The 141,323-nt window shown below is 47.0% G+C and overlaps 5 protein-coding genes and 1 non-coding gene across 7 annotated transcripts in view; 5 read left to right on the top strand and 1 right to left on the bottom strand.

Moving 5' to 3' along the window:
* SMARCC1 (SWI/SNF related BAF chromatin remodeling complex subunit C1) overlaps positions 1-3,750 on the top strand; it is a 72,343-nt gene extending 68,593 nt beyond the window's left edge. The window contains exon 28 of the mRNA XM_070767173.1: positions 2,192-3,750. Coding sequence (XP_070623274.1) covers positions 2,192-2,286 — 95 coding nt within the window. The 3' untranslated portion in view covers positions 2,287-3,750. The remainder of the gene's footprint in view (positions 1-2,191) is intronic.
* A 2,592-nt stretch (positions 3,751-6,342) lies between these two features.
* On the top strand, positions 6,343-30,130 carry CSPG5 (chondroitin sulfate proteoglycan 5). Its single transcript, XM_070726837.1, has 5 exons — positions 6,343-6,397; positions 9,487-10,798; positions 16,266-16,454; positions 22,835-22,988; positions 29,969-30,130. Exons 1-5 carry the CDS (start codon positions 6,343-6,345, stop codon positions 30,128-30,130), a joined length of 1,872 nt encoding a protein of 623 aa, XP_070582938.1.
* A 7,730-nt stretch (positions 30,131-37,860) lies between these two features.
* ELP6 (elongator acetyltransferase complex subunit 6) lies at positions 37,861-49,584 on the top strand. Its single transcript, XM_070729291.1, has 7 exons — positions 37,861-38,022; positions 44,374-44,452; positions 45,399-45,469; positions 46,505-46,632; positions 47,688-47,886; positions 48,204-48,350; positions 49,284-49,584. The coding sequence occupies exons 1-7, from the start codon at positions 37,969-37,971 to the stop codon at positions 49,410-49,412; spliced, it is 807 nt and encodes a 268-aa protein (XP_070585392.1). The 5' UTR covers positions 37,861-37,968; the 3' UTR covers positions 49,413-49,584.
* Positions 49,585-50,444: 860 nt separating this feature from the next.
* Positions 50,445-98,286, top strand: SCAP (SREBF chaperone). 2 transcript variants are annotated; one of them, XM_070729339.1, is made up of 23 exons: positions 50,445-50,611; positions 56,285-56,480; positions 56,699-56,828; positions 57,432-57,589; positions 60,819-61,039; positions 64,809-64,914; positions 65,306-65,478; positions 66,404-66,530; positions 69,262-69,374; positions 71,012-71,106; positions 71,989-72,087; positions 73,825-74,043; positions 74,659-75,080; positions 78,621-78,815; positions 79,996-80,197; positions 81,655-81,770; positions 86,902-87,457; positions 88,358-88,443; positions 89,948-90,030; positions 91,159-91,325; positions 93,145-93,225; positions 94,210-94,416; positions 95,426-98,286. In XM_070729339.1, exons 2-23 carry the CDS (start codon positions 56,359-56,361, stop codon positions 95,669-95,671), a joined length of 3,924 nt encoding a protein of 1,307 aa, XP_070585440.1. In that variant the 5' UTR covers positions 50,445-50,611; positions 56,285-56,358; the 3' UTR covers positions 95,672-98,286. The 2 variants fall into 2 exon arrangements, with proteins under 2 accessions (XP_070585440.1, XP_070585439.1); XM_070729338.1 differs by having other exon boundaries at positions 89,945-90,030.
* LOC139155037 (small nucleolar RNA SNORD109A) lies at positions 61,064-61,126 on the top strand. Its single transcript, XR_011557023.1, has one exon. It is a non-coding gene; the product is annotated as a small nucleolar RNA SNORD109A (small nucleolar RNA).
* Positions 98,287-100,995: 2,709 nt separating the features above from the next.
* PTPN23 (protein tyrosine phosphatase non-receptor type 23) lies at positions 100,996-139,042 on the bottom strand. The gene is made up of 25 exons (XM_070729096.1): positions 138,819-139,042; positions 134,244-134,318; positions 133,883-134,010; positions 130,595-130,671; positions 130,025-130,074; positions 128,464-128,595; positions 127,594-127,674; positions 126,739-126,870; positions 126,117-126,164; positions 125,308-125,364; positions 122,800-122,858; positions 121,939-122,018; positions 121,626-121,740; positions 119,423-119,488; positions 118,135-118,280; positions 115,263-115,577; positions 113,805-113,959; positions 113,357-113,508; positions 112,299-112,478; positions 109,117-111,268; positions 107,007-107,191; positions 104,859-104,963; positions 103,926-104,064; positions 103,729-103,845; positions 100,996-102,787 (listed from the first exon to the last, which is right to left on the bottom strand). Exons 1-25 carry the CDS (start codon positions 138,900-138,902, stop codon positions 102,182-102,184), a joined length of 5,436 nt encoding a protein of 1,811 aa, XP_070585197.1. The 5' UTR covers positions 138,903-139,042; the 3' UTR covers positions 100,996-102,181.
* Positions 139,043-141,323: the final 2,281 nt, after the last annotated feature.

Genomic DNA, 141,323 nt, shown 5'->3' with positions numbered 1-141,323 from the left:
CGACAACTTTTCTTGCCGCGGTCATGAAGTGAGTCATTGTAGTTTGGCTTCCCCATTGACTTTGCCACCCCACAAAAAGGGGGCCTTGTCATCCAGGGACCCTGCAACTTATGGATATGAGTCATTTGTCTTGCTTAGCAACAGAAACATTAGGCTCAGTGATGGGTCGTGAGTGAAAGACTATCCGTAACATTCCGGACAAATGGTTGTCCAATTATTTTCAGCCCCTTTGATCTCCGTATCCTTTCCTTGGCTTTGAAATGAAGCCAGCTCCTTACAAATCTTCAGTCCAGTGGCCAGGAGTTCCCCGGCTTCCTCACGTGCCATTCCCAAACCATCAACTCCATTTTCATGGAATTGAGCAAATAAATTTCCTCAACGCATAATAAAGTTCCACCTCCTTGCATATTACCAACCATCTGATGGCCATTGTCCACCCTTCCCCAAATGAACCTTCAGCTCCATCCATCTCTGGTTGGAGGCCTTCAGCGATTGTTCCTTGGTCCTCCTAAAAACCGGGTCCCCATTTTTAAGGCCAGACCTTCGCATTGACAACGTTCGGATGGGTGGCTTCCAACCCATCTCCTATCGAATGTAAGCACAGAATTTAAGCCATGCCAGATGCTCCATCTTCTCTCGAGCTTTTTGTTGTGGCTGGTCCATGTCCGGTTCAGCTGCTCATCGATTTCGAGGACAAGGATGCACATGGGTAGGCTAGGCCAGTGTTCTGGTCAGCCTCAGTCTGAGAGGGATGTGGGGTCAGAGACTGAGGATCAACTAGAGAATGTAGCACCCCCCAGTTAGGGTATGGACTGAGTCAGAGGAAGAGGACTTAGGGGACGAACCCCTGTTAGATGCAAGAATCAGGAGAACGATATCCAGGCAAGAATATCTGAGAAAGGAAGGGTCTTGGCATTAGTGATTCTAGGGCAGACCTGGGCAAGGGGCGGCCCGCAGGCCGAATCTGGCCCACATGCTATCTGTGACTGGTCCACAGAGGTCGGGATCTGCTCAGTGCAAGGATGAAATCATGAGGAAAGCAGGAACCGGAGGAGTCCCAGCAGATGTGGTGAGCTCTTTCATCCTCGCACTGGAGCGGACCCCGACCTCCTACCGAGAGCAGCCGAGCACAGAAACCAGGCAAACACTCCAGCGCAGTGACTGTGGTGCACCGTGTTGCCGTAAAGCAAACAATTAGGGGTCTGTAGAGTGGGTCCAGGTGTTTAGGTCAGGCCAGGGTCTGGGTCTTTACAGTATTGAGTAGAACTGAGTTAATTATATTAGTCCGGCCCTCTAAAACCATCCCAATTTCTCATGCGGCCCCATGGCAAAATTAATTGCCCACCCCTGCTCTAGGGAATACTTGGCCACGCCTGGTCCTTATATAAGGGACAGTCTGGGGATAAGGGGGCATGCCAAACAATGTTTGTAAGAGATAATGGCTGCTTGTGAACCAAAGCTGAGAGAACATTTTCTGATCTCAGAGCTCTTTCACTCATGCAGTCTTCATGTTCTTCAATTCTTCCATGAACTATAAGTCCGGTCAAGCAGCCAGAATCACTTCAAAGACAGCTTAATGACTCTGGCTCTCAACCTGGACTATTCTTATCTCCGAGTTATTCATCCGGGAATGCTGCCAGATTGAACTAATTAAGAGTTAGCTATTTCTTTCCCTGTTTTTTTCAGGGTGTCCAGCAAACCTAGGAAATCAGGGATTATCAGGGAAATCGGCAGTTCGGGAAATATCAGGGAATTTGTGAAAAAAACAGGATAAATCAGGGAGGAAAAAACAAACTGTATTAAAATGTGTAAAAGTCAGGGAAAAATCACATTTAAAAAACCTGGATCGCACTGCCTGGCGGAGTCAAGCAAAAATGATCATAACTATGGCAAGAACTTGCTTCCCCAGCTACCGATATTTCTCCAGGGCTTGGCCGTTTGGTCTGACCTCATCTACAGCCGCACCTTAACTAGATCGCAAGTTACAAGGAAATGTCAGGGAAGCATCAGGGAATTTCAAAATGCCTTTCCCCCTCGGACACCCTGTTTTTGTGTGTTAGCCAGTGTTAACCAGTGGTCCTCTTTTGAGCACAGTGTGTGTCTTTTTGACCCGTCCAGACAAACCCCCACTTGGAAGGCCAGAGTTCTCTTTCCAGGTGACCTTATTTCTCTCTTTGCCGTCTCTTCTCAGATCCTCAGCCGCCGCCGCCTCCTGCTGCTGCTCCTCCGGCTGATGGGGCAACACCGCCTCCTGCGGGGCCACTCCCTGCCTCCGCAGCGCCCTGAATGCATCCTCAACCAGGACCTTCTCAAGCTCCCGAAGATGCAGCCGACGCCATCCTTCCTCCATGTTCTGCTCCTCCTCCTCCCCCCGGCTTCTCTTCCCGCCCCAATGCATCACCCAACTCACAGGGCCGATAGTTTCGGGATGAGGGGCGGCAGTGACCCTTCTGACCCGGAGCTGGTTCATCTTGGTGCTTGGTTTCTCCGTGGCTATATCAAGGGCTAACAGCATTGGCAGGCATCTACTGGGTCAGTGGGTCAGGCCAAGATCCAAGGTGGACCAGCTCGGTTCTGTGAACCAGAAGGGGGAAGAAGGAAGGGCTCCCCATAGCTTAGAGTTCAGGGGGACCACTCCTCTGGGTGAAGTCTCCACCTCTTCCAGGTGGTTGTTCCACACCACCTCTTTGAAACTAGAGGGGGACACACACTCCCACTTCCCCTTCCCCTGTAGTAGCCCAGGGAGACCTCCCCTTCCAGCCCCTCCTTCATCTTTCTGTGGCCCCTCCCCCTGCAACCCCCCCCAAACTATTGCCATTCTCCTCCACTCTCATAGTTCTCAAAACTACCTCTTAGAAAACAGCTGCACTGGGGGGGGGGGGAACAAGCCAGCAAGCTGGAACCCTCTTTGGGGTCCTGAAAGCCCCCTCCCATCTTTCACAGGAATGCCCCCTCCCCAACTGTACCCCAAAACCCTGCTTATCCTTGCCTGCCTCTCTCCCACCCACCTTATAGAAAGAGGGAGTGGGCTTACTGGATTTGGATCAGGCTCCGGACCCTCACAGCCGCACCTGGGCTTATTCCTGACTGACAGGTGCCTCGCCAGAGAAAGTGGGGGACCGTCCGGGATCCTGAGGTCGGCCATGACATACACACACCCCACCCACCCCCGTTTCAACACCTGAATTTCAAAGAAGTGTGCAACATTTCTAACTGCATTTCGGGGCTGATGGGTGTTGTAGCCCCCCCCCCCCCCAGATCTGCTTCTCTGAACTCCCCCCTCCAGCTGTGAAGAATACAACGGTTGTGTGTCCAACCTGTTATTTAGGCTAGATCTTGTCCCCTTTTTAATAGGCCCCCGTCCTATGCACGACCCCCACCCCTCCTTACCTGGGGAGCACCATGGGATTTGTGATTCTCAACATAGGTCCTCTTTTTGACAGAGTCCCTTTTTTTAGTGAGACCTTTTGGATTGTACAAGATTTGCAGGATGGAGAACTTTCCTCTCTCTCTTCTCTCTCTCTTCCTCTCTTCCCTTTTTTAAAAACTCAGTTAGTGACCGGATCCTGCCGCATATTATTATTAAACACGACGGTGTTTTCGGTACGCATGAGGAATGGGAGGTGTTTGTGGGAATGGGAGGGGTTTTGCCTCTAATTTGGGGGGTGGGGACATCGGTTCTTGCAGCAAAAAAGTCTCAATTTTTCTGACAAATGAAAATAAAAACATGGGGTTTTTTTTTTAAACAAACTTGCTGTGTCCTTGGCTTCTTTTGTTTCTTAGGGAAGGCATTCCTCCACTTAACGACTACAAAATAGTCCCAATGGCTAAGCGAGAGATTTGTTAAGGGAGTTTTGCCCCATTTTATGACCTTTCTTGATGCAGTTGTTAAGTGAATCACTGTGGCTCTGTCGTAAAACCTGGTCGTTAAATGAATCTGGCTTCCTGCTTGTCAGACGGTTGCAAAAGGGGAACGCTAAGACTGTGATTAACAACGTTGCCAAGCCTCTAAACGTCAGTCAGGTGACCACGGGGGATGCTAGGACGGTCATAAGTGTGAAAACATGATGCAACTTTGGACGATCACTAAACGAACAGTCGTAAGTGGAGGACTAGCTGTGATGTTCTTGCCAGCCTCTGCTCAATCTCTCTCGATGCTCCAACAACCACATCCAATGATCCGCCCAAAAACCAGAGAAAAACACAAAACACACCTACAGAAAACAGACAACTTGCACCTGGCGCCTGCCAATCAGAGTCCCCGTGATGGACAAAGAGAGGAGGACCTCCCTTGTCAGAAAGGAAATTGAGTTTATTTTTATGAATTGGATGGACTTATAGAACTGTCCCTAATTCTCACACACATGGTTTTCACCGTTTTTGCATTTAAAAAAACAAAATCAAGTTTCATCTTTTTACATTTTAAAAAAATAATCTAACATGGTTTAATCTTTTTTTTTTTTGTATTAAAAATCCGGTTTAAAACACACACACACACACACACACACCATTTTTGTCTTTTTGCATTTAAAAAAAAATCCACAATTGAAAACACCAATTGATTCCCCTCCTTAGTTAAAACAGCTGCTCCCTCCCGTGAATCCCCTCCGTCTTGTCGCCAAGTTGGTTTCCAGGTTTTCCCCGTCTCCCTTTCAGCCTTCCAAATGCCGCCGCACTACAACTCCCAGCGTCCTCAGCCAGGAAGAGTTGTGGGCTGCATTGCTGGAGATGCTGCAGGTGCATGTTCCTCTAAGGATACGTATGTGTGTGCATCTTCAAGGTGATTTTGTGTGTGTGTGTGTGTGTGTGTTTGAGCAACAGACTGATGCAAATTTAACCATGGATTTTTCTCCGCAATTGACCCCTTCCTTCCTCTCGGCCGAACTAAAGAGACGGGATTCCCGCCTATCCATCAGGCCGATCAGGATTTGAACCCAGATCTGCTTTGCCATCACCCAACTTTCTGCTTCTTGCTCCTGGGTGGTTCCCCGAAAACCTGGCTAAGAAAGGAAACCTGGCGCACACCCAGCCGGACCCTGAAAGTCACGGGCTGGTACCAATGAATCCCTCCAAGAAAGGCCACAAATTCTGCCTTCTAGGCTGAGAACCGAGAGATTCCTTGATTTACGACAAGGCCCCAGTGAGGGTCACAACTGGAATCCTGGAGTGGCAGCTTCCACTGGCAGCATGGTGAGCTTTGGAGTTGCCTTCTGATTGACCCGGTCTTCTTCTTCCCCTTTGGTCACACTGACAACCGCTACTGTGATGGCAGCAAAGATTCCGCTAACAATTTTAACCACAGTTCTGCAACTCCCAGAATTCCCCTTGCTGGCTGGGGGATTCTGGGAGTGGGAGTCCTCCCTTCTCAAAGCATAGCTAGTGGGGGATTCTGGGGTAGAAGCATCCTGGCTGGGGGATTCTGGGAGTGGGAGTCCTCCCTTCTCAAAGCATAGCTAGTGGGGGATTCTGGGGTAGAAGGATCCTGGCTGGGGGATTCTGGGAGTGGGAGTCCTCCCTTCTCAAAGCATAGCTAGTGGGGGATTCTGGGGTAGAAGCATCCTGGCTGGGGGATTCTGGGAGGGGAAGTCCTCCCCTCTTTCAACTGGGGGATTCTGGGGGTGAAAGATGAGTTCCCACCAGGTGGTCAAGCACAGAACCTGGGGGAGGAGACAAGTGCCAGCCCCAATCCAGCCAAGGGTACATCCAGAGGCCAGTTCTGGGGGCCCTGCAGCATGCCCCCCTCCCCAGAAGCCCACTACTCTTAGTCTCCCCCTGCCCCGCCCCCCTCCACCAAGCCAGTGGGATGATCCCTGCCTTGAATTCTAGGGCTGGAGGGATCTTGTGGACTCGATGCGGGATCCCTCGCTCGCTCCTTGCATTGGCTTCGTGGGGCGTTGAGTGGCGAGAGTCGCAGCCCGCGCGGATCCTCCAGCTCCGTCCCCAAGACCATCCAACCAGAGATTGCACGGCCCCACCCCGCCCCCCAGGGGAAAGACTCCAAAGCCCATCTCCCTCTCCTGCTGTCCGGGGATGATGGGCGGTGGGTGGGGCTGCTGATGCTATTCCGGCCTCTCCCGGGGGTCTCCCTCTCTATCCCCCTCCTCTATCCTGCTCCCCCTCCCCAAGCGCCGCCCCCTCCCCTCCTCCTCCTCTCACCCGCCCCCCCCCCCCCCACTTCAGGAGGCGGCTGGCCACTCGGCGGTAGTGCTGGAGGCGAGGCGGCCGCGGACGATGGGGCGGCGGAAGAGCGGCAGGGCGGCGGAGCGCTGATCGCGGGAAAGGAGGCAGGCGGGCAGGGGGCGCGGTCAGTCCGGCGGGCGAGCCCAGAGCCCCGCGGCGAGGATGGGGGCGCCCCCCGCCGCCCCCCGGCTGGCCCTCCTGGCGTTGCTGCTGGCGGGTAGGTGGGCCTGGAGGTCCCCAGAAATCCCCACACTGGGTAAAGGCGGCCGAAGAGAGGCGAGGGGGGTCTTTTGCCTTAAATGCGGGCTGGGGTCTCTCTGGGCTCCTTCCCGCCCGGATTGAGGGGGGGGGGCGGGGGGTAAAGAAGAGTGGGAATGAGGGGTGGGGGCGTTGGGGTGTTGTCCCCGCATATTCACACGGAGCATCCTTGAAAGAGATCGCGCTAAAATCTCATCACGCCCCCTCCCCACCCGTGGTGACTGGAGGGGGGAGGGGCAGGTTGCGGAAATCTTAGGGTTCTCTAGAGTTGGAGGGGGGCGGCGGGGAAAAATGGGGGGGTCTCATCCCTCCGGAGCTGTCAATCAGAGGGAGGCTGCGATTGAGAGTCTATTTGCCTGGAAAAGAGGGGGGGCGGCGGCCGTGGGAGCCAAGAAGGGGAGGGGTCTTACTCTACCCCCCTGCACTTCTCCAGCCCGCTATTTCTCAAGCAGACATGGACTACAAAGCCCAACATCCCCAGCCAGGACCCGTGAAGAAGGCTCCAGGCTTTTTAATACATCTGCCACCATTTCACGAAAGGGGATTAGAATTAGAGGAAGGGGACGAGAAGCGGGAGGGGCGGTGGGCGGCAACCCCTAGAAATAGGAATGTAGGGTTCCTGGCCATGTGCAGAAAATCCCCCCGCCCCACACTTTTCTCCCCCCCCCCTCTTTTTTGGGTGGGGGGCGTCGGAATTCTGGGAGAGGTCTTTGCAAAAGTGGGGAGGGAGGCGTGTATCTGGGGCGGCAGGGGGGGCGGCTTGTCTGCTTGGAGGGACCCCACCGCCCAGCAGCTGGAAAGACCTCCCCCATTGCACTTGCTCCAAGAAGCGGAGAGAGACCGCACCCCCAAAACGGGAGGGGGGGAATCCGCAGGTGTGGCCCCCCCCACTGCAAGCCCTGTTTTCCTCCCTCCATCTTTCTTCCTCCCGTCGTTTTTTCTCTTTCCTTCCCTCCCCTTTCTATTTCTTTCCCTTCCTCTCTCTTTCCTTCCTCCCCTTCTTCCTTCGTCCATCCAATTTCCTTCGTTTTCTTCCCTCTCTCTTTCTCTCCATCCTTCCCTCCTCCTCCTCTTCTTCCCTCCTTCTCTCCCTCCATCCTTCCTTTCCTCCCTTTCCGCCTTCATACCTTCCTTCCTCTCTGCCCCCTCCTTTATCCTTCTTCCCCCTCTCTCCCTCCCTTTCTTCTCTCCCCACCCTTCTCTTTCCTTCCCTCCCTCTTCCCTTCCCTCCTCCTCCTCCTTTTCTTCCCTCCTTCTCTCCCTCCTTCCTTCCCTCCCCTTTTTTATCTTTCTTCCCCTCTCCCTCCCCCCTTCTTCTTCCCACCCTTCTCTTTCATTTCCCTTCCTCCATCCCTCCTTCTCTTCCCCTCCTGTCTTCCTTATTCCCTACCACTTTCCCTCCTACCTTTCCCCCCATCTCCCTTCTTCCTTCCTTCATCCCTTCCCTCTCTTCATTCCCATTTTCCTCCCTCCACCTCTCTTTCCTCCCTTCCTCTCCCCCTGTCATTCTTTCCTTCCTTCCTTCCTTCCTTCGCTTTCCTCCCTCCCTCCTTCCCCTTTTCCCTGTTCCCTTCTTCATTCCTTCCTTCTCAGTCCTCTTCCATTTTCCTACCTCCATCTCTCCACTCTTTCCTCTTTCCCTCTCCCTCCCCCCATCTTCCCTCCCTCCTTCCCCCCTTCCCTATTCTCTCTTCCATTTTCTTTCCTCCATCCCTTCTCTCTTCTTCCCACCCTCCCTCCCCTCTTCTGTCCTTTCTTCCATTCCCCCTCCCTCCCTCCCTCCTCCCTTCCTTCTTCCCTTCCCTGTCTTCTTCCATTTTCTCCCCTCCACCCTTTTCCTTCCTTTCTCTCACCCATCCTCATTTTCCTTCCTTCCTTCCCTCCCTCCCACCCTCCACCTTTTCACCTTCCCTCCCTTCAATTTCTCCCTCCCTTCCTCCCTCTTTTCCTTCTGTCACTCCTTTTTTCCTTCCTTCCTTCTTCCTCTATCTTTTTCCTCTCATTACCTCTTTTCTTTCCTTCCTTCCCTCCTTCCGTCCCTCTCCCATCCAATCTACCTACCTAGCTACCTATCCTATTTCATTTTGCCTCCTTCCTTCCCATCTACCTACACAGCTACCTACCTTCCTCTTCTTCTCTTTATCTACTTCCTTCCTTCCCTCCCTCCCACTCTCCACCTTTTCACCCTCCCGCCCTTCAATTTCTCCCTCCCTCCCTTTTTTCCTTCACTCGGTCCTTTTCTCCTTCCTTCCTTCCTTCCTTCCCTCTCTTCTTCCTCTCTCTTTCCTCCCTCTCTTGCTGCCTCTTTCCTTCCTTCCTTCTTTCATTCTTTCCTTCCCTCCCTTCTTCCTCCTTCCCTCCTTCCTCTCCACTTCCCCTTCCTTCTCTCCCTCCCTCCCTTCAATGATTCCCTCCCTCTTTTCCTTCCCTCGCTCCTTTTTTCCTTCCTTCCTTCCTTCCCTCGCTCCTTTCTTCCTTCCTTCCTTCTTCCTTCCTTCCTTCCCTCCCTTCTTCCTCTCTCTCTTTCTTCCCTCTCTTGCTGCCTTTTTTCCTCGCTCCCTCCCTCCCTCCCTCCCTCCCAGCCACACCTCCTGGGAATTACTCCCTCTTTACTACGGCTGCCGAAGAAGGCGAGAGAATCCAAAGAATGAATCAGGCTGTGTGGGAACTGCTGCTATTTTTGCCACACACGGAAAGGGGGGGATTTTATAAAAAGGTGTATTTCTTGTTCTCTCCTGCTCTCTCCCCACTAGGGCTCCCACTCCCCACTCCCACGGAGGGGTGTGTGTGTGTGTGTATAATGGTAATGACAACTTCTTAAATTAGATTTTTTAAAGCATTGTTTTTTAAATGTATTATTAATTCCGAGTCCCCGGAAAATGGGCGGCATACAAATCCAATTAAATCTTAAAATTAAAAAAAAATATCTTTAAACGTGTGCATAACCAATTGGGGGGGGGTCACAGTTCTCTTGGGGAGGGGGGGCCGCCAGAGAGAGAGAGAGACCCCCACCCCAATGTGCTACATATCTGCTCTCCTTCCTTGCAGCCTCTGAGCCTCGTCCGAATTCCCCAGGTGACCCCAAAGTCCTGGGACCACCCTGGAGGAGGAGCAGCCAAGAGCCCCCCCTTCTCAACAGCCACCCCCCCATGAAAGAGCATCTGTCCCCCTTTGGAGAGACCCCCAGGCCAGGGGGAAACACCTCCGTGGGCCAGGCCCCGTCTCTGCAACCAGCCCGTGCCAAGGAGTCGCAGCTGGTCCCCCCAGCTCTGCCTCCCATGCGCCTCCGGACACCTGCGTGGGAACCCAAAACCCAGCCGGTTCTCTGCCCCGGCTGCTCCCGGCGGACCGTGCGGGAAATGGTGGGGAGTGATTCGCACCCAGGCCCTGGCGCAGAAGCTTCCTCGGCTGCCCCGCGCATGGCTCCCCCAGGTCAGGCAGAAGACGGCACCTGGCGGCTTTTCGACCGAGGCAAAGCTGGGCCGGGCAGTCAAGAAGACGTGGGCAGTGGAGACCCTCACGCGAAGACGCCCCTGAATCTCGGGTGGGCCACGCCGATTCCCCCGCGCGGTTTCAACCCTGAGGGAGACCTGCTGCTCGAACCCACGCAATCCATGCGCGACCCCCAAGCAACTGAGACCACGCGAGGAGCTGGGAGCATCCCAGGCCCGAAAGAAGACCCCTCCAGCCGCAGCCCGAAGCTGGAGACCCTCCCTTCCGTGGCACCCCCCGCCGTCAAATCCGTGCAGACCCCTTCCTCCGACCCGCTGGCCTCAGAGATCATTGACGTTGATTATTACGACCTTTTTGACGGAGAGGCCTTGCGTGGGCCCGGGGTGGACTCGACCAAGGCGAAGCCCCCCGTGGACAAAGGGGTCTCGTGGCCCTTCCGTGACCTCTACGACGAGTTCAGCCCTTTCGACGAGTCAGATTTTTACCCCACAACCTCCTTCTACACCGATGGCGACGAGGAAGAGGAGCCGGAAGAGGAGGAAGAGGAGGAAGAGGAGGAAGAGGCAGGGGCTGCGGTGGAAGAGGAAGAGGGGAAGGACCCCCACGTCCCGACACCCACGCCCCCAAAAACCCACAGCAAACTTCCTGGTGCAGAGCCCACTGCCCGCCGATTTCTCCTCCCCCCATTGCAGACTTTTGTCGTTTTGGGGGCAGGCGGACGAACCATCTCTGGCCCAGTTTCAGGGGATCTGGCCCGGGAAACGGGCACCCCGGAGAACAGCACCGAATGCCGCATCGGCTACACCCGACACAACGCAACCTGCAAATCAGTTTGCGACACCTTCCCAAGTTATTGCCACAACGGGGGGCAGTGTTACCTGGTAGAGAACCTGGGTGCCTTTTGCAGGTGAGTGGGGGGATGTTGGAAAATGGCCGAGGGTCCCTCTGAGCTGCCAGATTTCCCAATGGGAAGGATTTTGTGGGGGGGGTGACACAGACACACACACACACCTTACCTTCAAGCAAGAGAAGCTAGGTGGGATGTCTTTTAAACTTGAATGAACGTGATGTGGCCGTGAAAAGGAGCAAAGGGTGAGGATTTGAGAGCTCGGTTTTTTGGGAAAGGGTCGCGTGGGTTTTCCTCTCTGGTCTCCAAAACAACACACACACCCTTTATGGTTCACACATGTACATTCTCTACATGTTTGTCTCCCAGATAAATGGAGTCCAGCAAGCAGCGCAAATGCTGCCACCACCCAGCAGAGAGAGAAAGAAAGAGAGAGAGAAAGGGAAAGAAGGAGACAAATGGAGATAGAAAGAAAGAATGAGTAAAGGAGGGAGAGAGAAAGGAGAGAGAAAAAGAAAGAATGAGAGAAAGAGGGAAGAATAAGAGACCAGGAGAATGAGAGAGAGGGAAGGAGAGACAGAAAAAGGAAGGAGAGAATGGGAGAGAGAATGAGAGAGAAGGGATGAGCGAGAGAGAAAGAATGAGTGAGGAACAAAAAGAAATAGAAAGAGAGAGAGAGAGAAAGAAAGAGGGAGAGAAGGAGACAAATTGAGATAGAAAGAAAGAGTAAAGGAGAGAGAGAGAAGGAGAGAGAGGAGAGGGAGAGAGAAAAATAAAGAGAGATAGAGAGAAAGAGGGAAAGAATAAGAGCAGGAGAATGAATGAGAGGGAGAGAGACAGAAAGAAAAAGGAGGAAAGGAAAGAATGGGAGAGAGAATGAGAGAAGGTGTGGGCGAGAAAGAAAGAGTGGGGAACAAAAAGATAGAATGAGAAACAAAAAGAGGGAAACAGAATGAGAGGGGCAGAAAGAGAGGGAGAGAGAAGGAAATAGGAAGAAAATAAGAGGAGAGAATGGGAGACAGAAAGCGAGAGAGAAAAGAGTAAAAGAAAGAATGGGAGAGAAAATGAGAGAGGAAGAGAGAATTTATTTGTTTGTTTGTTTGTTTGAAAGAGAAAGAGGATTGGTCCAGGGCTAGGCCCCACGCTCTCCTACTTTAGCTGGGGGTTAGACTGGATGACCTCCCAGTTCCCTTTCAACTATTAAGTCCTGCATGAAAGCACTCTGCTCAGTTCTCAAATGGAGCTGACTCACAAAACACACACAATCACACACACTTTAAAAAATACTCAGCAAATGGTCGGGAGTTCCTCAGTGCCCCATTGAGAAAGGGGAGGGGAAGCAGGGATGAGGTCATAAAGCAGGTTGTCTACAACTTATGACCAAACGTGAGCACATTTACATCGCTAAGCGAGATGGGTGAATTTTGGTTCCCCCACCCCAAATCCAACATCAAGACAGGCCGTTCTCAGTCACAATTCCGGTAGCAAACGGTCGTTGAGTTTTGCCCTGTTTTACATTTCTGGTCACCATTGTTAAGTGAATCCCTAGGTCACACTGTCGTTAAGTGAATCACGCTCCCCCCCCATTGACTATGCTCCTTGGAAGGTGATGAAAGGGGAATCATGTGGACACAGTGGACACGTTATAAGGACAAGTCAATGGCCAAGAATTCTCAATCACATGACAGCGGGAATTTTGCCCCGGTCGCACGTGTGAAAAATGACCCTCGATCACTTTCTTCCCACGCCATTGTATCTTGAAACGGTAATTAAACAAGGACTCCCTGTACCAGAAACATGAAGGCTCGTACTTCCCCCTTCCTTGGGACTGCAAACCCCATCTTCCTCTCCCTAGGCCTGCCAGCAGGGGATAATGGGAGATGTAGTCCCACCTGTCCAGCAGGGAAGTCAGCTGTAAGGATCTACTTGTTGTTCTCCCCTGCTCTTTATTGGGGTGCTTCGGAACCCCACATGGGAGAGTCATTTCATCCCCCCAAGTCCTTCAAAAAACAGGGTGCAGGAACAGAAATGGATTAAAGGGCGCATAATCCACCAATTTGCTCCCCATTGTGGCCCCTTTCCTCTTGGATAATTCCGGGCTTCTCACAGGTGTGGGGTGTGTGTGTGCGGCAAACACTGCTCCCTTGCTGTTACTTTGTGGAGGGGACACCCCTCCCCAAATCAGGAAGTCCTCAACTTACGACCACCATCTATTCCCCACCCTCAATTTCTGCTACTTGTGGAGACATTCACTAAGGGAGTTGTGCCCCATTTGATGCCCGGTTCTTAAGTGAATTGCTCCGATGGATAAGTTGGTCGCCCGGATGTTGAGAGAATTGGGCCTCTCCGTCTGGACTTTCCTTGTCGCAAAATGGGACAGTCCGTAACCCTCCTCTTCGGTATGCTGCGACCATCCTAACTTTCCCTGCATCTGAGTTTGGATTGCGGGGAGGCTGTGACGGTCGTAAGGGTGAAACAGACACCCTGCGTCACTTTTTTCAGTACCATGGTAAGATCAAATGGTTACTAAATGAATGGTCGTAACCCAAGAACTAGATTCCTCTTTTCTTCGCCACCCCTCCAAAACAATTTATTTATTTATTTATTTATTATTTATTAATTATACTTGTATGCTGCCATTCTCCGAGGATTCGGGGCGGAAATGCAGATATTTGAGTTCCCCAGCGGAGCACAGGGAACTCCGTAGCGCTGCAGCACTGGCCATGCCTTTCTCCCGTGAACTAGGTTCCAAGATCTTCTTTGGAGACCCCATACCCTGAATTCCACAGATGGGGAAGACCCCCATCCCCCCCTTTCCCCCAGAAGCAGGCAGATGGTATTCGGAGTCCTCCGGCCGTCCCCTCTGCTGGAATTAGGTCAAAACTGTCCAAAGTCGTTAATCCGCTTGGTCGTCCAGCCAGGAGGTCAGAAACTGTGATCAGAAATGGAATCTGGATCTCCAGATCCCCATGGACCTGACTCTAACCCCATGGCAAGATCTTGAAGCCGGGGACAATGAGCTTTGTAGTCTATTGAGGTTGGGCAGGCAGGTCCAGCACCATTTCAGTCTCTGGATTTTGCAGAGATCTATTGGCAGGGAGTTCCATAGACTTCAAGTAGCTCCAGCCAAGGTGGAAGATACATAGAATGTAGAGTTGGAAGGGACCTCGGAGGTCTTCTAGTCCAACCCCCTGCTCAATCAGGAATTCCTCAACTTACAACAGCCCATTTTTTGACCATTCCGACTTATCATGACTGCTTTTCACACTTGCGACCATTGTAGCCTCCCTGTGGTCACAGGATCAGAATTTAGGCTTGTACTTACGACCGTTCCAATATATTACAATCCCCTTTTCTGACCATTGGACGAGCCGAGCCAATCGGGGAAACCTGGTCCACTTAAAAGACCCATTTGTTAAGTAAGACATTCGCGAACGTAGTTTTGCAAACTTAGTTTTGCCACGATTCATTTAACAACCGTGGACAGAGAGGTCGTTTGAAGGGGACAAAACTCAAGACGTAATAAATGCCTCACTTAACAACTGAAATTTTGGGTTTGAATGTGGTCATAAGTCAAGGATTACCCACATAACAATGGGCACACTGCCACCCTATGTAATGACGTATAAGAAGGACGTATATAAATATCAGGATGAATCTAAGATAATATTAATATATAAAAATATGAATGTAAGATCCTTCTCTTTTTTGATCTGTCTGCTGAGCATAATACAAATAATCCTCAGACTTACGACCTGTAACGAAGACCAAAATTTCTCTTACTAAACGTGCCAGATGTTATGTGAGTTTGGCCCCATTTAATGACCTTTCTGCCTTTAAGCGAATCCCTGGGGTCATTAAGTTGGCCTTAAGTGAATCCTCACCTGGTGAAGTTGGTCAGATGGTCGTTCAGTGAACCGAGTTCCCCTATTATCTGTGGGGGGACCACCCGACCCTCGTAAATGTGAGTCCATTGCCACATGTGCTTTGATCACAACGGTCATAAGTCTGAACAACGGCGAAAGTCACTTTTTTCAATGCGGTCATAATTCCCAACAGTCACTAAGTGAACTGTTGTAAATTGAGGACTACCTATAATTCTTTTTCGCCCTGCTATTCAAGAAAATAAAAAAATAAAAAGTCTAGTACACTAGTCCTCAGCTTACGACCGTTTGCTTAGTGACAGTTCAAAGTTATGACACCACTGAAAAAAATGGCCACTTATGACCATTGAAGGATCCTTGTGGTCACGTGATCTAAATTGAGATATTTGGCAACAGACTTATATATATGACCGTCACAGTGTTGGGGGGATCATGTGACCTCCTGATAAGCAAAGTCAATTGGGGATCTCACTTCACTTAACAACCGTGCCACTCACTTAACAATGATAGTGATTCATTTGACAACGGCGACTATAAAAGGGGTAAAAAGATACAAAACTCCCTTTGCCACTTTCTCACTTTATGACGGAAATGTTAGGCTCAGTGGCAGTCATAAGTGAAGGACTTGGAAATTTTATGCCATGCCAAATCTTTTCATTCACATAGGTCACAAAAGGTGCTAATAATTTAGTTTGGTTTAATTTAGTTTTAATTTAATTTAGTTTAATTTAATTTAATTTAATCTAATTTTGTTATTTTATTTTATTATTTAATAAATTTATTTTACTTTATTTTAGTTTGTTTAGTTCACTAGTTTGCTTGAATTAACTTGAACTTAATTTACTTTACATTAATTTCATTTCATTTTATTTATTTTAATTTTTAATTCACTTCAGTTTATATTTTCATTAGTTTAGCGTAATTTAATTTAATTGAAAATAATTGAATTATTAATTATTAATTATTATTAATTATTTAAGTTTTTTATTTTTTATTTAATTTAATTTTTTATTATATTTAATTTAATTTAATTTAAAATTAAATTTTGTTATTTTATTTATTATTTATTAAATTTATTTTACTTTATTGTAGTTTGTTTAGTTCGCTAGTTTGCTTAAATTCACTTGAATTTAATTTACTTTACATTAATTTAATTTAATTTTATTTATTTTATTTTTAATTAGCTTATATTTTAATTAGTTTAGCTTAATTTAATTTAATTGAAAATAATTGAAAATAAATAAAATAAATTATTTAAGTTTTTAATTTTTAATTTTTTAAAAAAAATATTTTTTATTTTATTTACATTTTTTTACATTTTCCCATAATTTTAAAGAAATTTTCAATTAGTTCCCCCCCCTTCATTTAATTGCAAACGGTGCTACCCTTCTTTTCCGGATGTGAATTTTGCACTGGTGGGGTGGAGGGGGGGTTAGAGACAAAAATAGTGTTTTCCAACCTGCCAGCCAATGCAACCTGCCCTCGGCTTCTCTCTTTAAGACAGACTGCCTCCTTCCAGGGAGGCTTTATTTGCTACCCTAAAAAGGGGTGGGTTGGAGAGAGAGAGAGAGACAGACAGACATGGAATGGGGGATTGCGCGGGATCTGCCCAAACCTTTGCTGGTCCTTTCCCTCCCCCCCAGGTGCAACACCCAGGACTACATCTGGCACAAGGGGCTGCGCTGTGAGTCCATTGTGACCGACTTCCAGGTGATGTGTGTGGCGGTGGGATCGGCCGCCCTGGTGGTCCTCCTCCTCTTCATGATGACAGTCTTCTTCGCCAAGAAGCTCTACCTGCTCAAGACCGAGAACCTCAAGCTGCGGAAGAGCAAGTGAGTGGCAAGCGGGGAGGGAGGGTCGCCCTTTCTTTCTCCCTCTCCTTCCTTTTTCCCTCTCCTCCTTTCCTCACTGCCTTTCCTTCTCTCTCCTTCCTTCCTTTCCTCTTTCCTTCCTTCCTTCCTTTTCCTTCCTTCCTTCCTTCCTTTTTCTCCCTCCCTCCCTCCCTTCCTTTTCTTTTCTTCCTTTTCCTCCCTCCCTTTCTTACTTTCTTTTCCCTCCTTCCTTCCTTTTCCTTCCTTCCTTTTCCTTCCTTCCTTCCTTTTCCTCCTTCCCTCCTTTTCCTCCTTCCCTCCTTCCTCCCTCCCTCCCTCCTCCCTCCCTCCCTCCCTCCCTCAATCCTTCTGGAGCTAAACCTCTATCCACCTTCCCCGGTGTCTTCTTCAAAATCTGGTTGAGGTAAGAGTTCTTCCTCCTCACCCGCCCATGGGCCCTTCTCTCTGCTCGGTGGTTCTCGATGCGCCAGAGGAGACACGGCCAAGACAGCTGCTAACTAGAGATCCATCTCCTCCCGGAGTCTCTGATTTATGGACCGATCTTCTGCTGGGCAAGAGGCCAGCCTGGCCATAGATAAGACGGAGAGACTTGGGGTGGTTGATGGCTGGTCGGTCTCCAGGCTATCAATTTCCAGGATAAATTGTCCCCTCCGTTCAGCACGTTCCTCTTCGAGGAGCAGAATGTCACAATCAGTTGTGGGTTGCTACTGTGGTGTGGTAGCAAACTGCACATCAGTAGCGGCCGCCAGATTGCGCAATTTGCATACAACTGCTACTGTACCAGATAGCGAACGCCTGACGTCATCGGCGCTACCAGTGCACCCGTTGTGCCTATCGCAGGCGTGGACACGCCCAGCGGTGCGAGATGGGCCTTTTCCCCTGCACAGGAAGCAAAGTCTTTTGTGAAGACGGTCGCGCCAATAAGATTTCAGTGATTTTTGGCGAGATTTCTGCTTCCGTACATTCCTAGAACCAAAAATCGGTGAAAATCGGCGAAATATCATCTTCATGCAAGATTTTGCTGGCTGTACATGCGCAGAAGACAAATCTCACACGGGGGCACATCTGCACGCAGCTGCTCATGCATCCCAAAAATCGCTACTGGAACGTAGCCCCTTACCATTCTGGTAGAAACCCATTACTGGCGCCTGTCCTATGGGCGCCATCTCCCCCCCCATTTTGGGGTTTTTTTTACTTTGTGCGCATGCGCAGAAGCAAAATCTCACGAGGGGGTGCTTGCGCATGCGAGATTTCGGAAATTTTTTGCTTGTGCGCCTTCAGGGAAGCAAAGCATTGCTGAAATCTCTCTCCCGCACGTGTCCCCTCACAAGATTTTGGTGCACTTGGGGTTCCTGCAGATGTGCAGAAACAAAAATATGCTGGGGGTGCAAATGTGTAGTGTGCACACACACGCACAGTGACCAAAGCTGTGCGTACAGCACACCAGCAGCGGCAGCAGCAGCAGTCCACCCCTGGTTACAACCACTTGCAAAAGGAGAAGAAGTGGAAAGCGTCTAACACAGAGGTCTTCAAACATGGTGACGTCAAGACTTCTGGACTTCCACTCCCAGAATTCTCCAGCCACCATAACTGGGAATTGAAGTTAACAAGTCCACAAATTGCGAACTTTGGGGAACCCCTGGACTCCTAACTCAATTTTGTCCGGTTGAGCAACATGGGGATTGTCGTCCACCAGTTGGGGAAGAGCAGCGAGTTTTCATCTCCCAAGACAAGGCGCCAGGCGCGCTAATTTGAGACGAGAGAAGCCGTGCTGAGCCCAAAGAGCTGGTTTGGGTGGAGAGTTAAGGCAGCAGCCTAAAAACTGCGATTTTAATTTTAATTTTAATTTTAATTTTAATTTTAATTTTAATTTTAATTTTAATTTTAATTTTAATTTTAATTTTAATTTTAATTTTAATTTTAATTTTAATTTTAATTTTAATTTTAATTTTAATTATTTTAATTATTTTAATTATTTTAATTATTTTAATTATTTTAATTATTTTAATTATTTTAATTATTTTAATTATTTTAATTATTTTAATTATTTTAATTAATTTAAATTTTTTTAATTATTAATTGATTGGACTTATTTGCTGTCCCTCTCTGAAGGTGGTCGAGTAACTCTGGGCCAACCAACAGGAGATTGGGAGTTCTAGTCCTGCTTTAGGCTTGAAAGCAGCGTTAAAGTTGGACGCAGGGTCCCAGGATGCTAGAAAAAATGTGGATACAGCAACTCTACAAACACAGGCTCAACATACGAGCCCCAGATTTCTGTTGCCAAGAGAGTCGTTTGTTCAATGAGATTTTTGCCCCTTTTTACCCCCTCTGGCTCCACTCTTGTCGTTAAGCGAATCGCTACCCTTGTCAATCACACAGTTGTGAAGTGAATTTAGCCTCCCCATTGCGCGTCACAACGTCACAAGGGACCCTGCCTGAGTGGCAGCCCCATCAGTCAGCACTGACATGGATCATGTGATCCCAGGTTGGCTGCCAAATTTTGATCACGTGACTGGGGGTCAGGACGATGGATGCTGGAAGTGCAAAACCTGGTCATCATCATCCTCCTCTCTTTTTTTGCCCAACGTTGTCGTAAATTTGAAAGGTTTCTAAACGAACTGCTGTCAGTCGAATGGACTAGTCCAGTGTTTCCCAACCTTGGCAACTTGAAGACATCTGGACTTCAACTCCCAGCGAATGCTGGCTGGGGAATTCTGGGAGTTGAAGTCCAGGTATCTTCAAGTTGCCAAGGTTGGGAAACACTGGACTAGATGACAACCATTGAAGGGCTACCAAAATGTTTACTACCACACTGTGGGCGTGGCTGATGCGAGGAGGCCCTGCATTTTCTTTCAATATCTTTCAGTGCAAATTGGGGGCTCTGGGGTGGAGCCCCATTTTCGCTACCCCACTGTGTTCCCCCCTCCCCCTCATCTGGGCAGTAGCCCTCCCCTGCTTCCAACTCAGTTCATATCCTCAACCTGTCCTCAGGTTTGGCGCAAAGGCCCCGAGGCACATCCAGGCTTTCTGTTGGATTGGCACCTTGGATAACTGACCGCTAGTTAACAAGAATCGAGCTTGGAAGGGACCTCTAGAGGTCTTCTAGTCCAACCCCCATTGCTGGTTGTAAAGTCGAGGACAACATTTGCAGAGTGCCTTCATGAGTAGCTAAATGGCTTTCCCCACAAGAGTTTCATTGGAGGGCCACTTCCGGGTAGGGGAGGCAATTTCCCCCTTCCTGGGCAGCTCGGTCTAGGCCTGAGCCCCCCCTGCAGATGTGGGGTGTCCAGATTTGGGGTTCAGTCATCTGCAACAGTCTCCCTTGGCCAAGGGGAGTGGACAGAGATCGACCATTGGCGCTCCGTGCTTAGCAAATTCTCATTCTTACAGAGATCGTGGGAGCAAACCTGGCCAGCCCTTCTGCCCCCCTCCATTCCTCCCCTGTTTCTTTCAGGATTTGCTCACAGATGCAAATGAGGCATCCTCCCCCCCTCTTCCTGAAACCCCAATGCACGAGACCCCGAGACCCCCCCTCCCTCCTTTTTGTCGAGCCTGGGAGAATTTTCACAAGGTCCCTTCAGTCTTTGGGATGTTTGTGCCCACTAAGAGCAGATGCTGCATTGTCTTACAGAGGGGGCAGGGTAGAGTTGGGGAGTGATTAGTGTTTAAGGGGGGGGGCAGCATCTCTGGGAAGATTCCAGCACTGAGCACTAGGGGGGGCGAGGGTCAAAGGTCAGGGGAAAAGGGAACAAAGCCTGCTGCAATGGAAAGATGCCTGGTTCCCACGCTCCCCTTGCGGGAGAGGTATTATGGGGAGTGGGATATTAGGGGGAGGCTTGAAAAGGCTGGTTTGCCAGGGGGAGTTATTTGGGGCCAGCGATGGCTCGGATGCAAAGCTGGAAGGGCGGAGTGGGGGGGGGCTTCTTTCACGCAGAGAGAAGCGCACGGATGTTTTCAAAACTTCTCTGTGTTGCCAAGAGAAAAGCTTTTTAAGGTTTTGCTATAAAGGGGGTTGGGGTCCAAGAAAGAGAAACAAACCCCCTTCCCATAAAAGGGGGCATTCGAGAAACACCCCAGCCCCTCCGTAAGGCCTTCTACACTTTATAAAGCAAAGGTTCGTATGAGGAGCTCTCGACTTCCGATTGACTTATAAACGCCCCAGATTTCTGCTGCAGAGCGAGGAGGTTCTGGAGGGGAAACATTAGCCCCGTTTCATGTTGGCCCTCAGTCCTTCGGGATTGGGCGGCAATAGAAGTCAAATTAAATAATACATAACTTTCTTGAAGCCGTCATTAGTTGAATCAGCGATTCAGTCAGTCACCCGGTGTTCTGTCTGGGTGCCCCCAGAGTTCAACACCAACTGAAAAAAGCAGCCAGACACGCTGGTAAAAGCAAAAGCACTTTATAGTTTGAAAAATAAACACAGAGAAAAACCTGTTCTTCCCAACAGGCAGGCTATGAGGCTTCACAGCAGAGTCCTGATGGCCAGACAATACAGCAGACTTCTTGCTGGCACACCCACCACTGTAGAGAATAAGACCCACACCTTTTCCCCCCAAGGTTTCAGTATTCAAAGTCACAAACCAGAATTCCAAGACGCCAAAGATCACAGCCAGGTCCCAGGACTCCCAAAGATAATACTCCACAAGCCAGGAAGGGTGGGTCTGCCTTTTCAGCCTTTCCAGAGAGCACCACACCCAAACCCAGCTGTTGCCTCTTTAGTGCTGAAAGTACCTGGCTAATTGTCCCCTTCGTTGTGTTGCTCTTCTCTGCCGGAGATCGATGATTGCTTGTGCATTTTCATCTAAGGAATCCAGGCTGCTTGCTGGGGAGAGCTCCCTCTCGGGGGACTCTGGCTGTCCTCCCTCTCCCTCAGCCTGAGATTCCTCCTCCCCGTCTGCCTGAACCTCCTGTTCCTCATCCTCCCCCTCTGAGCAGGAAGCCGGCAGAGGATCAGCCGTTCCCTGAGGGGCCTCAGACGGAATCACAACACCCGGAATGTTAAGAGATTCACTGCGAAGGTCAAATTACTCACAGGGTGGTTAAGTTGTAAGAAAGGGAAGAGAAGGAAGAAAGAAAGAAAGGGGGAGGTAGAAATTAGATACAGAAATAAAAAGAGAGAAAGAAGAATGAGAATGAGAAAGGAAAAAAGATGGAAGGGGCAGATGGAAGGAAGGAAGGAGAGAGAGAGAGAAAGAAAAAGACAGAAGCAAAGGGAGACAAAAGCAGGTGAAAGAGAGAGAAAAGAGGAAAGTAAGACAGAAGAAAAAGAAAGAAAAATCAGAGAAATAAAAAATAGATATAGAGTGAGAAATAGAAAGAAAGAGAAATAAAAAGAAAGAATGAGAAACGAGGGAAAGGAGGGAAGGAGATTGGAAGGAAGAAAGGAAAGAAAGAAAGTAAGAAAGAAAGAAGAAAGGGAAGAAAGGGGAAAGGAGAGAGGGAATAGAGAGAAACATAAATTTTAAAAAGAAAAGAACTAGAGAAAAAAGATAAAAGATGAAAGAAGGAAGGGGAGAACAAAAAAAGAAGGAAAAACAAAGAAGAGAAAGAAAGAGAAAGAGGAGAAAGTAAGAAAAAAGAAAAAGGGAGAGTAAAGATACATAGAAAGAAAGATAGGAAGAAAGAAAGAAAGGAAGGAAGGAAGGAAGGAAGGAAGGTCACAGATCATAGAAACATAGAAACATAGAAGTCTGACGGCAGAAAAAGACCTCATGGTCCATCTCGTCTGCCCTTATACTATTTTCTGTATTTTATCTTAGGATGGATATATGTTTATCCCAGGCATGTTTAAATTCAGTTACTGTGGATTTATCTACCACAACTGCTGGAAGTTTGTTCCAAGGATCTACTACTCTTTCAGTAAAATAATATTTTCTCATGTTGCTTTTGATCTTTCCCCCAACTAACTTCAGATTGTGTCCCCTTGTTCTTGTGTTCACTTTCCTATTAAAAACACTTCCCTCCTGGACCTTATTTAACCCTTTAATATATTTAAATGTTTCGATCATGTCCCCCCTTTTCCTTCTGTCCTCCAGACTATACAGATTGATCTTTGGGGAAAAATGTGTTTTCCCCCCCAAAAAAGATTTATTTACACAAACACACACATACGTACATACACACACAGCCATAGGATCTCTGGGTTGTCTCCCATCCAACCCAACCCAAGGCCAGACCCTTCTTAGCCTTCTGGGGAATAGACAAGTATTGCCGCCTGCTGCTTTGGTGGCCCAGAAGATTTGCATTCAAACCACCAGCCTTCTGCACCTGCTCAGAGGTCCTCTTGTCTCCCTACAGACCCAGTTAGCCCAGGAAAACTGGAATTGACCATCCTTCTCTCTCTCTCTCTCTCTCGCCCTTTCCTCCTTTCACTGCAGATACCGAACCCCTTCGGAGCTACACAACGACAACTTCTCCCTCTCCACCATTGCCGAGGGATCGCACCCAAATGTAAGGAAATTTTGTGACACCCCGTGTAACCACTCCCCCCACGCCCGTGCTTTGGCTTACTATGATAACATTATATGTCAGGTAACGTGTCTTCTTCGCCTCTCCCACCCTTTCAGCATGCTCCCTGCCGTTCCCCACGTTCAACCTCCGCCTCCCCCCGTCTCCCATGGCCCAAGCACGCTGCTTGCTCCTGGTCCACCCCTGGGAGGCTGAACCACGCTCCCCTCCCAAGGGGGGGGGGGTATACCTGGGTTGCCGTGGGGAGGCTGCACCACTTTCAAAACAGATCATCCTGGGTTGCCACTGCTGACCGAGTTTGGGCCAAAAAGATGGAGATGGCTGCAGAAAGATGGAAAGCAACAGCTAGGCCTTTATGTAGGTTTGAGCAGTGTAGTCAGGTGGTAGGGAAAGCAAGTAGGATGCTTGGTTGCATAGCTAGAGGTATAACAAGCAGGAAGAGGGAGATTGTGATCCCCTTATACAGAGCACTGGTGAGACCACATTTGGAGTACTGTGTTCAGTTCTGGAGACCTCACCTACAAAAAGATATTGACAAAATTGAACGGGTCCAAAGACGGGCTACAAGAATGGTGGAAGGTCTTAAGCATAAAACGTATCAGGAAAGACTTAATGAACTCAATCTGTAGAGTCTGGAGGATAGAAGGAAAAGGGGGGACATGATCGAAACATTTAAATATATTAAAGGGTTAAATAAGGTCTAGGAGGGAAGTTTTTTTAATAGGAAAGTGAACACAAGAACAAGGGGACACAATCTGAAATTAGTTGGGGGAAAGATCAAAAGCAACATGAGAAAATATTATTTTACTGAAAGAGTAGTAGATCCTTGGAACAAACTTCCAGCAGACGTGGTTGGTAAATCCACAGTAACTGAATTTAAACATGCCTGGGATAAACATAGATCCATCCTAAGATAAAACACAGGAAATAGTAGAAGGGCAGACTAGATGGACCACAAGGTCTTTTTCTGCCGTCAGTCTTCTATGTTTCTATTTAGCATTTAGCATTTATAAAGTCTCGGTGGCCCAGTGGTCAGAGTGCAGTACTGCAAGTGTACGGTGATCTGCTGATTACCAGCTGCCAGCAGTTTGGCAGATCAAATCTCACCAGGCTCAATGTTGACTCAGCCTTCCATCGTTTCAAGGTCGGTAAAATGAGGACCCAGAATGTTGGGGGGCAATAGAATAGAATTCTTTACTGGTCAAGTGTGATTGGACACACCAGGAATTAGTTAATTAATTAGTTAATTGTGTCCAATACACAATAATACACAATGAAAGTTATAGAGGATATATATACGAGTAGAATGTATCAAAGAGAGTATAAAAGAGAGAATATAGGAGTAACTATAACTAGAGAGAATAGCAGAAAAGATAGAAGAGGTAGAAGAGAAGATATATGAGATATAAGAGAGACTGTAGGACAGGGGATGGTAGGCACTCTGGTGCACTTATGCACGCCCCTTACTGACCTTTGTCTTTGGTGCAGATGCTCTCAGGGGACATAAAAGAAAAAGATACATTGGTCAAGAATCATGAGGTCCAACACTTAATGATTGCCATAGAGGTCAAGTAAGGAATGAGGAAAGAATATTAACAAAAATCTTAAGGATAGAAGAAACAAATTATGTCATACGGTCTTTAGTGGGAGGAGATGGGTGATAGGAAGGATGAGAAAAAACTAGTAGCCATAGTAGTGCAGACTTAGTGAATAGTTTGACAGTGTTGAGGGAATTATTTGTTTAATTATTTGTTTACAGGATTACTCTCTGGAAGCTGCTTAGAGAGGGCTGGAAAGGTCTGTGAAGTGGTATATAAGTCTAAATGCTATTGCCATTTCTACTGCTATTTAGACTTACATATATATAACCTCAAGCCTGACGGCGCAAATGAGTCTTCAGACTCTTGCGGAAGGCGAGGGGGGTGAGAGCAGTGCAGATCTCTGGGGGCAGCTGGTTCCAGAGGGCCAGGGGCCCCCACGGAGAAGACCCTTGGATGCTCTTCCCAGAATGGGGAGCCAAGTTCCCAGAATGCTGGAAATTGGCTTCTGGGCACGCTCATGAAGGGGGGGAAATTATTATTATTTTAAGGGTGGCGGCACCCACAGATAGGCACTGACTAATCCAGTTTGGCGACGTCATTGTGACGTCACCAGCAGGTCGCTACCAGTACAGGCGAACTGGTCCGAACCCAGCCCTGCGGGCAAATACAGTGAAAGGAAATGGTCCAAATTGGGGTAGAATAAAGACTTGCAGATGTTTCATGACCCAGTTACGGTGGCTGATAGAAACAATGCTAAAAGGTGGAGGGATTTGCCCAAACTGGGGTAGAACAAGGGGCCACAATCTGAGGTTAGTTGAGGGAAAGATTAGAAGTAACATGAGAAAATATTATTTTACTGAAAGAGTAGTAGATGCTTGGAACAAACCTCCAGCAGATGTGGTTGGTAAATCCTCAGGAACTGAATTTAAACATGCCTGGGATAAACATATAGCCATCATAAGATAGAATACAGGAAATATAGGACAGACTAGATGGACCAGGAGGTCTTTTTCTGGTGTCAATCTTCTATGTTTCTATTATTATTATTATTATTATTATTATTATTATTATTAATAATAATAATAATAATAATATAAAATATTATTAATATTAATATTATTGAATACAGTCACTGAACTGAAACATAGATCCATCGGTTCCAGATAAACCAATAAACATATATCCATCCTAAGATAAAATACAGGAAATAGAATAAGGGCAGACTAGATGGACCAGGAGGTCTTCTTCTGCTGTCAATCTTCCATGTTTTCTATGTTTCTATGATTGTGGAGAGGAGGAGGAAGAGGACGACTGTGGGGTTCTTGGAGGTCTCTCAGACGTTTCATGACCCAATTAGGGAACTTCATCAGCGCTTGGAGAGATTATATAAACATAAAGAACAAATCCCTCTCCGTTCTAGCACTGAGGAGGTTCCCTAGTTGGGCCATGAAATCTCTGCAAGGAGAACCGCCCGAGGTCAGAGAGTTCCAAGGCCCCTTCATTTCAACCTGGAGCTACAAATATTGCCTCCCCTCAACAAACCCACACACACCTGGAGAATAATCAGCAAAGAGTGAGGGGGGCCTCATTTGGATCTCAGGGGGGGCTCCGTTCCAGCAGAAAGTCACATAAAAAAATAATAATCCAGAGCTCTCAGCCATCGGTTTTGGACCAAACTCTGTGTCACTTCTGGCAGGTTTCCTGGTTTCCCAGGGGTCCAAAGCCCCCCTCCCTAAGGGTGATTCCCTTCCCCCCCACAGCTTATGGGTCCCTGCATGATATTGGGTAGCATGACGTATCTCCCTGTGTATGTTCTCCTGCTGGGGCTTCCGATCCTCACCTGATCTCCACAAATGACCAATTTTTCTTGAAAGCTGTCGAAGGTGGTGGCGTCACGGCCTTGATACCTAAAGTCTCCCCCTATAGTCAGCATGTAGCACCCCCCCTCATTTCAAGGGCTTCAGGGGAAACTGCCCAAAGCATCCCCACTGAACTTTTACTGAGTCCACAGGAAGCCTCCTTAGGATTCTCACTTTGAGGGCAATGCTCGACTGCCTGGGAAATTGCATCGGACGAATTCCTTTCTCGCAGCTCCAGAGCTATTTTAGGGATCCTGCATTAGATCGAGGGATATGATCAAGATGTGGGGAGAAGATAGGGCCACATTTCCCCCTGGGGGCTGTTTGGTCCCCTTCACCCCACCCCCCTAAACTGTTCCAGAGGTGTTGCCACCCTGGAAAGAAATGCCAAAGAAAGAAGACCAGTGAGGTTTGAAATTCCTTGGGGTCTCCTGCACTTTACCCAGGCTAAGGTGTCACCAGATGGGTGGGAGAAGGTCTCCCCACAGCATCTTCAGAGTTTGGCCCCCTTCACTGTCCGTCTTTCTCTCTCTCCTGTCCCACTAAAGGGGCTCCTTGGAGATGGTTACGACCACTGAACAATCTTGGAATTTGAAGTGGTGTTGAGGAGTGTGCAGAGTAATCTCTTAGTAGTCAAAGATACACATACACAGAGGAAACGTGGAGGTCTTACAGATATCCAGCAGATAGCCCAGAGATACGAGTAATGGTTCATTAATACAGTCCAGATACATTAAGTGTATAAAATATTATTTACTTTGACAATTATCTTAGTCAAGAAGTCATACACAGTTAAATCAGTCAATACATATATACAATACTATGAGTCTTACTTGTTCAGCTTACAAATACATAAACCAGCATTTAACACACAGTTGCTACTACAGCAGTCACAGAGAACATAGCATAGCAGATAGCAGAATCAAACAAATGCAAATTTGCTATCTGCAAATATTTGCTATCTGCAAATAACATAGCAGATAGCAGAGCAGATAGCAGAGAAAAATCAGAGATGGAGAATCACCCTTCTGGCTCCCTCTTGTGGCCATTTGCAACACTGATGCTTACAGCTATGGTATTTTAATACATTTAAGCATACATTGTTAATTTGTTTATGTATTGCCAAACCCAAACAATTACGTACATAGTACTAACAAGTGGGATTCACCTTCTGACAGGGACTTCAGCCCCCAGAATAACCAGGAAAGGCTGGGGGATCCTGAGAGCTGAATTCTAAATTCTGAAGGACACGTGATTTGGAAGGAAACTTCATGAGAACATATTGAGGGCCTCCTAACCATCCTTGGGTGAAGGTTACTAATCTCCCTCTCTCTGCCCCTAAGTCTTAGAGGAGGGAGATTGGGGGAGCCTGCCCACCTCTCTTCAGTCTACCCACCCCTCTCTTTCCCCTGGCATTGCAGTGGGTCTGAGCCCCCTTCCATAGGGGCCATGTGTCTTCTCCCCGTCGGCTTGTCTCCATCCTCCAGAAGCGACACTGGGTGAACTGGGAATTCAGGAGCAGGTGCGGGAGAATGCTGGGCAGCTTTGGCTGCCTCCCTTCTCCATAGTTGCCGGTGTCTGAAGGAGGAGATGGGAGGAGAGGAGGGTAAAAAAGGAGAGAGGATGGAAGGGGAGGAGAGGAGAAGAGAGGGGGGGAAAGAGAGGAGTGGGGAGAAGGGGAGAAACACAAGAGGATATGAAGAAGAGAGGAGGGTAAAAAAGGAGAGAGGATGGAAGGGGAGGAGAGGAGAAGAGAGGGGGGGAATAGAGGAGTGGGGAGAAGGGGAGAAACACAAGAGGATATGAAGAAGAGAGGAGGGAAAAAAGGACAGAGGATGGAAGGGGAGGGAATTTATTTATTTATTTATTTATTTATTTAGTCCAATACACAATGAGGGTTTTAGTGGGTGTATATACATACATACATACATACATACATACATACATACATACATACATACATATACATACATACATAGAAAAATACATGATGAAGGTTATAGAGGAGATACTCACAGTAAAATATATCTAAGACAGAAGAGAAGAGAAGACATAGGAATAGAACATAACAATGAAAGAATAGAAGAAGAGATATAGGAATAGAAGAAAGGAATAGGAGATGTAGGAGAGCAACTGGACAGGGGACGGAAGGCACTCTAGTGCACTTGGACTCACCCCTTACTGACCTCTTAGGAATCTGGAGAAGTCAACCGTAGATAATCTAAGGGTAAAGTGTTGGGGGTTTGGGGATGGGAGGAGAAAGAGAAGAAAGAAGAAGGAGGGGAGAGGAGAGTAAAATACAAGGAAGAATACAGAACAGGGAAGGAGGAAGAAAGGAGGGATAAAGAGAAAGAGAAAGAGAGAAACAGGAAAGAATGAAGGCGAGAGGAGAGGAAAGGGAGAGAGGAGAGAAAGTAGAGAAGGGAGGGGAGTGGGAGGGGAAGAAAGTAGGAACTGGAGAGGAGTAGAGGGGAGACAGAGGGGGAAGAAGGAAGGAGGGAAGGAGAGGAGAGGGAAGGGAGGGAGTAGAGGAAGAAAGGAGAAAGAGAGGAGGGAAGGGAAGTAGGATGGAATGAAGGGCAAAGGAGACGGAGGGACTAACCAGCGCATGAGCATGTTCTCAACGGCATCGCTGCTTCCGTGACCCATCCTCGGAGCTGACCTTAAGACTGAGCAGGGCTTGGGTTCCAAAAAGAAAACAAATCCAGAGGGCAATGACTGGCTTCTCTTTAAAGCAGCACCCTCTTTTCCTTGGGGGGGGGGGAAGAGAGACAGCGCTGCTTTAAAGACTTGCAATGAAATTGCATGTTTGTCGTCTGATGGTGGTTTTTGGCATCAAAAGGAGAAGCCGGTGCAAGTGCCTATCATCCTGCAGGTATTCCTCACTTTACGACCGCAATCTCCCGTCGCTAAGCCAGGTGTTTCTTCAAAGTGATCTGCTCCCAATCCCTGCCATTGTTAAGTGAGTCAGATGGTCATTAAGTGAATCAGGTTCTCCCCCCACGACGTTGCTCATTGGAAAAAAATCGCATGACCCTGGGACACCACAACCGACCATCTGAAATTGGGGGATGCTATGACGGTCATAAGTTCTGAAAAATGGTCATAAGTCACTTTTTCCTTGGCTGGTGTGACTTCAAACGGCCACTAAATGAGGACTACCTGTACTAAAGGCATGGAACTACCCAGGAGCTATTTCCACCCTGCTTCAGGAAGGAAGTAAACTAGAAGTAGTGTTGGGTGCAGTACAACTGAGTCTTCGGAGAGGGGCGGCACACAAATCTAATAAATCATTATTATTATTAACTCCCAGAATTCCCCCAGCCAATATTAGGAATGCTGGGAGTTGAAGTCCGGGCACGTGGCAAGTGTAGGATGGGCATTCTTTCGAGTGGACTTTCTCAACCTTCGTGACTCAAAAGAAAATGGGGGGACTTCAACTCCTAGAATTCCACAGCTGGCATAAGGAATTCTGGGAATTGAAGTCCAGACGTCTTGTAGCCACTGGGTTGGAGACCCCGTTTGCAGGGAAGGGGCGAGTCCCCGATTCGTTCCGACGGCACCTTGGAAACTAACTGACCTTTTTCTCTCTCTCCCTCGCTTCCTGTCCTGTCCGGTCATCCCCCCCCACCGACCCATTTAGGATGACCCCAGTGCCCTCCACAAACTCCAGGACCCCTTGAAGTCCTGCCTCAAAGACGACGAAGCGTTTAACATCCAGAATTCCACCTCGCCCAAGCTGGACAACCGGAAGGGCCACCCAGACGATGCCGAAGTGAACTGCCTGCAGAACAATCTCACTTGAAGATCCGACGGGAAAGAAAGGAAGAAAGAAACAGCCGGAATGAAAGACGATGTACCGTAGGGTGGGTGGGTGGGTGGGAATTAAAGGGGAGACAAAAAAAATATTAACATTGGGTTGCACGAGAGGCCCTTTCTCTCATCCGCAGTGCAATTTTTATGGGTTTCAGTTCGATTCTTAATTCCTCCCCCCGCCAACGTCATCGCATGCTTTGATGTATTTCGTACGGGGAAAAAGGGAAAAATAAAATCTGATGAAAGAACAATGCCCTGAAGACAATTCTGGCAGAGACCGCTCCCCATTTCCCCAATGGATGGTGTGCATTGATTTCTTGGTCTGTCCCTGTCTGTATATATTGCCCAGGTTAGTTGGCTTAAGCCCCTTCCGGCCCCCCACCCTGTGCCCCCCCCCCACCCGCCCCCGACTCCTTCCCGCCCCTGTGATTTCTAACCCTTCGCTGCAGCTCGACTGATTTTGGTTTTCCTGTTCTTTAGTTTGTTCTTCACCCATCCTTCTCCCCCCCCCCTCTTCTCTCTCTTTTTCTTTTGAGAAACTGGTTTTAAAATGTGGGAACAAAAAAAAAAGTGAAGCTCAAGTTAAGAATGGCGATAATGATAATAATAATAATAATAATAATAATAAACATTTTTTTAAAGTTACGCTGTGGCTTGGATCTCTCGCGACATAGGAACCAGGGAGAGGAACAGAGAGGAAGCGAGAGGAGCCGTGGAGGGGGACGAAGGAGGAGGAAAAATTAGGGTTAGGTGGAATGAATGCCCATTGGTTAGGTGGACGTAGCTCCCAGAATTCCCCAGCCAGCATGGGATTTGGGATTTAAAGCATGCCAGCTGGGGGATTCTGGGAGTTGAAGTCCACCCATCTTAAAGAAGCCGGGTGGAAAAGACACGCGACTATCAGAACTTAGAATCTTGGTTTAGTCTATCATAACTAAGGAATCGGTCCTTAAGTTAGGTTATAACTAAGGAATCAGGTCATAACTAAGGAATCGGTCATAGGTTGAGTGCTACCTGTATTGCCTAGGCCAATGATAAGAGCAGGGGCTACCTGCATTGCCTTGACCAGTGGTAAGCAATGATAGCAAAATCAATCAAGAGAGGGAAGGATAGCAAAATAGATGCCACTGCCTCCCCCTTCTGGCTAGTTATGGAATAGCATTCAGAGAACAGCTGATCTGCAGAGCACATTTCTGTTGCAACTCCTCTAAGTGTCAGCATTCAGCCAGTATGGATTTCAGTCGACACAAATTCCGTTTTCAGGAATATGGGAGCGTTGATGTCCCAAGAGCGTGAACTTCCCAGAATTGGAGAGGGTTCCCAAACTGGATAAACGGCTGAATTGGACCTTTGCCAATTCAATAGTTTGCTGTTCCTAAAAACATAGATCCATTGTTTGAGGTTGTGTGGCTTTTCAGCATTCTTTGCGGTCTTTTGTCAACCCTAAAATGTGCGTACCTCATTTACAAAATAAATAAAAAACCCAGAGATTTTCCGATTCCTTCTTTGGTGCAATCAGAATCTGGGACCTTAAACTCTGCGGCGTGCTCCGAACTCTGCGCCTGAGGGTCCGAATTCAGACCTAAGCCCCCCCGTAAAGGGGGCAAAGCGAAGGGGGACAGCAAGGGGGGTAAAGGGGAGCTGCACCTCCCCTCCCAGAACTGGCCAGGCTCTAGTTGACGGGCGGAGACGAGGCAGCAAACGTGGCTGCCACAAGCCAGAGGGGAACCAGGATCAGCAAGACCGTGCGGAAGGAAAAGTGAGTGATTTGCAATTTGGGATAAAAAAGTATTTTATTTCTTAATTATCAACAAAAATAGAAGGGGGGGGGATAAGGAAGCTGAAGAACAGCAATGAGTTAAGCATGTTAAAAAAACGCTTAACTAGGAAGAAAAGTTTATTTGTTTTTTGAGATTCTTAGGGAAGAAAAAGAAGAGGTGGCAGTAGATTATAATATTTTAAAGAAGGAAAAACCATGATATTTAACTTGGAGGTTGCCTCTGCTTTACTATAAATTGACAATCGCATGTATGGGATTTATAAATTAAAAATGAGGAAGTCAATTGAATAGAATAGAATAGAATTTTATTGGCCAAGTGTGATTGGACACACAAGGAATTTGTCTTGGTGCAGATGCTCTCAGCGTACATAAAAGAAAATATACATTTGTCAAGAATCATGTGGTACAACACTTAATGATTGTCATAGGGGTCAAATAAGCAACGAAGAAGCAATATTAATAAAAATCTTAGGATATACGCAACAAGTTACAGTCATACAGTCAGCATGGGAGGAAATGGGTGATAGGAATGATGAGAAAAACTAGTAGAATAGAAGTGCAGATTTAGTAGAAAGTCTGACAGTGTTGAGGGAATTATTTGTTTAGCAGAGTGATGGCGTTCGGGAAAAAACTGTTCTTGTGTCTAGTTGTCTTGGTGTGCAGGGCTCTGTAGCGACGTTTTGAGGGTAGGAGTTGAAACAATTTGTGTCCAGGAAGAACAATGAAGGGAACTTTGCTGAGTTGAAGCCCGAGTGCCATTTGGGGGGGAAAGAGGGGTGTAACTCTCGGAACGTTTTCCCTTTGTTGGATTTATAATGCGGATTTAACTCTATTCTTAAAATGACACCATCTAGAAATAAAGATGCTGAAAACAGACTCTTGAGAAACAGCATGTGAGAGCGAAAGGAATACCATATTTTTCGGAGCATAAGATGCACTTTTTTACCTCCCAAAATAGAGGGTGAAAACTTGGGTGCATCTTATACACCGAATGTAGTGCGACCCAGCCATCCCCACCCTTTCGCCTCTGCCTCCCAGCAATTTACCTCCTTCAAGCAAACAGAACGGAGCCTGTTAAACGAAGAAACAGATTATCACCTTCCTGATCCTCAGCTGGTTTGAGGCTGCAGCCAAGTGGTAGAACTGAAAGTGAAACTAAAGCTGCAAGGTGGCAAATTGCTGGGAGGGAGAGGCAGAGACGGGATTTTATTTTCTTGTCCTATTTAGACTGCTGTAAATGGATTCAAGGAGGTAAGTCAATAACTACCGTGTTTCCCCAAAAGTAATACAGTGTCTTACTTTCTTTTTATACCCAAAAGCCCCACTATGTCTTACTTTCGGGGTATGTCTTATATTGTTAAAGGGGCACTGACAGCTAAAAAAACTGTGTAAAATGTGTTTTTTTAGTGTATATGCATTTTACCTTCTGTGACGGGTGGGGGGGGGAGGTTTCTTTGGAGTAGGGACGTGCCTGAGTAAATTTGCAGAGGCGGCAGTGACAAGTGCAGGGGATGGCGCGGCGACGTATGGAGAGGGGGACGGTGCGGACGTGGGCAGGAGGCGTCGCGCAGCTAGATGAGAGGGAGGCGGCAATACCCCCCGTGTTTCCCCGAAAGTAAGACATATGTCTTACTTTCGGGGTACGGCTTATATTAGCCGACCCCCCCTTAAACCCCCGATACGTCTTACAATCGGGGGTGTCTTACTATCGGGGAAACAGGGTATAAAGGTCTGTAGAATGTTCACATTATTAGACTTATTTTTTAAAGACCGCTTTATTCTTCTTCTAGACAACTTAATGAGATGAAGAAGCTTTTAAAAATAAATGCTTGATCTGAAGAGGACGAGTGGTATTGTATCTTCTTTTAAATAGCAGAGAATAATGTGTAGTTCCAGAAACCCACATCAATTTTAACAGCATCTGTACAAGTATAGACTGAAATGATACAGGGTCCTTTTTTAGTATTAAGATAAGGCAGCTGAGTGAAACCCTGACTTAGACATGTTTGGAATAGATCTATTTAAATAATTGGGAGGAATTGGTGTGACTATATTTAAGAAAACTTTCTGGCATTAGTATACTGCCATAATGTCCATTTCTCCCATTCTTTGCTATTTCTATGGGCCAGACACACCTGCAGAGAAATACATAGCAAACAGGGTACAGTAGATCATCTGTGCTGTTTGCTGGTTACTGGGAGGCGAATTGCTGGGAGGCAGAGGCAGAATTTTTCCCCATTGTTTTCTTTCCCCAAACCTAAGCTGTGTCTTATACTCCAGTGTGTCAAAAAATGCAGCAGTTCAAATCATCAATTGTATAGAATTAAGACTGGAAAGTGTAATGAAGGTATAGCAAATGCTGTTCAGACAGATGGAGGAAGTATGGAGGACTTTGGAAAACTGGAGGAAGAAGAGGAACCACGAAACAAGCAACAAGAAAGGGAAAAATTTTGCCAAGAGAAAGATAAACAAAGGAAGGAAAACTAGAAGAGGAAAGACACAGAAGATCAGGGAAAAAAAGGGAAAATTTTTAGACAACAAGAAAAGAAAAAGAGAGGAGAGAAAAACAGAGATTTTAGCAAAAACAAAACAAAAGTTAAAGATAGAAACGAGAGAGCTAAAATAAATGTGGAGGAGGCAACCAAGAAAGACAAAAAGAAGATTAAAATATCGGAGTAGGGATAAAATAAAAATTAAAATGTGTAGGTACAATTAATAGTATTATGTTTGAATCTAAGTTTGGTAATAGAAAATACGAAGATTGAATTTTGAATATATTGTATATGGGGGTAAAGTAATATTTCTGAATGTGTGATAACAGAAAATATGTAGAAATGAATGAGATATGAATAGTTGGTTTACTGTAACAAGAATAAATGTGTGTATCAATCATGTAGAAATAAAGTTATAAAATAAGAAAAGATGATTGAAAATAATAAGAAAGATTGTAACATGTAAGATCTTTGAATATAGAAAAGATGAAGATTGCAAATATGGTGTTTTTAAATGTTTTTAATGGAAGCTTTATTGTGATAGTGAAAATAAATGTTTGAATAACACGTAGCTATGAAATTACAGAATAATATAAGAAAAGATGAAGATTGAAACATGTAATTGGGAAATTTATTTTGTATGGAAAAATGATAATTTATTTATTTGTTTGTTTGTTTGTTTATTTATGTTTACATGCCACCCAATGCCATGGGTCGGTATGAGGATTATTGATAAATGTGTAGTAAATAAGACAAATAAAATATATTAATTTTAGAAATATATAAATTGAGAAATGAACCACATCTCGGATGCTGGAATTAAAATAGTGATAAAATAGGAGGGAAAAATGATTTTATTGAAGATGAAATGATACATGAATTGTAATTATTTTAACAACAATGGTACTGTTAAGAATATTGTATGGAGGTAGATACTCATGACATGAGATAGGGAAGTAAGGGGAAGAAAATATTAAAATTGAAGTGTATCAATCGATAAACACATAAAGGTAAATAGATTAAAGGAAAATATACAGAATAAAGAATACCATCCCAGAAAAATAAAGAAAGTACAGCAAAGGAAGGGAAGAGAGGAGTAAGAAGAAAGGAAGAAGAAAGAAGAGGAAGAAAGAAGATACAAGGGGGAAAAGAGTTAGGAGAGAGGGCAGGAAGGAAAGAATGGACGAAGAGAAAAAGAGAAGGAAGGGGAAGTAGGTTGAGAAAGAGAAGGAAGAAGGGGAGAAGATAGAGAAGGGAAGGCGGTACGAGATTGGAAGGGAGGATGGTTAAAAAAGCAACCTTGAACTAATAAAGCAATAAGATAAATATAGAATATATGTCTGAAACTTTTGTAAAAGAATGAAATGACAAATATATGAAAATGTTTGCAAGGAAATAAAAATAAAAAACTTTTACAAGAAAAAAAGTTCCAGAAACAGTATGCAACAAAATTTCATTTAATGTATATCGATTAGTCTAAATTCAAAATGTCAATAATGTTATTATTCTATTCTATTCTATTCTATTCTATTACAGTATTTGTACATTGTATATTGTTATTGTGAGCCGCTGGAGTCTTTGGAGACGGGGCGGCATACAAATATAATAAATATTATTATTATTATTATTATTATTATTATTATTATTATTATATTCCATCCCATCCTATCTTAACTTTTTCTATCCTTTTCTTTTCTGTTTTCTATTTTCTATTATTTTCTATTCTATAATTTTTCTATTTTCTTTCTTAGCACAGCAGACTGGAGCCAATATACAAAATGCAATTATTACCTTGGTTAGTAAACCTGATGCACAATATCTCTTTCAAGAGGAAAAAAACACCAGAGCAGAATCAATGTTGATATTTCTGTGGACCTAACCTAATCCTTGAAGACTAGAAACATGAGTTGTCCATTTTTAAAACACAAATTACGGAAGGGTTTGGAGAAATCAGTGAAGGAGCTGGAAAAATGGATTCCAGAAAAACTCTACAAAGATGCAGCCCAATGGTTGTGAGTCAGGAAAACATGATGAGATTGTCGATGTGTAGAGCAGCAATTAACTTTTATTTTATTTATATATTTATTAGATTTGTATGCCGCCCCTCTCCGCAGACTTATATCAGAGTAGCAGAGAAATAATGAATAAAATACTTTAATGCAAATATGGAAGCTTTGAATAAGTAAGTCCTCAAATTATGCCACAAATTTCTGTTGCTAAGTGAATTTCGCCGTCGTAACTACGAGTCGGCCACTGGAGTATCCGAATTTGGATTTGCGGGTTGGTGCATAGGCTCAACCCTAAAAGACTCTCACTTCTTCGCCACATTTTTTTTCATCCAGATAGTTCAACGCTGGCGTAACCCTGAACCATCCGTCGTTAAGGCGAGGTCTTCCTGTTAATCAGAATATCTCCGGGACCGCCTTCTGTTGCACGAATCCCAGTGACCGGTTAGGTCCCACAGTCGGCCTTCTCCAGATCCCCTCGACCAAACAATGTCGTCTGGCGGGACCCAGGGGAAGAGCCTTCTCTGTGGTGGCCCCGACACTCTGGAACCAGCTCCCCCCAGAGATCAGAATTGCCCCCACCATCCTTGACTTTCGTAAGCTCCTTCAGACCCACCTCTGTCGTCAGGCATGGGGGAATTGAATTATTCCTTTCCCCCCAGGCCTATAAAATTTATGTATGGAATATTTGTGTGCATGTTTGGTTTTTAATAAGGGTTTTTAGTTATTTTAAATATTAGATTTGTTATATGTTGTTCTATTATTGTTGTTAGCCACCCCGAGTATACGGAGAGGGGCAGCATACAAATCTAATAAATAATAATAATAATAACCATTTCGCTTCACATCTAGCTACCAAGAGCGTTCTCAATGAAGGGAAAGAAACCAGCTGTTTGCCCTCCAGATGGGTCAGACTATAGCTGTCCGTCCCACACTGGCTGGGGATGATGGGACGTGTAGTACTTTGTATATTTAGGAAAGTTTCGGATTTCTGAATGGCAGATCGGCCTGAAAGAAGGACTCTGGGGACAGGAGGCTGAATAGGTTTTATTTATTATTTTATTTATTTGTCAAACATGTATAGGATAGTAGTAGTTTGAAGGTCTTGGCATATTCGGGCATATTTTTGGCATATTGGGTAGTACTGTAGTTTGTATAAACATAAGTAAAAAGTGAAGATGACAGTAGGACAGGGACGGTAGTGGTGCTCTTATTCAGTATGGAAGTACAATCTGAGAACAAAACACAGCATAAAAGCCGTAGGGAAAAAAAATAATTGCAATACCCGTAGGATAAAATATTATTATTATAGCTGTATTATTATTCCAAGCCAGGGAAATTTCCGTTGCCAGCTGCAGTGCGGCTGTCTTGCCAGCAGAGGGCAACAGTCACACGACTGGAGCAAAGCCTGGGAAACAACGCCGTGCCAGAGTGCGCATGTGCAGTGCACTTATAATAGGCCGCGGCCTGCTGTCACCTTTCCTTCGTTTGCTCGGCCGAGCGGGGTTTCCTCTTGTGACCCGGAAGAAGCCGCGGCTGTCTCGGCGAGATGTTCGTGGCGCTGAACGAACTGCTCGGGGCCTCCGTGGAGCAGCCGGAGCCGGTGAGTGAACGCGTGCCGACTTGCCTTGGTCTCTTTCGGTTCCCGTCGCGGCGCGAGATTCGACGGAGTGCACCGGCCCGTGATTCAGCTCCCGAGATGCCTTGCACGACTGGCTTTTGGAGCGAGGCATGCCGGGCGTTGTAGTTCGTTCCTTCCTGGTTTTGCCCCATGGGGTGGAAATCTTTGGGGCGTTGCTCTAGTCTAAACTAAACGGAACCAGGGCGTCGTTTTGCAAGCCAAGGATGGGGGAGACGCTCTATATTGGGTGCTCCTTGCTTGGTGCTCCCTGATAGAGCTGGCAGGGGCTGATGAGCCTTGTAGTACAACTCTGCTTCCTAAGCTCAGCAATACATGGGGGTTCCAGTTCTCAGAATTATATTGTGTTGTGTTGTGTTGTGTTATATTATATTAATTATATTATATTTATTATACACTGCTCAAAAAAATAAAGGGAATACTCAAAGAACACATCCTAGACCTGAATAAATGAAATATGAATGAAATATTCTCATTGAATACTTTGTTCTGTTGAATGTGCTGACAACAAAATGAAATGGATTGTCAGTCAGTGCTGCTTCCTAAGTGGACAGTTTGATTTCACAGAAGTTTGATTTACTTGGAGTTATATTGTATTGTTTAAGCGTTCCCTTATTTAATTGAGCAGTATGTATTATATTTATTTTATTATATTTATTATATTATATTGACCTCTCCCCCTTTTCTAAGGGGTCTGAAAGGGACGAACATCAGGACACCTTTGTGCCTACCGTCCTCGTCCTGTTGTCCTATTGCCTTTTTTTATCATTACTTTCTATGTTATGTTTATATAAACTACTATCCTACACTTGATTGACAAATTAAATAAATAAATATATATTAGATTAATCACCACATCACATCTCATTTTCTATCCATCCTATCCTAATACTATACCATACCATATTTATTATATAATAATTTCATATATTTATCTATATCTATATATCTAAGCGACATCTCTCTCTCTCTCCTATCTGTTGTGAATGCTCCTTGGCCAACTCTGGTAATGTCAGGTTCTGAGGAGGAGGATCCAGGCCCACCTTGGTACCCTGGGCCAGTGGGGTTGCCAGCTGATGCAGAGATACTTTTTAGATATTAGATTTGTTTATTGTATATTGTTTTATTATTGTTGTGAGCCGCCCCGAGTCTGTGGAGAGGGTGGATAGATTATCTATCTATCTATCTATCTATCTATCTATCTATCTATCTATCTATCTATCTATCTATCTATCTATCTATTATCTATCTATACACACATACATACACACAACACACACAGATAGGTGTATATATTTTATATATGTATTATGTATACCTTTTATTTTTAATATTTAATATTTTGTGATTTTATTTTATATCGTAAGGTTTTTCCACCTAATGCTGCTCAGAATCTGAGAAACCCAATGAAACTCTAAGGCTCCTGAGAATCAGCTTTATTTTTCTGCAGAAAGCAAAACTGGACGATGCTTTTCGCTTCCCACCTTAGCAGCAGACAGAGCGATGAAAACAGGGATCCCGCCCGCTAACTAAAACTTTCCCTTATTCCCACACATTTTACTTGCATAGATCGTCCTAATGTTGGAAACGATAATATTCAGGCGAAACTAGTGATTCTTTTCTCAGTGCTTCAGAAAACAGAGACCTTAAAATAATTTTTTTTTTTACAGTTTCTCAAATTAATTTTCTGAGAAAACACGTTTCAAGGTTTACATGTTGCAAGCAAGATTGCAAAGAAAACGTTACTTCACCAGCCTGACTTTGGCCCTTAGCCTGGAGTTCTTATCTTTGCAGTTGGCACATCTAATTACAGCTTGACGGGGAATTAAAAGTTAGAAAAAATCAAAAGTAGATCTAGGTTGCCCCATGTATATATGCTCTGGGACTCTGACCCCTTCAATATCTTTTATTTTTTCATTTTTATTTCATCATTTTGGTGCGTATCTGCATATGTATGTATATATAAATGAAGAGGCAACATCCATTGCCATGTAGGGAACGTTTAAAATTTATTAAAAACTACTAAAATTAACTAAGCTTTCGTTGGTCCTCTACTAACATCGTCAGAGTGTTAAAAACCCCATTGAAGACAGTTGATTTTATATAATTCTACTCAATTTGCTCATTGCCCACATCACAGGCCCATACCTTCCCTTCCCTCCTGTAATTAGCTTGTTTGTTTGTTTATTTATTTATTTATTGATTGATTGGATTTGTATGCCGCCCCTCTCCGGAGACTCGGGGCGGCTAACAGCGACAATAAAACAGTGTACAATAGTAATTTGGTATTAGAAATTATTAAAAACCCATTAATATAAAAACCAAACATACATACATACATACATACCATGCATAGAATTGTAAAGGCCTAGCGGGAAAGAGGATCTCAATTCGCCCATGCCTGGCGGCAGAGGTGGGTTTTAAGTTGTTTACGAAAGGCAAGGAGGGTGGGGGCAGTTCTAATATCTGGGGGGAGTTGGTTCCAGAGGGCCGGGGCCACCACAGAGAAGGCTCTTCCCCTGGGTCCTGCCAGGCAACATTGCTTAGTTGACGGGACCCGGAGAAGATCCACTCTGTGGGACCTAACTGGTCGCTGGGATTCATGCAGCAGAAGGCGGTCCCGGAGATAATCTGGTCCGGTGCCATGAAGGGCTTTATAGGTCAAAACCAACACTTTGAATTGTGACCGGAAACTGATCGGCAACCAATGCAGACTGCAGAGTGTTGGTGTAACATGGGCATATTTGGGGAAGCCCATGATTGCTCTCGCAAATGTTTCCGAACATTTTTCAAAGGTAGCCCCATGTAGAGAGCGTTACAGTAGTCGAACCTCGAGTTGATGAGATCGCACGAGTGACCGTGAGCAGTGTTGTTGCTAGCTTATTCACGGGAACAGGTGGGGTTGCTGTACCTTCTTTTTTATCTTTTGCGTATTGCCTCTTTCCCTAGGGGGCAGAGTAGGGCTATGAGGCAGTACTTGGGGTGTGCTAATCACCACTTTCTCTCCCATCCAAAAACTGTCTTCAATGGGGATTTTAACACTCTGACGATGTCAGTAGAGGACCAACGAAAGCTTAGTTAATTTTAGTAGTTTTTAATAAATTTTAAACGTTCCCTACATGGCAATGGATGTTGCCTCTTCATTTATAAATACACCTGGAACTCACATATTTAGGACAATTCTTGATGTATATATGTGTGTGTATGTGCTTTTTTGTGTTGGGTGTGTATATTACAGTAAGCCCTCGCTACTTCGCGGTTCATCTTTCACGGATTCGCCACTTCACGGGTTTTCAAAGGGGGTTTAAATCCATTGAAAAATTTAAATCCATTAAAAATCCATAAAATTCTTCTACTGTACAACTGTACTCTATTAAAGAAACTGGTAGGATATCACGTCTAGTTCCAGCTGAGAAACATTATAGAATGACTGTTTAATGCAAAGGGTGGGTTTTAAAAGTCCAAATACTTGTTAAATAAATTAAAAAATATCTTTCCTCTACTTCACGGAAATTCATTTTTCACGGGTGGTCTTGGAACGCATCCCCTGCGAAAAATGAGGGATCACTGTATTTATCCATTCATTGTAGCTATTGTCTATTCACTGCAGGATGAAGATATACACAGTATCTCCCTTTATTGTTTTTTACAAATACCTCAAGGCAACAAACATTCAACCTTTTCCCTACTTTTATATATATTTTTATGTAAAGTGTGCAATAGGGTTGATCTTCCTAGAGGCGTCTGTAATATAGCAAATGATTTAGCTTTACTAGATAAGTGTTCAAAGCAATGGAAACTGCAGTTTAATGTTTCCAAATGTAAAATAATGCACTTGGGGAAAAGGAATCCTCAATCTGAGTATTGTATTGGCAGTTCTCTGCTAGCAAAAACTTCAGAAGAGAAAGATTGAGTGGTAGTGGTTTTTGACAGTCTCAAAATGGGTGAAGAGTGCAGTCAGGCCATGTAGAATGCTTGGCTGCATAGCTAGAGGAATAACAAGCAGGAAGAGGGAGATTGTGATCCCACTGTATAGAGTGCTAGTGAGACCCCATTTGGAATAATACTGTGTTCAGTTCTGGAGACCTCACCTACAAAAAGATATTGACAAAATTGAACGGGTCCAAATACGGGCTACAAAAATGGTGGAAGATCTTAAGCATAAAACTTATCAGGAAAGACTTCATGAACTCCATCTGTATAGTCTGGAGGACAGAAGGAAAAGGGGGATATGATCGAAACATTGAAATATGTTAAAGGGTTAATCAGGAGGGAAGTGTTTTTAATAGGAAAGTGAACACAAGAACAAGGGGGCACAATCTAAGGTTAGCTGGGGGAATGATCAGAAGCAACGTGAGAAAATATTATTTTACTGAAAGAGTAGTAGATACTTGGAACAAACTTCCAGCAGACGTGGTTGGTCAATCCACGGTAACTGAATTTAAACATGCCATCCTAAGATAAAATACAGGAAATAGTATAAGGGAAGACTAGATGGACCGTGAGGTCTTTTTCTGCCGTCAAACTTCTGTTTTGTATTTATTAATTGTTTTACATTTTACATTGTTTTTTGTTTATTTTATTTTTTATTCGACTTTATTTGTTGTGTGATAGTTATATAGCTGCCCATTTATTTATGTATTCATTCATTCGTTTATTTATTTATTCATTCATTTATTTATTTATTTATTTGATTTGTATGCCGCCCCTCTCCGTAGACTCGGGGCGGCCTACATCTGATAACAAAACCTGGATTGATCCTCATTCTAATTTAAAACAAGATTTAAAAGTTTCATTGGTTGGGAAAATTCTGGCAGATCTTGTCTACTCATATCTGAGGAATTCTGGGAATTGAAGTACATACGTCTATTGGTTTAAATAAAATAAAGAGAAGAAATCAGATTTTTACATTCGTTTCCAGAAATAAACATTGGATACATAAAGTAATTTCTGCAGATTAGACTTGGAAGGAAGCCGTTTGCAGAGGAAAGTCTACTTCCTGCATGATTAAGACACCTCCACATGTTGCGTGACACATGCGAGTGATCTAAGACATCCGTACCAAAGGACAGATACCAGAGATAAGATACCAAAGGACATGGATGATATCTCAAATTTGATCAATAAATCAGTAAGACTCTATTGTGCTGTAAAATCCTGGAAACGACGTTTGGTTTCCTACAATATTTGGGCTGTGGCTTAATCAGACATTTGGGCTGTGAGTGTCGTTCCATTTTAAGACTTTTCTTGCCCCTGTTAAGTGAATCACGGCCAATTTTAAGCAACTCACAATTGTTGGCTTCTCTGGCCACACTGCAACCATTATAAATATGAGTCTGTTTTCCCAGGTTTCTGGATTTTGAACGAGTGACTCTGGGGTACCTTGAATTTTGTAAATATCAATCAATTGCCAAACGTTTGAATTTGGATCATGTAGGTAGTGGTGGGGAAGGTCATTTTTTTCAGCCTGGCCGTAACTTTTAAAGGGTCACTAAATGAGATCGCCTTTATATTACAATTAAATTGCAATTAAAATTACAATAGTACCGTAATTACAATTTCCATTAAATCCTTAAAAACTTTAAACAGAACAACAATAGCAGGAAAACCCATCAAAACCCTAAATTACCTTTTAAAAAAATGTGAAAGATGAGGTGAGAATGTCTAGAATTAAATCAATTTCGTGATTTATTTATATTCACAGGCAGTCCTTGACTTATGACAGTTCATTTAAAGACCATTCAAAGTGTCAGCAAACCTGAATGTGACTTATGGTCCTGTGGTCCTGTGATTGAAATTCGTAACTCAAGGACTAACCATGATACAATGCATAATGGGATCAATTTTTTAAATTTAGTATTTTTTTTTTTCTTTTTATATACAGTGTTCCCTCGATTTTCGCTGGGGATGCGTTATGAGACTGCCCACGAAAGTCGAATTTCCGCGAAGTAAAGATGCGGAAGTAAATACACTATTTTTGGCTATGAACAGTATCACAAGCCTTCCCTTAACACTTTAAACCCCTAAATTGCAATTTCCCATTCCCTTAGCAACCATTTAGATTATTACTCACCATGTTTATTTATTAAAGTTTATTTAAAAATATTTATTAAAGGCAGACGAAAGTTTGGCGATGACATATGACGTCATTGGGCGGGAAAAACAGTGGTATAGGGAAAAAACCTGCGAAGCATTTTTTAATTAATATTTTTGAAAAACCGTGGTATAGACTTTTCGCAAAATTTGAACCTGCGAAAATCGAGGGAACACTGTAGTGCCAGAAATAAAAAAAATCTCTCTGTTCTTTTTTTCCAGAACAAATGTATCCTGCTTTGTGCCACAAAGACGGACGGCAGTTTTCTCGTGCACCATTTTCTCTCCTTCTACCTCAAAGGTACATAGGGAAAGAACCTATCTCCCTCCTCCATCCCCTTTCCTTGCTTCAACCATTTCCCATCATGAAAAAGAAACCAGCAATGTACAAGTAATTCCTTGACTTATGACCATTCACTTTGCGATCATTCGTTGGGCCCTGAAAGAAAAAAAGACCATTGTTGACACTTTACGGCCAGCGCAGAATTCCTGTGGGTCGTGTGGTAACATTCTGACGCTTGGCCACTGACTCCCGTCGTTACAAGAGCCATTTTTGCCAGCAGGAAGCCAGATTCACTGAGTAGCCGTGTTACTGACAGAACCATTTTTGAAGTGATCCGCTTAAGAACGGCGGGAAATCTCGTAAAATGGGGGAAAAGTTCGCACTTTGCCCAAGTTTCATTTAGCAACATAAATCATGGCCTCCTCAGGGGTTGTGACTGGAGTATGAGCTATATCCGTTATGGCGAAACTATGGCACGCGTGACACAGGTGGCATACGGAGCCATATCTGAGGGCACTCAAGGCGTTGCCCTATGTCAGCTGGTTTTCGGCCTTTTTTGGCTGTTTTTGCTCTCCTCAGGCTTCAGGAAAGCCTCCGGAGCCTGTGGAGGGCAAAAAACAGTCCCAACGGGCCTACTGGAAATTAGGCCCATTGGGTCATTTTTTGCCCTCCCCAAGTAGGCCCGCTGGGCTCATTTTTTGTTATCCACAGACTCCGGAGGCTTTCCTGAAGCCTGGGTGTGTGTGTGTTGAAAAACAGCCCATCTGGCCTACTGGAAGTCTGAAGTCTTCAGTGAGGCCTGTGTACATGCACGTGGGCCCCGGTTGTGCGTACATACATCGGGGGGAGAGGGGGGGATCATTGTATTGTGGGTGTGGGCACACGCCCTTTTGGCACCCAAGCCAAAAAAAAGGGTTTGCTGTCACTGATCTACATAATGTCTCCCTCTTTTTGTCTTTTGCAGCCCGCTGCAAAGTCTGTTTTCTGGCCCTTGTGCAATCCTTCAGCCATTACAACTCCGTGGCCCAAAAGCTGGTAAACTGATTTTAGAAAACATATTTATCTACTCTCAAATTATTACCTCATGAACTTCAACTCTCAGAATTCCTGGCTGAGGGGATTTATGGGAATCGACGTCCACCTGGGCTAATTGGCTAAGGGATCCCAGACCAGAGTTGCCCAATCTTCTGGGTTGGTGGTGGTCCAGAGGGGCGAGGAGGGTTGGGGGAGTTTATGTGGATAGAACAGGAGCATGGGCAGGTACGTGTGCTTGAGCACCCATTCCTTACACGCATCGTCCTGCGAGGCTTCCACGAGTGGAGCTGCGATCACCAGTGACGTTCACTTGAGTGGGGCTACGGTCATCCGTGAGGCTCAAGTCAGTGGGGCCAGGAGGCTTGTCCGAGTGGTATCTCCCGCGTGAGACGTCCTGCAATGACCCACCAGGCGAGCGTGGCTAGGATTAGCCGCATGATCTGTGCGAGTGGAGCTGCGATAACCAGTGAGGTTCATGAGAGTGGGGCTATGAGTACTCTGGCTCATGCGAGGGGGGGGGCTGCAGTCACCTCGTCCAAGTGGGATCATTCACGTGGGTTCTCCTGCGATCGCCTGTGAGGTGAGTGGCGCTTCGATTACCCATGAGACTTGTGCAAGTTCAAGCTACACACCCACGACGCTTGCACGAGTCGTCCTGCAATCACCCGCGAGGCTCATCCAAGTAGGCCGTTGATCATCCGCCAGACTCGCACGAGTGGAGCTGCAAGCAACAACGGTTTCGGACAACAGCCACCCACTTTCTTGGCCGCATCCCGTAGTGTACTGTGGCCCGTGTATTGTGGACCCGATTTAGACAACAACGGTGTATGCTTGAGAATGGGTGAAATGCATCTAGTTCTTGAGTTATGATGGTTTGTTTCACAGTTCAAAGTTACAAAGGAGCTGAAAGAATACCACTGATGACTGGTCCTCAGACTTACAACGGTTTTGGACGCCCATGCAGCGGGCTCTTCCAAAATAATTTGTTGTTCCAAAAATATCAATTACTCATTTTTTTCTATTTCTTTTTTTTAGGGAGTCAATCTCCTTACAGCCAAGGAACACAATCAGTTGGTGTTCTTTGAGGGATTGAAATCAGCAAGCCAGGTTTTGTTCAGTGATGGACAGAAATCTGAGGACCCCAATCCTTTCCAATTTGTCAGGTAGCTGAATACTTTTTCTTTTTTTACAGGAGTTACAGTTCTCCCCTAAAAAAACTATTTCTTTACTAGCTATTCAAAATTACGACACTGATATTTTATTTTATTATTATTATTTATTTATTTTATTTTATTATTACCGTATTTTATTATTTTATTCTGAACAATGTTAAAATACAAAATGCAACGTTCAATCAAATGAACAGTTTTCACACACTTACAATCTTTGCCACCCTCATCTGATCAGAATTTAGAGGCTTGGTAACTTACTCACAGTTAAGACGATCGCAGTATCCTGGGGTCAAGTGGTCTCTTTTTGTGACCTTCTGACAAGCAAAAGTCAACAAAAGCCAGTTTCGCTTAACAACCATGTTAATAACAACTGCAGTTATTTCACTTAACAAGTGGTTGAGTAGAAAAGTCTTAAAATGGAGCAGAAGTCACTGAACAACTGTCTCGCTTAACAACGGAAATATTCGGTTCATTTGTGGTCATAAAGGGAGAACTGCCTGCATATGGGATAATTCAAATTTTGGTCATGTTTAGCACACATAAGTTATCCTTGACTTATGACCAAAATGGAGGTCAAAATTTCTAGTGCTAAACTCCAGATAGTCCTTGACTTATGACCACAATTGAGCCCCAAATATGTTGCCAGGGAAGACAGTTATTAAGTGAGTTTTGCCCCATGTTACGATCTTCCTTGCCCTGGTCCTTGAGCGAGTGGCAGCTGTTCTTAAGTTAGTGACTCGGTTGTTAAGCGAATCTTCCTGCTCGTCCAACGGTTGCAAACAGGGACCACATGACCACATGACCCCAAGACACCGTCCCGGTCATAAATACGAGTCACTTGCTGAGCACATGAATTTTGATCGTGCCCCCCATGGGGATGCAGAGACACCCCCCGTACGGGGGATAACGGTCCTACGTAACTTTTTGGGGGGGCTGCTGTGACTCAGAACAGCCACTAAATGAACGATCGCAAGTCGAGTCCCCGTAGTTCTGAAAACCAGGCCGTTGATCATGACTGAACTCAACTTTGAATCTCTCGTTTGCAGCGGAGACGGGTCGGATCTACAACAACTCTTCCATTTTGTCCGGACGTCCTTTCTGTCTCCTTCTGCCGGGGGACATCAGTGGAAGTTCCCCGTTCTGATTATTGACGATCTCGGTGTCCTATTAAGCCTCGGGGTGCAGCTGACGGACGTCCTGAATTTTGTCCACTACTGCCGGGCGACCATCAACGTCGAACTGAAGGTAACTCTCAAATGCAGGCAGTCCTCGACTTACAACATTGGGTGACCCGTGAATTCACGACGGCACCAAAAAAAGGGGGGACTGTTTTTTTCACACTGACGACCCCCACAGTCACGTGATCAAAGTTCAGAGGGCTCATCTTTACGACGGTCCCTACGCCCCGAGGTTGGGCGACCCGTTTCGTGGCCACCCAATGAGCAAAATCGGTCAGATTCAGTGAACAACGGAACGGCGAAGTTAAGAACCGCAGGGATTCGCTTAGCAACCCGGCAGCCGCGGAGGTCGCTTTATTGGAACGACGGTGGTTTGTGTTTTAGGGGAACTTGGTTTTCATGACGCAGAGCAGCGAGGATTCAGAGGACGAGGAGAATGATGTTTTGGTGAAGGCGCTTCGACACCAGGCCAACAGCATCCTGTGGGCCGAAGGTCTGGCCAGCGGCTACTGCAAGGAAGTCCACGGACAGGTGAATCTACCTGTCTTCTTTGCCTAGACCTCTTGGGGGAGGGTTTCATGTTGAGCTTCCCTCCCTCCTTTCCTTCTTTTGGGCCCGCATTCTTTCTTTCCTTCCTTCCCTCTCTCCTTCCTTCCTTCCTGTATTTCTCCATCCATCCTTCCTTCGTGCCCTGTTTCTTTTCTTCTTTTCAGCCCTCCTTCCTCCCTTCTTTTGGACCTCCCTCCCTTCCTTCCTCCCTGCCTCCCTCCCATCCTTCCTTCCTTCCTCCCATCCTTCCTTCCTTCCTTGTTTCCTGCCCTTCCTTCCTTCCTCCCTCCCTTCCTTGTTTCCTGCCCTTCCTTCCTTTCCTCTCTCCTTCCTTCCTTGTTTCCTTCCTTCCTTGTTTCCTGCCCTTCCTTCCTTTCCTCTCTCCTTCCTTCCTTCCTTCCTTTATCTCTCCATCCATCCTTCCTTCGTGCTCTGTTTCTTTTCTTCCTCCTTTCCTGTCCTTCCTTCCTTCCTTTCCTTTTTATCTCTCCTTCCTTTCCTTTTTGTTAAATGAAATGATTCTCTTACCAACCATGGAAGAAAGGTTATAAAAGAGGGGCAACATTCACTCCGCAGATGTTTCATTTAGCAACCGAATCTTTGGCCTCCAAGTGTGGTTCGTAAGTTGGGGGCTGCAGTGTCCTGAGTTCATGTGATTCCCATTTGGGCCCTTCCCAGTCGGCTTCCAGCAAGCACATTCACTGGGGAGGGCAGGTGGGGGGAGATCTGGATTTGTTTAACGACTGCTGATTCATTTAGTGACCGCCACAATCTGCTTAACAACCATGTAAAAAAGCTTATGAAAAAAATCTCACTTAGCAGCAGAAATTCTGCTCCCAATTCTGGTTATATGTTGAGAATTATCTCTTGGACGGGGGTCTAAGACTCAAAAGGGTCCTCCCTTCCTTCCTGCAGCTGACCATCCTGGAAAACGATTCGGGGGAATCCGGTGGTGCGAAGGACCCCCAGCGGGTTTACCAGTATCAGATCCAGGATAAGAACGTCGCTTTCTTCGCCCGAGGGACATCGGCAGCGGTGTTGTAGCCGAAAGGTTGCCATTGGTCCAGAAGAGAGATTGGAGGGGAGACCCAGGAGGACCGGTGATCTCCAAGGAATCGGGTTGAGTCTCATTTTGAACCCAGGGCCGGTTGCGAGCCGCTGATCCAGAAGCAAGGATGGGAAGAGATGGTTATGCAATAAAGGAGGTGTTATCGAACCCGAGACTCTTCGCGTCTGATTTCACACTACCCACCATCTTGGTCTCTGGTTTAGAATGTAGGGACTTCAACTCCCAGAATTCCCCTGGGTGGGCTGTGGGGAGTCTGGGAGTTGCAGTCCGGAGTCTTAGAGAGAGAATCCAACTCTTTGGGGGTACAGCACACACAACACACAAAACACACACGCAAGACACGCATAAAGACACAGGACGTGCAGACAAGGGGATTCCATTCCTTGTCATGATCCTCAGATCCAATCATTTCATCGGGTTGCTGAATTCAGTTGCTCCTTCCTTTCTCCTTCCTTTTCCTCCCTTTCTCCTTCCTTCCTTTCTCCCCTTGTTCTCCATTATCATTACTCCTCCTTTCCTTTCCTTTCCCTCCTTCCTCCCCCTCACTTTTTCCTCCCTCTCTCTCCCTCCCCTAGTCCTCCATTATCGTTATTCCTCCTTTATTCCTCCTTCCTTTTCCTCCCTCAATCCTCCATCCCTCCCCTTTTCCTTCCTTCCTTCCTTCCTTCCTTCCTTCCTTCCTTCCTTCCTTCCTTCCTTCCTTCCTTCCTTCCTTCCTTCCTTCCTTCCTTCCTTCCTTCCTTCCTTCCTTCCTATTCCTTTTAATTTCCTCCCTCCCTCCCTTTTTTTTCTCTTTGGCGATTTCCTCCCTTTATCGACACCCATTTTGCCGGAGGGAGAGAAGCGAATTTGCGCAGCGACCAGGCGCTAGGACCCGGGGAGGGGACGGGACTAGTCACCGAATGCTTCTGCCGGGAGAGGGGCGTGGCTTCCACTGGGTGGGGAGGGGGAAGGGAAACGCGGGATTCCCTCGCGCATGCGTAAGGTGCTGGGGGCGTGTCCGCGCTACGGAAGCCGGGCCGGGCCGAGGCGAGAGTGTGGCCGGCGCGCCTTCCTTCCCTTTACGCCACCGGCCGATCTCCGCTGCTCGGGGAAGAAGCTCCCGGCTGCCTCTTGGGAGGCCCAGACAAGGCTTCGGACGGTCCCTCCTCAACCAGCGAGGCCTTTGTCGCAGGTGGGTAGGACTACAAAGCCCATCCGCCTGGGCCGGCACCACCGATCCCATCGTCCTCAGCCGCCCATCAGTCAGCCCCCTCGGGGCCGGTTTCCCGTCGTGCCCCAGTCGGCGTGGCTGACAGCCCCCTCTGTGTGCGCGGAGGGGGGAAAGATGGGAGTTGTAGTCCAAACCTTCTCCTGCCCCCCCCCCCCCTCATTAAACCCGTTGCTTTAAATGGAGGTTGGGAGTTGAATGGGGTACTTCATATCCCATCATCCCCACCCAGCCTTTGGACTACATGCCCCATGGTGATGGGCTCCCCATTCCGTTTCATCCTTTAAAGCAGAGGTGGTTTGTAAATGTGTGTTGCATGTCAGGACCCATTAACCCCAGCTAGTGCTTTGGTTTGGCTGGGGAGAGATGGGAGTTGTAGTTCAACACTCCACTCCCCTCACCTCCCAATCATCCCCTCTTGCTTCAACTGACTCCGTGGGAGGAGGATGTGGATTACTTCAGATCCCATCATTCACAACCAGGCTTTGGACTACATATCCTGTGATGTGCTCACTGGGTTTCAGAAATTTTCCGGCAGGGAGAGATGGAGGTTGTAGTCCACATATGTTGAAATACACCTCCCGTTATGCCTGGGTGGGGAAGTTTGGTAGATATACCATGTACTGCAGGGCCCATCATCCCCAGCCACAGTTTGCAGGCAAGCTGGCCAGCATCTCTTCTCATGCCCTGCTCTGCTGGGGGGGGAGATGGGAGTTGTAGTCCAACCGCTCTCCCTACATATATTGGAATGCACCTGCCATTATCACTATTGATGTTTTAACTGGCAAGTGGGAGATGGGAGTTGTAGTCCAACTGCTCTTCCTACATATATTGGAATGCACCTGCCATTATCACTATTGATGTTTTAACTGGCAAGTGGGAGATGGGAATTGTAGTCCAAGTGACTACTAACTGGAACTGCATCCCAGCTGGAAGTCCTCGACTTATGACAGTTTAGCAATAGTTCCAAGTTACAACAGTGCTGAAAAAAAGGGGTTTCACCCTGAATGACCGTCGGTATCCCGTGGTCGCACAATGGGAATTCCGAGGCTCAGTGGCTGCCCGCGATGATTGGAGGGCCCCACGCTCACTTTGTAACCAGCAGGAATCCAGGTTCACTTCAAACGGATGGGCAACTCACTTAGCGACCACTGTGGCTCGCTTGACAAGGGAGGGGGAGAAAAGTGGTAGAGGGGGGCCAATGTCTCACTTAATGACAGGAAGTGAGATCAATGTTGGTGGTAAGTCGAGGGTAGCGGGGGTGGCTTTAGAACATGGGTTTTGGAGTATGAGGTCCCCCACTTAAGACCGTTTCTGGGATTCACGTGTTGAAATGACAAAGTCACCCTGGATTCCCCCCCCCAAACATGGCTCAATCTTTTCTCTCTGACTGGTTGAGTCACCCTAACAACTTTCGGTGATTCAGGTGTGTCTTTTTAACACAAGTCCCTCGTTGAGGCTCAGTTGTGCAAACAAGGAGGGTGGAGGGGGGTTGTATGTCATTTTTTCCATGCTTGCCTCTGTAGCTGTGCTTCAGACTTTTCATAGACTTAGGACCAAAATTGATCTCAAAATCTATCCTTTCCTCCTTCCTTCCTTCCTTCCTTCCTTCCTTCCTTCCTTCCTTCCTTCCTTCCTTCCTTCCTTCCTTCCTTCCTTCCTCCTTCTTTCTTTCCTTTCTTTCTTTCCTTTCTTTCTTTCTTTCTCTTTCTTCTATTATCCCCCTTCCTTCCTTCCTTCCTTCCTTCCTTCCTTCCTTCCTTCCTTCCTTCCTTCCTTCTTTCTTCTCTTCTCTTCTCTCTTTCTTTCTTTCTTTCTCTTTCTTCTCTTCTCTTCTCCCCTTCCTTCCTTCCTTCATTCATTCTCTTTCTTCTATTCTGCCCTTTCCTTCCTTTCTTCCTTCCTTTCTTCTTTCTTCCTTCCTTTCTTCTTTCTTTCTTTCTTTCTTTCTTTCTTCTCTTCTCCCCTTCCTTCCTTCCTTCTCTTTCTTCTATTCTGCCCTTTCCTTCCTTCCTTCTTTCATTCTTTCTTTCTTTCCTTCTTTCTCTTTCTTCTCTTCTCTTCCTTCCTTCCTTCCTTTTTTCTTTCTTTCTCTTTCTTCTATTCTTCTCTTTCTTTCTTTCTTTCTTTCTTTCTTCTATTCTTTCTTCTTCTATTCTCTCCTTCCTTCCTTCCTTTTTTATCCACCTGTCTGTCTCTCTCTCTCCCCATCCATCCTCACATCTACTCTTGCTAAGTAAAAACGGTGAAGTAAATTTTGCCCCATGTGACCTCATTTGCCACAGTTGTTAAGTGAATCACTGTGGTTGTTAAATGGGTCCATTGACTTTGCTTCTCAGTAGATTGTGGAAGATCCCGATCACGTGACCCTGGCACTCTGTCTCTGTCGTAAACGGGAACCCGTTGCCAAGAGTCCGAATGTTGATCAACCCGCCGTAAAGACGTTGCAACAATCACTTAATGTATGTGTGCGGGGGAGAACTTTAGCAGGAGAAAACCCCAGTCCTAAGTCCGCTTTTTTTTCTATTGCCATTGTAACTACAAACGGTCACTAAGTGGATCATCATAAGTCAAGGGTGATATATATCATAATATATGAAGTAATTCCGTGTGGGATCCTGGATGCAAGGTCCTTTTAATGTTTGATATTCAATTGGGGTTTTTGCACGTAAATTATGGTATTTTTTTTTATTCCATGTGAGTTGACAGTTCCTGCCTTAATTGTATAAATAATAATAAAGAAAATATTATATGAGGAAATATGCTATTTGTGTCAGGACAGAGATAGTAATTTATGTTCTTTTGCTAAATTCTTTCCAAACCATGGTTGGTAAAGCTGTTGTAACCTTGATTTATGGAGCGGGATGGTGTAAGTCTCCAATTTTAAATCAAACAAACAGTTGTGTTATGTTGAGTTTTATTTAAATGCTTAATGCAATATTATCAACTTGGCATCCGAGTGTCACCTAGGCCAGTGGAGGAAAATTGTAAAAAAAAATAATTAAAAAATTGGAAATTATTTCTAATGATTAGGACCCTTTCTAAAATTTTTATTTTGATTCGTCAATTATTTTAATACCATTTATTTCAAGTGCTTCCGGGCAATATGGCATGTTGTGTGTTAAGAGTCGTGAGTCCAGTAATTTAATTTAATTTTTTTGGGTAAACTGTTTGTAGAAGTTTCTTCCTCCTCCCCACAAACCCCACATCCTGCAAGCACTGATGACGTTCCATACTCGGGTCCCGAGACGTCTGCATGAAAACCGACCGGCTCTGAGAGATACCACAACCCTCTGCAGCAGGGGTCACCTCAATATGTGCCAGTGGCTTTACCACTAGGAAGAAACGTGTGGGTCGATACAGGGCGTGTGTTTGTGTGTGTGTGTTGCAGTCAGTAATTCATAATGCAAGAACAAAATAAATGTCGATAACTCAATTACTCAGGCCTTTGAAATGGAAAGAGAAGCTATGCCCTCTCCTGTATTTCCGAGTTTTTAAAAAATCCCCAATGTTAAGGACTCTGGGCGGCCCGAATCTTTGATGCAAATGTGTGCGAGCGAACGGGCGCATTTCCAAAGGAATTCCTGAAACCAGGTTCCCTTTTGGGGGTTGTTTTTCTTTAAAAAGAAAAAAAAATCCTTTTAAAAAACTTTGTTGTGTGTGTGTGTTTACACTCGCTATTCTCACGGGAAGGGTTGCGTTGCATCGGTGTTGTGATATTTTAAGGATTGGGGAATTCCCAGTTGTGATTGTGGGTCCCGGAGGAACAAGCCAGGATCGAAGCGGCAGGGAGTCTCCTGACGGGGAATTTTTTAAAATATTTTTTTTTATTTTTGGCTTTCATCAGAGACAGTCCTTGACTTGCGGCCGCTGGGCCTGTGGCCGTGGCTGTCCAGGGAGGTTGGCCCTCCCTTTATGACCGTTCTACCTGCTGTTGTTGAGTGAATTGCGCCATTGTGTCGTCAGGAGGGGAATCACGTGACACAAACAGGCACCCCCGGATTCGGTGACCCTCATAAATATGAGTCTGCAGCCAAGTGGCTGAATTTTGGCTCCTGTGACTGAAGGGAAGGTGTGATGGTCATAACCCTTCCCTCCCTCCATCCCTCTCTCTCTCTGTCCCTTCCTCCTTCCTTCCTTCCTTCCTTCCTCCTTTCTTCCCTCCCTCCCTTCCTCTGTCCCTTTCTTCCTTCCTTTCTTCCTTTCCTCCTCCTTCTTCCCTCCCTCCCTTCCTCTGTCCCTTCCTTCCTTCCTCCCTTCTTCCTCCTTCCTTTTCTTTCTTTCTTCTTTTCTTCTCTCTCTCCCTCCCTCCCTTCCTTCTTTCCTCCCTCCCTCCCTCCTTCCTCCCTTCTGTCCATTTCTTCCTTCCTTTCTTTTCTTTCTTTCTTCCTTTCTTTCCTCATATCTTCCCTCCGTCCCTCCCTCCCTTTCCTCTCCCTCCCTCTCTCCCTCCCTTCCTTCCTTCTTTCCTCCCCCCCTCTTCTTTCTCCCTCCCTTTCTTTCCTTCCCTCCTTCTCTGCCCTCCATCTATCCATCCCTTTAGCCACCTTGGCCCCATCCGGAGGAGTGGACTCCAATTCCCAGAATCCCCCAGCCAGCCGCTTTGAGCAACACCCGCGTGGAGGAAAGACAGGTTGCCACGGAAGGGCTGGAAACCCCCATGGGCTTCATTGCAGTTCGATAAGATCAGGAAGCTTCTGATATAATTGTCCTACTGTCATGATGACACAATGTGTGGGTAACGTTTGTCAAGCAGGCAGCGGTTGGCATTACATTGGGAAGGGTTTATGGTCGAATCCTGTTTGGGTGGCAAGGCAGAGCGGAAAGGAGAGAAGGAAAGAAGGAAGACAAAGAGAAATGAAGGGAAGGAGAAAGGAGGAAAGGAAGGAAACAATTGAAAACAAAGGAAAAGGAAGGAAAAAGGAAAGAAAAGGAGAAAGGAAAGGAGAAAAGGAAGGAAACAATTGAAAACAAAGGAAAGGGAAGGAGAAAGGAAAGAAAAGGAGAAAGGAGAGAAGGAAAGAAGGAAGACAAAGAGAAATGAAGGGAAGGAGAAAGGAGAAAAGGAAGGAAACAATTGAAAACAAAGGAAAGGGAAGGAGAAAGGAAAGAAAAGGAGAAAGGAGAGAAGGAAAGAAGGAAGACAAAGAGAAATGAAGGGAAGGAGAAAGGAGAAAAGGAAGGAAACAATTGAAAACAAAGGAAAAGGAAGGAGAAAGAAAAGAAAAGGAGAAAGGTTCTCTCTGGAAAGGAAGGAAGAAAAAGCAAAGATAAATGAAGGGAAGGAGAAAGGAAAGGAGAAAAGGAAGGAAACAAAGGAAAACAAAGGAAAAGGAAGGGAAGGAGAAAGGGGAGGGGAGGGAAGTAGCCAAAGGGAGAAAGGAGAGGAAAGAGGAAAGGGAAGCAGAGGGAAGGAAGAGGGAAGGAAGAGAAGATTAAAGAGGAAGAAAGGGGGGAAAGAAGGAAAAAGAAGGGGAGCAGAGGAGAGGAGCACTTAAGGAAAGTACACGAGAGAGGGTCTGTTTTTCAGTCCCTTTGCAACTTCAGATGGTCGCAGAGCCAAACGATCGGCCGTGTCTTTGAATGAGGAGGGGGCCCTGACGCTTCTGGCATTTCCCCCGCCTGGCTTCTCCGCAGGGCGTTTCGCACTCGGGGCTGACCCACCGAACGCGCTCGTCGGGATGTCAGAGAGCTGACCCAGACCCCCAAGAATGACCTGGACTGAGACCCTCCGTGAGAAGATCTCCGGGGCCTTCTACAACCACGGCTTACGCTGCGCCTCCTGCCCCATACCCATCGTCCTCTTCACGGGCCTCTGCGTCCTGGCCTGCTGGTAAGACCCGCTTCCCCCAAGGCCGGCCTGGGGGATCCTGGGAGTTGGAGTCCGGTGTTTTTAAAGCATGGCGGGTGGGGGATTCTGGGAGTTGGAGTCCTCCCCTCTTAAAGCGTGGCAGGTGGGGGATTCCGGGAGTCCTCTGAGAAAGGAGAGTCCACTTTTTCTGGAACTCAGACCGGCCTCAGGAATTAATTCTGAATTTCCCTCCTTTCAAGTTACCCGTTGCTGAAGCTCCCACTTCCGGGCACAGGGCCAGTCGAGTACACCACACCCGTGAAGGGCTACAGCCAGCCCCCTCCGTTCCCCACTCAGCAGCGAGGAGAACCGGGCGAGCGTCCAGACTGGGTAGGCAGGACCAACCCTTTTGAGCCCCTGACCTCCAAACTGGGTGGCTTCCTTCTTATTCCTCCCTATCATTCCTCCTCCTTCCTCTTCCTTCCTCCTTCCTCCTTCCTCCTCCTTCCTCCTTCCTCCTCCTTCCTCCTTCCTCCTCCTTCCTCCTTTCACCTCCTTCCTTGTCATTCCTTTTCCTTCCTCCTTCCTCCTCCTCCTTTCTCCTCCTTTCCTCCTCCTTCCTCCTTCTTTCCTCCTTCTCCTTCCTTCCTCCTCTTCCTCCTTCTTCCTCCTCCCTCCTTCTTCCTTCCTTATGCCTCTTTGTCATTCCTCTTCCTTCCTCCTCCTCCTTCTTCCTCCTTCCTTCTTCCTCCTTATCATTCCTCCTCCTATTTCCTTCCTCCTCCTCCTCCTTCCTCCTCCTCCTTCCTTGTCATTCCTCCTTCTTCCTCTTCCTCCTCCTCCTTCCTCTTCCTCCTTCCTCCTTCCTCCTGAGATGCAGCTGATATCCGTGCCCATTCTGGTGCCATCCCTTTAGTATAAAGCAGGAGGGGCTGACCCGGCCTACCTTGCAAGGCTGGCTGTAACCCTCCCGCCCCTCTTTCTCTCCTCTAGTACTCCGGAGCCCCTGTGGCCTACATCCAGCAGGTCCTGGTGAAAGCCACGGTTTCTCCCTGGCCCAAGAACTTCCTGGCCGTCGACGTCTTTCGCTGCCCGCTCGCCCGGGTCTTCCAGCTGGTGGAGGAAATCAGGAACCACGTCTTGCGTGACGGGTAGGTGGTCAAACGTGGCGGTCGCTCCTTTGCTGGCTCTCCTCACAAGGGACACACAGGGCGCTGGTTGCGCGTAACGACCGCGGTCAGGGCCCCCAATGCCCGTCGCTCAGTGAGACAGTTGCTGAAGTGGGGCCCGCCCCGTTTTGTGACCTCTCTGGGTGCTCCCCTTAGCTGCCACGCGGCCGTTAAGTGAATTGGGTTTTCACAGCTGACTTTGAATAGAATTGGAGTAGAATTCTTTATTGAGTGTGATGGGACACACAAGGAATTTGTCTTCGGTGCAGATGCCCTCAGCGTACACAAAAGAAAAAGAGACATTGGTCAAGAATCCTGAGGTAAAAAACACTTAATGATGGTCATAGGGGTCAAATAAGCAATGAGGAAACAACCAATATTAATAAAAATCTTAAGCATACAAGCAACAAGTTACAGTCATACAGTCATAAGTGGGAGGAGATGGGTGGTAGGAAGGATGAGAAAAAACCAGTAATAGTAGGGCAGACAGTGAATAGTTTGACAGTGTTGAGGGAAATATTTGTTTAGCAGAGTGATGGCATTCGGGAAAATACTGTTCTTGTGTCTAGTTGTCTTGGTGTGCAGTGCTCTGTAGTGACGTTTTGAGGGTAGGAGTTGAAACAGTCTGTGTCCAGGATGTGAGGGGTCAGTCAATATTTTCCCCACCCTCTTTTTGACTTGTGCAGTCTACAGGTCCTCAATGGGAGGCAGGTGGGCAGCCACTGTTTTGTTCTCCTGTGAAGTCTGTGTTGGTCTTGTTGGGTTGCAGCACCAAACAGACAGTGATAGAGGTGCAGGTGACAGACTCAGAGATTCCTCTGTAGAACTGGATCAGCAGCTCCTTGGGCAGTTTGAGCTTCCTGAGTTGGCGCAGAAAGAACCTTCTTTGTTGTGCTTTTTTGATGACATTGGGGGATTTTTTTTGTCCCTCTGGAGGACGAAGGGGCCGTTTTCAAGGCCTTTTTTTGCTGGTTAGAAGTGTCGCCAAAAGGGATGGATTGTGAGACACCCAGGAAAGTACCCACCGTCATAAATACGGACCTGAACGTCGATCCCATGACAGTGGGAACCCTGAGACAGTCACAAGTGTGGGGAAACGGCCCTGATGGCACTTTCTCCAATGCCATCCTTAACTTCAGGCAGCCACTAAACGAGTGGCTTTCTTGGTCATATCCTGCTGCTCGCGATCTCTGACGGTCAGTCAATCAGAATAGAGCAGGAAGGGACCTTAAGAGATCATCTCTAGCCCAGATGCTGAGCCGGGAGACTCTTGACAGGACAAGAGTTGGATGGGACCTCGGAGGTCATCTAGTCGAGCCCCCTCAAATATTGGAATCCTGCTATCATGTAATCCTGCTATTCGGCAGTGTGAATGGTGGACAATTGATTGGGTTTTTTAAAAAAAAAATCTTTCTAACTTTTCTTATCTATTTATTTGTTGTTGGTTTTTTTTGTTTTTTTTAAATAATTTTTTATTGATTTTTATTACAACAGTAAAACATTCACGTAACAATGTGCTCAATGCTCATAGTGCCCACCACCATTCGTACCCCTCCACCAAAATGGGGGCATATTTTCTATATACCATTTTCACTTAAGAGCATAAATATTGTAAAGTAATTCTAATACATTCTTTGTTCCTTGGTCTCGAATTCTACTAGCCACATATCCTCTTACCTTGTCCCATCATTCGAGGACTCAGGGCGGCGACTCAAGACACATGAAAAAGAAGAACAATACGAGATAATCATCTAAATCCAATTCATTTTTTAAAAATGTACTAATGTATAGAACCCAATCATACCCACTCAAACAACAGCCATATGCAACATTCATCGGCCAGGGGCTGGACTCCAATTGCCCGAAGCCTGGCGACACAAGTGAAGGCAAAGAAGGTTGGGGCAGTGCAAATCTCTGGGGGGAGCTGATTCCAGAGGGCCGGGCCCCCCACAGAGAAGGCTCTTCTCTTAGGCCCTGCCAAGCAACATTGTCTAGTCGACGGGACCCGGAGAAGGCCGACTCTGTGGGACCTGACCATGCCCTGGGATTCATGCGGCAGGAGGCGGTCTGATGCCATGTTTAATCACTTATAATTAACTATTTTTATTGTTATATTGACATTTACTCTTGTAAGCCACTCCTAGTCCACAAAGAGAAAGGCAGCCTGTAAATCTAATAAATAAATTGATAATAAATAAATGTTCCCCCCTAGCCCTCCTCCTGCCTAGGCTGGCCACACTCAACTCCTGCAGCCGTTCTGCTTCCTGCGTTTTCGTCTCCGAGCCTTTAAATCCTCTTTGTTGCTCTTCTCCAAACTTCTTTTCCAAAGTCTTCCTTCCTTCCTTCCCTTCCCTTCCCTTCCCTTCCCTTCCCTTCCCTTCCCTTCCCTTCCCTTCCCTTCCCTTCCTTCCTTTCTACATTGGGACCAAAATGTATCTCAGGGACCGCCTTCTGCTGCACGAATCCCAGCGACCAGTTATGTCCCACAGAGTGGATCTTCTCCGGGTCCTGTCAACTAAACAATGCCGCTTGGCGGGACCCAGGGGAAGAGCCTTCTCTGTGGCGGCCCCCGCCCTCTGGAACCAAATCCCCCCAAAGATTAGAATTGCCCCCACCCTCCTCGCCTTTTGTAAGCTGCTTAAAACCCACCTCTGCCGTCAGGCATGGGGGAATTGAGACCCTCTTCCCCCTAGGCCTTTACAATTCTATGCATGGTATGTATGTATGTATATTTGGGGTTTTTTATATTAATGGGTTTTTAATTGTTTCTAACATCAGACTACTATTGTACACTGCTTTATTGTTGCTGTTAGCCGCCCCGAGTCTCCGGAGAGGGGCGGCATACAAATCCAATAAATAAATAAATAAAAAAAACTGGAATCCATCCTTGGCAGCTGCAAACCCAGAGGCTGCCTTGAACCATTGTTTGCGTCACTGTCACAGGTTTCTGCAAAGCCCACGGCTCAGGGACACGTCCGTGACATTTCCTTGGAGTGGTGTAGATAAGACAGCTTGTGTTTTTCCTCTTCTGATTTTAATTTTCCTCTTTTTTCACAGCCAGACTGTGAGCCGAGAGCGCCACCTCTGGCCCGTTGCACCACTCCCTCCTTCCATTTTTTGCGCGTGGAGTAATCTCGCTGTCGATGTCGCTAACAAAACCGCCTGTTCGCTTGACGCTGCCTCTTCTCCCTTCTTCTCTTTCGTCATCCAGTTCCCGGATTAAAAGTTTGGATGACGTCTGCCTTCAAGTGACCGACCTCTTGCCCGGCTTGAAGAAGCTTCGGGGGCTTTTGCCCGAGCATGGATGCCTCCTCCTCTCGCCAGCCAACTTCTGGCAGAATGACCAGGAACATTTTGGCGCCGACCCCGATATCATTAAAACCATCCACCAGCATGAACCCAAAACCCTGCAGACCTCGGCCACGCCCAAAGGTAGGGGTGAAGCCCACCTGAGCCAGAGGGATGCAGAATTGCTGAGGATGCTGAGAGTCCCTCTCTTGAGAAGTCAATTTGACTTCTATGCCCCCTGATCTCATGGGACTCAGGAAGACCCCCAAGGGGGCGAGGGGTCTGGTCACCTTGTGGGGTCTTCAGCCAAGTCTGCCTTGAGGGTAGGCCTGTGACTCCCAATCTTGCCAACATTATAAGAGAGGTGGACTTCAACTCCCAGAATTCCTCAGACAACTTATAGGGAGGAAAGAATGAGAGAGAGGAAGAAGGGAGGCAGCAGAGAAAGGGAAAGGAGCCTGGGGAGAGGAGAAAGAAAGGGAGGGAGGCTGCAACCTGATTGGCCTAGGACAGAATAAGAAGCGATGCACCTTTGCAGTGGGTGTGGCTGTTGTGGTTGGTTGGTTGGTTTGTTAGTGTTGTAGTTAGTTGTGGGTGGATTGGTTTACTGTATCGTGGTTTATAGTTGTAATAAAGTATTTTCTGTAAATAGAGGAATTGGAGAGATTCTTTAAAAAAAAAAATTTATTAAATAAATAAATGAAATAAATATAAATATAATACATGGCACATCAATCACACAGAAACATAGAACCATAGAAGACTGACGGCAGAAAAAGACCCCATGGTCCATCTAGTCTGCCCTTGTACAGTTTCCTGTGTTTTATCTTAGGATGGATCTATGTTTATCCCAGGCATGTTTACATTCAGTTACTGTGGATTGACCAACCACGTCTGCTGGAAGTTTGTTCCAAGCATCTACTACTCTTTCAGTGAAATAATATTGTCTCATGTTGCTTTTGATCTTTCCCCCAACTACCCTCAGATGGTGTCCCCTTGTTCTTGTGTTCACTTTCCTGTTAAAAACACTTCCCTCCTGGACCCTATTTAACCCTTTAACGTATTTAAATGTTTCGATCATGTCCCCCCTTTTCCTTCTGTCCTCCAGACTCTACAGATTGAGTTTATTAAGTCTTTCCTGATACGTTTTATGCTTAAGACCTTCCACCATTCTTGTAGCCCTTCTTTGGACCCCTTCAATTTTGTCAATATCTTTTTGTAGGTGAGGTCTCCAGAACTGAACACAGTATTCCAAATGTGGTCTCACCAGCGCTCTATACAGCGGGATCACAATCTCCCTCTTCCTGCTTGTTATACCTCTAGCTATGCAGCCAAGCATTCTACTTGCTTTTCCTACCGCCCAACCACACTGCTCACCCGTTTTGAGACTGTCAGAAATCACTACCCCTAAATCCTTCTCTTCTGAAGTTTTTGCTAACACAGAACTGCCAATGCAATACTCAGATGGAGGATTCCTTTTCCCCAAGTGCATTATTTTACATTTGGAAACATTAAACTGCAGTTTGCATAACACAATATATGTTGTGTTATGACAAATTGAAGAAAGGAGAGAAGGAACAAAGAGAGAAGATAGGAAAAATATACAGTGATCCCTCATTTTTCGCGGGGGATGCGTTCCAAGACCACCCGTGAAAAAAGAATTTCCGTGAAGTAGAGGAAATTTTTTTTAAAATGTATTTAACGAGTATTTGGACTTTTAAAATCCAACCTTTGCTTTAAACAGCCATTCTATAATGTTTCTCAGCTGGAACTACTTGTCATATCCTACCAGTTTCTTTAATAGAGTTACAGGAGAATTTTATGAATTTTTAATGGATTTAAAATTTTCAATGAATTTAAGCCCCCTTTGAAAACCTGTGAAGTAGCAGAACCGCGAAGTAGTGAGGGATGACTGTAACAGAAAGAGGAAGTTAGGAGAAAGAGAAGAGAAAAGAGGGTTTGAGAAAGAAGTGAGAAAAAGAGAGGTCACGCCCGCTATTTACCTGCCACTTCCTGTAATATTACGACCTCTGATTTAAATATATAGTTGGTGTAAATTTCCCTTGATTTTTACTAGTTCATTGTGTGGTGTTAGTTAGATTTTTGTAGACATTGTTGGTGTTTATCTAACAAGCAAGATCTTGTCCATGCAGTCAATATTTTGTGGTTTTGTTCGTAATGTTCGCTGTATGTCTAAAGCAGTGTTTCCCAGCCTTGGCCACTTGAAGACATTTGGACTTCAACTCCCAGCATTTGCTGGCTGGGGAATTCTGGGAGTTGAAGTCCAGATATCTTCAAGTTGCCAAGGTTGGGAAACACTGATCTAAAAGTTGCGTCGGTCAGTGTCTTTTGTAAGGTATGTGAAAAGTTTGCTTTCGTTTCATGCTGTGTTGCCAGTACATGAAATCGTTGTTGAACAATCTTCTTCAGGTCTTATTTTTGGTCTTAGCCAAAGGGACCGTTTCTCCCAGGCCTTTCATCCCTATTTTGCATCTCCACGCTTTCTATTTGTGTTACATTCAAGAGTAAAACTTCTTCAACCGGTTCCTGCTGCATTGTCATCACCGGCTCCAGTTCCTGAGTTCCTGTGTCACACATTCCTGTTCCTAGCCGGTAGCTTTCGAACGCAACTCGGACATGGGAGTATTAAGAAAGAAAGTGAGGGAGCAAGAAAGGAAGGAGGGAAGGAAGGAAGGAAGGAAAGAGATAGGATTGAAAGGAAATAATGAAAATATTGGAAGGAAGAGGAGAAAGGGTGGGACTGGAGAGAAGAGGGGGAGGATGGGAAGAACGGGAGAGAGGAAATGAGAATGGGAGGGAGGAACAAAGAGGAAAGAATGAAGGAGAGAAAAGAAAGAAGAAGAACAGAAGGCAAGGGAATGGGGAGGGAAGGAAGAAGAGAAGAAAAGAGCCATTTTTCCTGGGGAGAGCTGGGAGTTGAAGTCCACAAGTCTAAAAGTAGCCAAGTTTGGAGACCCCTGGTGGAGACCATCCCCACAGATCCTGGAGGCCCCTGCAGAAATTCCAGTCAACGTCAGGATCCCCTAAGTTGAGTGTTTTTTTTCCAGGTCACCCCCTATGAGATGGGTGGTTCACAGCCTCTGCAACCTTAATATGGGTGGACTTCATCTCTCAGAATTTCCCCAACCAGCCAAACCACCCATCTTAAGTTTGCAGAGGTTGAGAAACCCTGGGAGAGGCGGAGGGATGCCAACGAGCATTCACCGGGATCTCCCAAGTTGGGCAGTTTTTTCCAGGTCACCAAGGGAGATTGTGATCCCCTTATATAGAGCGCTGGTGAGACCACATTTGGAATACTGTGTCCAGTTCTGGAGACCTCACCTACAAAAAGATATTGACAAAATTGAACGGGTCCAAAGACGGGCTACAAGAATGGTGGAAGGTCTTAAGCATAAAACGTATCAGGAAAGACTTCATGAACTCAATCTGTAGAGTCTGGAGGACAGAAGGAAAAGGGGGGACATGATCGAAACATTTAAATATGTTAAAGGGTTAAATAAGGTCCAGGAGGGAAGTGTTTTTAATAGGAAAGTGAACACAAGAACAACGGGACACAATCTGAAGTTAGTTGGGGGAAAGATCAAAGGCAACATGAGAAAATATTATTTTACTGAAAGAGTAGTAGATGCTTGGAACAAACTTCCAGCAGACGTGGTTGGTAAATCCACAGGAACTGAATTTAAACATGCCTGGGATAAACATAGATCCATCCCAAGATAAAATACAGGAAAGAGTATAAGGGCAGACTAGATGGACCATGAGGTCTTTTTCTCCGTCAGTCTTCTATGTTTCTATGTTTCTATCTTTCAAAAGAGGCAGCTGTGTTTCCTTGCCCATCGCTTGGGGTGGGGTATCCTTCGCACTCACCTCCTGTTCCTCTGGTGTCAATCAGATCTCCTGTTTGGCGTTCCGGGGAAGTACAGTGGAGTGAGTCTTTATAACCGGAAGCGAATCGTCCTCTACGCCATCACTTTGGGCCTTCGCCACTACGACGCCAGGTGAGTTGCTTCCTGAGCCTGAAATAGGCTGGAGAAAGTTTGGGCCGGGTGGCGCCTTCTTTACGATGTTCCCTAGCGATGCCCCCACCTCCCACGTGGCTTTCTTTCAAGACATGGCATACAAGGGATGCTTCAGCTGGGCCTGCGGGATTGTCTGGGACACTGTGTGTGTGTTGTGTGTGTGTAGCATGCATATATAGGGGTTGCTATTAAGAGTCAGTAACAGATTGACCAACACTGCTGTATTAAGCTCGTTGTCTCTTTCCTTTCATCTCTGTGGGAAACAAACGGATGGCTTCTCTCTTCCCACCCTGGGCAGCTCCTTTGAGCCCCACCCAGGTGCCTGTGATGCCTTGTGGATGATGGGGCCTTTCCTTTGCTCCCGGGGCAGGTTCCTCTCCAGCCTCCGTGCACGGCTCAAGATGCTCCACCCCAGCACCAACAGCAGCCTGCGAGAAGACCAGATGACCCATGTCCATTTCAAGGAAGAAATCGGTGTGGCCGAACTCATCCCTCTCGTCACGACTTACATCATCCTCTTCGCTTACATCTACTTCTCCACCCGTAAGTTGGAGCAAGCTGCTTGGACCGTTCAGGAGCAGCAGTCCTTGACGTAGAAACAGAGAAGACTGACGGCAGAAAAAGGCCTCCCGGTCCATCTCGTCTGCCCTTGTGCTATTTCCTGTATTTTGTGCCCACCGTCATAAATATGGATCTGAACGTCGATCCCATGACAGTGGGAACCCTGAGACAGTCACAAGTGTGGAAAAACGGCCCTGATGGCACTTTCTCCAATGCCATCCTTAACTTCAGGCAGTCACTAAACGAGTGGCTTTCTTGGTCATATCCTGCTGCTCGCTACCTCTGACGGTCAGTCAATCAGAATAGAGCAGGAAGGGACCTTAAGAGATCATCTCTAGCCCAGATGCTGAGCCGGGAGACTCTTGACAGGACAAGAGTTGGATGGGACCTCGGAGGTCATTTAGTCCAGCCCCCTCAGATATTGGAATCCTGCTATCATGTAATCCTGCTATTCAGCAGTGTGAATGGTGGACAACTGATTGGGGTTTAAATTTTTTTTAAACTTTTCTTATTTATTTATTTATTCGTTGTTGGTTTTAAAAAAAATACTTTTAATTGATTTTTATAACAGTAAAACGTTCACACAACATTCCTTTCTTTCTAGGATAAAACTAAAGCAATCCATCAAATGACTTCATGTAGAGTTAGTCCTTGACTTATGACCGCAACTGAGCACAAAACGGTCTTGAGTTGGGGCAGTGAAACTGGTGGTCCGCGGGTTGGGTTATGAGCCACGAAGGCAAAAAATACCCCACGATATCTCACGATACATCACGTGATCCAGTTTAATACCCGGGGTCTACGCCTTCCGTTTCTCCCCGATTTGCAGCGAAGTCCACACGGGCTTCTGCGTCTTTGTCTGTTTGACTCAAAGACTGATGGTCCCCCTCCCCCTCCTCCTCTTCAGGCAAAATCGACATGGTGAAATCCAAGTGGGGTTTGGCTTTGGCTGCTGTTGTGACGGTGCTCAGCTCCCTCCTGATGTCCGTTGGGCTGTGCACGCTGTTTGGCCTCACGCCGACACTCAATGGCGGGTAAGTCACCTCACGGGAGCTTAAGGGCTGGACGGTGGTGAGCCAGAAAGAGCGGGTCCTCAGTCGAGCAGTCACCCTTCGGAGGGAGTCCAGACGACTGTTAAGGAGGACAGGTAGATATGATAGACGGACAGATAGATACGATAGACGGACAGATAGATAGGATAGACAATAGATAGATAGATAGATAGATAGATAGATAGATAGATAGATAGATAGATAGATAGATACATACATAGATACATAGATAGATACATAGAGAGAGACAGACAGATAATATATAGATGGATGGATGGATGGATGGATGGATGGATGGATGGATGGATGGATGGATGGATAGATAGATGATAGATAGATACAGAGAGAGAGAGAGAGAGATACACAGACAGACAGACAGACAGATAATAGATAGAGATAGAGAGATAGAGAGATAGATACGTACATAGACAGATACATAGATACATAGATACACAGATAGATACATAGAGTGTGTGAGAGAGAGAGACAGACAGATAATAGATGGATGGATGGATGGATTTGCCTTCCAAAACAGCTTAAAAACTCATCTTTGTGCCAGACCAGGGATTTATTTATTTATTTATTTATTACTTAGATTTGTATGCCGCCCCTCTCCGAAGACTCGGGGCGGCTCACAACACATGGAAACAAATCATAAATAATCTGACAATTTAAAATATTTAAAGATTTAAGAAAGACCCCATATACTAACAGACATACACACAAGCATACCATATATAAATTAACATGCCCAGGGGGAGATGTTTCAGTTCCCCCATGCCTGACGGCAAAGGTGGGTTTTAAGGAGTTTACGGAAGGCAGGAAGAGTAGGGGCAGTTCTAATCTCCGGGGGGGAGTTGGTTCCAGAGAGTCGGGGGCAGCCACAGAGAAGGCTCTTCCCCTGGGGCCCGCCAACCGACATTGTTTAGTTGACGGGACCCGGAGGAGGCCCACTCTGTGGGACCTAATCGGTCGCTGGGATTCGTGCGGCAGGAGGCGGTCTCGGAGATATTCTGGTCCAATGCCATGAAGGGCTTTAAAGGTCATAACCAACACTTTGAATTGTGACCGGAAATTGATCGGCAGCCAATGCAGACTGCGGAGTGTTGGTGAAACATGGGCATACCTAGGTAGGCCCATGACTGCTCTCGCAGCTGCATTCTGCACGATCTGGAGTTTCCGAACACTTTTCAAATGTAGCCCCATGTAGAAAGCATTACAGTAGTCGAACCTCGAGGTGATGAGGGCATGAGTGACTGTGAGCAGTGACTCCCGGTCCAAGTAGGGCTGCAACTGGTGCACCAGGCGAACCTGGGCAAACGCCCCCCTCGCCACAGCTGAGAGATGGTTTTCTAATGTGAGCTGTGGATCGAGGAGGACGCCCAAGTTGCGGACCCTCTCTGAGGGGGTCAGTAATTCCCCCCCCCCAGGGTAATGGACGGACAGATGGGATTGTCTTTGGGAGGCAGAACCCACAGCCACTCCGTCTTATCCGGGTTGAGTTTGAGTCTGTTGACACCCATCCAGGCCCCAACAGCCTCCAGGCACCGGCACATCACTTCCACCGCTTCCCCCTGACCAATGAATGTTTTTAGTATGATTGTTGAATGAATGTTAAATGGAAGTTTAAAGTAGATTTTAAAGTATTGTTTTTATGTATTAATTGGATTGATTTTACTATTGTCTCTTTGTATATGTTGTGAGCTGTCCTGAGTCCTAGGAGAGGGACGGCATACAAATCCAATTAATTAAAAATAAATAAAGAAATAAAGAAATAAATAAAGAAATGAGAGAGAGAGAGAGAGAGAGAGAGAATAGATAGATTCCATCTTTTCCGAGGTGGGTAAAATGAGGACCCTGATGGTTGAGGCAAGGAGGGTTGTAAAAGCACTAGGAAGCAGCACATAAGTCTGAGCCCTGTTGCTATTGCTATTTGAGGTGGCGCAGAGTGGTGAGGACGGCAGAAAAGGTTACTGGTAGTTCATATAACCAGATGTTTGAGCAGCATCTGCAGGATTGTCTGGGATGGTGCACATCCTCTTCACAGCCCTTTTTCCTTGTTACCTTCTCGGAGGGGGTCTAATGGTTTAATGGTGTGTACAGGTGTATCAGCATCAAGTCAATGATACAAAAAGGATGTTGAGACTCTAGTGAGAGTGCAGAGACGAGCAACAAAGAGGACTAGGGGACTGGAGGCCTAAACCTAGGAAGAACGGTTGCAGGAACTGGGCATGGCTACTTTAATGAGAAGAAGGACCAGGGGAGACAGGAGAGCAGCCTTCCAGTATCTCAGGAGCTGCCATAGAGAAGAAGGAGTCAAGCTATTCTCCAAAGCACCTGAGGGCAGAACAAGAAGCAAACTAAACCAGGAGAGAAGCAACTTAGAACTAAGGAGACATTTCCTGAGAGTCAGAACAATTGAAAAGTGGCTCCAACACTGGAAGTTGTGAAGAAGATGTTGGATGACCATCTGTCTGAAGTAGTGTAGGGTTTCCTGCCTAAGCAGGGGGTTGGACTAGAAGACCTCCAAGGTCCCTTCCAACTCTGTTATTCTATTCTGTTCTTATTCTGTTCTCATTCTTCTTCTTATTAATATTATTATTATTATTATTATTATTATTATTATTATTATTATTATTATTCCTTCCTTTCTCCTCCCAAGTTGTTCCACCTTCAAGGTGTGGCTCATCCTCTCCTTCCCTTTCCCTTCCAGAGAGATTTTCCCGTACCTGGTGGTTGTGATCGGCATCGAGAACGTGCTGGTTCTCACCAAATCAGTGGTGTCCACACCGGTTGACCTGGAAGTGAAACTTCGCATCGCACAAGGTAGGTAAAAAAGCGAAGGGTTTCTCCCCCCCATCATCCCAGAAAAAGCTGGCAAGGCCTGGCCCAGATAGGTCGGGTCTGCCGATGATGGTTTGCGGAACCTGTTCCTGAGATTCCCCAGGTCAACACTGTTTGGGGAACTCTGGCAGTTGAAGTCCACACATTTTAAGAGTTTCTAAGGTTTTGGGTTTTTTAAAGAAAAGAAACCTGCCGTATTAGAGAATGGCATTTTGATCTTTCTTAAATGCTGGATATCACTGAATGGGCTTTTTTGTACTCCTCGATTTAACGACCACCATTGGCCCCAAAATTTCTGCTGCTAAGTGAGATGGCGGTGGACTAAATTTTGCCCCCATTTAAACCACCTTCCTTGCCACAATGGTCAGGCGTATTGCCACTATTTATTTGCTTGTTTATTATAACAACAACAACAATAACAATCATTTATTAGAAGACTTGGGGCGGCTCACAACAATAACAATGCAATATAATACAAATCTAATATTAAAAAGAACAAGTTAAAACCCATTAGAATAGAATAGAGCAGAATTTTTTATTGGCCAAGTGTGATTGGACACACAAGGAGTTTGTCTTGGTGCAGATGCTCTCAGCGTACATAAAATAAAACATACATTTGTCAAGAATCATGTGGTACGACACTTAATGATTGCCATAGGGGTCAAATAAGCAATGAAGAAGCAATATTAATAAAAATCTTAGGATATAAGCAACAAGTGACAGTCATACAGTCAACATGGGAGGAAATGGGTGAAAGGAATGATGAGAAAAACTAGTAGAATAGAAGTGCAGATTTAGTAGAAAGTCTGACAGTGTTGAGGGAATTATTTGTTTAGCAGAGTGATGGCGTTCGGGAAAAAACTGTTCTTGTGTCTAGTTGTCTTGGTGTGCAGTGCTCTGTAGCGACGTTTTGAGGGTAGGAGTTGAAACAGTTTGTGTCCAGGATGTGAGGGGTCAGTCAATATTTTCCCCGCCCTCTTTTTGACTTGTGCAGTCTACAGGTCCTCAATGGAGGGCAGGTGGGCAGCCATTGTTTTTTCTGCAGTTCTGATTCTCCTCTGAAGTCTGTGTCGGTCCTGTTTCTTACTTAAAACAATCAATGCTACACAATCACACCACACTCAAATGCTACAAGTCAGAAGTGGTGGTGGGTATTAGATTTATTTATTTATTAGTCTTCTCTGCTGCCCTTCTCAACCGACTCAGGGTGTTGTTGTTGTTAAGTTATTCACACGCTTGGTAAGTAAAGAAAGAGAAATATCTGCCTCTACCTAGGATTGAACTCATGGCCTCCTGACCTCTAGGCCATCGCACCACTCTTTCTGCAGAACACCCGGGCTGTCATAGATATGGATCTTTTCCCAAGCGTTTGAACTTTGATCACATGATCACGGTCGTAAAGAGTTAACAACGGCCGGGTCACTCATTTTCCATGGTGTTGTAACTTTGGCCACTGAATGACCTTTTGCTAAGTCTGTATTGTAAAAGGTTTCTAATTTATTCTTGGGAAAGAGCCCCCCCTGCTTGGATCACATTCACGTTGGCAGCTGAGAAACCCTGGGGGGACGGGACTCTTGCTGCTCCCGTTGGTTGGGTCCATTCCACCTCTTCCATTCCAGGTTTGAGCAACGAGAGTTGGTCCATCATGAAGAACATGGGCACCGAGTTGGGGATCATCCTGATTGGCTATTTCACCTTTGTCCCGGCTATCCAGGTACTGGGAGGGGCTTCTGAAGGACAGGTCATCCTCAGCTTACGACCGCTTAGCCCCCCTTCCAAGTCCCAGCCGAGCTCCCGAGAAGCCCCAAGCGCCAACGTTGTCTTCCTCTTGTATCCCACCCCATTGTTTTAGTCCTGGTAACACGACACACACAGAAAAGTTCAAATAGAGCTGGTCAGCCCCGAATTCGGCCTCTCAGAGCACAAATATACTACAGGGAACTTCACAAATTGTGGACTTCAACCCCCAGAATTCCTCAGCCAGCCATACTTGGAGTGCAGAAGGCACGGGATTCTGGGAGCTGAAGTTCACAAGTCCTAAGGTTGCAACGTTTGGAGACTCCCTGCTCTACCACCCTGGCCCAGCTGACGAGAAAAGCCGATTTTCTAGAACTTTCCTGCAGGGAGTTCTCTATTGTGACTGGGTCTTCCTTCCTTCCTTCCTTCCTTCCTTCCTTCCTTCCTTCCTTCCTTCCTTCCTTCCTTCCTTCCTTCCTTCCTTCCTTCCCTCCCTCCCTCCCTCCCTCCCTCCCTCCCTCCCTCCCTCCCTCCCTCTCTTTTTCCTTCCTTCTTTCCTTCCTCCATTTCTCTCTCTCTTTCTTTTTTCTTTCTTTCTTTCGCTTTCTTTTTTCCTTCCTTCCCTCATTTCTCTCTTTCTTTCTCTTTCTTTTTTCCCTCCTTCCTCCATTTCTCTCTTTCTCTTTCTTTCTTTCTTTCTTTCTTTCTTTCTTTCTCTTTTTTTCTTTCTTCCTTCATTTTTCTCTCTCTCTCTTTCTCCCCCCCCTTTCCTTTCCTTCCCTCTCTTCCTCTCTCATTCTCTCTCTTTCTCTTGCCCCTTCCAAAAGAAAACCTTCTTGGTCTCTCTCATCCCTTCCAGGAGTTTTGCCTTTTTGCCGTGGTGGGCCTGGTCTCCGACTTCTTCCTCCAGATGTTCTTCTTCACCACCGTCCTCTCCATCGATATCCGCCGCATGGAGGTAAAACCCCAAACCGGGAAGCCTTTTATCTATGTGCTTGGAGAGATCTCTTGAGAGCAGAAGAGGGCATGTCCGAGTGGGGTTAGCTCCAAGTGGGGCGACCTCAATAACTTGGAGAAGGGTCTTAGAGGGCTAGCGGACAATTACTTGCAAACCTGAACCAGCCGTGTGCAGCAGCAGCCGAAAAACCAGCACAGTTCTAGGCTGCATTAACAGAGGGACAGAATCAAGATCATGTGAAGGGCTAATGCCACTTTATAAGGCCTTGGCCAATCTATGGCACGGGTGCCACAGGTGGGACGCGGAGTCATATCCGCTGGCACGCAAGCCGTTGCCCTAGCTCAGCTCCAATGTGCCTGTGTGGGCCGGCCAGCTGGTTTTTGGCTCACACAGAGGCTTCCCTCCCATCTGCAGGGAAGCCTTTGGAGCCTGGGAAGTGTGAAACAGCCCACTGGGCCCACCAGAAGTTGGGAAACAGGCCGTTTCCGGCCTCCAGAGGGCCTCCGGGGGGCGGGGGAAGCGGTCTTCTCCCTCTGCAGGCATTGAATTATGGATGTGGGCACTCGCTCATGTGCGATAGCACGCGAGCACGCTCTTTCGGCCCCCGAGGGGAAAAAGGTTCTGCGTCACGGTGTAAGGCCACCCTTGGAACATGACATCTAGTTTTGGTTACCACGATATTAAAAAAAAAAAAGTTATTGGACAGCCATTTGTCTGAAAATGGTGTCAGCATCTCCCGCTTAAGCAGGGGGTTGGACTAGACCAGGGTTTCCCAACCTTGGCCACTTGAAGATATTTGGACTTCAACTCCCAGAATTCCCCAGCCAGCAAACTGGGAGTTGAAGTCCAGATGCCTTCAAGTGGCCAAGGTTGGGAAACACTGGACTAGAAGACCTCCAAGGTCCCTTCCAATTATTATTCTGCTTGAACAGGAACAGTTTTCCCCCAAACGCCATCACTCTGCTAAACAAATAATTCCCTCAACCCTGTCAATTTTTTTATTATAAATCTGCACTTCTATTTCTACTAGTTTTTTCCTCATCATTCCTATCACCCACCTCCTCTCACTTAGGACTGTGTGACTGTCACTTGTTGCTGTATCCTTATGATTTATTTATTTATTTTATTATTTTATTCATTTATTCATTTCTCCAATACACAAATACATAGGAAGAAAAATAGACATGTAGTAATATATATAAGGGTAAAGTGAACTTAGAGGAGAGGAGATATGAAAGGAAGAGAATATATATGATAGGTGAGAGAAAGGAGAGACAATTGGACAGGGGACGAAAGGCACACGGGGGCACTTATGGACGCCCCTTATATTAATATTGGTTGTTTCCTCGTTGCTTATTTGACCCCTATGACCATCATTAAGTGTTTTTTTACCTCATGATTCTTGATAAATGTCTCTTTTTCTTTTATGTACACTGAGAGCATATGCCACTCCAAGTCCTCGCAGAGGGGTGGCATACAAATCTAATTAATAATAATAATAATAATAATAATAATAATAATAATAATAATATATGCACCAAAGACTAATTCCTTGTGTGTCCAATCACGCTTGGCCAATAAAGAATTCTATTCTATTCTATTCTATTGAGCAGAGGTTGGACTGGATGACCTCCAAGGGTCCCTTCCAACCGTTGTAGCTCCTCCCTGAGGGGAGAGAGAGAGAGACTTCCGGATTCTGACCTGTGGGTGGGCTCTTTTCTCCTCTTCCTTTGTCAGCTGGCCGATCTCAACAAGCGTCCTCCCGCCGAAGCCTGCCTCCCGCCCCCCAAACCCGGCACCCGCAGTCCACGCTACGAGCGGCAGCCCGCCATGCGCCCGGCTACCATGCATACCATCAACCTCCAGACCTCCTCCCTCCGTAACCTCCGCCTCCCTAAGCGGCTGAGGGTCGTGTATTTCTTTGCCCGGACGCGATTGGCCCAGAGAATCATCATGGTAAGGCTCGGGGGTGTGTGTGCACAAGGACCTTGGGAGTGGGGGTGTCCAGCCCTTCCCACCCCCCCAGGGACCTCTGCACTAGGGGCTGGTTGTTTAGTGCAGGGGCATTTCAGTGCCAGAGCCACAAAAAACGTGGCCGGATGTGTGCGGGAATGGAAGGAGACGGGGGAGACCCTCCCTCATAAGGTTGGTTTGCAGCCAGTCGACGTTCATGACGGACGCCCCTCGAGGGGCAAATAAATCTGGGCTTGGAGCGTTTGCGTGAAGGAGAGATCGGAGCACCTGGTGTCCGGAGCGGTCCTCTACGGTCCACTGCTTGAGCAGGGGTTGGATTAGATGACCTTTGCGGTGCCTTCCAACTTTTTTATTCTGTGATTCTGGACCCTGGGAGACCCTCCTGTTCCACTCCTCCCAAGAGACGGCATTCCAGGTTCAATCTTCCGACGGTCGGTCTGTCTGTCTGTCTCTGTAGTGTAGTTCATCCCTGAGGGAAGAGGCTTTAAGATGTGCTGACCAGAGAATTCTGGGAGTTGAAGTCCACCGTTCTTAAAGCCAGTGTGATGGATAAATGTCACACTAAGGGACTGATATAAACTTGTCTTCCCCCCACAGACTGGGACGGTGGTCTGGATTGGCATCTTGGTCTACACGGATCCAGCGGGCGTCCGCCTCTACCTGGCTTCCCAGGTCACGGAGCAGAGCCCCCTGGGCGAGGCGGGGCTGCCTGTGCTGCCGGTCCCGGGGGAGGTCCTTCCAACCAGAGACGCCAAGCTGTCCCTCTCGGTCTTCTCTGCCGATCCCGTGCAGCCCCCACCGCCGCAGCTCTTGGAAAACCAGACGTCGGAGTCCTCGCGCCGCCAAGAGGGGGAGCGCCGCGCCGAGGAGCCGCTGAATGCCAGGAGCAGGGGCCACCCGGAGGTGGGCGCCAAGGCCGAAGTGACCTGGGGCGCAGAGGACGAAGAGCTCTGGAGGAAACTCTCCTTTCGCCACTGGCCCTCGCTCTTCAGCTACTACAACATCACCCTGGCCAAAAGGTGGGTGGCGGGGTCTTTGGTGGTCTCGGAGCTGGGTAGTTTTCATGCGGACATTTCGTGGCCCAGGTAGGTAGCATCCTCAGTACAGAGAGGAAGGGAAGGAAGGAAAGGAAGGAAGGAAGGGAAGGAAGGAAGGGAAGGAAGGAAGGAAGACAAGGGAAGAGGGAAGGGAGTGAGGGAAGGAGGGAGGGAGGGAAGGAAGGGAAGGAAGGAAGAAAGGGAGGAAGGAAGGAAGGAAGGAAGGAAAGAAGACGAGGAGAGGGGAGGAAGGAAGGAAGGAAGGAAGGAAGGAAGGAAAGAAGACGAGGAGAGGGGAGGAAGGAAGGACGAGGGACGAGGGGAGGGAAGGAAGGAAGGGGAGAAGGATGAGGAGAACTGTTGTGTCCTATGTGATCTCTGAGCCAGGTGGTTTTCTTGTGGCTGTTTCATGAGCCTACTATGTGATCTCATCAGTGCTAGAAAGGCGTGAAGTTTGTAGCAATGGAGGAGGAGGAGGAGGAAGACAACAGTGGGGTCCTTGATGTTCTCTGGCCTCCGTGCTTTTCTTGTGGACGTTTCGTGATCTAACTAGGGAACATCATCAGTACTTGAAGGGAGTGGTTGTGGAGAGGAGGAGGAGGAGAAAGGGGGGAGAATGAGTTAGACTGGGGTCTTTGGTGATCCCTGAGTGGGGTGGTGTTTTTGCAGATGTTTCATGACCCAACTAGGGAACATCATCAGTGCTGAAAGAAAGGGTGGAGGAGGAGAGAAGGAGGGTGGGGGGGAGGAAGGACTGTGGAGGTCCCTTGTTGCTTTTTCAGCCTAGTGGTTTTCTTGCAGATGTTAACCTAGTAGAAGGTAGTAGGATTTGGGGAGCAGCGAAGAGGTGAAGGAACAAAAGTATTGTGGGGCCCCTAGTGCTATCTGACCTTGACCTTAGTTGTCTTTCTTGTAGACATTTCATTATACATCTAGCAAACATCATCAGTGCTAGAAGGCGTGGGGTTTGCTGTATGTTTATATAGTAATTGCTTGCCTTGACCGTTGGTGGGAAATGTTTTTGTTGGCCCCTTTTGTTAGAACTCTGTCCATAACGGTTGGGTTGGCAATATATACAAACCAACCATATGTGTTATAACTGAGCTATGTCTGTTTAGCTGAGGTGTTGCAGGCTGCCACAAGAGGGAGATAGAGTTCATAGCCTATTTCTCTGAGTTTCTCTTTGTTTCTCTTTGTCTAAACTACTCTTTTTTAATGGCTATTCAGGTTAGCTCTGCAATCTCTCTGTATTGTAGTTATGTATATCAGCTAAAATGTGTGTGGGCTTAATATCATTGCTGATTATGACAAAGACAACTGGTGAGAAAGACTATGTACTTAATGATTTTTGGATTGTTATTCTGGCTTATTATGTACAGTGATACCTTGTCTTACAAACTTAATTGGTTCCGGGACGAGGTTTGTAAGGTGAAAAGTTTGTAAGACGAAACAGTGTTTCCAATAGGAATCAAGGGAAAAGCGATTGATGCGTGCAAGCCCAAAATTCACCCCTCTTGCCAGCCGAAGAGCCCGTTTTTGCGCTGCTGGGATTCCTCTGACGCTCCCCTCCATGGGAAACCCCACTTCCGGACTTCTGTGTTTTTGCGATGCTGCAGGGGAATCCCAGCAGCGGAATCCCAGCATCGCAAAAATGAGCGCTTCGCTAGCAACAGAAGTCCGGAGGTGGGGTTTCCCAGCGAAGGGAGCATCAGTTAAATCGCAGCATCGCAAAAACACTGAAGTTCTCGAAACCCCATCTCCGGACCTCTGTGTTTTTGCGATGCTGCGATTTCACTGAGGCTCCCCTCGCTGGGAAACCCCACCTCCGGACTTCCGTTGCCAGCGAAGTGCCCGTTTTTGCGCTACTGGGAGTCTCCTGCTGGGATTCCCCTGCAGCATCACAAAAACACGGAAGTCCGGAGCTGGTGTTTCCCATGGAGGGGAGCGTCAGGGGAATCCCAGCAGCGCAAAAATGGGCACTTCGCTGGCAACGGAAGTCTGGAGGTGGGGCATCCCAGTGGCGGCTCTGGGTTTGTAAGGTGAAAATAGTTTGTAAGAAGAGGCAAAAAAATCTTAAACCCCGGGTTTGTATCTCGAAAAGTTTGTATGACGAGGGGTTTGTAAGACGAGGTATCACTGTATATGACTTTAGACTGTTTATCTGAAGATGTTATTTCTCAAAGTAAACTTTATTTCAAGCTAGTGTAACTATGTGTGGCTGAGTGCCACAACTCACCTCAATCTGAACGTTGCTGTGTGTGCACAACCTTGGTAAACAAGGATTACTCTGCTCACCTATTAACCCTTCCATTAGCTGGTTACTCTGTGATTGTAATGATACCTGGTCACTTGACTCACCTGAGAATTCTGGGAGTTGAAGTGTGAACTTTTCAAAATTCCCATGGTGGACCAAATTAGTTGTAAACTTCAGGATATGGGGAGCGTCCCACGCAGGCCCCACGCCACCAAAAGGGCTGCCTTCTTCAAGAAATTAATGTCACTTTTGGATCTCGCCGAGAATTCTCAGGTCTTGGATGTGTTATGTTACAAGCGGTGTGCCACAAGAGTCTGTTCTGGGTCCTATTCTTTTTAATATGTTTGTGAGTGACATAGGGGAAGGTTTGGTAGGGAAGGTTTGCCTATTTGCCCATGACTCCAAAGTGTGCAATAGGGTTGATATTCCTGGAGGGGTCTGTAATATGGCAAATGATTTAGCTTTACTAGATAAATGGCCAAAACAATGGAAACTGCAGTTTAATGTTTCCAAATGTCAAATAATGCACTTGGGGAAAAGGAATCCTCAGTCTGAGTATTGTATTGGCAGTTCTGTGCTAGCAAAAACTTCAGAAGAGAAGGATTTAGGGGTAGTGATTTCTGACAGTCTCAAATTGAATGGGTCCAAAGATGGGCTACAAAAATGGTGGAAGGTCTGAAGCATAAAACATATCAGGAAACTCAATCTGTATAGTCTGGAGGACAGAAGGAAAAGGGGGGACGTGATCAAAACATTTAAATATGTTAAATGGTTAAATAAGGTTCAGGAGGGGAGTGTTTTTAATAGAAAAGTGAACCCAAGAACAAGGAGGCACAATCTGAGGTTGGTTGGGGGAAGATTAGAAGTAATGTGAGAAAATATTATTTTACTGAAAGAGTAGTAGATACTTGGAACAAACTTCCAGCAGACGTGGTTGGTAAATCCACAGTAACTGAATGTAAACATGCCTGGGATAAACATAGATCCATCCTAAGATAAAATACAAGAAATAGTAGAAGGGCAGACTAGATGGACCATGAGGTCTTTTTCTGCCATCAATCTTCTATGTTTCTATCTTCTGAATTCTGGATTGTGGCTGTTCAGGGGCTCTGTTGGACAGAACTCTGATTGAAGATGGTGACCTTTGGGACGTTGAGTTCCCGCCATCTGCCTTTAAGAATCCTCCTGGAGGGGTTGGTTTCCCAGCATCCTCCACCCAGAATTCCCTTGGGCGTCTCCTTCTCCAATCAGTTCTTCTCTTTCTCCAGGTACATTAGCATCCTTCCGGTCATCCCTGTCACCCTCTATCTGGACCCCCAAGAGGCCTTAGAGGCGCGTCATCCCCACGAAGCCAAGCGGTACCAGTCCTCTTTCTCATTGGGCGTCGTGAAAGAAGAGCAGGCGGACCGGCTGTCAGAAGAGAAGCCCAGAGGACACAGCCCGCAAGACGTCACCCTCTATAAGTGAGTGAGATAATCCTGGGGGCGGTGTCCCGTTTAATCCAAGACAACACCAGTCGTGGTGTTTTGAGCTCCCACCAAACACAGCCTGTAGGGCCCCAGACACTTCTCCGTGGTCGGAATCTGTCTGCCATCGCAACAGGTTCCTTGTTGTTCTGGCATCTCCTGGATATAGGAGACTGGGATCACGTGACCCGTGTCCCGCGACACTGCAACCGTTGGAAGTGCGAGCCAGTTGGCGAGCGTCCGGATTTTGATCACGTAACCGTAGGAGTGTTGAGACAGGCATAGAAGTGTCAAAAATGGATGTTTCACTGCATTTGTAACTTTGGTTGGTGTTGTGAGTGCTCCTGGTCCACCTCAGATCATGTCAGATACCTTGGACCCGCGGGGTTGCCAGCGGAAGCAGAGAGTGAAGGAGAAAGTGACCTGAGTGACCCTGAGGAACCACTAGAGGGGGCTGGTGTGACAATGGGGGAGTGGCCCCAGTCAGAGGATGAGGAAGACATGAGAGTGGAAAGTCAGTGGATAGACCCTCGTTAGAGAAGATTGCTCAGGAGGCGAGAGGAGTTGCAGAGTGAAAGTGTATTGGCTGAGCCTCTTTGGGGTGTGATGTCACTTCCAGGCAGTATAAAGGCAAAGGATCTTGGGCAGTTGGGTGTGGAGTTTCAGCGTCGTTCAGTGGAAGAGATGTGGGACTGGGGGTGTGATTGAACAAGGTTTTAAAACCATGATTTCTGCCTCAATAACACACGTTCTCTGCTGGATGCTTGTGGCCAGGACTCCGGTGAGCACAGTTCATAGGCTTAAATAATACATGGACTTTGTTATCCAAGGAATGCTGAGTAGGCCAAGTTTGGCGCCTTTCCCGAACATTGTTGATATTTGGTTCCAAAGAGAAAATTAACTCCTTTTTCCTTTCTGTTTAAAATCTGCTTCTTGTTATGGGTGCTTTTCTCAAATAAAGAGTTTGATTTTATCATAAAATAAGGGATTTCTGAGTCAGTGGATTACCCCAAGGGCCGTGCATAGAACAGTCACTAAATGAACTGTTGTAAGCCGAGGACTACGTGTATCTGGGCTACTTTCTCCTCACCTGAAACATCTTTTGGTTCCTACTACGATCTTCGGCATATGGAGAAACAGGCTTCCGGTCTCTTGACGTCTTCTTCTCTCCTTCCAGGGTAGCGGCCCTTGGCCTGGCGTCCGGCATCCTTTTGGTCCTCCTCCTCTTTTGTCTCTACAAAGTCTTGTGCCCGAAGAATTACGGACAGAACGGGCTCTCCCACAGTCGGCGACGAAGAGGGGACCTCCCCTGCGATGATTATGGATACTCGCCTCCCGAGACGGAGATCATCCCGCTGGTCCTCCGAGGCCACCTGATGGTGAGGGTTGCGTTGGGCACGCGGAGGTGATGACGCTAAGCCAAAGGGGTGTCTTAGCTCCCAGTCTTAGCTTCTCAATCATCCAGGTCATGGTTGTCGCAACGGTGCATTTTCAGGAGCCGTCTTAAACTTTCTTGGATTTTTTTTTCCTTGAAGAGGTTTCGCTTCTCATCCGGAGAAGCTCCCTCCATTCCGACTAACAGTTCAGGTCTTCACTCAGAACTGAGGAAGCTTCTCAGGTGAGGAGGGAAACCTCTTCAAGGAAAGTCAGTTGCCTTTTGAAAAAGCATCTGGAGCTTTCTTCAGTGGCTCTACCAAGCTTGAAGAAATGACTCAAGGGAAAAAAGAGAAACAACTTTGGGGCATGTCAGGTGCGAACAGCCGGAGGCACTCGAAGTAAGTAGTAGTGATTTTATTACATTCACAAGCGAAGGTTACAAGTAAGGATAAATCAAACCATAAAATAACAAGCATTTGAATAAAATGAAAAATAAAATGAAAAATAAATTTAAATAAAATAGTAAAATTAAAATAAAATAGAAGAATATATAACATAAAATAAATTGAACAATAAAACAAAAATAAAACATAAAGAAAAATAAAATAATATAAAAAGGAAAATACAAAGTAAAATAGAATAAATTTGAATAAAATAGAATAAAATAATTTAATTAAAATAAAATAGTATAACCTAAAATAAATTGAATATTAAAATAAAAATAAAATAGAATAATAAAATAATATAATGAAAATAAAATAGAAGAATATAATAAATGAAAATAAATCAATAAAATAACATAAATAAAATAGAATATATTTTATATATTCTATATGTTCTATTATATATAAAATAAAATTTAAAATAATACAATATAATTACAATAAAATAGAATACAATAGAATACTATAAAACAGAATGCAATAGAATACAATAAAATAAAATAACATAGACTAGAATAATAAAATCAAAATAGAAGAATAAAATAATGTAAAATATAGAATCAAATAGAAGGATAAAGTAATGTTTGTTTGTTGGTTTGTCCGAGTCTATACAGAGGGGCGGCATACAAATCCAATAAATAATAATAATAATTATTATTATTATGCCTCCCCTCTCCTATTACTATTGCTAAAATAGTAAAATTAATAGAAAAATAATACGAATTAAAGGCAAGCTAATGCAGGGAATCTGTGACTTAAACAATTCATTTAGTGACCGTTTGAAGTTAACAACCACACTGAAGAAAGTGACGTACAATTCTTTTTCATACTTAATGGCTGCGGTTGAGTCCTTGTCTTTAGCTCCAGCTCCTGCCGAGGAAACGAAATAACGCCTTTACTTGGTGTCCTGCCAGTGGCGGTGATGTCACCGGCGAACGCTTTGAGCCCAGGGCCGCCTTGTTTGCTTCTGACCCCAGCGCGACAACTTCTTGCTGATTTCTTGACCTGTTTTGCAGGACATCGAATGCTTGGCTAGCGATGGGATGCTGCTGGTCAGTTGTTGTCTGGTGGGCCAGATCCGTGTGTGGGATGCACAGACGGGTGACTGCCTGACCGTAATTCCTAAGCAAGGGTGAGTCTCGCTACGGCGGCCGCTGATCTCAGGTTCCCAGCCTGGTTGTTCCCCTTAACCTACCGCCAACATTTCCCCTCTAACAACTATGCATCGCGCTGCTTCCCACAATCGTACGTTTATTTATTTATTTATTTATTTATTTATTTATTTATTACTTAGATTTGTATGCCGCCCCTCTCCGAAGACTCGGGGCGGCTCACAACATGTAAAAACAAATCATAAGCAATCAGACAAATTTAAAATATTTAAATATTTAAAAAACCCCATATGCTAACAGTCACACACACAGACATACCATGCATAAATTAAACGTGCCCAGGGGGAGATGTTTCAGTTCCCCCATGCCTGACGGCAAAGGTGGGTTTTAAGGAGTCTACGGAAGGCAGGAAGAGTAGGGGCAGTTCTAATCTCTGGGGGGAGTTGGTTCCAGAGGGCCGGGGCCGCCACAGAGAAGGCTCTTCCCCTGGGGCCCGCCAACCGACATTGTTTAGTTGACGGGACCCGGAGAAGGCCCACTCTGTGGGACCTAATCGGTCGCTGGGATTCGTGCGGCAGGAGGCGGTCTCGGAGATATTCTGGTCCAATGCCATGAAGGGCTTTAAAGGTCATAACCAACACGTTCAGGTGCATTGGCTACCAGTCAACCCAGAACTACATCGGTTCATGCAAGACCCTCATTCGTATAACAACTTCGGAGAATGCTCTTTGGCGGCAACCCACACGGTTCTCGCACAATTTTCAGAGACGCTTGAGGTCGTGTGAGAGCAACGGCCCTTTTGTACATCTTCCGGAGCGTGCAACTGAGAGCAGGTTTTGTGCAGTTGAGGAAAATTGCGCGAGAGCAGAGTGTGCTTTCAAGAATCGTTTTTTTTCTGGGTGTCTCCAACATTTTACTCAAATGTCACATGTCAGCATTAATGTTTGTGCCAAAGGCTCGCCAACACTGACGTATGCAAAGGTGCAAAATCTATTTGACAAACTTTCCTGCGAGGTGTTTCTCCATATTTCAGGTAGTCCTTGACTTACAACGCTTCATTTAGTGACCGTTGGAAGCCAAAACAGCACTGAAAAAAGGACATGATCATTTTTCACATATAAATAAAAAATAAAATATTTTATTGTCATTGTATGTATATGCACAGTGCACCCATGCAGCGAAATTCGTATGACGCCCAAGACCGATCTCAACATGCATCACAATCCGAAAGAACATGGTCAACCCGCCACAATTTCCCACCTGAACTATCCAACATCCATACAACAGACCACGTAGTATTGTCCAGCAGTTCACTGACAGTGACCCTCTAGTACACTGTTAAGTGCAATTATATCTCTGGGATAAAAACTGTTCAGAAAACATGTGGTTTGAGTTTTAATTGTAATAATAGTTTTAATTTAATTTTAAAAGTTTTAATTTTAATATACGACCTTTACATCATTGTCACTTAACAGATTTGTAAAATGGGACAAAATTCACTTAGCAACATTTTTTGGGGGCTCCATTGCGGTCATAAATTGAGGACTACCTGTCCATAGCAGGCAAACTAGTAGAATATCTCATGGGTAATGTCATATGTGCAAGTGGAGTCAGTTTAGAGGGATAGTGGCAGCATTGTGGTTCCGTTCCTTGACTCATCCTGCCTGTTGGTCTTCCTGGGTTCTGGATGCTCCAACACTGGGTGATTTTTAAAAAAGATTGGACAAGCATTTATCTGGAATGGTCAAAGGCCTCCTGCTTGAGCAGGGGGTCAGACTAGATGACCTCTAAGGTTCCTTCCAACTAAGTTCTTTTTGTAAAAAAAAATATCTCACATTTTATATGTCACAATAGTTCTTGAAGCAAGTCTAGCGCCTTTTGTATATATTGTTTTTCTATTTATACAGTTTGTACATTATCTTGCAATATTTTCTAGTTCTACATCTTCATCCCACACTTTCTCTTCAACATCATATCATCAATCCAATCCTACCACTTGTTCTGTCGGGCTCTCTGGCAGACTCCTCCCAAAAATGCACAAGTACAAATTTCAGACACACACACACGTTTGAAAATTCAAAACAATGTTCTTTATAATGAAAATTCCCTTAACCCAAGCCCTCTTTTGGTATAGCAAAGAGCCCTCGTCTCCAAACAAACTGGTAATTGGTACAAGTCCCTTATCAGTCCTGTGATACTTAGCTTGCAGCTGTGAGGCAATTCACAGTCCTTCTTCTTCCACAAAGTGAAACACACTTGGCTCTGGTTTAGTTTCAAAGCGGGGAAAAATCAGCACACAAAAGGTCAAAGTCATTTAATCCTTTCACATTTATTGATATTAGTTTAGTTTCTTTCTGCATTTTCCTATTACCTTGTGGGTATTTAGTTTTTCCTTTCTTTTATAGCTCTCTTTCTTTTTTTGGAGTATAAGATGCTAAAAGGTGCATCTTATACTTTGAAAATATGGTATTATCTTTCTCCCTGTACAGCATTGGTTCTTCTTTCGTAGCTTTATAAATGGTATCTCTAATTTTTTTCCTTGTGACCCTGATGTGCACTGCTCTGGGTAAATGATGGCGTTTATCATTTCTTGTCTATCTTTCTGCAAGACTTCCGCTATCATTTCTGCCATTATTCCTCCCAAGTCTTCTTTGGTTTCCATCCCATTTTGGAACTGCAAATAATAGGAAGATTGATCCATTTCCAGACGTATCATGGAGTTTTCTAATTCTTTGTTGGCGGTCGTCATTTTGGGCCCATCTTTTCTAACTTTTTCTCCATTTGCTCAGTCTTTGTTTCTACCAGTTTTATATTTCATTTTTTTTGGATTGCTCCTTGAATCAATTCCCTTTTTTTTGTCTAGTTTCTGAATATCTGATTTTAATTTAACATGGTTCTGTGATATTACTCTCTGCAGTCTCACCATGGTTTCCTGCATCATTACAAGTGTGGAATTCATTGTCTACATTACTGATGTACCACCTATTTTTTTCAACGGTCAACATCTCTTCTATTGAGCGCTTTTTGTTGCTACTGTAGGATTAGATGATGCTTTCCCCCTGCTCTCAAGGTTATTGTAGTTATAGCTGACATTTCCTTTATTAGTTTATTTTGTTCCCCTAAGATTTTATATATCCTTCCCCAAATCACCATCCAGTATTTATATATTATATATACTTTTATGTTACTAATATTTCCCCCCTTCTAAAATTACTTTCTCTATGCCTATAAATTTATGACTATATATGATTCCACTAATAAGTATCATTATAATTTGAATATACCAGAAATTCAATAGATCTTATACATTTTTCTAACTAAGTTTATGTATTTCTTCTAACAGCACATCTATTATTGGTCTATGGCTTTTAGTTTATAAATTCTCTATTATTATTCTATGAAAAATATATCATTGTACTATCTAATAAATATTAATTATATTATAAATTAACCTTAATATACAGTATTTAATTATATTATCTATATGATAATAATGTTACTATTATATAGTATAATAATAAATATCAATCATAATATACTTACTCTAAAATATTTGTCTATATTGTATTATAAATATTAATTTATTCAATATATTTATATGCAGAATCAACTATACCAATATGTCTATAAATGTCTTATTTTAAAAATAAGCAAAAAGTTTGGATGAAAAGTTAATATTATAGGTGGTATTATAGTCTAACAAATTTTGTGAGTAGGAAGAGAGAAGAAGGAAAAGGAAGGAAAAGAAGGTGATCCCGAATTAATATAGAATAATATTATAACAGTCTAATTAGCAATGTAACAATTTTAATGGTTACTTATTCAGAGGTTAACTTTGCACCACTTCTCCAGCAATATAAGTTTCAAATCTCAAAGTTCTTCTAAGTTCACAATATTGGGCCTCGTTCTCAGCACCGGCTCTGACATGTTTGTGCCTCGTCATCCGCCACTCTTGCTTTTCTCCACTTCCTCCCTTTCCACCCCTCCTTCTAGTATTACACTGTTCACTGGAGTGTTGGTTTTGGGTTTTTACTTTCCGTTAGTCCTGAATTAAGTCCGTGTCTGGTGCACAAGGTTGTCTCCTTTCATTTTCCCCTAGCAGTCGTCTCCCATAAAAACTCTGGGCTCCACCATCTTTCTTCGGGTGGAATCGCTGCTCACTCGTTTGGAGGCGTATCCCCGGTTCACCAATATCCGTCCTATCTTGTTTCTCCTTCGGAAGCGTTATTCACCGTCTCTCTTTTCTTGCACGCTCACTCTTTCTCGTTTTATTCAAGTCCTTCCTTGTATCTAATCTCTTTCTCAGTCGCCGCTAAGTTCCGTCCGGAGCTTCATTCTTTGCCATAAAAGTTTAGACCGCTCACTTGATGATTCTCTCCGCAGCCAATGTGGGACCCCACACTCTCGGATCGGGCGTAGACTGCTTAAATAATTCTGCTCCCAAGTCTCTTGCGGATAGTTACGGCTTCTGGTCCGCCATGTTAGAGTAACATGACGGGGCGCTTTCACACTGGATTAAAGAGGGAGCCCTTCGCTTCAGCGGGCAGCTGCTCTTCACAATGCTGTCGCTCAGGATGCTCCTCTGCTTCACCAATGTCCTCCAAACTTCCTGTGCCTCGAAAGGTCTCCAAACGGGAAGCAAAGCAGTTTCAAAGGACAGAGGTCGTCCTCCTCCTTCTACACCGCCGAATGTCACCACCGGAAATTCACTCTAACTCACTTCTATGGTTATGTAAGTGTCTCCTGGTCTAGCAGGAGGTCCCTTCCAACTCTGCTATTCTGTGATACCGTAAAGATCTCATGCTCAAACAGCAAGCTGGACTAGATGACCTCCAAGCTCCCTTTCGTTTTTCTATGATTCTGTCAGATCCTCCTGCTCAAACGGGGCCGGACTAGACCTCCAAATTCTCCTTTATTCTATTATTCTGGAAGTATCTGCTGCTTGAGCAGGGGGCTGGACTAGATGCCCTCCATGGTCCCGTCCATTATTCTATGATTCTATCAGATCATCCTGCTCAAACGTAGCTGGATTAGACCTCCAGAATCCCCTTCTTTATTCTATTATTCTGGAACGGTCTGCTGCTTGAGCAGGGGGTCGGACTAGATGCCCTCCAGAGGTCCCTCCCACTCTGTCATTCTGCTTCTTTTCAGCCTGCCCCGGGAGAACAGCAGCAGTGTCCTTGATTTCCAGGACGGCTGGGATTACAGCCCCGACGGCCGCAGTGGGCCAGAAGACGCTTGGGACGGCAGCCCCCCATTCCGTCGGACCCGGAGCCCGCTGCCGCCTCTCCTCTTCAGCGACCAGCCCGATCTCTCTTCTCTGATCGACACCAATTTCTTGGAGCAAACCAAGAGCGGGACGCCGGGCCCCCGTCTCCGCACTGTCAGCGGGCGCCCGGATGGCTACGACTTCGGCAGCCTGGTGGGAAGAGTCTGTGAGGAGGGACCCCCAAACTGTACGACGTTCTTGCGCCCCTCTGCCGTTGCTAAGCAGGGCGGCTCCCAGAGCAAGGGAGGGTGGCCCCAAGTCGGTGAGGACCCGGGATGCCTCCTGCGACGGTGCAGTTTAGGGGGCGATGAGCCCTTCGGGGTCACGGGGAAGAGCACCCCTCCAATATCCTGGCAGGGTGACCTGGACAGCTCCGTTTGGAGTTTAGAACTTCAAGGGAATCTCATTCTGGCCGGCCGGAGCAACGGGAGGCTGGAGGTAAGGAGAGTCCTCACTTTACAATGTTTTTCAGCTTTAACGACTGTCGCAGCCTCTCTGATCAAAATTCAGCGGGTTGGCCAGTGACTCGAATTTATTATTTATTTATTATTTATTAATCAGATTTCTATGCTGCCCTTCTCTGGACACTTGGGGCAGCTTGCAACATGTAAAAAACAGTGATTTACAATAAAATTAATCCAATTAATATAGAATTACATGGCTATCTAAAATCCTCAATTGATTAAAAAATAATCAGTTACATCCATTCTTACAACAATCACACAACCATTTGTTGGCCAGGGACCAAGATTTAATCAGCCCAAGACTGGCGGCATAAAATGCGTCTTAAGACTCTTGCGGAAGGCGAGGAGGTTGGGAGCTGATTCCAGAGGGTTGGGGCCCCCCCCAGAGAAGGCTCTTCCCCTAGGCTCTGCCAAGCAACATTGTCTAGTTGACGGGACCTGGAGAAGGCTGATTCCTGGGACCTCACCAGTCGCTAGGATCCATTTATGATATCAAAGTAATGCCCCACGACCTGCTTTTACGACCTGCGAAGCCAGATTCACTTAACAACCAGCTGACTAACTTAACAAATGCAGTGATTCGTTTAACAACGGCGGGAAGCAAAGTTCCAAAACAGACAATGTTTCACTTAAGCCAGATAAATTTTAGGCTCGGTTACAGTCATAAATTGAGGACTCATTATAGGATAACTTCAACTTACAACATTTGTTTAGTCATAAAATGAGGCACAATGCAATTTGCAACTGTCAGCCCCAAGGGTCGGAAGTGACGAAAAGGGGATTCAGAGAATTAAAAATTGTCTAGTCCCCCCCAAATATTTGGGGGTGACAATTCCCCCCTGGATGCCGTGGCTTCCCTCTGTCTCTTCCGCAGGTCTGGGATGCCATTGAGGGGGCCTTGCAGTGCAGCAGCGAGGACGGGACGTCTGGCATCACTTCCCTGGTCTTCGTGAGTGACAGGTAAGGATTTGGAAGATCCGGAGGGGGGGGGGGTTGCGCACTCAGGCCTGCAGGGTTTCAGATACAGAGAGAAGAGAATATTGGTAGCTCAAGGAGGAAGTGTGGGGGTCCTGGAGGGTCTCAGAGCTGGGGGGAGTTTCTTGCAGACATCTCATGACCCAACTAGGGAACATCACCAGTGCTCTCGAAGGGAGTGCAGTTGGCTCGTTTTTAATATATTCGTTTTTACAGGGTGGAAAACAGGGAAATCAGGGAATTATTAGGGAAATCAGCGGTTCAGGAAATATCAGGGAATTATCAGGGAATTCTTGAAAAAAAACAGAATAAATCAGGGGATTTGTTTTAAAATGTTTAAAAGTCAGAAAAATCATGTATGTATATATTTTTAAAAGACGGATCGCGCTGCCTGGCAGAGTCAAGCAAAAATGAGTATAACTGGCCACAACTTGCTTCCTCAGCTACCGATATTTCTCCACGGAATAAATAATGAATATATTAATATATAATGAATGTGTGTGTGTGTATGTATGTTTTTTTTCTGTTGGATCACCCTGGTATAATTTTAAAAATTCAGCAAAAACGTGTGATACATATATACCTACCTACCTACCTACCTACACACACACACACACACACACACACACACACACACACACAAAAGGAGCTGTGATGTTCCTTCAATATACCAGGGTGATTCGACACAAAATGTAACCCTCCCCTGGTGCAGAGCTGAAGGGATTGGATACTGTAGCCTAGAGGTTAATTCTCTGCCTTACAAGGCAAAGGTTGCAGGTTCAAGTCCCAGTGGGTATGGCTAGCTGATGAGGCCAAAACAAGGCTGAAATAGATCTATCCTAGTCTCCCTTAATTTTCAAATTCAGCAAAAACGTGACATATATATATATATATATATATATATATATATGTTTTTTCTGTCGGATCAAAGCCACGGGGTCAAATCCCAGTAAGCTGATGAGGCCAGAACAAGGCTGAAATAGCGCTATCCTAGTCTCCCTTAATTTTAAAAATTTAGCAAAAACATGTGATACCTACCTACCTACCTACCTACATACATACATACACACACACACACACATTCATACATACACACAAACACACACACATGTATATGTATATGTAAATAAGGAATTAGTAATAAACAAGTAATAAATAAGTAATAAGTAAATAATGTAATAATGTAATATACATAAGATAATATATATGAATAATAAATAAATAATATAATAAAATTAATAATAATGGATATAGTTGGGTCATGAAATGTCTGCAAGGGAACCACCAGCTCAGAGAGACCCACGAACCCCACGGTCCTTCCTCTTCCTCCTTCTCTTCTTCTTCCTCCTCTTCCTTTTCCTCCCCAAACTCCAGTCCTTCCTATCATGGAGGATTTCTTTGTTAAAAAAGGATGAAAAATTGAAATTACATTTGAATTGTATGTGCAGCCGAGACATGTTGTGTTTCTTGGTGTTTCCCCTTGGAGCAGGATTGTGGCTGCCAGGCTGAACGGCTCCCTCGATTTTTATTCTTTGAGGACCCCCCTGTCCACGCCCCACTCTCCCTTCCCAGGTAGGTGAAGCAGGCCAGCTGGGGGATGCTGGGAGTTGGAGTCCATCCTTTCTTAAAGCACGCTGGCTGGGGTGACTCTCCTCTGCTCCTAAATCCTCTTGGGTTTTAAATCGAGATTCCTTGTGTTACACTTGTCTGAGCATTTTACAAAATAGTCTTGCAGATGCATAAAACACCCACCGCAGAGCGAAATTAGTGCATTTTCAGGAAACGGTGCTTGTTCAATTTCTTCCTTTCTCTTTTTTCTCTTTCCACTGACCCTTCCCCTCTCTGCCTAATCTTTCCCCCCTCTCTTCTGTCTTTCTCTCTCCTTTTCTCTGTTCCTCTCTTCATTCTTACTTCCTCACTTTGTCTCTCTCTCTACTTTTCTCTTTCTCTCTCTCTCTGTCTCCTTCTGTTACGTTCTAACACCAAGCCCCTCAGGAATCAAATTCAGACCAACAAACGTAGATAATAAAAGGTTTATTATGTACACATATGTACAAGGAAAGTCTTTTGAATAAAGGAAAAGCATCTAAACGTCTTTTGCCAAAATCAGCAGGGGGAGTTCTACCTGGGAGTCCCAGAAAAGCACAAATAATAATTACGCAGCTGGAAATAATCAGAAGCAAAGAGGCACCGGAATAATCTTTGAAGTTCAGAGTCTTTCTTAAAGCCAAAAATGTTCTTTCAAACACAAGACAACGATCAGGAAGCTGGAAGCCGGAATAATCCATTGTTCATTGCACTGGGGTGTGGCTCTGCTCACTCCTAAATACCACGAGGGCGTGACTCATTACCCAGCAGTACTATTCATGAGTGACTCTTCTCCTAGCCAACCATTCATGTCTCTTAGATGCCCTTCATACCCGAGCATCCAGAATAGGCTCCTCCTCTTCCCCTGAATCACTTAAGGCAGGAAGTGCTGATTCATTCCTGACAGGAAGTGCTGACTCACTCATGCCAGGAAGTGCAGAAGGCCCTGGTTGTACTGACCCTGACCCCTCATCAATTGCCTTGTAACTCTCAGGTGCTAGGAACACAGGACACTTGCCTGGCCCCTCCACAGCCTCTGCGTCCCCTGAATCCATTTGTGCAGGACACGAGTGAATCACCCTTCCTTCCTTCCCTCTCTTTCTCTCTTTCAAGCCACCCCAGGACGGAACAGCCTCTCGTCCCCACCAGTCTACGGTGCCAGCGACCTCCTCACCTGTCAGCTGACCCACACCGTGACCTGCGCTCACCAAAAACCCATTACCGCCCTGAAGGCCGCAGCCGGCCGGTTGGTGACCGGTAGCCAGGACCACACTCTCCGAGTAAGGAAGGCTTGAGGGGGGCAGGGACGGGACGGGACCCACATGTCCAGGTTCTTGTGGGAGTCTCGAACTCTGAACCTGGCCTGGTAGAAGCAAGTGAGATGGCTTCACCAGACCTTCTCAAGAAGAACTAAAGAACCTTTGTGGGCCAATATTGGGGCAGAGCTCCTGGAGGAGTGGTGCAGTGGCCTAGAGGTTTATTATTATTATTATTATTATTATTATTATTATTATTATTATTATTATTATTATATTATTATTATTATTATTATTATTATTATGAGCCGCCCCAAGTCTTCAGAGAGTGGCGGCATACAAATCTAATTAATATTATTATTAATAATAATAATAATAATAATAATAATAATATTATTATTAATTAGATTTGTATGCCGTCCCTCTCTGAAGACTTGGGGTGGCTCACAGGATACAATATAAAACAGTGAATACAAAAACAAATCTAATTAATTAAAAAACTAAGCTAAAAACCCAATATATTAAAATCAATCAAACAAATTCAATTGCAGCCATACATCACATTTATTGGCCAGGGGGTCTAAATCTTATTGCCCCAGGCCTGGTGACACAAGTGAGTCTTAAGACTTGCAAAAGGTGAGGAGGGTGGGGGCAGTGTGAATCTCTGGGGGGAAGCTGATTCCAGAGGGCTGGGCCCCCCACAGAGAAGGCTCTTCCCCTGGGCCCTGTCAAGCGACATTGTCTAGTTGATGGGACCTGGAGAAGTGTGGGGATGTGCTATGGGGTTTTGACCCAGATGTAATCTAAGGGACTGAGAGTTGGAATTGTTGTCAGTGAACCAAAACAGCATTCCGAGAAATAAAACAATTCCACGCCTGTGCTTCTCACCGGGTAAGATTTATGAACGGCCATGTCTGGATTCGATTGGAATCATTCCAACTCTGAGTCCCTTAGATGACATCCGGGTCAAAACCCCATCTCACACCCCCACACCCACAAGTGCAGTCATGAGGACCAGTGCTATGCAGGATTCCAGATTCCTTCCTGTGTTCGTTACTATGGCATCTGGAGAAAGGAGTGTGTGGTGGCATCTCTCTCTCACTCCCAAACTGTGTCAGGCCAACCTTGGACTTCATAGAATGACTTTAGACCTGACGCCAACTCTGTGGGACTTAACGGTCGCTGGGATTCATGCGGCAGAAGGCGGTCCCGCAAGTAATCTGGCCCAATGCCATGTAGGGCTTTGCAGGTCATAACCAACACCTTGAATTGTCCAGAAACCAATTGGCAACCAATGCAGGCTGCGGGATGTTGGAGAAACATGGGCATGTTGTCTGGGGAGGCCCATGACCGCTCGCTCGCACGGCTTCATTTTGTACAACTTGAAGTTTCCGAACACTCTTCAAAGGTAGCCCCACATAGAGAGCATTGCAGTAGTCAAACCTTGAGATACTTGCCTCATAATCAGGAGGCTGTAAATTCGATGGTAGGTAAGAGGCTGATGTTTCTCTCTCTTTCGGCACAAGGAAAATATACTGTTGTGAGCCGCCCGGAGTCTGCAGAGAGGGCGGCATACAAATCTAATAAATAATAATGATAATAATACCAGCTACAAAAACTCCTCATGGGCAACAGGAAGGGCATCGGGGCAGTAAACACTCAGTTCCATTCAGTTGGCTCAGCTCCACTCCCACAAGGGATTACAGGTCATTAAACAACAAACAACAACTGTTAGCTCTTGGAGGGGTCCTCTGGTCTTGCGTGCTGTCAGTCCTTTAGCAAACCAGGCAAGCCAGGAGGGGAGCAATGGGTCATTTGCTCAACACCGTTCTTCTCCACGTAGGTGTATCGCCTAGAAGACTCTTGTTGTCTCTTCACCCTACAAGGCCACTCGGGCGCCATCACAGCCGTCTACATAGACCAGGTACGGGTGACAAAAAACCGGGAGGGGGTGGTGGAGGGGCGGCTGCCAGCCCCGGCAGTAGAAGAGGGGATTGGCTGGAGGGCATTGAGGAGGGGCATTGTGCAAGGGGGTGGGACCTCCCAAGATCCCATCCAGCTCTTTACCGATTAAATCAGAGGGCGTCCTCAGAGAGACCGGCTCTTCTGGGCTCTTGGCTGCTTCATGTCGTAACATTGGGGGGATCTTTCAAGAAGAGACTGGGCAGACACTTGTGTGAAATGATAGACGGTCTCCTGCTAGAGCAAGGAGGCTGGAGTAGAATACATCAGTGTTTTTCAACCAGTGTGCCGTGGCACACTAGTGTGCCGTGAGACATGGTCAGGTGTGCCGCGAAGCTCAGAGAGAGAAAGAAAGCAAGAGAGAGAGAAAGAAAGAGAAAGAAACCAAGAGAGAGAGAAAGAGAACAAGAGAAAGAAAGCAATAGAGAGAGAGAGAGGAAGGGAAGGAGAGAGAGAGAAAGACATAGAGGGAGGTAGGGAGGGAGAGAGAGAAAAAAAGAGAGGATTGGTTTATTTAAATTGAATTTTGAATTCTGAAACTAAAAGTCCATCCCAGCGTTATGGTCTACCTCTCATCTTCCTCCTCCTCCTCTCTATCACCCTCCCCCCCTCCCTCCCTCCCTCCTTTCCATCCATTTCTTCCTTCCTTCCTTCTCCTTCCTTTCCTTCCTTCCTTCTTTCCTCCCTCCCTCTTTTCCATCCATTTCTTTCTCCTTCCTTCCTTTTCTTTTCTCCCTCCCTCCTTTCTATCCATTTCTTTCTCCTTCCTTCCTTCCTTCCTTCCTTCTTTCCTCCCTCCCTCCTTTCCATCCATTCCTTCCTTCCTTCCTTCCTTCTTACTTTCTTTTTTTTTCTTTCTTCATTCCTTTCCCTTCCATCCACCCATCCATCCCCTCCCTGGGTCAAGGACAAAAGTAGACCTGATTTCTTTATGTTCCCCCTGCAGACCATGGTGTTGGCGAGTGGTGGCCAGGACGGTGCCATCTGCCTCTGGGACGTGCTGACCGGCAGCCGAGTGAGCCACATCTGTGCACACAGAGGCGATGTGACCTCCCTGACATGCACCACCTCGTGCGTCATCAGCAGTGGCCTGGACGACGTCATCAGTATCTGGGACCGGGCCTTGGGGATCAAACATTACTCCATTCAGCAGGTGGGGTTCCCTGCCTGGGGGTGTGGATCAGGGGTGGCAAACTCAGTTTCATTGAGGGACATCAGAACTGTGTTTTTTGGAGGGGGGGGCAGGGTGACGTGACCAGCTCAATGTTATTCATTCTCCCCCCACCCCTGAGAAGCCACAGATGCTCCCGGTCAGTGTTCCAAGTAACATCCGAGAAATAAATCAGAGCCCAAACCTCAACATTCTTCCAAATTCCAATTTAACAGAACCATGTTGGTTATGAACTGTAGTCAACCAAATAGTAACTTTTCGTACAGTTCTCCACCCAGATTAAGGTTCATCCCTTGTCCCCACACCCACAAGTTCATCAGGTGGACCACTCCAGCTTCTCTCAACATCCACGGCCCACCCCTGTACTTCCGGCTGTTGTTGAACAAAGGATGACCTTGAATCCTCTGGAAGGAATTTGTTGTGGCTAGTATCTTTCCCTCTCATGCAACAACCGCCCCTCCCCAATTCCCATAGCACTTTTCTACTTCTGGCAGCCCAAAGCCCCTAACTCGAAATGATGGCTTCGGCCTGTCACTCCTGACATGAGTGACATCGAGCTGGCCATGCCATGGCCCAGGGACTGGGGGCTCTTGGTCAAGATGAGGGGTATAAAATTCAAGGCTTTGCAGGCCAGATCTTGCCCAACAGGGTGCTTAGATTCGGCCCCTCAAGGCCGCCCTGCAAACAGCAAAGGACCAGCCCACCCAGCGCCTCTGCCAGCGAAAAAGCAGCTGGGGGGGTCGTGTGCAGCCCTCGCAAGCTGTTTTTGCCGGTGGAGGCACCGCCGGCCAGTCGTTCACTGTTCACCAGGCAGATCTAAGCACCCTCTGGGCTGGATCCAGCTGCAGATCTTGAGGTTGTCACATTTGGTGGTGGATCCCCTGAAAGTATGAAACTCGGAGGTTTGACATCGCCTGTTGGTACCAAAGGCCATTCCCGTCCCCTGAGCCCCACCTCTGACGCCCTCTTTCCCCCTCGGCTCTCTATGCAGGACATGGGCTGTGGGGCCAGCCTGGGCGTGATCTCAGATAATCTTCTGGTCACTGGCGGTCAAGGCTGTGTCTCATTCTGGGACATCGGCTATGGTGACCTGCTGCAGACCGTCTACCTGGGCAAGAGCAACGAATCGCAGCCGGCCCGGCAGATCCTGGTGCTGGAGAATGCAGCCATCGTCTGCAATTTCGGCAGCGAACTCAACCTGGTTTACGTACCGTCGGTGCTCGAGAAGCGAGACTGAAATGGGGCGTGTGTGTGAGCAGATGACGAGAATCCAGAAACCCCTTCCCGCCCCGTTCCCTTTGAGCCGATTCTGGATGCCCAGCGGTGGAGGGAAGATGATTGGCAGACTTTTCTGTCCGGTGGAAGAACAGGAAGGGGGACAGTGTTGAATCTTCCAATTCTCTGGATTTTGGGGGCGAGGCGGGGCAAGAGGCCAGGGCCACCATTCTGGAAGGGCTGCAGTGGGTGGACACCAGGGAATGACGCTTGGCAAGCCATGCAGGAGAGATGTACAGCGGATGGACACCGGGGAGAAATTGGCGAGCCAGGCAGGATCATTTTCCCCATTCCTGCGGCAGCGGTCAATTTGGGGCGGGTGCTTTGCGGTCAATTTTGGGTGGGTGTTGAATCTGGCCACGCAGGAGTCCTTGAATGATTCAGCTGGGAGCAAGGAATAGGAGGGCTTCCCCAGTGTCTTCTTATCCCCCCCCCCAATTTATCTCCCTAACCGCTTCATGGGGGGGGGGGGGTTTGCTTGAAAGTCTATGGAAAGGTTGCGAAACGAGCCGGATCGATTCAACCCATCCCCTCCCCCCGAAGGCCTCAGCCATTGAGCCGCAGCAGGCGTGAAAAAGTGGGCACTGTTACTCCGTCATATTTATTTCTGCTGTATATAGTTATTTATTCCAGCACGTGAGGGGGAGGGAGAGAAGGGGAGGGACGCTGCCTGCTGAGATCACAAATACTGGTTCGATGGTCGCTGCAAGCCGAGGTTAAGGACCAGGGATCGGATGCTGCCGACACCCCAACCCCCCCGTTTTGGCCTTCAGCCTGCCCAGCATGACTTCAGGGCAGTTTTACGGACTGTGGGCCTTGCTGTGTCCCACACCCCACCCTGGTAAAGATGGAGAGAGTCCCAACCTTACTTTCCCAGGCCACGATTCAGCCGAGTCACGGTGGTCTTCAGGGATCCAGTGCTGGCCTCGGACGGACGCAGAATTCCCGCAGCAAGCTGAGGCAGTTTAGGATCACGTTGAGTTTTGTGTCCCGAAGACCCAGCGTGGGTGCTATAAATTTAAATGTGTGTGCTGAGCCGATGCTGGTGCCACGTTGGGAGTATCAACCAAGATGGGAATTCGAGTTGGCGAAAAGACACGAGGAATGTTCCGGAAGAGCAGTTAGAATACGGGGTTCATTTAATTTCAAGCCATTCGCATAGGAAATAGCTTATTTATAATTTGGGACTGCTGCTTGTAGGGAGACTCGCCCACTGAGGTCGGCTGCCTCGCTCCCGAGGCCGAATGGGGCCGTGCTGAACCCTTCCGCAGTGTTCGTAACCGTGGCCATTTCCTGACGTATGGACTGTTCACCGAGAGTTGGGCTACAGGAGCCTTCAAGTTGCGACCACAACAGCCTGCCTACGATAGCTGTAAAACGGGACAGTCTGTTCACAGTATCCCACAATCGTGACCAATTTGCGACATTTTTGTCAGCGGTTGTTAAAACACTACAAAATTCACATGAATCCATTGTTTACCACTGCACAATTATGCCAAAAACTGGAAGTGGTTCCTATGGATAAAACGGTTGTAAAACGGTGGTCGAGTGAATCGCGGCATGGGTGAAATGCTACCGGTTTGGTCTGGTTCAGGAATATAGAGCCAGGGTGACGCAGCAGGTAGAATGCTGTACTACAGGCTACTGAGGCTGACTGTAGATCTTGTAGGTCAGCGGTTCAAATCTCATCACCGGCTCAAGGTTGAGTCAGCCTTCCATCCTTCCGAAGTGGGTCAAATGACCCGGATTTTGGGGGCAAGAGGCTGGCTCTGTTTTTAAAAAGTGCTATTGCTAACATGTTGTAAACCACCCTGAGTCTAAGGAGAAGGGCGGCATAAAAATTGAATGAATGAATGAATGAATAAATAAATAAATAAATACTGGTAGTGGCGGCCACTAGTGGTTCGGAGAACCAGTAGCAGCGACAGTGCTAGGCCCCTCCCACCTCGGATGTAGCCATTTTCTATTTTTTAACCCTCTTCACATGTGCAAAGCCTTCTGTGCATGCGCAGAGGGTGAAAACTTGCACGGCGGTGGTGCGTACATGAGCAAAGTGAGCACATGCACGCAAAAGGCACACTTAATAATAATAATAATAATAATTTATTAGATTTGTATGCTGACCCTCTCCGAAGACACTTCCAAACCGGTAGAGAAGGTAAGTAGATTTCACCACTGAACCACGGAGGGTGGGTTCCTAAGATGCCACAAATATGGCTGAGGGTCAAGGTGTGGTCATGTGACCGCGATGGGGTTGCTGGCCGCCAGAAATTCAAATCCAGCTCGCTAGTCCTCGTTTTGTTTGCAAGTCGTAATTCCTGATGATCGCTAAGTAAACGTATTCCGAACGGAGGCCCTGCATCTCCAAGTGGGGAAGGGCAAGGAAGGCAGTGCAGAGCCCCTCTTCCCTGCCCTGTCACCCCACATTCCCCCCCCACCTCCCAATTGGGGTTTAGTGCCCATACGATGCCTCCAGTGGCCTTAGCTCTGCTGTACCCTTTCGACTGTACGGTAGATGCTTTTATACGCGGTTGTGTTTTGTAATGTGTACAGGCACATTAAAGAGAACTAACTTCACATTGGCCTCTTGTGGTTTTTGGAGGGAGACTGGAAATTCACTTTTCTGCCCTGGAACAAAAGTCCACAACTCCCGACTCACTCCAGGGCCACCGCAGTGGGTGAGCACGAGCGCGTACGCCCACTTATGTGAGCGCCAGCAAGGACGTCTCCATTCACGCGAGAAGGCATGTCGAGGCTGTTCTGCCCATGCTGGTCAATTGCCACTAATTAATGCACAGTCAAGGCTCGGACGCAAAGGCAACCTTTTACAATTGTATTTAGAACTAAACCTGCTAAGAAACAGCGATGAGGTCAACGGAATGCCAGGCCGACTGCCAATTCCGCCATTACCGGCACAGTCCTGAAAGCCACCCGAAAGACGATCGTAAATTCTCCGTCAATAATTCCCAGCTCCATTCAAAGCCAGAATTTGAGGATCGGGAACGGCTGGCTGCTACTCTCCCTTTTATGAAAGTTGATCTTCCACACCCGTTTTCTCCTGAGCCCCCCTTTCTATATTTCCAGGGATGACCACACGTACATAGAGATATTCAGTGCCCGAATCTACGTCTATAGAGATACTCATGTCTGTCTCTTATCCTTCTAACTCTACCATCTAAGATTGCACCCTCAATGTCCCCCTCGACATTACCATAGCTGGGGGTTCTACAGTCTCTGGTGGTTCCCCAGGTTCTAACTCCCCTTCGCTCTCACTCTCAGACTTGGCTGGCAAAAACACTGGCCTAGGATACCCAGATGGACCCCGCTCATCCTCCTTAAAATCCATGGGCTCCTCACAACACCTGCTACTTACGCGGGGTTACATTCGCCCGCTGCTCACGTGGAATCATCCCTGTTGGTCCACGAAGCCAGAAAGATTGGGAAAGACGAGCGTGGAGGAAGTTACTACCGCAATGTCTTTGGAATTCCTTTCGCAGTTATGCTGCCAGCAACGCTGAAGCGGATGTGAGAAAGACGTGGCTTGCCCACCAAAGCAGAATTCCTACCGTGAAGGGTCTCCGAGGGGATTAATCCTTGAAATAGCATAACTCCCTTTTTAAAAAAAAGTGAAATATGGCAATTCTTTGGTACTCGTACTTAATAGAATAGAATAGAATTTTATTGGCCAAGTGTGATTGGACACAGAAGGAATTTGTCTTGGTGCAGATGCTCTCAATTGGTTCCAGGAGGTATGATGAGGATTAAAAAAAAGAAGAGTAGCCAACAAACCATGTGATTTACCATGTGACCTTTCATTTTAACCGGGAAGAGCTTCCTATCCGTCTCTGTTCCTGTGCCAGAGAGCTTCTGAGCATGGCTGACCTCTCCTTGTCCTTCTGTGGGCGTCTTCTACTTTCTTTTCGCAGTGTCTAGTATCAAAGGATGAGCACCAGGGCATTTTCGTATCAAAACGTGTAGAGCACCAAATTCAGCGAATGTTGAGGCCGTCAAATACTAGGGTGCCACTGTACATTTGGAGCGACAGATTGGTCCCCCAAAATAAAATCCACTGCCCTCTCAGCTCCCCCAAATTCCGATCAGCTGTGGAAGATGAATGGCAGATCCATTGGCTAATAATATCAGCATTTATAGCAGTCTTGCGACCAATGCGAAACACCTGGAGCACCTACTCAAATGGATGAACAGGTGATAGATCAGTGATGGGGAACCTATGACAAGGGTGCTACAGGTGGCACGCGGAGCCATATCTGCTGGCACATGAGCTGTTGCCCTAGCTCAGCTCCATTGTGCATGTGTGTGGGAGGGTGTATTTGGCTTCCAGAGAGCCTCCAGGGGGGTGGGGAGGGCGTTTTTACCCTCCCCCGACTCCAGGGAAGCCTTTGGAGCTTGGGGAGGGTGAAACACAAGCCTACTGGGCCCACCAGAAGTTGGTAAACAGGCTGTTTTCGGCCTCCAGAGGACCTCTGGGAGGTGAGGGACGTTGTTTTCGCCCTCCCCAGGCACTGAATTATGGGTGTGGGCTCATGCATGATAGCGTGCACACACTTTTTTGGCACTCGAGGAAAAAAAAAAATTAATAATAATTTATTAGATTTGTATGCCGCCCCTCTCCGAAGATTCACTGGGATAGACGTTATAGAGATGACATATCGGGTGTCAAATTCAATTTCCTTGAGAGCCACATCAGGGTTGTTTGATCTGGGATGGGCTGGGGGGCACGGCCAGGGTGGGGGTAGCCAGTTTGATGTCACTCATTGAAGCTCCATTTTCATCCACGTTGACCCTCCCAGGCCCCAGTTTTGGCCATGATGGCTCTGCCAGAGAAAACGGAGCTTGGGAGGGCCACGCACAGCCACCCTGAGATCTCTTTGCTGACAGAGGCACCACGGGCACCGCCCTTTGCTACGTCCAGATCTGGGTTCACAGGCCAGATCTAAGCACTCTCGCGGGTGGATCTGGTCCTTGGGCCTTGAGTTTGACCCCCTTGTGTACGTGTTTGTGTGTGTGTGTGTGTGAGAGAGAGAGGTGTGTGTAAGAGAGGATAGAAAAACGGATAGCTGAGGTTCGATGATAGGTTGATAGACTGGATGGGGATGGATGGATACAGGGAAAGAAGGGCGAGAGGAATATCACAGATGATAGACAGACGTGGACTGTAGTATTTTTTTAACAGTGTAAGCTTCCCAGAGTTACTGTGGTCAAGACAGGATGTCAATGAATTCAATGTTAAATTAAGGGGGAAAGAAAAACAATCCGACACTGACACCATCTCCAACATCCCCTTTATTTGCTTTTCATGGCAAAGGACTGAAAAAGTTTGGTGGTTAAGTGACACTGGAAGTTTGGAAACCGGAAACCCAAGAGCCACGTTTTTACAGAAGGAAGAAGAAAAAATTAAACGTTTTCCAAGACTGGTCAAGGCAAAGCAACGGTTGGCGGAACCTGCGATTTATCAATGTTCTTTGGGGCAGAGAGCAGTCGGTCTCCCTGTGCTTTTGTTTCATTGAGGGGTGGGGGCCATTTTGGATGCCCACTGCTCCCCATTCCTTGGAGTGTGGGGCACCTGCTCCAGGGGTCACACCGTCTGCCAAGAGCGTCCGCACACATTTTTCAATAGCCATTAAAATGGGTTCCATAGCCCATGTGGCTCGATATTCAGCATCACTGGACGGAGGGTGGGCCAAGCAGCAAGGGAAAACCCCCCCCATGGTCTGGCCATTTCAAGGGTGGGGGAGGGAAACACAATTAGAAAAATAGAACCTATGGGAAACCGAATCTGGACACCTAAGGAAACACCCTGCGAAATGCCACGTGCCACCGAGAGTCAACCAAGGCTCGCCCACTTGTATGGGGCCCCTCGTGCCCACACCCCAAAATTTGGGAGGATCAACTGGATCATCTCAAGTCCTAGCAGCTGTTATGGGGGAGGGAGGAATGAGAAGCGGGCAGTAGGAGACCCCCAAGCCCTTTAGTGGCTCATCCCAACTTTACTCACCCTAGAATGGGAGACGTAAGGTGAGATTATGGCCGGGGTGTGTGTTGAACCAACGAACCGTCTGTGTGCCCCCCTCCCCACATCAGCCCCCAGAGCTTTGAGCAGGCGTAATAAGGAAGCTAGTGGGCGTTGCAACTTTGCTCCCAACTCGACTCCCCAGCCGTTTGAGGCGAACCGTAACAGACACCTGGTCCCGGTCAGTGTCCCTGGCTGAGGCTGGAAGGAGGCGGGATGTAAAGGCAAACGGTAACCGTTCCGAGTGTCTGGCAACGGCCGTGTTTTGAACAACCCGTAAGCACGGCCAAGAGCGTTCCAGAGGCAGCATGGCGTACCCGGGAGGTGGCCGGTCCCTGGCCGAGATACCGCTGTCTTGCCAGGAACCCCACCAGAGACGAGGAAGGTGGGTCCAGGAGGATGGAGGGGCACGAGGGGGGAGAGGGGCATTGCGGCATCCATTCAGGTTTTGTTGAGGGTCCAGAGGGGGTCCAGCTTGCTGAGAGGGTCATCGCTGGGGAGGGCTCCTCGCAGACCCTCCCCGTTCTGCGGCTGGAGGAAACTCTGCTTGCTCACTTTGTGCCGCCCCTTCAGCGAGCTGTCCAGGGTGAAGGCCTCCGGGGTGAGCGACGCCAGGAGCTCCAAAGAGGAGGAGGAGGAGGAGGTGGTGGGCAGAGTCCGCGTAGACAACACCGGCTCTGTCCGCGGGAGACTCTCCACCTTCTCCTCACTTCTCTCCTCTTCCGTGGAGCTGCTCGTCTCGACGGTTGAAGCGGCCGCTGTCTCGGGCAAGGCCGGAGCAGGAGTGAGCAGTGGAGAAAACCCTGGAGCGCTCTCCACGCAGCCCAGGTCGGGAAAGGTTTGCGGAGCAGCAGGAGCTGGTGCTGGCAGGAGTGCCGCATCCAAGGGGGGCACAGGAGGCGCCACTTCCAACCCTCGGCCATTGGGGGGAGGCTCGGGGCCGCCCGGGAGGGGCCGGATGCTGAGCTTGGCAATGGTGGCTTGGATGGAGCTGATGGGGACGTCGCCCCCCAAGACCAGATCTTGGGGGTCTTGCGGGAGATACACCTAGGAGAGAGTGGGAGGCTGAACAGAGCGCAAGGTCCTCCAATTTACACCAGGCCACGTAGAGACCGTTCTGAGTTACAGCAGCCGTGAAAGCTTGACAACTGACTCGCTTATATGACAGTTGTGGCATCTCCGGTGTGTGTGTGTGTATGTGTGTCACGTGATTCCCCCTTTGGTGACCTTCCAGCCATCAGAGCCAATGGAGAAGCCAGATTCACTTAACAACCGGATTACCAATTTAAGGACTTCCACGATTCGCTTCATCCACGTAAAAATGGGACACGTCGAACTGTTGCTTAGCCACATAAATTTGGGGCCGCAATTGCAGCCGTACAATGAGGACTGACTGTAGTGCAGAGGTCATTGTCTAAACCAGAGGATGGGTGTGTGTGTGTGTGTTGTCCAATCTTGGCCCTTTTTAAGACTTCTGGACTACAACTCCCAGAATTCCCCACCCAGGAATTCACATCTTGTTCGGGGCACATGTGACTTAAATAAGTTTCTTCTGGATCGGTCAGTGAAGGGTTGCCGCCTCCCACCACTACTGGTGCGTTGCGCACGCTGCCATGCATCTCTGGTGGGCTTATGCGCAGGCACAGGGGGCAAAATCCCATGAAAGGACATGTGCACTCACGAGATTTTGGGGTGTGTGTGTGTTGCTTTAGCACATGCGGGGAAGCAAAAAGCCAGAGAAAATTGCCGAAATCTCGCGTGTCCAGGCTGCCTCTCCTGAGATTTTGCTTCCTGCGCATGTGCAGAATCCAAATCTCGCTCCATGTGCGCCTGCCCGTCACCCAGAGCAGCACACACGTCACCATTTCTCCCACCGTAACTCCCGTGTCCCCCCCCGGCCAGATAGGATCCCAATGCTGCTTCTCCTCCCCTCCACAGGGGGCCCACCCCCAAATCCTCCTCTTTCTCCAACCCCTCCCCCTCCTCACCTTTTGGGCACTACTGCTGGCCGGCTTGCTTGCGGAAGCGACGGCCATCACGCCGTGTCTCTGCAACACCTGCACCGTGTGCTTCAGCACCGCCTCGTAGCAAAACCGGAGGTGGACCTGCAGGAGACGCTGCCTGTCAAGATCCCTAGCGCTGTCCACCTCCGCTACCCCGGGGTCTGCCCCGCCCACTTCCGCACCTTCTCCTGCAGCATGTGTTTCCTCTGCCGACGGATGCACTTCACCAACTGAACCAAATCCGGGATGCTGTTGCCGGCTTCCACCTCCTGCATGGCGGCGTAGAGGAGGCAGAAGGCGCCCGTGCGGCCCACGCCAGAGCTGCCGGGAAGAAGACCGGAGAGCAGTTCAGAAAGATCTGGCGCATCCTTTCTCCAACGGTCCTGGACAATCCGCTAAACACGTGGGGTGAATTTATGCGAAGGCTGCGCTCCGGGGGAACCAATCTCAGAAGCGGAATGGGGCGGCTCAACACAGCCCATTCGCCACATGACAACTCGCTGCAGGACAACTTGCCACGGCCAAGTCATTGCGGGACAACTCACCACGGGTCAAGTCGCTGCAGGATAACTTGCCACAATCAACTTGTTGCCGGACGCCAAATTCGACTCGCCGTGGGACAACTCGCCACAATCAACTAGCTGCAAGATAACTAGCTGCCTGGCAATGCGCCATGGCCAACTTGTCGCGGGGGGCAGCCTGCCGTAGCCAACTCACTGCGGGATAACTCAGCACGGTCAACTTGTTGCAGGATGTCAAAGCCAACTCACCTCAGCCAACTCATTGCCGTAGGAGAAATCGGCAGTGCCAGTTTATTTATTTTAAATTTTAAAAAGTTGTTAAATTTCTCATTTCACTGTCCCTCCTTTTGTGTCCTGTCTTTATAACATTTCTATTCCACCATTTCCTTCACATCAGTGTTAACTCTTGCCCGGTGGGAAGCTGACCGGCAGTGAGATGGCTGGGGCGAATGGACTGCTGCAAGTGGGCGGAGGCAAACTGTCATTTACCCTCCCAAAGACCCAGACTGACAGGAGCAAGACTGGCAGTGGACTCCTCCCTGAACCCCACAATGTTCTGGGGCATTCCTTGCGCCCCCCACCCCCCAATATTACCTGCAATGGACCACAATGGGGGTGTGGAGGGGTCGCTGATGTAGGTAATGACTGTGCACGTCCTGGATAAACCGAAGCAGATTCCCTTTGCTGTCCGGCAGGCCACTGCAGGAAGAGTCCAGGCATAACATTTGAGGGAATGGAAGAAAAATACCATGTATGAACTTAATAGGTCAGATATTCAACTCTTCATACAATTTATATATTCATTGCTTCATTTATTCATTGGTACGTGGTTTATTCCGTCTATTAAGTTTATATTTCATTTCATTTCATTTCATTTTCATTTATTCGATTTGTATGCCCCCCCCTCCTTTTCTTCTATTCGCCCAATTTGCACACTTTTCCTTCATCCATTTCTGTTCACATGGGGTTTATTCATTTATTAAATTTATGTGCCCTTTTTAATTCCTTCATTTACTTATTCAATTTATATGCATTTTTCTATTCATTCATTCATTCATTCATTCATTCCTGGGGGGTTTTTTTTCCATTCAATCGTTCACTTTATACCGGGGATCTCCAACCTGGAAATTTTAAGACTTGTGGACTTCAACCCCCAGAATTCCTCAGCTAGCAAAGGTTTATTTTTCAATCATATTAATTTTATCATAATTCATTGTGTGTTTCTTCCTCATATTTGGTGTTTTCTTTCATTCCTTCATTCATTTTTTTCCACAGTTTTCATTTTTCAGGTGGCTTTTATGTATTACATTTATATGAAACATAGAAACCATAGAAGACTGAGGGCGGGAAAAGACCTCATGGCCCATCTCGTCTGCCCTTATACCATTTCCTGTGTTTTATATAGGAATATAAAAGATATATGCATCTTTTTTATTTCCTCTCTAAATTCATATGTATCTTTTCATTCATTCTCTCATTAGACATACGTGCATCTTTTCGTTCTTTTTAAATTTATACGCATCCATTCACACACTAAATTTGTATATATTTTTTTATTTTTCATTTCAGTTCTTTCATTTGTTATATTTATATATGCCCTTTTTTATTTATTCTGATTTTTTTCCCCCATTCATTCATTCTTTTCCATCCAGTTGTTACACTTGTACTTTTCCATTCATTTGTTCATTTATTAAATTTACATGAAGATTTTACTTCATTCCTTCCATTTATATTTTCTTTTATTTGTTCATTCAGGTGGGGGATTTTTTTTGCACAGTTTTTCATTTTGTATTTTCATCACTGTATTTTTCAGACTATAAGACGCATCAAGATTTTAAAGAGTTAAGAAAGTAAGAAAAAGTGGGGGGGAAGGCAGCCCCCCAGCCCCCAGGAGCATTCTGCAGGTCTCCCAAACTCTCTGCGCACGCCATTTGTGCGAAAAACGGGCCCATTTTTTGCAAACATTGTTAAGCAGTGTGCGGAGTGACCCCTGAGTTACCAAAGATGCACCTGCGCAAAGGAAACGTGGAATTCTTGCAAATATCCACAGATAGTCAGTAGATAGGAATAAATGGTTGTCATACAAACCAGATACATTAAGGCGTATGAAATAGTATTTACTTTAGCAAACATCATACTCAAGTTGTAGTCCAGTCATACAGTCAAATCAGTCAACAACTCTCAATACATTAACAATACTTTAAGCCTTACTTGTACAGCTTACAAATACATAAACTATCATTGAACACACAGTTCTTACTACAGCAGTCACCATGAATCAGCAATACCAAACAGAGAAATAACAGAGAGAGAGAGAGAGAGAGAGAGAGAGAATCATGCTTCTGGCTCCCTCTAGTGGCCATCTGCAACACTAACTATAAAAGCTATAGTGCTTCAATACATACGAGCATTCATTGTTAATTTGTTTATATACTGCCAAACCCAACTGTTATGTACATAGTACTAACAAACATGGGATGCAGGGGCGGGGCTTCAGAAGGCCAAAAATGGCTGTATTCAGTGTGTAAGGTACACAAACATTTCCACCCTCTTTAAGGGGGGGGGGTGCGTCTAATACTCCAAAAATATGGTAATTCACTCCACATGCTGTCCATCTTGCTATCCATAGACCTTTTCATCTGTATGCTGCCCACAAGCCAGGCTGGCTCACCCATCACCCCACTGCCCTATGGGGCTATGGCTGGCTCCTCCCTTTTTTCCCATTGACCCCAAGTTACATACAGCTCTGGCCAAGAAGAAAACTGAAGATGGATGATGGTCCGTTTCAGACTCTGGTCGCGGAATTGCAATGTGATCATCCTCTCCACGTGGGTGGGGGTCGCCTTCAGGCTGGTGACGACCAGGGTGATGGGGCCGTGGACCATGGGCTGGCCTCGCTCCGTCGGGAAGTATCGTACCACTTTTTGCTGCCGAGCCAAGATGGAGAGAAAAAAAAATAAGGAGGAGACAATACTGAGACTCCCCTCCAAAGCTGAGTCCCAGGGAAGATCTCTGCTTGTTCAGATCAGGACTCCAAGCTCCATCTTCCTCAGCCGTTGCTCTTCTGGCTGGGGCGGAGTAGCTCAGAAGATGGAGATAGATGGTTGGGTGCCAAGGCCTGCTTAGAAAACTGACTACAGAGGTGCAGAAGTAGATGACTTATCCTGTCAACAACAACCAGGAGAGCTGAGGAGGATGGAAGTTGGAGTCCTGATCTGAAGAAGGAGAATGGGAAAGCCCTGTTCAATTATTGTCAATTCAGAGGGGGAAAAGGCCTGTAAGGTCCTTGATGCTCTCTAAATTTAATAGATTTATTTGCAGATGTCTCATGACCCAACTAGGTAACATTATCAGTACTAGGAGAAAGAGGAAAAGGAGGATTGTTGTTTGGTAGTTTTCTTGCCGATATTTCATGACCCAACTAGGTACCATCATCAGGGCTAGAGGAGAGTGGAGTTTTTAGAGGAGGAGGTCCTTGGTGATCCCTGAGATGGCTGTTTTTCTTGCAGACGTCCCATGACCCAATTGGGTAACGTCATCAGGGCTTGTAGGGAGTGGAGTTAGCAGAGAGGAAGAAGTGGGTGAGGAGAAGGGAAAGAAGAGACGGAAAAGGAGAGGAAGTGTTGGGGTTAGCTCTGGGCCAGCTCCTGCAGCTGGGGAGTTTGATGTAGATTTATGGGAATCCTTGGTTTATGGGAGGCCTGTGTGGTTGTGCCAGCTGAATCGGCTGTGAAACTGGCTCATTAGCAGACCCAGACAGTGGGGGAGAGGAGACAGACAGGGAGACGGGTGCAGCCAGCCCACCAGTCAGCTCTCCAATTAGGGAGTCATCAGACTCTAAAGGGGACGCTATTTTGGAGGACACAATTTTGGACCCCCGTGTGCGCAGGATTATGGCATGTAGGGAACAGTTGCACAGGCATCAAAGGAGATAAGAGCGTACAGCTGTTCAAGGGGTAATTAAGCTAATGAGTTCATGATAAATAAGGGAGGTTGGGACTCTGGGAGTGGGCGTTTATCCGTTTGGTGAGAGAGCGTTTTGGAAGAAGATTGAAACAGCGTGGGGTGCTTCCTGTGTTCAAGGACTCTGGGGAACTTTGCATATTTCAGTGTCAAAGAGCTTTGAGGAATTTGGTGTGTGAGCAATGTGGTTTTATAGCTGCATCATTTACCCCTTTGTTTTGTCATGCTCCAGCATCAAAGGACTTTTGGGTCAGAGTAATCTGACTCCTCTTGGGAATTGTTTTTGCAAGACTTATAAACTTGATTTATTCTTACTGGCTGTGTGTTTGAAAGTTAATCTGAACTCAAAGGGGGCTAACTGCCAAAGGCCCAGCATAACAGGAAGTAGAAAAGGAGGGGAGGAGAGAAAGCTTGTCCCTCGCCCACCCTGGTTCCTAGCAAAGGCAGAGCCTAACCCTTTCTCCAGCTCAGTAGAGTGCCAAGAAGCCTGGAGGACCAAAGCCATGGCCACCGACAATCAGTATTGGGTTGCTACTGGTACGAATGATGCACCGGTAGCAAAAATTGAGCTGCGCACGCTTCATATCCCTGGTGCATGTGTCTGAGTGAGATTTTGCTTCTGCGCATGCACAGGAACCAAAATCTCATGAGGGGACGTGCACTTGCATGAGATTTCTGCAATCTTTTGCTTCTGCACATGCGCAGAAGCAAAAAAACCCACATAAATCTCACATGCACAAGTCCCCTTATGAGATTTTGCTTCCTGCGCGTGCATGGAAGCAAAATCTCGTTCGGACATGCACACACGCTGGAGACACGAAGCCGCACGCACAGCACACCAATAGCAGCAGGAGTGGCCACCCCCACCTGCCGATAACCATCAACCTACCTTCTCCATCTCCTGCTCCGAGACTAGCATGACCACCAGCGAGACTTTCTGCTCATAGATCATCAGCCAGAAGTCCGAGGCGGTGCCCACGAGCGGGGCCTGTGTGGCGATAATGGTGGGGCAGTAGGAGGAAAGATCCTCAATACGGCTAGCGTTAATGTAGTCATCCTTGCCCGACTGAAGGATCACTCGGTTCCGGTCGTACGGCATGATGTCCTGGTGCCGGTTCTTCATAGTGTAACAACGTGCGATGGCGATCGACAGCTGTCGCGCATCCTTCTCCTGGGCGTCTTGAAGCTCTTTCCAGATGTTGTCCAGCTCGCTGACCGTGCCTGGCGTGGGGCTGTTCTCCAACCGGGACACCCGTTCTTGGAAACGTTCTAGCTCAGACAGGAGACGCCAAAGACGCTCCGGTTTCTCGTACGGATCGTTCTCAATCAGCTGGACGGCTTTGGGCTTCAAGCCGTCCTTGGCGTCGGCCTTGGTGGGTTGAAGGAGGGGCTGCCCGACAGGTGCCTTGGGACCGCCATGCTGGCTCTCGGGACTGGAGGAGAGCAGGTCATCGGTGGAGGAGCTGTGGCGCTGGAAGGGGACCTCGGAGGCCACCTGGGGCAAGGATGAAGGGCCAGGAGTCAGCGAGGATGGGGGCATTTGGGAGGGCAAAAGGCAGGGGGGTGGGAGGGCCATGGAAGGACGAGGAGAGGGAGCCAGTGGGGGAACAGTCCCTCCGACAGGACTCGGGGCAGGAGGGACATGTTGGAGGGGAGGCTGGCTAACCGGAGGAGGTGGCTGAGGGCCGGCCAACCCTACAGGGACTCCCGGGATCTGGGCTGACGACGGAGCAAATGTCATGGGGGCTGCCGTACCAGAAGGGTGAAGAGGGACCTGCTGGATGGGGCCCATCATGCCCCTTGGGGCTGGGGTGGAGAAGGCCAAGCTGCCCGAGTGGGGCGGCAGTGGGTCCCGTGGCAGCAGCTGATAATGTCGAGGCCCCATCTGGAGTGGCAGCTGCCCTTGGCTAGTGGAATGCGTGGGGATCGGATTTGGGAGCCCCGGTCGGACTGGGGGCTGGGCTGGGTATGGCTGGGGAAAGGCTGGTTGTGGCTGCTGGGTTTGGGGCAAGAAGTGGGGCATCTGCTGCTGCTGCTGCTGCGAGGGAAGCATGTTGGGCATTGTTTGCAAGCAAGCTGGGCGATCAGAGGTTGCATGAAGTGGTCCCTGTGGTGGGAAGCAGGGTTGGGTCTGAGCAGCTGAGAACGGAGGCAGGAAGGACGCCGTACTTGCCGGGACATAGCCGAAAGGGTAGGGGGCGGAGCCTGGGGGCCCTCCTACAAAGCCCCCTTGAGGAGGAGGCCCTGCCCACTGGGGGAGGGAGCTGGACATCCCCTGCGGAGCTGTGCAACTGGAGATGGGGGCTTGCAGGCTGTCCACTGTGGTGGTGGCAGGCCGTACCACCTGAGCATGTGGTGGGAAATGAGGGGCCACAAAGTGGCCAGGCACCGTGGCGGGAGGTCTCATGGCCAGAGAGGAGGGTGGGCCTCTCGGTAGTACCCCACTAGATGGAGCTACTGGCCTGACCCCATAAACGGACCCTGGGGCTGGACGAGACATTGGTCCATGCTGTGGAGACGTCCTCTGGGTCGGCAGAGGTGGACCAGGATATATCGCTGGGTGCGGGGTGAGGGCTGGGCCTCGAACAGTGGTAGCCCCTGGTGGATAGACTTGTGAATTCGGCAGAGGGGATGGCGCAGAGCTGCGGGGAGCCAGTACAGGGAAAGGAGCTTGTCCAGAGACGGCAGACATCCTGGCTGGCTGATACTGCCGAGGAGAGGGTCCAGTGACCGGGAACTGGCCCGGGTCGAAAGGTGGCCTGAGCGGGAGGGCTCCCCCAAAGGCCTCGCCTGCCGGACCCATGACCCCCGTGGGGGGCAAAGATGGCTCGCTACGTAGCGCCGCCAGAGCATCAGCAGGGAGCTGCGCCAGGTGAGCGGCCAGGATTTCTGGCGGGAGGCTGCGCAGTTCCTCAGGCAGATCGGCCAGTGAGATGGAGGCCAGGCCCAGCGGCTCGCAGGCCAGCTCTGCCTCTGACGCTTTCTTCTGGAGAACAGGTTTCGAGGTGGTGGGCCGGCAGGGAACCTTCTTCTTCATCCCCCTGTTGGAAGAAGCAGAGGTGTTTGGATAAGGCTAGGACAGTGATGGCAACCCTTTTTCCCCTCAGGTGCCGAAAGAATGTGTGTATGTGTTATCATGCATGCGTGAGTGCCCACACCCATAATTTAATGCCTGGGGAGGGCGAAAACAGCCTCCCCCACCCCCCGGAGGCCCTCTGGAGGCCGGAAACGGACTGTTTCCCAACTTCTGGTGGGCCCAGTAGGCTCGTTTTTCCCTTCCCCAGACTCCGAAGGCTTCTCCGTAGCCAGGGGAGGGTAAAAACGCCCCCCCCGTCCTCCCAGAGGTCTCTGGAAGCCAAAAACACCCTTCCAGAGCCTCTGTGTGAGCCAAAACTCAGCTGGCTGGTTCACACATGCATGCTGGAGCTGAGCTAGGGCAACAGCTCGCATCCCAGCAGATATGGTTCTGTGTGCCATTTGTGGCACCCATGCCACAGGTTCGCCATCACTGGCCTAGGACAACTCAGCACCGCCCTACCAATTACAGGATACCTTGTCATGGGATGATTAAATGTTGTATTGATTGTTTCATTTGGTTACTTTTATTATTGGTGACCACGTTTTTGTCAAAACATAATATTCAATCACAAAACACAAGTTTTGTGATTGACTTTATTATTGTTTTATTTTAGTGTTATTGGGCACAAGTCCACTGAATTTTTGAACTTGCTTGATCCCGTGGCGACTTGTCCACAGTGAGTTGACCATAGTGAATGGCCTCCTTTGCTCACTGGATATTCACGCAGGAGAGAAGTCATGGAAATTCCAGAGCCAGACTGCTTGGAGTGGACGTCAACTCCCAGAATTTCCCAGCCAGAATGTTTAAGAGGGGACGACCTACATTCCCAGAATTCCACAGCTGGCCTGCTTTAAGATGCTGGGACTTCATTTCCCAGAATCCCCCAGAGCACACTTTTAAGGGTGGAGAACTTCAACTCCCAGAATCCCCCAGCCAGAAACACCGTTTGAAAGGCAGTCACCCCCACCACGCTTCCACAAGGAACCACTCACTTCTCTGCGATCACCCGGCGGGCAGTGTCGGCTGTTTTGCAGGCGGCCTGTGCTTTTTCCAGGAGTTTGGCCACTTTGCCCTCTAGGTCGGCGTAGAATTCTTTCCCTTCTTGCGACTTCTTCATCAAGTCTTCGTAGGCTTCATAGGAAGCCACCAAAGTCTGGAGGGTCGTGTTCCATCTGCAATGGGGTCAAAGAACGAAGGGGTGAAAAAAGGAGGGACGAGGAGACAAAAAGAGAAGCCAGGGGATTAAAAAAAAAGATTTTCCCTCCAGCAGGTGAAAACACAGAGTCTTGGAGTTACGACCAGTTCCTTCCTGACCGTTCAATGTTAACGACAGATCTGCTCAGGACTGCAAGAGTGTCCTCGAGATACAGCCCCAATCAGAGCCCAGGAATTCTCATCGCTAAGCCTCGTTCAGGCGGCCATTCTTGAGCCAATCACTGAAATCGTTTAACGAGTCACCAGGTTGTTAAGTGAAATTGAGCTTTGTCGTTGGAAGGTCACCGAAAATGACGCCACAACCATCATAACGATGAGTCGCTTACCAAGCGTCTGGATTTTGATCACGAGTGAAAAACATTAAGGGAGAAAAATGGCCCTAGGTAACTTTTTTTTCAATGCCTTTTTAACTTTGAACGGCCACTAAGTGAACTGTTGTAAGTCAAGAATTATATCTGCATAAAGCCCCTCTCTCTCTCCTCCTCCTCTTCGGTCATGAAACATCTGCAAGAAAAGCTCAGAAAACACCAAGGAGCCTACGGTCCCTTTCTTCTTCCTTCTCTTTCTCTTCCTCCTCCCACTCCATCAGCCTCCCTCTCTTCTCACACTGATTTTGTTCCCTAGTTGAATTGAGAGACGTCTGAAAGAAAACCACCAAGCCCAGAGGGCACCGAGAACGCCCCAATGAGACCTCCGCGCAAGGTAGATCTTAAGTGGACATGTCGACATCTTCCCACCTCCCAGAAAATGGTCTGAGTGGTCCTTCCTAACCACTCGTGCTGACTGCCCTGAGCTGAAGCAACGTCTCACTCCTGCCTGACACCGTCACACTCACTTGTGCTCCACCTCCGCCAGGGTCTTCCGGACGGCGGCATACTTAACATTGGCCTCCGTCAGAGCCTTGAGGATGTTCTCCTGGGCAGCCAGGTTCTGCTCCAAGTAGACCTTGATCTGGTCGTACTTCTTCAGCTGCTCCGCAAAGAGTTTCTGGAAGAAGAGGGAGGGAAGCTGGCTGGAGGATTCTGGGAGTCGGAGTCCAGACCTCTTACACACACAGACACACGAGTTGGAGGGTTCTGGGCGTTGGAAGTCTCAGCCATCTTTAGAGCATGGGGGATTCTGGGAGTCCAAGTACAGGAAATGCCAGAGACTTCTGAGAGTTGAAGTTCTCCCCTCTCAAAAGTGACCCATTGGAGGAGCTCTGCTGTAGAATCCGGGAAGCGCTTCCTCTGACCTTCCCTTGGGGCTCATCACGAGCCACGGTTTACATCCTGGCTTCTCACCTTCATCTCGGACTGATCGGTGGTCACCAGAGAAGTGGTGAGGTCGTCCTTCTGGATCATCTCACGGAGCTGGTGCTCCAGGGACACTCGCTGGTCTCTCATTTCCTGCACTTTGGCCAGTAAACGCTTGACATTCTGGATGGCTTGCTGGTCATCTGCAGGTGAGACCTGAGTTCAACTGACTGTGTGAGTGAGTGTGTGTGTGTGTGTGTGTGTCTAAGGTGGGTGGGGAAAGAGAGTATTAACTCTCTCTCTCTCCATCCATCCATCCATCTTCTTATTTCTTCCTTCCTTCCTTCCCTTCCTTCCTAACCGCAAGTGACAGCCAAGTCAGGCATGAATGTATGTGGGTGGGTGGGGGCAGTGGGATAAAAGTGGTGTCAACACCCCCTTCCAAAAACTGCACCCTGTTTTTCTCCCCCAAAGAAAAGAAAAGGAACCAGGAGGAAAACCCTCACGCTGGAAAGACCAAACAAGCCACACTTCAAAAGCAAAGCTAAAAATTCAAATTTCATTTTTGGAAAACCAAGAATGGGTGCTCCTCGACGTACGACTGTTCCACGTTGCGACCGTCCCAAGGGACGACGGCAGAGAGGAAAGGGACCAATAGCACATTTCCATAATTATGACGAAAGCCTTATAATCTTGCCTAAACTTAACCTAAACCCTCAGCCCTAATCCTTACCCTTAATCCTTACCCATAATCTCCCACCCTTAACCTCTAGCTCTCATTTATACCAATCCTAAGAATTCCTAACCTAACCCTAGTCTCTCAACTCTCACAACCTTCACCCTAACAATCCTTCATTCTTAACCCTCACTCTCAACCTTAATCCCAATCCTCACCATTAATCCTAATGCTTCACCACACCCTTAATCCTTCATCCACGGTAATCCTAACTCCTGACCCTTAACCCTAATCCTCACCCATAACTCCCATCGTCCTTTAACTTTAAATCCTTTATCCTTAACCCTCACCCTTAATTCTCATCCCCACTTTCAATCCTTCACCCTAACCACCATAGCATCCTAATCCTAACAATCCTTCTAGAGCCTGGGTGGCGCAGTGGTTAGAGTGCAGCATTGCAGGCTACTTCATCTGACTGAAAGCTGCAGTTCGGCAGTTCAAATCTGCCCACCGGCTCCAGGTTGACTCCTCCTTCCCTCCTTCCGAGGTGGGTCAAATGAGGACCCAGATTGTTGGGGGCAATACGCCGATTCTGTCAACCGCTTAGAGAGGGCTATAAAAGCACTGGGAAGCAGTATATGTCTAAGTGCTAAATGCTATTGCTATGCCACCTAACCCTTAATCCTGAACCCTTAAACCTCCAGGTACCCATGCCAAATTTTACCCACAATGCCCTTTGGGGTCCAGCCCGGAGGCAGAACCGCTCAATAGGGGGGGGGGGGAAACCAGGCAGAATTGCAATGGGCTAAGGGGGTGGGCAGGAGTCTTACCCTCGGAGAGGTTGGGGCTGGGCAGGGCAGCCTTGACCCCTTCCAGGGGCCCACTGAGGAGTCGGAGGTTGGTGATATGGAGGTTCATGGCTTTGTGGAGCTCGGTGTTGGTGAAGCTGGCCTTCTGGTGGACCTCCAGGTATTTGGCCCACTCCTTGGCCACTTCGGCCACCCCGCCGGCAGAGGGGTCCAGGGGCGGCGTGGGGGCCTTGCCCAGGGTCTCCCGGAGCTTCTGCTCCTCACCCTCGTCTTCCTCCAGCAGGTCCTTGATGTCCTTCAAGGAGGCTTCCACGTCGGTGAAGACTCCAGAGAGAACTAGAGGAGGGAATGGAAGAGAAGGTGGGAAAAGGAGGGAGGAGGAGAGGGGAGGGAAAAAGAAAGAAAAGCAAAAAGCAGGATTGAGAGAAAGGAGAAAGAAGGAATGAAAGGAAATGGAAAAAGAAACAAAGAAAAAAAGCAAAGAATTATTTAAAAAAGGAGAGAACAAGCAAGAGAGAAAGAAAAAGCAAAAATCAAAAGGAGACACAGGAGAAGGAGGGAGAAAAGAGGAGAAAAGAAGAAAAGGAAAGAAAAATCAGAGAAATAAAAAATAGAGAGTGAGAAATAGGGAGAAAGAAAGAGAAAGAAAGAGAAAGGGAGAAAAGAAAGAAAAAGGATGGAGGGAGTAGAGAGAAAGAGAAATAAAGAGAAAGAAGAGAATGAGAGGGAAAGGAGAGGAATGAAAGAAGGAAAAACAAAGAACAGAAAGAGAAAGGAAGAAAAAAAAAAGGGAGAGGAAAGAGGAAGGAAGGAAGGAAGGAAGGAAGGATTAATGGGAGGTGTTAAATGTCTAATTGGCTGGTCCATGAATTTTCTCCACGTTTATTTCTTTTCCTCACACCCACCCACTCGTGCTGCTCTCAGGGGGGGGGGGAGCCTTCTAGGCCTTCAGGGCTCTTCACCTTTAAACCGTCCCAAGAGCCATTTGGACCCATTTCCCACAGAAAAAGAACAAAACACTGGGAGCCTCAAAATCTGGGTGGCCCTTTGGCCACGCCTACCCAGCCGGTCATTAGGGCAGAGAACCAGGAACCACAAAACCCTTTCCTCTCTCCCCCTCCCTCCCTCTTTCTCCGGCCCCTCTGTGTCTCTCTCCTCCTCCCTGTCTCTTCCCCGCTCTGTATTTCTCTGTGCGTGTCTCTCTCTCTCTGTGTGTCTCTGTCTCTTCTCCCTCTCTCCAGCAAGCTCTCTTTTGCTGCTCTTTTCCTTTCTTCTGTTCGGAAATCTGGGCTGGTTGAGGAATGAGCGTGACCCTCCTCCTCCTCTTGTGACTCCCTGGCTGCCCACGAGTGGGGAGGCCTTCTTCAAGTGAGTGGCTGTCCACCTCACGCTTGCCTTTGCTCCACTTTGGCCGAGCCCACCCACTTAATGTGAGGAAGTTCTCACCGCTCGCACACACATTTCTGGCAAACGAACCTCCACTGCCCCCTCCTGCCGGACCCCATCTCCCCCCCTCCAGCCCTTGGGTTAGTGACGTCGGCATCAGTCGTAGCCGGGTCGGGCCAGCAACCAAGGCATGTCCAGCACATACAAGGGCCAGAAGAAGCTTTTCCATCCCTAGTCATTGTCCTTTATCTTCTAAGGCCCGGCAAGGAGTGACCGGGAGGGGAGGGATGGGACAGGGGGCTGCAGCAGAAGGCCCAAACCATAGAAACATAGAAGACTGATGGCAGAAAAAGACCTCATGGTCCATCTCCTCTGCCCTTATACTCTTTCCTGTATTTTATCTTACAATGGATATATGTTTATCCCAGGCATGTTTAAATTCAGTTACTGTGGATTTATCTACCACATCTGCTGGAAGTTTGTTCCAAGGATCTACTACTCTTTCAGTAAAATAATACTTTCTCATGTTGCCTTTGATCTTTCCCCCAACTAACTTCAGATTGTGTCCCCTTGTTCTTGTGTTCACTTTCCTATTAAAAACACTTCCCTCCTGGACCTTATTTAACCCTTTAACATATTTAAATGTTTCGATCATGTCCCCCCTTTCCCTTCTGTCCTCCAGACTCTACAGATGGAGTCCATGAAGTCTTTCCTGATACGTTTTATGCTTCAGACCTTCCACCATTCTTGTAGCCCGTCATCCTTCTCACCCCATGGTGAAGACCGTCCTTTCGGACCAGTGAAGGGCTGCAACAATTTTTACTGCTACACTGTGGGCGTGGCTTATTTTGTGGGTGTGGCTTGCTAGCCATGTGGCCAGGTGGTAGTGGCTTGACTATCATGTGCCCGGGGGTGGCTTAAAGGTGGCCAACTTGACATCACTCACGTCCAGGGTTTGGGTTAGGGTGCCCGGCCTCTCCTCACCTCCAAGAGATACAATTCCCCAATCTATTTACTATTACTGAACATCCAAAATATACTATTTCATTCTATGTGTGTATGCCAGATGTGTACATACATATTACACACAGGCACACAAAAATATATATTATCTACTAAATAAACTGTCTGTGTATGTACACACACGCACAGCTCTTCTAAAATTATACACACTCAACATCATTTTCTGCGATAGGAAAAACATACTAAACATCTCCCCCTGGGCACATTTAATTTATACATGGTATGCCTGTGTGTGTGTCTGTTAGTATATGGGGTTTTTTAAATCTTTAAATATTTTAATTAATTGGATTATTTATGATTTGTTTTACACTTGTTGTGAGCCGCCCCGAGTCTTTGGAGAGGGGCGGCATACAAATCCAAATAATAAATAAATATAAATAAATAAATACCTAGAGCCCAGAAGGGGGGGGGGATCATTTTTTTCTACTGGTTCTGCGTACCTGACTGTACCCGTAGGAGCCCACCCCTGTTTGGGGCCCCTTACCTTGCATGGACTGGACAAGGTTTTTCACGGTCTCTGGGCGTACGCTGAGTGCCGCGCACTTCTCCATCAAAACGGGCGGGATGTGGTCGTACATGTCCAAATTGTCCACCGTCTCAGCGTCCAGCTGCAGAGAGTCCATGAACTGCCTGCCACGGGACGAAGCTCCAGTTTAGGATGTTCTGAATGGGCCTCCCTCGATTGACGGCTGCCATTCCGTCACTAAGAGAGACGTCCATGAAAAGCCAATATTGCCCCCAGACAACCCCCCCTCCCATGTTTAAGCAACTTCCTGCACTTGTGAAATGTCAGCTGCAACAGTCGTTAAATGAATCGGGCTCGTTGTAACTGTGAGCCGGTCACCAAGCATCGGGAGTTTGGAGCCTGGGAAGGTGGCGACACCAGAACAGACATAAGGGCGAAAAACAGTCCTTCAAACCATCGCTAAGTGAACTGTCATAAGATGAGGACTGTCTGGGCGCACCATCCTGCCGGAAGTCGCTCAAATCTTCTCAGGAGACTTTACCCAATTCGTCGGATTTGCCCGATAAACACAGATAGTACCCAACTTATGACGGTCGTTGAGCCGCCAAAATTTCCGAGATGATTCTTAATCGTATTGTCCTGGTTTACAATGTTTGTTGCCACGGTCGTTAAGCGAATTGTCTGCAGTTAAGTCAGCAGAGGGAGGTCCCCGACTTACAACAGTTTTCATTTAGTGACCATTCAAGGTGACAACGGTGCAGGGAAAAAACCAACATGACCATTTTCAGTCTTACAGCCATTGGACCATCAAAAATTGGATGCTTAGACCCCGATTCGTATTTACAACCATCACAGCGTCCTGGGGTCACCTGGGGAAATCCACGGGGGAACCTGGATTCGCTTAACAACTGGGCGGTTTGCTTATCGACCACAGCAATCCACTTAACAACGGTAACCAAAAAGGATGTAAAATGGAACAAAACTCCCTTGTACCAACATCTCCCTCAGTCCCAGAAATGTTGACCACCTGCATTGAGGTCATTAACTGAATCAGAGGCTCTGGATGTTACAACCACTGTAAATTGAAGTCGGTTGCCAAATGTGTGAATTTGGATGACATGATACAAGGACACTAAGTGTGGAAAAGTGGGGCCCTTTTTTCAGTGCTGTCGGAACTTCGAACGGTCACTAAGTGAACGAAGGGCCCCCCAGACAAGAACCCCTCCTCTTCCTCCCCTCCCCCACCTGCACCATGGGCTTTCTGATCCCCTCATCCCACCCGAACCTGGGATGGAAACGTACATACTCGAGAATCTCGTTCTTGGCGTCGATCTTGACCATGACGTCCCTCAACAGCTTGGCTTTCTCCTCGCTGAGGACCAGAAACCGAGTGAAAAAGGAGAAGATGAAGAAGATGAATCAAACAGGAGGAGGAAGGGAAAGAATTAGAATACAACGAAGAATTAGAAATGAGGAGGAGAAAGGAAGGACTGTGGGGTCCTTGTTGCTCTCTGATTGGTGGTTTTCTTACAGACATCTCATGACCCAGCTAGGAAACGTCACCAGTGTTAGAAGAGAGGAGGAGACCACCTGAGATCAGGGCGGACAATCTCTCCAGATGGAGAAGACAACTTAGCTTCTCCACCGTCCACAAGATCTTTTACTGGCGAAACTGGGAACCGGAAGCTGAGCCAAACTTCTACTAGGCTTCTGAAAGGGGGACCTCACCACCAGGTGATCCATCTGACCTCTCGGGAAGCGTCTAGAAGCTGGAGACCAACGCAGAGCAGCAGACCCTTCTGGAGACCCAACGCCGTGGGCAATCTCTGAGCTGGGTGGCTTTGTTCCAACTAGGGAAGATCAACATCAGTGGGAAAAGGTGGTGGGGTTCTTGCTTTCCAGCACTGGTGATGTTACCTAGCTGGGCGATGAAACGTTGTGAAGAGTTCACAGGCCACCAAGGACCCCACAGTCCTCCCCCTCCTCCTCCATCTCCTCCTCCTCCCCACGCTGCAGCTGGATGAGGAGACCCCAAAGGGACAGAGTGACACAGGTTTATTTGTGCGCCCAGGTTCAGAGTATTCATATGACAAAGTCTGAACCCCGGGTTCTGCCCCAGGCAAGATTCTTACTCCTTACAAAACGCTTGGACAACCGTGCCATCCATCTGCCAATAACGACTTTGTAGTGGATAACATGCCCTTATGCAGAAAAGGAGAAGTTAGCGAATGCAAATCACGTAAGTAGGAAAATATATGTTCAACCTGCTGCTTAGAACTGTATCTTACACCCTCCGGTACAGTGGCACCTCTGCTTAAGGACCTAATTCGTTCCATGACCAGGTTCTTAACTAGAAAAGTGTGCAAGTAGAAGCCATTTTTCCCATAGGAATCAATGTAAAAGCACATAATGTGTGGGAGGAGGAGGAGGAGGAAGAGGAGGAGGAGGACAGTCGCTGCCCAGAGCGAAGGGAGCGTTTCTTTTCCCTCTCCAAGCGCCCAGAGAAAGGAAAATGCTTCCATCGCTCTGCATTGCTGAAGCCTCCTTGGTTTCCCTTGCTGCACCTGCTTCTGCGCATGTGCCGCAAGGGAAATCTCGTGTGAGGATGCTCAGGCATGCGAGATTTTGCCAATTTTGGGGCAATTTCTTCAACACTCCGTGGCTTGCATTGGCTGCCCATCAGTTTCCGGTCACAATTCAAAGTGTTGGTCATGACCTTTAAAGCCCTACATGGCATTGGACAAGAGTACCTCTGGAACCCCAGCGACCGATAAGGTCCCACAGAGTTGGCCTTCTCCGGGTCCCGTCGACTAAACAATGTCGTTTGGCAGGCCCCAGGGGAAGAGCCTTCTCTGTGGTGGCCCCAGCCCTCTGGAACCAACTCCCCCCGGAGATTAGAATTGCCCCCACCCTCCTTGCCTTTCGTAAACTACTCGAGACTCATTTATACCGCCAGGCATGGGGGAGTTGAGATAGCCCTTCCCCCTAGGCCACTACAAGTTATGCATGGTATGTCTGTGTGGATGTAGTTGTTTTTATTATTGGATTGTACATGTTGTGTTTATTGTTGTTGTTAGCTGCCCCGAGTCTGCGGAGAGGGGCGGCATACAAATCCAATAAATTATTATTATTATTATTGTTGTTGTTGTTGCTGTTGTTGTTATTATTATTATTATTTCTTTGCTTCCATGCATGCACAGAATCAAAAAACCACCGAAAATCGGCGAAATCTCGTGCACGAGAGCATCCTCGCGTGAGATTCTGCTTGCTGCGCATTGGGGGCGTGGAGGTGTATGCGCTTCTCAATTTCCACTACTGGAACCCCGACCCAAGCCGTACTGGGTACAACCCGCTACTGGTCAGTACATATCCTGATGCTCTTGTGTGAACTGCGATTGGCCTCCCGATTCGTTTCCACGTTTAATCCCAGCTTTTGGGCTGGATTGCCCCCCCCCCCAGCCTTGCCCCACAGGAAGGGGGTTCCTCTCTGGTCCGCTCCACCTCCCTACCTGTAGAGCGACGAGGCTTCGTGGGCAGCCATCGGCACCAGTTTGGCGAAAATATCCGGGCCGGTTACGGCTGGATCGGTGGGGTTGACGGGGAGGGCTTTCACCAATGACGCCCCTGGTGGGAAGGAATGGCAATGACAGGGGTTACCCATAAGCCCCCACCCCTGAGACACCTCTCACCCCCCCCCCCCATGAGAGTTGGGAGGGGTCAGCCTGCCTGCAAACCAGCCCTGAATTCCACCCTTGGAGGCATGCTGGCTGGGGAATTCTGGGAGCGGAGCCCCCCCCCCTCTTCCCCCCCCCCCCCCAGTACCTTTAATAGACTGCAAAGTATCCAGCACAGGCACAGCCTCGTGGTAGATGAAGTCGTTGTCTTTTTTGGATGAATTATACCTAAGAAGGAGGAAGAAGAAGAGGTCACAAAACTCACTCTTTTCTTGCCACCTGTTGTTAAGTGAATCACTGCTGTTGATTAATAATAATAATAATAATAATTATTATTATTATTATTATTATTTATTAGATTTGTATGCCGTCCCTCTCCGAAGACTCAAGGCGGCTCACAGTAACAATAACAATACAATATAATACAAATCTAATATTAAAAAGTACAAGTTAAAATCCATTATTACTAAAAACAATCAATTTGTATGTCGCCTCAAGTTTTTGGAGAGGGGCGGCATACAAATTTAATAAATTATTGCTGTTGTTGTTATTATTATTATTATTATTTATCAATACTACACAATCACACCACACTCAAATTCTAATCTCCGGGGGTTGCTGATTCCAGAGGGCCGGGGCCGCCACAAAGAAGGCTCTTCACCTGGGTCCCGCCCAGTTGACAGGACCCGGAGAAAGCCAACTCTGAGGGACCTAATCGGCCGCTGGGATTATTATGCCGGTTATTAAGTGAAGGTTGCAAAAGGGAATCACCCTGACCGTCATAACCATGAGTCAGTTACCCAAGCATCCAAATTGTGATCACGTAACCACGGGGAATGTGGCAAGGGTTGTGAGAAAAAACATGGAAAAGTCAACTTATTTCAGGGCCACTGTAACTTTGGCCACCAAACAAAGCTGAGGGCTACCTGTACCTAGAAAAAAACTGGAGGGTTGCATTGGGGGATGGGAAATACAAAAATGGGGTGACACCCCCTCAGCAATCACTCACTTCCCTCCGATGACGTCCATGGTGAACCTCAGTGCTTCCTGCACAGTTTCGGGCTGGCCCTGCAAGAAAGGAACGGTTGGAAATATTTTAAATTCTGCATTTTATTTTATTTCTCTCTGTGTGTGTGTTTGTGCGTAAGTAAAATAGGTATATGTATAAAAGAAGTAGATATATTAGAATAGGTAGGTGCATGTATCCATACATATACACCCACAAATACATATTTATTTAGAGAAGGGAAGAGAAGAGAAGATAGGTAGGTAGATAGATAGGTAGGGATGGATGGATGGATGGATGGATGGATGGATGGATGGATGGATGGATGGATAGATAGATAGATAGATAGATAGATAGATAGATAGATAGATAGATAACTACATAGACAAACACATACAGGTGAAACTCAAAAAATTGGAATATTGTGCAAACGTTCATTATTTCAGTAATGTAACTTAAAAGGTGAAACTTAATATATGAAAGATAATTATAACATGCAAGGCAAAAATAGTTCAAGCCATAATTTGTCATAATTGTGATGATTTCATCTGTACATACACACATACATATACACACACCGATTTTTCTTGCCTCAGTAGCTCAATTCAAAAATATTTATCAAAAGTAAATTCAAAGATATGCAACAATAGATCAATCTGAGGATATTGATTGCAATATCTCAATTCAGAGCTATCCACCCCAGATAAATTCAAAGACATTTATCCTACATCAATTCAAAAATATACTGCTCCAAAAAAAAAAAAAAAAAGGGAACACTCAAATAACATATCGTAGATCTGAATGAATGAAATATTCTCACTGAATATTTTATTTCCACAGCTATCCATTTGCACAACAGCATGTGAAATGGAGTGTCAATCAGCGCTGCTTCCCAAGCGGACAGTCTGATTTCAGAGAAGTTTGATTTACTTGGAGTTATATTGTGTTGTTTAAATGTTCCCCTTTTTTGAGCAGTGTATTTATCACTGATCAATTGAGAGATATTCACATATTAATAAATCCAAAGACATTTACAATAGGTACGTGCAAAGATATTTATCTGTCTGCCAATGTTATGTTACCCAGCTAGATATAAATCTTCAGCACTGATGGTGTGAACCTAGTTGGATCTCCCAGAATGTCTGCAAAAAACCTACCAAGCTCAGAGAGCCTGAAGGACCCCACTTCGCAAACCCCACACTCCTTCTAGCACTGATGATGTTCCCAAGTGGGGCCATGAAATGTCTGCAATAACACCACCCGGCTCAGACAATATCAAAGGACCAGGCTGTCCTCCTCCTCCTCTACTCCACCTTTTTGCCTCCACAAATCCCACTCCCTTCTACCCCTGATCCTTCCTCCTCCTCCTCCTCTCTTCCTGGCACTGATGATGGTCCCTAGTTGGGTCACGAAAGAAGGAAAACACAAGATTCTTAAGGGAGCCTGAAGGAACTCCAGCCTTCGACGGAGGTCCGTTTATTCTGTCATAATTATATTCATCATCCAATCATTCAGTCCAGAATGAAGCAGCTTGATTTTAAAGCCCCAAATTTTGATATTAAACCCCTCGCACAGAACCATAGAAGACTGACGGCAGAAAAAGACCCCATGGTCCATCTAGTCTGCCCTTATACTATTTCCTGTATTTTATCTTAGGATGGATCTATGTTTATCCCAGGCATGTTTAAATTCAGTCACTGTGGATTTACCAACCACGTCTGCTGGAAGTTTGTTCCAAGGATCTACTACTCTTTCAGTAAAATATTTTCTCATGTTGCTTTTGATCTTTCCCCCAACTAACTTCAGATTGTGCCCCCTTGTTCTTGTGTTCACTTTCCTATTAAAAACACTTCCCTCCTGGACCTTATTTCACCCTTGAACATATTTAAATGTTTCGATCATGTCCCCCCTTTTCCTTCTGTCCTCCAGACTATACAGATGGAGTTCATGAAGTCTTTCCTGATACGTTTTATGCTTAAGACCTTCCACCATTCTTGTAGCCCGTCTTTGGACCCGTTCAATTTTCTCAATATCTTTTTGTAGGTGAGGTCTCCAGAACAGAACACAGTATTATTCCAAATGTGGTCTCACCAGCACTCTATATAGCGGGATCATAATCTCCCTCTTCCTGCTTGTTATACCTCTAGCTATGCAGCCAAGCATCCTACTTGCTTTCCCTACCGCCTAACCACACTGCTCACCCATTTTGAGACTGTCAGAAATCACTACCCCTAAATCCTTCTCTTCTGAAGTATTTGCTAACACAGAACTGCCAATACAATACTCAGATTTAGGATTCCTTTTCCCCAAGTGCATTATTTTACATTTGGAAACATTAAACTGCAGTTTGCATTGCTTTGACCACTTATCTAGTAAAGCTAAATCATTTGCCATATTACAGACCCCTCCAGGAATATCAACCCTACATACTGTACATACATACATAGACACACACAAACACACACTCTGCAGAAAGTGGGGTCAAGGGAGAGACGAGGAACGAAGTCTTACCTTGGCCAACCGGATGGCTTCGTTGAGTTTGTCCAGTGCACTCTGGAAGTAGGTCACCTGCAAAAGGGATCAGAGGGTCAATCAGCTGCTTTTTTTCAAATCGGGCTTTGGGTGCCTCTTTGCGCAACAGGCCTGCTGGAAAGAGAAGATCACGGCAGGGGCTATTTTCAATGTTATTTTTTTCCAACCGGTCAGGAAGGAAGTTTGGGATAAGTCCTCGATTTACAACCATCAAGCCCAATTTTTCATCACTTAAGCAAGACATGGGTTTAATGAGTTTGCAACTGGTTAAGAAGTACAGGAAGGTCCTTGACCTACGACTGCAACAGAGCCCCAAAACTGCATTGCTAAGGAGGACATAAAATTTTAAGTGAATTTTGCCCGTTTTACGACCTTTCTTGTCTTATTTGTTAAGTGAACCGCGGCAGTCATTAAGTGAAGGACATGGCTGTTAAGTGAATCTGGCTTCCCCCTCGATTCTGCATGTGTCCAGAGGTTGCAAAAGGGGATTGTGTGATCTATCGGGTTTTTCAATTATGAAAAACAATCCTGAGGGTTTTTTTTCAGCACCATTGCAACTTTAGAGTTGTGGCTAAGTTGAGGACCTCCCCTGTAGCTAACCTGGTTCTCCTTCACGGCAGGGATTGCTTTGGCCTGGGATAAGCCGTGACTGACGATTCCCCACCGTTTCCACGACAGATAGCATTAGGGTTAGGACCCACCCATCCCCGGGGCTGTCAATCAAAGCCAGGGGATCCCATTCACCAGCCCAAGAGATCAGATTTTGAAGGAGGGTCTGGCCAACTTACCCTCTCGCCATACTTCTGCTGCTCTTCTGCCTGTTTTCCCATGTGTAACTGTGGGGAAGGAGAGAGGGAGGGAAGGAAGAAGGGGAGAAAGAGAAAGGGGGGGGGAAAGGAAGGAAGGGAATGGGGAACGAAAGGAAAATGGAAGCAGAAAAAAGAGGGAAGGAGGGAAAAGAGGGCAAAAGAATGGGAGAGAAAGAAGAAAAGGAAGAGAGAGGGAGGGAGACAGGAAAGGAGAAAAGGGAAGGAGGGAAGGAGGGAGAAAAAAGGAGGGAAAAAGGATGGGAGAGAAAGAAGGGAAGGAAGGAAGAGGGATGGAGAGAGAGAGAGGAAATAAAGGAAGGAGAAAAGAGAGGGAGGGAGGAAAAATGAAGCAAAAAAGAGGAGGAAAGAAGGGAAAGGGAGGGAGGGGAAAAGGAAAGAAAAAAGGAAGGAGAAAAGCAAGACATCTTAAGTGCATCCCAAAAACACTGAATTCACCCTTGTAAAACATGCCACCTAGGGAGTTCTGGGCGTGGGAGTCTGCCCAGGCCTGAGGTTGAGAAACTCCTGCTTTAGATGCTGTAAACGTGAAGAAGGCCTTCGAGGAGTCGCAGCCAATGGGGAGTCTCGGCACAAGACTCACGTGAGCCACGGCAGCAAAATAGTAGATCTTCATCTGCACCAGCTTCTTCCAGTCCTTCTGGATTTTCCCCAGCAGGGAGGCTGTGTCCGAGTTCTCCAAAGCACGGCAGGCTTCTTTGTAGTAATCCACCACCTGGGGAGAGAGTTCAAATCCCGCTTCAAGCATGAAAGACAGCTGAGGGGCTTTCAGCCAATCCCCAGGAGACCGGGAGGTCTAGCCCCACCTTAGGCAGGAAAGCCAGTGGGGGGACTCTGGGCCATTCTCCCTGTCAGTCCCACCCACCCCACAAGGTTGTTGTTGAAAGACAGGAGGAGGAAGGAGTGAGATATGTTCTCTTGAGTTATTTATAAAATTATAGTACTAAACATAGGATATATGTAGGTAAAGTTAAAAATAAAAATAAAAGTCATAAAATAAAAAATAAGAAAATATAAATATAATAAAAAAATCAAAGAAAAAAGAAAATAACTAATAATAAAAATAACAGAAATTAAAATAAAATAAAAATAAAAGTGAAAAATAAAATAAGTAAAATAAATGAAATAAAAATTTAAAAATGAAATAAAATAAAATAGAACAAAATAATAAAATAAAATAAAAATAGTTAAATGAAATATTAATATAATAATATGTATACGGAGAGGGGCGGCATACAAATCTAATAAATAATAAAATAATAATAATAAATAAAATATATCAAAATAAATGAATATGAATACACAAAACAAAATTAAAATTATTATTATTTTTTAAATCTAATAACTAGAACTAAGCCAAACCCGATTCGCCCAGGGGGTCGCTTCTTGCCCCCCACCCATTTCCAGGCCTGAGCTGCGGGGGCTTCCAAAGACTCACCTGGGCGCTGATCCTGGCCACAAGGAAGCTTTTCCGATTGTCCAGCATGGACTTCTCCAGGAGACATTCTTGTGCTTGACCCTTGACAGAAAAGAGGACACCAATGTTGGACCCAAGATCCTAGGTGCTGCACCTCCTGCCCCCAAAGTGCCCCCTAGCAATAGACAGAAGGCCAAATCCCCCCCCCCCCCCAATAAACAGAAGCTGAGGAGCTTCCTATGGCCTCCAAAATCAGTTGTTGTCCTGGATTGTGCGAATGGCCCTGAGGGGAAGAGAGGCTGCCAAGGAGACCATCAGATAAGAGGGGCAGGAGTCCTCGTAGGAAGGAAGGACGGACGGAATGTCTGCAATGACTTCGGGGGCTTCAAAGCCCTACATGGCAACGGGTCAGATAACCTGCGGGACCACTTTCTGCCGCATGAGTCCCAGCGGCCGGTGAGGTCCCACAGAGTCGGCCTTCTCCAGGTCCCGTCAGCCAGGCAATGTCGCTTGTGGGGGGCCCAGCCCTCTAGAATCAGCCCCCCCCCAAAGATTCGCACTGCCCCCACCCTCCTGGCCTTCTGCCAGAGTCTCAAGACTCAACTATGTTTCCAGGCTTGGGGCAATTAAGTTCCAGCCCCCTGGCCAATGAAATGAGAGGCATGCTGTATGGTTGAAACGGTATGATTGTTTTTAAATATTGGATATTTAGACTGTCATTTTAAATTTAATGAGATTTGCCTTCTGTGTTGCATTGTTATATTATGTGCTGCCATCCGCCCCAAGTCCTCGGAGAGGGGAGACATACAAATCCAATAAATAAATAGCAGGATATTTTATACTCCCATGAGCAAAACTGGTGGAGGACGGGCGATCCTGGCTCTTTCTTACCAGCATGAGGTTGATGTTGAGGTTCAGGATCTGGTGACTCATGTCCACACTGTAGGAATGGGGGAAGTGGTCCCGAAGGTATGTGAAGGCGCCAGCCGCACACTGGAAATGGGTGCAGGAGACTTTCATGCCCTAAATAAAGAAAAACAAGAAAACTTTACCGATACCTCCAGAGTTGAAACAAGGAGTCCCTGAGCATGGAGGGTTTCTGACAGGTGTTTCACGGCCCGACTAGGGAACATCATCAGGGTGAAAAGGGAGGGAGGAAAAAGACTGCACACTCCTTGGTGGTCTCTGAGCTCGGTAGTTTCCTTGAACCATTTCCTGAACCGACCAGGGAACACAATCAGTGCTGGAAGCCGTGAGGTTCTACCTTCTAGCCCTGGTGCTGTTCCCTGGCTGGCTCATGAAACGTTTGCCACACTCCGAGAGCCCCAAGGAGCCCACAAAAAGAGAAACCCAGATAAGCAGGGATTAACCCCAGACAAACCATCAGCCAGACAACCATGCCCCAATCAAGGAACTACAAAGGGGCAGGGGAGGGACACTCAGTACCAGAGCAAATAAGGATATATAAATAGAGATCAACACTCTCCCATCCTTCCAGCACTGATGAAGTTACCTAGCTGGGTCACGAAAGGTCTATAACCAAACCACCAAGCTCAGAGAGCACCAAGGACCCCACAGACCTCCCTCCTCCTCCTCCTCCAACACCCTCCCTTCTAGCACTGACACTGTTCCTTAGTTGGGTCATGAAACACCAGAATGCAAACCACCCAGCTCAGAGAGCCCCAAAGACCCCAAAGGAAGAGAAACGCAGATAAGCAGGGATTAACCCCAGACAAACCATCAGACAACCATGCCCCAATCAAGGAACTACCAAGAGATGCGTGTTATAGTACAAAAAATATGGTAAATATCTAGCTGGGTCATGAGAAATCTACAAGCAAACAACTCAGCTCCAAGAATCCCAAGGACCCCAAAGAAAGAGAAACTCAGATAATCAGGGATTAACCCCAAACAAGCAACAACACATAGAAACACAGAAGACTGGCGGCAGCAAAAGACCTCATGGCCCACCTCGTCTGCCTTAAAACTATTTCTTGTATTTTATCTTAGGATGGATCGATGTTTATCCCAGGCATGTTTCAATTCAGTTATTGTGGGAACACGTCTGCTGGAAGTTTGTTCCAAGCATCTACTACTCTTTCAGTAAAATAATATTTTCTCATGTTGCTTTTGATCTTTCCCCCAACTAACTTCAGATTGTGTCCCCCTCTTCTTGTGTTTACTTTCCTATTAAAAACACTTCCCTCCTGGACCTTATTTAACCCTTTAACGTATTGAAATGTTTCCATCGTGTCCCCCCTTTCCCTTCTGTCCTCCAGACTCTACAGATTGAGTTCATGAAGTCTTTCCTGATACGTTTTATGCTTAAGACCTTCCACCATTCTTGTAGCCCATTTTTGTAGTGTGTGTGTGTGTGTGTGTGTGTGTGTAGTACACATACACACACACACAAAAATAACCTTCACAAGGCAAGCCACTGTATTGCCCTTACCTCTTCAGAGACTCGTTTGTCCATGGCTCCCAGCATGGAGTGCAAGGCCCCTGGGCAGGAAAACAAGGGAAATAATCAAAATTGGATGTCGCTGGCATTGCAATTTCCTGGTTTACAGGCCGTCCTTGACTTACAACCGTTCATTTAGGGACCAAACTTATAACAACACTGAAAAAAAAGTGACAGATGACCATTTTCCATCCCTCCCCCCTTTGCTCCTGCTCCTCATTTCAACCAAACCTCCCCTCCCCTTCTAACACTGATGACATTACTTAGCTGGGTCATGAGACATCTGCAAAAAAAACCCCCCACCCCAGCTCAGAGAACACCAATTATCCCAGGGAATTGAGAAAACGCAGATAAGCGGGGTCAACACCAGACAAATCAACCAGAACAACAGAGGATTTTGGAGATGGGGGTTGTCATGGAAAGGATCGGGGGGGGGGGAAACGGGTGTTGCTGTCACGCACAGGACCAGAAGAAAAAAAGTTTCCAACAATTGTGGGTTTGGAGATACCAAACCAGAAACGTCTCCTCCTTGGGTCCCTAAATCGGGAGGTGCTTCCTCACCCAAATTGTAGAGCACGCAGGCCTGCTCGTATTTGATGTCTTCGTGAGTGACAGCCTTGCCGGAGAAGATCTCGGTCCTGAAACCAAGACAAAGATGAATCGGTCAATTGCGCCGCCAAAGGATCCCGGCGGATGTTTCACGGCCAGAGGACGTCCCATCGTCAAGTGAGCCAGGCGAGGCGGGAATCGCGTCAGGGCTGTGGGATTCGCAATGAAGCACTGGCAGGCAAAGCAGCAATCTCAGAGAGCCCCAAGGGCCACAAAGAAGGAGGAACCCAGAGAAGTAGGGGTTGGCACCAGGCAAATAAATCAAATGAATATTGTTAAAAACAATATTGTGATTAAGGAACTACCAGGGGGGGGGGGGGACCACACTCCCAGTGTTGTGGTTGGCTCTGGCCCAGCTCCTGCCCCAGGGAATGGGGAGGTGGATGCAGGGGGAAATTCGACATGTCACAGGCCTGTGTTGTTGCCGACAGAATCAGTGCAGAGTTTAGTTTCCTCGGATGAAGAAGAAGAAGGTGGGGGTGACTCGGCAGAGGGGGGCTTGGCACACAGCCCAGGAAGTCAATCTCCCTTATCTTCCCCATTGATTCAGATGATGATGTTTTGGACCCACGCAAGCACAGAATTATGCGTAGAAGAGACATATTACAGGAAATAAGGGAGGCCACCTGTTTGGTGGGGCTCCAGGAATTAGGGCTGCTGCTATAAATAGCAGCATGTGGGTTTGGCCCTTGTGGAAGAGTATCTGAGTTGGTCAGGAATCCTGTGTTGTCTGGACTTTGTTGCTTTTTCACGCCTTGGAAAACAAAGCAGAGCAACGTTGGAAGAAGAAGGGTGCGAAGTTTCTTCACAGCTGCTAGCTAAGTACTTAATGACTGATTAAGGGAAATTGTACAGACTACCCGGTTGTTTTGGGACAAGTGCTCTTTGCAATACAAAAAGAGTGCTCAGTTTATTTTGAATTTTATGATAATGAACATTGTTTCGAATTTTCAAACGTGTGTGTGTGTGTGTGTGTCTGAAATTTGTACCCTTGAATTTTCGGGAAGCTCCTATCAGAGAGCCCGGCAGGACACCCAGCAACCCTGCTATGGCAAACCACTTGTACATAAGCAGGAGAGTAAACCCCTTTCCCTTCTAGCACTGATGATGTTCCCTAACTGGGTCATAAAATGTCCAGAAGAAAACCGCCCAGCTAAGGGAGCATCAAGGACTCTACAGAGTGAGAGAATGCAGAGAAGCAGGGACTAGCACCCCACAAACAACCTGGGGGAAAATAATATTGTGATAAAAGAGTGACCCAAAGGGCGGGGGGGGGGGATGATGAACCAGCCACACTCCCGCTCAACACTGCCAGGGCAGGCAACTGTACATAAACAAAGAGCAAATCCTGCCCCCCCCCCCTTTTAAGAGGGATTTTTAAATTTTATTTTATTTTATTTTTTTAAAAAGTACCTTTACTGTTTATTTACATGTAAAAAGCAAACAAAGTAGTCAAAATAAGCAACATAGTCAAATACAAGCACAGGTAAAACAAAAGGGAAGAGAAAAGAAAGAGAAAAGAGGGAAAGAGTTGAAGATAATGAGAGTGGAGAGAGAAAAGAGAGAGGAAGAAGAAGAGGAAGAAAGGAGGGGGGAGGGGGGGAGGGGAAGAAGAAGAGGGAGCAGAGCCAGCAAATCTATTGACTATCATTATTACACAGCCTGTCAGTGGCATCATGCAGCTTCCCTTCACTCTTTGCTCTTATTTAAAGAGAAATGTTTTCATCCTTGCAACTATTTTTCCATTTTATATGAATAAAACGTGAATTTAACAGCAAGTGGTTTTTCTAATCAATTCCTATGGGTAGGATTGTAAGATGACATATCTAATGCTTACGGTCAATATTTCTTATGAATGGCGGGTGGATTTTTAAAATTTAAATTTATCCCGCCTTTATCGATGCAAGTAACCAAGTCATCCAAGGAGGCAAAGGTGCCAACTATTCTCTCCTCCTGCTCTTTCCCCAAGAGCAAAACCTCCTCAGGTGGGTGGTCTCAGTGAGGGGGGGTGGGCCAAAGCTCTTTTCCTTTTCTTTCTAACTTATATTTTTACACATGCACAGGAGAAAAACTAAAATCAAGAACAGATATAAACACATTCAAAGAAAGAGGGAAAAAGGAAAATACATAACAGAAGAAAAAATAACCCCCCCTTCCTTATAGCACTGATGATGTTACCGAATTAGCACCACGGACCCCACAGCCCTTTCCTTCTTCCTCCTCTCCACAAACTGGACCCCCTGCTAGCACCCACCATCTCCCCTAGTTGGATCCTCTAAGAAAACCACCAAGTTCAGAGAGCATCAAAGCCCCCCAGGGTCCTCCTCCTCCTCGGACTTGTGACGTTACCTAGCGGACTCATGAAAGGTCTCCAAGAGCTCCAAGAGCACCAAGGGACCCCCACAGTCCCACCCTGAGCTACAAATATTCTCTTCCATCAAGAAGTTAGTAAACTGTGTGGCCAACCAGAGGGTCTGTGTTCAGATCAGGAATACTGTGTCCAGTGCTGGGGGCCCCAATTCAAGAAGGACGTTGATAAAGTAGAGCAAGTTCAAAGGAGAGTTCCAAGGATGGCGAGTGGTCTGGAAACCAGGTCCTATGAGGAACGGTTAAAGGATCTGGGGAGGTTTGGTCTGCAAAGGAGAAGGCTGAGAGGAGACTTGACAGCTGTCTGCAAATACCTGAAGGGCTGTCAGAGAGCAGAGGGATCCGCATTGTTCTCATGAGCACATGGAAGCACGAGAAACAATGGGATGAAACTGCAGGGGATTTAGATGAGAGATCAGAAAAAAACTTTCTAACAGTAAGGGGGATAAACCAGTGGAACAGCTTGCCACAGGAGGTGGTGGGCTCACTTTCACTGGAGGTCTTCAAACAGAGACTGGACAGTCATCTTTCTGGGATGGTTTAGTGAATCCTGCATTGAGCAGGGGGTTGGACCCGATGACCCTCGAGGTCCCTTCCAACTCTATGACTCTATGATCTGGGGGGGAAATTCAAACATGCTTCATCCTAGAACAGCATTATCTTCCCCTCCCCCTCCCTCTGAAAGCCTCCATTTGTCTTGGTCCAACCCCATTTCTTTATTACATAGGTATGTATGTATTTATTTATTTATTAAATATATATGCCGCCTATTCCGTGGGGATATGACTCTGACTGATCATGCAGGAAAAGCCATATTATCCTGCCCCAAGACCCCTCCCAGGGGGAAGATGTGGGCGGAGTCTCCCTGCTTACCAGGTGATGGGGACGGACGCTTCTTGTTCGGCTCCCATTGGAATCCGGCTCTGGAGGTAGTGGAGCTGGCCCAGGTATTTTCGTAAAATGCTGCATCCTTCAAAATCCCTTGGCACATTCACAGCATTCTACGGAGGAAAATCAGATTTAGGTCATTGTGGCCCTGAAAAGATGCTTCCTCGAAGCTGGAGGGAGATATTATGCGAAGAAGGCTGGATGCAGCAGATCACAATGTTGTGTAGGAGAGAAGGGACACATCCTACCCAAACTTTGCTGTGAATAAGGGGCAGAGCTTTCTTCCTGCTGGCCATTTCGGGACCTGGAGACAGGGACGCTGTGTGACAGAACAGGGGAAGCTCACCTGCCGGAGCTGCTCCAGCTTCTTTAGCTCCTCGTTGTAATTCTCCGGATCCTCTCCGTAATTCTTCAGCACAAACTGGCAGGGAATAGAAGTAGAAACAACAACAACAACAATGACCTGGTTAAGACCACAGGTGGAATTTTGCAGGCAGCTTGGGTCACCACCATATAATATGGTAAAATATATATAATAATCTATTAATATATATATATATATAAATATTAATTTTGGAATGAGTGAAGCCCATATCAACTTTCATGAGTGTGTGTGTGTGTGTATATATGGGTATGTGTGTGTGTTGTGTTTGTATATGTATATTTGTACTTGTGTTCATTCTGAAATGGGATCAGGTGCTTCATATCAATTTCCCTATTTATAACGTTAATATTTATATTTATGGATGGATGGATAAGACAGACATGTATGTACCTGGGGTGGATTCCTTCTGGTTTGCACTGGTCTCTCACACCAGTAGCGAGTCGCTGATGACATCACGGTGATGTCACCAACCCAGTTCGGTTGGCGCCAGTCTGTGGACACCGCCATTTTTAATTTTGTTTTTGAATTTTTAAAAAGTTTATTTCTTTCTTCTCAGCTTGCACGGAAGCCAAGTTCCCGGCACTGCGCATGCAGACGCCACCTTGTTTTGGGCTTTTCTTTTCTATTCTATTCTACTCCATTCATTCATTCATTCATTCATTTATTCAATTTTTATGCCGCCCTTCTCCTTAGACTCAGGGCAGCTTACAACATGTTAGCAATAGCACTTTTTAACAGAGAATGAGCCTATTGCCCCCACAATCCGGGTCCTCGTTTTTCCCAGCTTGGAAGGATGGAAGGCTGAGTCAACCTTGAGCAGGTGATGAGATTTGAACCGCTGACCTTCAGATCTACAAGTCAGCTTCAGTGGCTGCAGTACAGCACCCTACCTGCTGTGCCACCCTGGCTCATTTGTCTTTTTGTCTTTTTTTAAAAAAAACCTGGCACTGCTGCCCCAACTGAGCTGCTTCTTCCTGCCTACAAGACTCCCACCCCATCCCCGGAGCGTGGGCCCCCTCCCCTCCCCACTGGGCTCCTGAACTTTACCTCCCTCCCATGGCTGGTGGCAGAGGAGAAGGCAGAAGGAACGGTCGCTTGGAGCTTCTGGAGGAGGAGGAGGAGGAGGAGGACCACTCCTCGGCCCCCAGCCATGCGTTTCCAAGCCTGGGCTATTGCAATAGTTTTTCCCTCCAAGGAGCCCGAGCTTGAAAACGCATGGCTGGGGGCCGAGGAGTGGTCCTCCTCCTCCTCCTCCTCCTCCTCCTCCACAAGCTCCAAAATTGCTCCAAGCATCGGTTCCTTATTGGTGCTGAAAGTACGGCTGTTTCTCTGTGCCTGGATTTCCGGATGGGTCCCCAAAGTGCTGTGCTACAAAAAGACACCCACACACACCCACACTCTCTCTCTCAGCATCAGTGCTGGGGAGAGAAAAGGGGTCTCCAGAGACCATGTGGAGGCCCCATCATGGGCTCTCCAGGCCAGCGGCTGCTGCTTCCACCAGGGACCGAGAGAGTCTTCCGCAGCAAGCCCCCTCTGCACAGCCTGCACCTTCCCAGGACCCCCAGGGCTGCTCCTCCCCCACCGGCCCTTTCGCGTCCCCCCCCCCAGCTGCCTGGCACACGGGAGATGGCGGCACCCGAGCTCTTCCTGTGCGTTTCCCCCAGGCGCCTGGTCTGCCACTCAGGAGCAACGCTGGCCGAGAGAGGCAGGGAGGAGCACCAATGGCGCTGAGGGGTGGAGCCTCTCTGCGGAGGGCATCCCTGGCAGCCGCTTCTTGCGCTCAGGAGGTCCCCACTCTTCCCACTGCTGCTGGGCTCCCCCAGGGCACTCAGGCAGGAGGCGGCGAGGGACAAGAGATACCATAGGTGCTGGGTGCCCGGAATTGCACCCACCAGTGTGCGGGGGTTCAGCCCTGCCAGCCTGCCCTGCCGCAAGGTGGATGGGTGGTGTGTAAGGAATGGCTGAGAGGGGAGCCAGGTGGCACACTGGTTAGAGTGCAGCACTGCAGCAGGCTCCTTCAGCTGACTCCTAGCTGTACTTCAGCAGTTCAAATCTCCAGGTTGACTCAGCCTTCCCTTCTTCCCAGGTGGGTCAAACAAGGACCCAGATTGTTGGGGGCAAGAGGCCGAGTCTGTCAACCGCTTGGAGAGGGCTGGAAAAGCCCTGGGAAGCAGTAGATAAGTCTAAGTGCTACTGCTAGTGACAGCTGGCCAAGCGGGCAGAGAGGTCCATTGCGCCGAACTGCCTGTGACTTGGGTGACTTTGGGCCAACCCGAAGGCGAGGTGGAGGCAAGGCAAGTGGTGGCGGTGCCCTCAGCCCCACAGCAGCAGCTGCGTCTCCACCAAGGGCCACCCTGTGGAAAGATCGGGCTCGGCCAGTTAGCCTTGGGATCAATATCGAGCAACTTCTCCTTCCCCAAATGCTAGCCAGAGAGAAGCAGTAAAATCAGCTTTTGTTCCTTTGCTAAATCTGCCGTTCTCTTCACGCGAGATAGGCCAGAAGCCGAGAGGAAGAAGACGGGTGCGTTTCTGTGGGGCAGTCTCCCCCTCAATGATAGCAGCCACTGCTGCCCCCTTCTCACCCAACCTGCTCTCCGCCCCAAGAAGCCTCTGCAGAGCCGAGCGGCTGACGTGCCCCTAACATTTTCTCTGCACCGGTGCCACTGGTGGCTTTTTTGCGCTTCCGCCTCCTTCGTATCGGCTGAGGAAGGAAGAGCAGCCGCCGGGTGCAGCGAGAGGGAAGAGCTCCGCCTCTCTTGCGCGGCACAGCCGGACACTCACCTCACTGCGCAGCGAGAGGGGTGGCCACCATCCTCACCATTGTGATCCCAGTGCAGGAGGGTATCCGCTTGTGTGTATGTGTGCGCGCGTGGAAGAAATGAGAGAAAGAGAGGAAAAAGAGAAAGAGATGAGAAAATGGTGGAGGGAGAGAATGAGAGAGGGGAAAGAGAGAAACATGAAAAAGGGAGAAAGAGATGAGGGAGGGAGGGAGATGAGAACGAGGGGGAGGAAGAAAAAGAGAGCGATGAGAGAGAGAGAGAGATCTGTTTAAAAGAAAAAATGGCTCCTTTGAGTGTTGAAGGCTGCAGACTCCTGGGTGAGGCAAACACCATGGTCACTGAGTGAACCCTGGTTGATAAGATGAAGGTGGGTGAGTGTTTTTAAAAAACTGGGGTTTTAGATCAGATTTTATGTTGGGTTTCTTACATGTGTATTTTGCATTTATCCTTGTTTTGTGAGCCGCCCTGAGTTGAGGGAGAAGGGCAAGGGCGGCAGAGAGATACAAATACTAAACAAACAAACAAAGTTCATTTTCCCTTAGGGGCCTTTTTAACCGGAAACCAGAAGGGATTGTTGGGACCTGGCAAAATACACAGGAAACCTCAGTCACGTGACTGTGTGGAATGTTGTAGCAGGTCATAAGTAAGTGTGTGTGTGTGTGTGTGTGTGAGTGTGCATGTGGATGTCAAAACTCCAAAAACAGGTCAAGCAGCTCTCAGGTGGTCAGTCATAAATTTGAACACTCGTTAAGCAATCGGTGGTTGAGTGAGGACCACGTATGTTTGGGTTCAGCGCGTATGGAATCTGGTTTCCTTTCATCCTTTGGGAGATGGCAAAGGGTCCGGGTGCGGGAATCCTACTAGGGGGAACTTGGATCGTGACCACTTAGCCACGCCCACCCAGTCACATGGCCATGAAGTCACGCCTACCTGGTCACATGACCATCAAGTCACACCCACATAACCGTTAGTAAAAAAAAGAATCAGACCCCACCCCTGGCATGTATGTGTGCGTGTGTGTAATAGCGTATATTAATAGATTAAAATATTAATTCTGAAATTAATTTATGACCTGATCCCATTTTGCGACGGTCCCTTCCCCCTAGGCTTATAGAATTTGTACATGGGATGCTTGTAGCTATGAGTGGTTCTTTAAATTGGGGTTTTTAAGATTATTTTTAATATTAGATTTGTTTACATTGTCTTTTTCTACTGTTGTTAGCGGCCCGAGTCTTCAGAGAGGGCTGGCATACAAATCTAATAAATAAATAAATAAAGTAAATAAATAAAGTAAATGTGCAAGCCAGATTCACTTAGTGACCGTGTGACTAACTGAGCTGCAGGGATTCCACAGCAAGTGGCGAGAAAGGTCGTAAAACAGGGCAAAACGTCACCCCTCACAAAGGTTCCCGTTTAGCGACGGAAAATCTCCCCCTTCCGTCGCGGTCGTAAGTCGAGGACTGCCAGGCTGTGCCTGATGGGTCCTTTGACCCCTCCTTTCCTGAACCCCTCTCCCCTCACAGACCCTCTCTCCTGTGGCCCGCGGGCCCGGTTGGGGGAGGAACCACAGGGGGAAAAAGACGAAATATGAAGGCGCCGTTTTTCTCGAGGGGAGGGGGCGAAGATGGGGGGGGGGGTCGGAGAACTCCCTCGAAAAAAGGCGCGGGAAGGTTCGGAGGCCAAGAATCCTGAAGGGGGGGAATTCTGAGGGAATGATCGCCGCCCCCGCCCACCCTCCCTCCCTCAGGCTCCTCACCTTCTTGACGGCCGGCTGGAAGCTGAACTCGGCGGCCTCCTTGAGGTCCAGCCAGATCATGGGCATGCGGGGCACGGCCTCCATCCCGCCGCCCGCCACCCAGATCCCCCACCCAGAGCTCGCAAGTCTGCCGGGCCCAGAAAGGCGGCTCCGGCGACGGCAAACCAGGCCTTTCCGGAAAGAGCCGAACGGCGGCCGAGTCGGGCCGAAGGAGGAGGAGGAGAAAGGCACGCCCACGCGCAGGCGCACTGGCCCGCAATGCCCGCTGGGTGACGTAGTTCCACCGGGAGTTGACGGTATATAAATTAAACAAACAAATAAAAAGAGGAAGGACGAGAGGAAGAGAGAGGGAGTGAAGGGGAGAGCGAGGGTAAAGAAGGGGGCCGAAGAAGGGATGGAATGGGAGAGGAAGGAAGGAAAGAAAAGAGGAGAGAAAAGGGGAGAAGGGGAGGGAGAGAAGGAGGGAGAAATGAGGGAGAGAGGAAAAGAAAAGTTAATGAAACAAGCATATTTTAAAGTAGGCTCTCAGAATTCCACAGCCAATCATTTATTTAGCACAAATCCCAGCGACCAGTTAGGTCCCACAGAGTGGGTCTTCTCCGGGTCCTGTCAACGAAACAATGTCATTTGGCGGGACCCAGGGGAAGAGCCTTCTCTGTGGCGGCCCCGGCCCTCTGGAACCAACTCCCCCCAGAGATTAGAATAGCCCCCACCCTCCTTGCCTTTTGTAAGCTCCTTAAAACCCACCTCTGTTGTCAGGCATGGGGGAATTGAGATACCCTTTCCCCTTAGGCTTCTACAATTTATGTATGGTATGCTTGTATGTATGATTGGTACTTAAAATAAGGGTTTTTAGCTGTCTTAGTATTGGATTGTCACATGTTGTTTTTACCACTGTTGTTAGCCGCCCCAAGTCTATGGAGAAGGGCGGCATACAAATCTAATAAATAAATAAAATAAATAAATTGAGAGATAACATCTGAAAACAAGTGACTTAGAAGAGTCCTCGCCCTTACGACCATTGCACATATCTTCCTGTTCCCATGAACCAAATTCGGATGCCTTGGCAAACTAGCTGTGACGGGCTCAGGGTCACCTTCCTTCCTGCCTTTGCATCAGCACAATTCACTTAAATAATTGCCAGGATTCGGTTTATGACCATGGTCAAACATCTCATTAAATCAGGGCCCCGATTTGCTTAGCAACAAAAACCGTATTCTCATTTGCCATCGTAATTCGAGGGCTCCCAGGGTGTAAAAATCTATTTATTTATTTATTTAATTTAATTTATTAAATTAAATAATTTAATTTATTTGGTTTGCATAGCTGCAGTGACAGGTCAGGACCAGCAGGTGGCATTTGAAGCCTTCTGTTTTCACCCTTTCTATGAACAGCGCCCCCTTTCTGCCACCACAGGTCTCTTCTCTTGCAGAAGAACAAACCAGGTTCTTGGGGGCGCATGGGGTTCTTGACGGCATGCAAAGGGTCTCAAACCAGAATAGACGAATCTCTTTAAGGTTCTGATTTCAGCTCAAAATGTCTGTGTGTGTGTGTGTGTGGTTGCGGTTGTGTAATTGTGGATGGCTCACCTTCAGAACTGGAGGTTTTTGAGAAGTGATTGGACAGCCCTTTTTTCTGGAATGGTAGAGGGTCTCCTGCTCCAACAGGGGGTTGGATTAGATGACCTCCAAGGCCCCTTCCCACTCTTTTTTTAAATTAAAAATAATCTTTATTCATGATAAACATTAAAAAATATACATAAACAACAAATGACAATAAACACAAAATAAGAAAACAAAGCAAACGAAACATAACATATACATCTATAGTGCATTATAAAGCATGTGGTAAAGGCAGTGAGATAATATATTAAATATGTTCAATATATAATATTTGTTTATATTACATATATTTCTGTATTTCTTAGTTATTCTACATCTTCATTAAACTATTCTGTATTAAGTTTTCCTATGTATGAATCTTGTATCATAAAGTTAACTTCTATTTGAGAGATTTATGAAGTTTTTATGGGACAGTATATATTTATGCTTGATAATAGTGACTTAGTGGCGGACAGGTTCAGGTAGTTCTTGATTCTCTCTATGTAATAATGTTTGTTATTGTTTGATATTTTATAAGTTTATCATAAGTCCATGTTTCCCCGTTTTCTTATCTGTATTTACAGATAAGCTCCCTTCCCACTCTTCTCATTCTGTACAGGGGGGGGGGGGGACCAGATGATCTCGAAGGCGCCTTCCAACTTGTGTGAATCTATATTCCATGTAGTATAATAGTAACAACAACAACAATAATAATAATAATAATAATAATTATTATTATTATTATTATTACTATTATTATTATTATTAGGGCCCGACATTGTGATCGTGGGGAAAAAGAAAGTATGGATCATGGACATCGCAATCCCAGGAGACAGCAGAATTGAGGAGAAGCAGCTGGAGAAATTAGTGAAATACGAAGATCTAAAAATCGAGCTGTAACGAC

The sequence above is a fragment of the Erythrolamprus reginae genome, chromosome Z (genome assembly GCF_031021105.1).
Source record: "Erythrolamprus reginae isolate rEryReg1 chromosome Z, rEryReg1.hap1, whole genome shotgun sequence".
NCBI lineage: Eukaryota > Metazoa > Chordata > Lepidosauria > Squamata > Dipsadidae > Erythrolamprus > Erythrolamprus reginae.
Note: the sequence above shows the minus strand (reverse complement) of the source record. Positions and strands in the feature narration are given on the sequence as shown.

What these genes read in the sequence shown, in the direction of transcription:
- SCAP (XM_070729338.1), top strand. Translation starts at nt 56,359, where the DNA reads ATGACCTGGACTGAGACCCTCCGTGAGAAGATCTCCGGGGCCTTCTAC. An exon ending in GCCAGGACCACACTCTCCGA is followed by an intron (nt 91,326 to 93,144) that starts GTAAGGAAGGCT and finishes TTCTCCACGTAG; the next exon opens with GTGTATCGCCTAGAAGACTC. An exon ending in AACATTACTCCATTCAGCAG is followed by an intron (nt 94,417 to 95,425) that starts GTGGGGTTCCCT and finishes CTCTCTATGCAG; the next exon opens with GACATGGGCTGTGGGGCCAG.
- CSPG5 (XM_070726837.1), top strand. Translation starts at nt 6,343, where the DNA reads ATGGGGGCGCCCCCCGCCGCCCCCCGGCTGGCCCTCCTGGCGTTGCTG. An exon ending in CCTGGCGTTGCTGCTGGCGG is followed by an intron (nt 6,398 to 9,486) that starts GTAGGTGGGCCT and finishes CCTTCCTTGCAG; the next exon opens with CCTCTGAGCCTCGTCCGAAT. An exon ending in AACCTGGGTGCCTTTTGCAG is followed by an intron (nt 10,799 to 16,265) that starts GTGAGTGGGGGG and finishes CCTCCCCCCCAG; the next exon opens with GTGCAACACCCAGGACTACA.
- ELP6 (XM_070729291.1), top strand. Translation starts at nt 37,969, where the DNA reads ATGTTCGTGGCGCTGAACGAACTGCTCGGGGCCTCCGTGGAGCAGCCG. An exon ending in TCTCTCCTTCTACCTCAAAG is followed by an intron (nt 44,453 to 45,398) that starts GTACATAGGGAA and finishes TGTCTTTTGCAG; the next exon opens with CCCGCTGCAAAGTCTGTTTT. An exon ending in ACTCCGTGGCCCAAAAGCTG is followed by an intron (nt 45,470 to 46,504) that starts GTAAACTGATTT and finishes TCTTTTTTTTAG; the next exon opens with GGAGTCAATCTCCTTACAGC.
- PTPN23 (XM_070729096.1), bottom strand. Translation starts at nt 138,902, where the DNA reads ATGGAGGCCGTGCCCCGCATGCCCATGATCTGGCTGGACCTCAAGGAG. An exon ending in AGCTGGAGCAGCTCCGGCAG is followed by an intron (nt 134,011 to 134,243) that starts GTGAGCTTCCCC and finishes TTTCCTCCGTAG; the next exon opens with AATGCTGTGAATGTGCCAAG. An exon ending in TCAACATCAACCTCATGCTG is followed by an intron (nt 127,675 to 128,463) that starts GTAAGAAAGAGC and finishes TTTTCTGTCAAG; the next exon opens with GGTCAAGCACAAGAATGTCT.